Here is a 144,179-nt window from a genome sequence, read left to right as displayed (position 1 = left end):
TAGATACATAAAGGTGTGGTCATAAAGGGATGGACATGGTCAACTGCAATCCTCAGGTAGGCTGTGGTGTTGACACGATGCCCAATTGGTACTAAGGTGCCCAAAGTGTGACAAGAAAATATCCCCCACACCATTACACCACCACCACCAGTCTGAACTGTTGATACAAGGCAGGATGGATCCATGCTTTCATGTTGTTGACACCAAATTCTGACCCTACCATCCGAATGCCGCAGCTGAAATCGAGACTCATCAAACCAGGCAACGTTTTTCCAATCTTCTATTGTTCATTTTTGGTGAGCCTGTGTGAATTGTAGCCTCAGTTTCCTGTTCTTAGCTGACAGGAGCAGCACCCGGTATGGTCTTCTGCTGCTGTAGACCATCCGCCTCAAGGTCCGACGCGTTGGACAGAGTATAGAAGGGGCTCTGGTCAGATGGAACTAACACAGCACATCATTCTGAAGAGTACAATATTCAGTTAAACACGGTGTTGGCAGCATCCTGCTGTGGGGCTGCTTTCTTCAGCAGGGACAGAGAAGCTGGTCAGACTTGATGGGAAGATGGATGGAACTAAATACAGCGCAATACCTGGTAAAAAACTGTTGGAGGCTGCAAAAGACTTGGATGAATGTTCACCTTCCAGAATGAAAACAACCCTAAACACAGTGCCAGAGTTACAATCTAAAGGTTTAGATCAAAACTAATTTAAATGTTTGAACAGTTTGAACACCTAGGTGAAGTCCTTACCAAAATCCAATGGGTAATCTGTGGCAGTAATAGAAAAATGTATGTATGGGAATTATGTGCGTTACTTCCAGACCAGCATTTTTACATGTAAAAAAAACTGTCTCTTTCAGTGCAAATACAGATCAAACTTAGAGATACATTTATACACATTAAAGAGAAAAATATAATCATACAAGTCTCTTCATCTTTCAAGGATTGGAAAGACGATCTGAACAAATGGTTGTTTATTTGGTTGTTCATTATATAAAGTAGCATATTCAGCAGCTTTGTGAACTCCACTGCTATGGTAGGAGAAGGGAAAGAAAATGTTAGTTTAAAATGGATCTCGACGTTTGTATTCTTTAAATTACCGATAGCAGAATGGTTATGTATCAATTATGTATTTAATTATTTCATTTGGTGATTTTCTGGATTTTCGTAATTCCGACAGGGATAGAAAGACTGGGAAGGCATACACACTGAATTATAATTGAGTGTAAAAGGACCGAACTACGTTATGTTAAAAACAAACCTGATCATGACTATAACTGTGCAATGACTGAAACAAAAAAGTAGAAAATTAGCCAAATTGCTCCCCGGTTACTTAAGAAACACAGCACACTTTGTATAAATAACTAAACAAATAAACTTACTGTAACATCTGCAGCAACATGACCAGGAACAAAATAACTTGATGTTCAAACCTGGTACAGACAGCCAAAACAGTTATAGCAGTTGCAACCACAGCGATAGGTGGTTCTACTAAGCTTTGCCTCTGGGTTGCACAATATAAATGGAAGCCAAACTTTTCAGATTTTTATTTCAAAAAAGCTTTGAAATTGGTTCTCCATTGAGGGATTTTCGATGAACTCCAGAATATAGTAAGTTAGATGCTAAATGAGAAAAGAGGAGAATTATTTTTCTAAATCCCAAATCAGTCAACAATTAATATGTCAGCATTCCTTTGGCAGCGGAAGGATTCTTTAGCAGGTTTGGAAATACAGACGGAAATGAGTGAAATCCCGTTCCTGTGCCAGAGAGATTCAGGTGTTCAGGTGAACAAAGAATTCCTGCCAAAGTATGCAAGCCTCCTGCGGTCCTGCATAAATGTGATTCACAGTCATTGTTACACAACTCTTGCAAGTCATTTCAAGTGTGTGACAGAGCACAAGTGCGAGCTGCTGGCTCTAGTCCACCAAAATGGCCGGTCTGGCGCAGCAGCATCAGTGTTGTCCACAGAGCCGGCTGGCGGCTTTCATCTGCCTCCAGTGGAACTGTATCAAAGGGCACACAGGTGATAAAGTGGTGTGCAGTTCTCCCCACCCAGTCTTCTCGTCTTCCCCTTATCGGTGTGGCCTACATCACGCAACATTCAGGTCATGAGGGGACAGTCTTCTCACATGGTGCTATAAAACCCTGCCTACTATAGAGAGGGGCATGTTAAACAAAGGCAGTTTAAAATTGTTTCGCTTCATGGAATATCTTAAAATACAATGTTCCACAAAACATATCAGGAAAAAAGAAAAAACTTGTTTCTTACAAGCCAAATAACAACCAAGAACTATTCCTTGCAATGAATTTTTCAACCCTTTACAGTTATTGGATAATATCACGTCATATGCACGCTTATGTGACGTGAGTACAGCCTGTTTTCGTTTGCTGTATGGCACCGTGTTGCTGATAAGGATCCAGACATCAAATGTTTTCCCTCGGGGTATCTTAGCAACCCATGTGCCAGGAACAGCAGAGTTAGAATTAGAGGCCAGCTGAAAGTTTGACTGCCTAAAACGCTGACATCAAAGAGGGCTTTCACAAGCCATGAGACATCACTATGTGGTCCACCGGTCACCCGCAGATGGTATTGACCTAAGCCACATAACCTCAGAGTGCTGGAAGTCAGAACAACAGAGCATGGTGTTACCTAAGAAGAAAATAATTTTTTAGGAGCTGAAAATAAGGATGAATCCAATTTCCCCTCTTGCTCCTTATTCTTAGCCCTCAACCCTGCAATTCTAAGGAGTAGAATGTCCTAGCTGGTTTAGAGATGTAGAGGGAAATGCTCTCTAACTCTTAAACTGGGACATTCGTCAGCGACATACATGGAAAAACAGGGGCAGAAGTCTTGTTTTTAAACATTAACATATTTTAATTGGCAAAATACCCACTTTAATGCCTAGTTTTAATTCCTCCAATATATGAGAACTTTTCAATAAATTACAATACCATCACACAGTGTATTTATTTTACTAACTTAGTTCAAAAAGTGAAAGTCATGTATAGATTAATTTGAAGATACTTCAAGCTTATATTTATGGTAATGTTAAGGATAAGGGCTTACTGCTAATGAAAACCCAAATTTTAAAAATCTGCATTCATAAGACCAAAGAAATAAACTATTGGAAAGTTGAATGGAAGGAAAAAGTGTGACAGAGAAGGTGCAAACAGAAATAACTGCAGCCAGTTTCTGATATGGGTCATGTGCTCCGCTCCCCAAGGCCGCATTTTGTTAAGGGCGGCTTATAGTTGTTTTGAATCATGTTGTGGGATTGGCAGTGAAACCTACATGTACACACATGGTAGATGGACAAGAAAAGGTCAAACATTGAACATATATGTAGGCCAGTGTTTTTGTGTTGACTGTAAGTCGTTTGTTATGTCAGTGTAGCAGTCACCAAATCACTTCTGCTGTAACTATTACATTAGGCTACTACTCAACAAAGGTTTTATAGCCTATTATTAAATAACCAGGGGTGGAAAATAATTAGTTACATTTATTTGTGTTACTGTAATTAAGTATAATTTGTCTGTACTTTGTAGATTACAAAAGCTAAGCTTTTACTTTTACTTGATGTTTTGATTGATGAAGTATTTTACTCAGTTACATTTGAAATTACATCTGTTGCTGAGTAATAAAAATTATTACTTTGTATCAAGCAAGGCAAGAAGGGTAAATATTTAGGTGGCAGTTTAAGGGTAAGGCTTTACATTTCAGTTGAGCAGTGTAATAACAAGTGTAATAACAGTAAACAAATTTTCTTCAGTGTTCAGTTATGCAGTTTAATCCGTATTTCTTGTTTGAACATTAATAGTGTATATTCACTTATTTAAAGAAGGGTAAGACTTTACATGACAGTTTGGACAATTGAATGTGTGTTTCTTGAAGTGCAACAGTGTAAACTGTCTTTTTCAAAGAAGGTTCGAACAGCTGAGTGAAGGTGACCCCCCACCCACATGAAGAATTCAGGCAAACAGGCTGAGCGGTTAGGGTTTCATTTGTGCTGGTTTTGTGCTGTGAAATTTTTAGTTAGTACTGCTATAGTTTCTGAGATATTCTAACTTTTAATTTTGGCCAATGACATTTTTAGTTATTATGAATGATATAAACATTAAGTAACGGTCGCAGACCATAAACGTCAACAGTTCGCGTCAAGGCATGTGCAGGTTGCAGCCTTGTGAAATTCATTGCCGCAGACGGAGGTGTTGATGACTGACATATACCACAGACATCATCCCTGTCGGAAATTAAAAGGTAGAATATCTCAGAAACTATAGGAGCACAAATGATAATTGTAATGGCACAAATGAAGCACGAAGCGCTCAGCCTATTTGCCGGAATGTGTTTGAGGGGGGGGGGGGGGGGGGGGGGGTCAGCTTCACTCAGCTGGTTCAGACCCTACTTGACAGTGCAGTGAAATTTGTGTCTTGATCAAAGTGGAAATGTAGTACACAGATTTTCTCAAGTATTCTTCTATTGGTGCAATTTAGAAATGCCTTATTTTAATAGATTTTTTTTCTTTACAGTATGCAGTTTTACATCCGCCAAAGAGGTTATGTTTTTGTCGGTATTGGTGTGTCTGTCTGCCTGTTTGGTTGCAAAATAACTTAAAATGATAGACAACAGGGACGTTGTCGCAGGGGTTGTTTGCCCAGGGCACCGGAAAGGCTGGAACCACTCCTGACTGCAGCCTTTAGACTGTGAAGTAAAGCATATGTAAGAGTTTGTGGGCGATTTAGATCCGACTGTCAGATTCCTTATGTTAATCCACTTCTGAATAGCAGCGTAACGGTACACAAAGAGCTGTGTACCCTATTGCTGTTGAAAAATTTTCACTCAGTGCACTTTTCTTCTTCCACTGTAGGAAAAGTAACCTTTATGTCTGTTTGGTTTTGGTATCACCTATTACAGTAGTGATACAGAAAGTTGAATTGCCCACTTAGTTATGCACAGACATTATGCATGTGTTCAGTTAGAAAGCAATGTTGAATTTGTTTATGTGTGTACTGAACCGACAGGACCGTACAGGATATTTTTGGTATGAATACATGTGCCTTTACACCCCTGAACAAAGACGACGTCAGAGGGTAAAAAGGACCTGACTGTTAAATACATAGAAGGATCGAAGTATTAAAGTCGACTTATTTACACAAGAAGCGAGGTACGCCCAGGACAGTTCACCAGTCAATCACAGGGCAACATAGAAACACACAGGTATGAATGTGTTGTGTATATGCATTGTTATTTTTAGAGAGACCATTTAACTATGAAAGAAGGTCAGAGCACCCAGAAAGAAACAACTGATGCATGAGAGAACATGCAAACTCCATGCAGAGAGAGCCCAGGCTGGGATGCAAACTCTGGAACTTCTTGTTGCAAGGTCACAGTGCTACCGACTAAAACACCATGAAGCCCAATGTACTTTTCACTGGGAACATTTGGCATTTTTTTATTCCATTTCCCTAACAAGCTTTAAAAATATTGCACACTGAGCCACTGCATGTAGAGTGGGTGAACAACATTTGTAGCAAGCCCACCCTCCTTCTCTCTACCGGTCTGTTTCCTGCCTAATAACTGTGAAAAAAGGTCTATTTGCAACAGGGTCAATTAAACAACATACAGTCATATGAAGTAATGTTCGTTTACATATTAGAAATCAGTGAGAACTGAGGATAGATCAGCTTCTTGAAAGAGTGTCCTATTTCTCAGTGGGATATTTTAACCACTATCTCAATTAAATACCAAAGGATAGGAGGAAGGGTAACCATGGGAAACGGGATTTAGCCAAACATACAAGAGAGGTCATCTGCTGGATAAATTGAATAACTGATAAGCAAACAAATGGACTAACTGTCTGCAACATTTCAAAATAGACAAAATTTTAACTTGTGATTTCTACGTCTATAAACCTACATCCTTTCACAGCAGGACCTTGAAAACACAAATGCTTTGAAAGGCTTTTTCAGAGGCACAAGGTCTCTCTGCTGAGGTTTTGTGCTGTGGAGAAAAGCAGTGCTGGGAGAGGGAAGGCTTCAGCTTCCTCCGTTAACAGAAGTCATGTATTTCTAAATGAAAGGGCCTTTCGCAACAAGGCTGCAATCATGTTTCTCTGAAAAGGCTGTCTGCCCTTTGGCCTCACATATCTGCTACAGGCTAGCAAGGGAAGGGAAAGAAGGGAGGGGGCACCTTTCTTCTCCTTTTTCTACACCTCACCTTCTCTTCCTAACATGAAAACACTAAATCTCTATGTTCCTTATCCTTTCAAAGTTGTGTCGCCATCTATCAGTTAATCCATCCATCTTCCCATCCATCCATCACAGGTATTTGAGTAGGAATTAGCTGCTAATGCCAGAGCATTGTTTCCCACGCCGAACACTGAGGGGTTAACAGAGCAGCGTAGGAGTAGTTTCGATCTGTCAGGTAGGTCAGGTTTCTCCTACCTGTGTGAAACTGCATCTGTGTGTGTGCATGCATTTGCATGCCTGCAATGAGACACATGAAAGAAGGGGTTGGAATCAAATAATTCTCAAAATCCTCAGAAAGCCAATCAGTTTGCTGTATGTTTAAGCAGGAGAGGCGGGCTGTATGTCCCTGGGAGATACAGAAAAAGAAAACTTGACATAATTTGTATAAGTGACATTTCCTAGACAGAAACCATGACACCCAAACAAAGGTTTTGTATACTTCTGTTTTAATGTATCTGGCAAAAAAACTCAACTAACGTTTATCATTAGAGATGACTGAACTTAAATAAAGAAAGTTGACCCATTTTTAACACTTTTTGTATTTTACTTTTTGGACTTGACAACATAGCTGAATTGAATCTCTTTTTTATGAGTCTTATTCTAATTGAATATCTTACATTATCCTGAGCTACAGGCTGCAAGAGGACATACACAATGACTTTCAAACGTTTTCTCCTGAACAAATCAGGCGAAACACAAACACAGGAACAGTGATAAAAACAAAAAGCTTCATAACATGGATGCATAAGTGTGCAAACTTATACACTATTTTAATTCAGTTTCAGCACTCACTTTTCTTGAGTTCACACCTAACATTAATTATAACGAATCTGATGGAAGAAAGATAAAGTTCAGTTGGCCTATTAGGATTTTCCTGACATTTCTTCATTTGCATCCTTCAGCTACAACCTTAATTTCTAGAGATGATGCAACGGATCAAAATGGTTTCATTGTACAAAGATGTCATTCCGGAGAAGAGTACAGAGACAATTCCACTGGATACATCGTGGCACAGACAGGAGTTAAAAGGAACATTTCCAAAACTGGACGTTTCTACATTACAGATGAAAATATGACATATGAACTGGTCAGGGAGACTGTCATGAGGGCGACAGCAACACTGAAGGAGCTGCAGGAAATTCCAAGAAGTACTGCCTGTGTTTTATATATGAAAACAATATTCTGTTTGTTCCATAGGTCTTTACCAAGGAAGAGGGTTGCAAGACAAACTCCTTTCATTTCAAATAATGAAATCTAGAACTAATCTCCTAAAACCTCGTGGAAGCATGTGTTATGAAACTAAACAATGATCTTATGGGCCATTATAAGGCACAACACCAAGAACACCATACCCCTGTTAAAAAATGGTAGTGGCAGCATCATGCTCTGTGGTTATTTTATTTGGGGATGAAATCATGAACAGTTCCAAACACCATCCAGTTTTAAACAACTTCAGGTATCTACTGGAAAGCTGAACATGAAGAGAGATTTTGATTTTCATCATGACATTGAAGACAGCATACATCTAATAGAACAAAAGAAGGACTTCATGAGAGGAAACCTTAACTTCTGGAGGGGAAGATCTAAAGCTGTCAGAAGATCTGTGGAGTCACCTGAGCACAGCTGTGGACACGAGATGTTCTCCCAATCTGATAGATATGAAGAACGTTTGCAAGGTAGAGTAGGAAAATATTTCTGCATTAAGATGTGGTTGCTGATAGACTAGAATTAAAGAACACCCATTGCTGAAATTAAATCCAAAGGTGCTTTAACAAAGTATTATTACAATAACATCCACACATATGCAACTGGATTATTGCAGCTTTTTTTCTTTTGTTTGTCCTTCTAAAATATTAGTTTTTTAGGTGAACTGAACAGAATAAATGTTGCATTAAAAGTGGAAACTTTGTGAAATAATTTAGCACCTTCTCATTATTTTAAAGCACAAAAATCTTTCATTTTTACCAAGGCATGTTCACTTTGGAGAGCTACTAAGGACCAGCTTTCCTCAGCCTGCTGTATCAACCGTTTTTATGGTTATGTACAGTCATATTCAATAAATTAGAACATGCATTCAGATGAGCCTTGTAAGAAGTTTTTGAAAATAACTTTCTAGCAGGTATTAAACATACTTTTCATTAAGCCCATATTTCTGTATTAAAATGTTTCTTTGGGGGGGAGGCGCTGATGTAATATTCTGATCTTAATCTTAAATGTGTTTTCATTAAAATCATCATAATTAACAGAAATGAAAGCTTGAAAACATCAGTCTGTGTGTAATCCATCTATATAATGTGTTTCAATTAATGAACTGAGTTATGAAAATCAATAAACCTTTCAAAAATGTTCCAATTTATTAAATGGGTCGGTATATTTTTTTTTATGAATTTGTCTTTGTTGCATCATTAACTTCTGAGATCTCTCTTCGTTTTTCTTTCCACTAGAACTCTCAGCGCCTTTGTGCTTGTTTGTGTCTCTGTATTTCCGCTATTTGCCAAACATGTCCACTTAACTTGAGACCTGGTCCATATGGAGATTTCTTCCTGTTAAAAGTTTTGAGTCATTCAATTCCACTGTTGCCACATGCTTGCGCAGGATACGGGATTGCATCAAAGTGAAGCTTTGACGTCATCTGCTGGTTTCCTTAGGCAAACAACATTTTATTAATTGTCGGTTTATACTTTTATGAAACCCGTCATATTGATACATATTCATTCACCGATATGCAAATCAGTAGGCCACTTGAGGTTAAGTGCCTTGCCCAGGGGCACATCAACAAGTGGAAGGAGAAAGCTGGAATCAAACCCCCAACCTGGACTGAAAGACAAGTACTCTACCCACTGTGTCACAGTCACTATTGCATTAGCAATCACCAATCACCTGTCCATCAGAGATTTATCTGAAAAGATTATCTGAAATCCAGCAGTTTACAAGCGGCACCATCAGGGGAGGGCGGCGTGGCCCGCCTGGAATAACACTGGCTGCCCCTGTGGCGCCGTCAGATGTGATAAATTGTTGAACAACTGAAGCTGAGTTGTCCATGCATCAGCGAACACACTTGCCTGTTGTTCATGTAGCAGTACTTTGAAAAGTCTGCAATATATACTTTAAATTCATTTAACAATTTGTCATTGTTGCCCAGTGTTAAGTAAATAGTTTACATAAAGGTTATTATGTTATACATTTTAAATCATATTGTAATATTTTTCCTTTTGTAAAAAGAATAAAATCTTCTTATTTTAAAGACTAAAACTATTGAAATACTTATAGGTTGTAAAACGTTAGGATAAGATAAGATAGACTTCATTAATCTCACAATGGAGAATGTGAAATGCTAGAAATGCTCATTTCTAGTCATTCTGAATTCTGAATTTGCAAAAACAAAACAAAAAGGCAAATGGTCTGTGACAGGTTTTTTTGTAGATCTTATACAGTAATAGTACAACATCACAGAATTTTTCAGTCATTCATTGGTTTTGATTTATGTGTGCCAATGGGTAATGGCCCCATGTGCCCCCCCACCATGAAACATGTCTGGGGGCACCACTGGCAACTTGTAGCTCCAGCAGCCATAATTTTTTAGTAACATGATGTAGAAAGAAATTTTAGTTTTACAGGTTTTCCTTGGAATGGAACATTAAGAGATCGATTTAACAGGTGCTCCTGCGTCCTATGAGCCATTACGTCACAAAATCAAAATCCTTTTTTGGACACATAAAAATAATAATAATAGCATAGACATCTGCATGTCCATATCTATCTATCTATCTATCTATCTATCTATCTATCTATCTATCTATCTATCTATCTATCTATCTATCTATCTATCTATCTATCTATCTATCTATCTATCTATCTATCTATCTATCTATCTATCTATCTATCTATCTATCTATCTATCTATCTATCTATCTATCTACATGCATATATATACAGGTCCTTATCAAAATATTAGCATATTGTGATAAAGTTAATTACTTTCCATAATGTCATGATGAAAATTTAACATTCATATATTTTAGATTCATTGCACACTAACTGAAATATTTCAGGTCTTTTAGTGTCTTAATACGGATGATTTTGGCATACAGCTCATGAAAACCCAAAATTCCTATCTCACAAAATTAGCATATCATTAAAAGGGTCTCTAAACGAGCTATGAACCTCATCATCTGAATCAACGAGTTAACTCTAAACACCTGCAAAAGATTCCTGAGGCCTTTAAAACTCCCAGCCTGGTTCTTCACTCAAAACCCCAATCATGGGTAAGACTGCCGACCTGACTGTTGTCCAGAAGGCCACTATTGACACCCTCAAGCAAGAGGGTAAGACACAGAAAGACATTTCTGAATGAATAGGCTGTTCCCAGAGTGCTGTATCAAGGCACCTCAGTGGGAAGTCTGTGGGAAGGAAAAAGTGTGGCAGAAAACGCTGCACAACGAGAAGAGGTGACCGGACCCTGAGGAAGATTGTGGAGAAGGGCCGATTCTAGACCTTGGGGGACCTGCGGAAGCAGTGGACTGAGTCTGGAGTAGAAACATCCAGAGCCACCGTGCACAGGCGTGTGCAGGAAATGGGCTACAGGTGCCGCATTCCCCAGACCTGGGCTACAGAGAAGCAGCACTGGACTGTTGCTCAGTGGTCCAAAGTACTTTTTTCGGATGAAAGCAAATTCTGCATGTCATTCGGAAATCAAGGTGCCAGAGTCTGGAGGAAGACTGGGGAGAAGGAAATGCCAAAATGCCAGAAGTCCAGTGTCAAGTACCCACAGTCATTGATGTTCTGGGGTGCCGTGTCAGCTGCTGGTGTTGGTCCACTGTGTTTTATCAAGGGCAGGGTCAATGCAGCTAGCTATCAGGAGATTTTGGAGCACTTAATGCTTCCATCTGCTGAAAAGCTTTATGGAGATGAAGATTTCATTTTTCAGCACGACCTGGCACCTGCTCACAGTGCCAAAACCACTGGTAAATGGTTTACTGACCATGGTATCACTGTGCTCAATTGGCCTGCCAACTCTCCTGACCTGAACCCCATAGAGAATCTGTGGGATATTGTGAAGAGAACGTTGAGAGACTCAAGACCCAACACTCTGGATGAGCTAAAGGCCGCTATCGAAGCATCCTGGGCCTCCATAAGACCTCAGCAGTGCCACAGGCTGATTGCCTCCATGCCACGCCGCATTGAAGCAGTCATTTCTGCAAAAGGATTCCCGACCAAGTATTGAGTGCATAACTGTACATGATTATTTGAAGGTTGATGTTTTTTGTATTAAAAACACGTTTCTTTTTATTGGTCGGATGAAATATGCTAATTTTGTGAGATAAGAATTTTGGGTTTTCATGAGCTGTATGCCACAATCATCCGTATTAAGACAATAAAAGACCTGAAATATTTCAGTTAGTGTGCAATGAATCTAAAATATATGAATGTTAAATTTTCACCATGACATTATGGAAAATAATGAACTTTATCATAATATGCTAATATTTTGAGAAGGACCTGTATATATACATATATATATATATATATATATATATATATATATATATATATATATATAGACAAGTTATGATAAATAATCAATAACTAGTTCACAATGAAGCTGTAAACTTAGTTTAAAATAGTTAGGTACTGAACTATAATCATGAATCAATTCCTTTAATCTGGCTATGAACTAGGCCTTGTTAAGGATAATGGCCAACTGCATTTTTTTAATATGACAATGGCCTCCACAGTCACCAGATGTCAGTCCAGCAGAGCACCTTAGTGATGGTGGAACTGGAGAGTCTCATCAAAGATGTGCAATGGCAAATATGCTATGACAGTGTGATGCCATCATGTCATTATGGAGCAAAATCTATGACGAATGTTTCTGACACCTTCTTGAATTTTTTTGAGTTATTGTTCCTCTACCCAGAACAGAAAGAGGCCACATTGCAGTGAGTTTGTAAAAAAGTGCATCCTGAAAGCCGTGGGTTGCCATATTACGTGATATGATCAATTTGAATTAAGTCAAACTGAAAATGTTTGTATCTGTGGGTAATAAATCTGAATTGGTGGATGTTTATGGGAAGAAACTTGAGCCATCAGAAACTGAATTTGAATTGCTCAGACTGAATCTGTATTTGCAAAATTGAATTTGTTTGCTTTGAAAATGGCTTTGCTTTTTATTGAAAATTCTCTTTGATTACTTCCAATTTCATTTCCAAAATGTTATTTTTTGGGTCCCACATCCGGGTCCTTGAAGCCACAGATTAATCAAACACAGATTTACTGATTCACAGATGTCATTCACTATTGCTGTGTCAAATTCAGGGGTTGCGTCCTGCATTCAGTGCGGGTCAAGCTAAACTGTTCAAATGGAAGTAGCAAAGGCCGGACGCAAGATAAAAGCTGTGAATAAAATTGGATATGTTGCAGATTCTGTTAAACAAAATTAACTTTTACATTTACATTTTACATTTACTTTTTCAAACTCCTGCTGGGTTTCCCCATTGGGTAAAGTTAAACAGATATAATTCAGTCAGATGATATTTAATATTAATGTTTGGTTTATTTAATATAATTATAATTATTATTATTATTAGTATGCTCTACAAATAAACCGATTTAAACTTTGTTCCTAAAGTTAAAATGTTAGTGTTTAAGTTGTTTAAAGCTTTACAAATAAATTAAACAAATGGTATTTGTCATCAATGTATTTTATCTACAGTGTTAGACAACACAAAAATTATTTTGAACATTTTAAATGACTAAATAACAAAAAAGATCATAAAACAAGAACATTTTAAACAAAACAGCATTATAAGCCATCAGCAATATGTAAAAGGGTAAATAAAAACTGTGTAGTCATTTACAGTAGAGACAGCATTATTAACCTGCAGGCTCCATTTTTTGAGCTTCACAGCTCTGTGCCTCATACTAACACGGTTGCTAGGCAACATAAACTATGCTGAGGTAAGGGCAAGAGAAAAGCAGACCGACGTAACACCGGCTGCACACTATGCTGATCTGGCATGTTTAGCTAATAGCTACAGGTAGCATAAGTGTTACTGTTTGACCATCATTTGTTTACATGACGCTTCTTATAGATACTCATTTGACTTGGTGATTGACATCCGCCAAGCTCATGTATGCTGATGCTCCAGCTCAAAATGCCGTAAAGGAAGTTTAACCTGATGTGAAACGTAAATCGATGAATCTGTGTTTGATTAATCTGTGGCTATCTGCACCGATGTGTGACACAAAAAACTGAATTTTGGAACTGAAAGTGAAAGTAGTCAAATTAAGTTTTTAATACAATGAAATACATTTTAAAAGCAAATAAATTCCGATTCAAACCATTAAATTCAGTTTCAGTTTAGTGAAAATCATTTTTGAACCGATGCATTTAATTTTAAATTACGGCAATACAGATTCAGTCTGAGCAATTCAAATTCAGTTTCTGATGGCACAAGTTTCTTCCCATAGATTTTTTATCCCACAGATATGAACAGTTTCAGTTTGAGCTGGTTAAAAAAGCTAAAATCAGGTAAAAAGAGAGATGTGTCTGATTAGCTGTTAGACTTCCACTGCTGTGAGGATTGCTTGAATTTTCAACAAACTCACTGCGATGTGACTTATCACTTCAAAATACACAAACTCTTCCCTAAAAAATTTTCCACCTTTACAAATGTTTAAAATATCATACATTTTAGTTAACAATCAGAGCTAATGAGAAGTGTGTGATGTTTTTTTTTTTTACATTGAGAACTTTGTGGCTTTCAAAATCTTACAGGTTTTTCAAATATTTTTCTAATTTTTGTATTCAAAACCAAGTTTACACAACAAAAACAAATTATGATCAAACTCTTTATAATTGTTGCTGTCATTAACACACTGCTGGCTATTTACAGAGAGCCTCGATCAATTTACCGAGGAAATAAGCAGAATTAATTTATCTTAGGGAAGTGCGAGAGGGAAACAGGGTTCTGTGGTATTTCAAATTCTAATGCACACTTATATGACAAGTGTTCATCTGCGACTGAGTCATGTTTTGTTTATATTTTCAAATCCTGAGGAAATGTTACAGACAGAATGCTCTAAATGGCAGCATGCATGATAAAGCATCTTTGCTCTGCTGCCACGCTTTTGTGAAAAAGGGAATTTGAGTGCTTATAGTCAGCGAGACGGTTTCTTTGTCTCGCACACTCATACAAACATACTGAGAAATAGGTAGTAGCTCACATTGTTGTACAAATAATTTTCCTACAGAGGTAAGTTTGCCATTTTTTCTCTATTTTGTTTTACAGAAATACATATACATATAGTACCCTGCAGGAGTGTTCATACCCACTGAACCTTTTCACATTTTGTCACATTACAGTCACTTACTTTTGAGATTTTGTTTGATCAACAAAAATAAGTGCGTAGAAAAACTAGTATAGACAAAATGACAACATCAGTCAGTCAGTCAGTCATTTTTAAGTATTAATTTCCAATCCAAGAAATGTAGTATGAAAAACGTGAGATCACATACACAATGATTTTAATGACAATACACCTCTCCTTAGCAACTTTATTGAATATTTCTCCATCATATTTTTCTGGTGTTGCAATTTGCAGAAGGTCCCTGTGCATTTGAGGAGCAGCGATCTCTGCATAGAGGTCAATGCAAGTCTCCCAGCGCGGTGTTAGGTTCGTTTTGAGGAAAATACGATTGATGCTCACTGTCTGTCTTGCTGTGGTTGCAGAGAGGTGTCGGTTTTGTAGAGGCAATGTTCAATGAGTTATTGATCCGGAAAAGCCGAATCTGTGAATATCTTTCTAACTTTACCGAAGTAAGTTGGCGACCAACTTCCTCCAGACTGTCCAATATAGTGGAGTCAACCTCCACATCCATCTCAGCTTGGAGCTGATTGAAATCCTCCATGACTCGTGCAAAACGAAAATGGAGGTAGTCATTTTGGTCAATATCATTTGCCAATGACCTTAAATCATTGGCAATGGCTGTAAGAGAACCCTCCGTCGTGCCTACCAAAAGAACTTCAGTACTGCAGTCTAGGCAGTAGCAGCAGGATCGGGATCATACACACAATTCTAACCAATGGTGCTGAAGACAAATGTTAGAACCACCTACCTCATTAACATATGGAGACAGAAAAGCAGAAATAAATAAATGTGGAAATGTAGAAATACAGAAATAAATGTAGGAAGAAATAAATAAAGGTAGAAATAAATGAATGTATGAATGAATAAATGTATAAATGAAAATGTGGAAATGTAGAAATACAGAAATAAATGTAGGAATAAATAAATAAAAGTATAAATAAATATGAATAAATGAATGTATAAATGAAAAAAATTATAAAAAAATGAATGAATAAATACATAAATGTATAAATGCACAAAAAGGAGAAAATACATTAATAAATAGATAAATAAATACATTTATATCTGTATTTATTTTTATATTTATTCATTTATGCATTTATATATTTATATGTGTATTTATTTATTTTTAAATTTATTCATTTATGCATTTATATATTTATGTGTATTTATTTATTTTTAAATTTATTCATTTATGCATTTATATATTTATATGTGTATTTATTTATTTTAAAATTTATTCATTTATGCATTATATATTTATATCTGTATTTATTTATTTTTAAATTTATTCATTTATGCATTTATATATTTATATGTGTATTTATTTCGTCTTATATTTATTTATTTATTCATACATTTATATGTGTATTTGTTTATGTATTTATTTATACATTTATATGTGTATTTGTTTATGTATTTATTTATACATTTATATGTGTATTTATTTATTTACATATTTATTTTTCATTTTGTCATTTTTGGTCTATTACAAATAAAAATCTGTAAAGGATGGTGTATTCAGTCACGTTTAATGATGTGGAACGTTGTCACAATGAATCCCCCTGTTCTGTGAAAGCCTCATCAGCAGCATCATGAAGACCAGGGAACAGCGAGAAAGTTATGGAGGAGTTTAATGCAGTGTGAGGTTAGGTTGGAAAGAATATGCAGCTGCAAACCATACCAAGTCAATGCCTGCCTCAACTGACAGCCTAGGGAATTATATATATATATATATATATATATATATATATATATATATATATATATATATATACCTACCTTTTTGAAGGCAAACTAATGAACTCAAGACTAAACTAAATGATATATTAACGTAGACATTTTAACACTGTTTAAACGTATATGCACGTACACACACACACCTTGCTTAATCCCTTTCACGGCGGGTGGCTGTGCAGGCGGATGCTGTTTAAACAGAGCGGGCCCTTGATGTGGGGCCTCTAGGGGCCAGGGTTTGTGTGTGTGTGTATGTACGTGTGTCTTTTGCCCTCGATGTGTATGTGTACCTCTCTGAGTTTTCTGGCCATGGGAACAATGGTCCTTTAGAATGTGAGGTTACTGGTGCGCTGACCCCTGGCAAATAAGAGCCATGTTCTGGCATTCCAAGCCTGATTGGCACTTTGAGCCTGCAGGGAGCTCAAAGGAGACACAGGAAATGTGACCAGTGTAATTGGTTATATATTAGCGGCACATTCCCCCCTACCCACCCCATGTTTAAATGATGGAACATTCTTCAGTGACACTTAGGTAGACGGAGCTGGGATTCCACCAGTTACAGAGGCCGAGGAGGAAGGACAAAGGAGGAGAGTAAAGAGTAGCTAGGAGAAAGAAGCAAAAAAAGGCTAAGATGAGACACCGGGAGAAAGAACAAAGTGCAGGGAAGATTTGTTCCTGTCTTCTTCAGAGAAGTGGAGACATTAAAAAAATGAAAGTGGTGCATCAACAAAAAAAAACTTAGCATGGGGGGGCTTCTCCTGACCGCCTTGTGTATTTACCCCCAATGGTGGCGGTGAGTGGGGCTGTCGGGTCATGATATGCTCAGCACTCTCCCTCTGAAGCGTGGCAGCGGGGGCAAATCAGTAGCTTGACCTTTGGCTTGGGGAGCTCAGCCGCAGTTCATGAAGGCTTCATCTAACACTGCTGCTTGTGTGCTTGTGCATATTTATGTCCCAAGCCCCATTGTGCCGAATCCGAGCATCCAGTTCTGCAGGAGGCAGGTTTGAGCATGATAGATATGTCAAAATAAGAATACACATTTTGGTCTGTGGAAGTCATTTGACAGCCTGTGCCTATCCGTGTCAGAGAAATTAGCCTCTATCCCCCTGAGGGTGAAGCTTTGGGTACAACTGACCCGCGGCAGCATCTCACTGCAGTTCGGTTGCTTTCAAGGAATACAAAGATGCGTTATAATTTACTCACTATTCACCTACTCAAAACAAAATGTTTCTCTGTAAATATTATTGGCCCGATCAAAACAGACCCTATAGCTCACAGGGATTCTGGATGAGTGCACACACACTTTGGTATGTGCCTTTTGGCTAAATGCAAAACACACAGATGTTGTAAAATAACAAGAGGTTGTCAGTTTCTGTCCATCAGGCCTTAAAATCCTATGGGAACCATGAGAATCTTGTCAAAATAGACCACCCACTCCCATCAGTACACAGATAAAGTTCACATGAAGCTGATGACAGCAGCAAAACACTTGAAAGAGACCATGACTCTGCTTTACATTTACAGATGTTTCGGGGTAAAGAAAAAAGGAACATAAATACCCATTCACTGGACATAATTACTGAGTCTGATGCATCACATGCATTCACATTGCAATCTATAAAGCACCTTGCAAAACTATTCATACAACTCAAACGTTTTCACTTTTTCTATCTTTCTCCTCCAATCTAAACTTTTCCAATTTGTCAAATTACAACTACAAACTTCAATGTACAGTTTTTAATTGGAATTTTATGTGATAGAACAAAGTTGTATATAGTGGTAAAGTGGGAAAAAAAATTAAATATGGGTCTCAACTTATTTTATAAACTCAAATATGAAAGGTGCTTTGTATTTGCATTAAGTGCCCTTTATTCTAAATAGAATCCAGTGCAACCAATTGTCTTTTTTATGCTACTGTATGTATAAATGTAGTTGTTCTGTGAGTCCTCAGAGGTTTGCTAGAGGGCATCAGAGAACAAACAACATCATGAAGACTGGTTGTTGTTGATGGGAAGATATATGGAGTTAAATACAAGATGAAATATACTGGATGAAGAGACTTAAAATGGCGTTAAGATTCACGTTCCATCAGGACATCAACTCTAAACATGCGGTCAGAGCTGCAATAGAATGCTTCAGATCAAAGCATAGTGTGTTTGAACAGCCTAGTCGAAGTCCAGACTTATATCTAATTGACAATCTGTGGCATAAGTTGAAAATTATTGGTCACAAGGCAAACTCTCCAATATGACTGAATGGGCAAAAACTGGCTGAATACAAATTCGGACAGCAGATTTATATTTGTAAAATAAAAATAAAAATAGAAAACTGCCTCTACCTTTATTATTTGACACTGTGTTGGTGTATCACATATATTCCCAGTAACATTTATTGATGTTTGTGAAAAGGTTAAAGAGGTATGAATACTTTTGCAAGGCACTCGTTATTTTATGGCTGAACAGAAGAGCGCTGCATGATTTTAAAATGTCCAAATTTCCAGAAGCTCCTCCACAGTTGGCAGGATCTTTAAATCGACAGGCTGCAATTCCCCCAGCAGGATCCATCGTCCTCTTTTTGGCCCGCTTCTAAAAGCCCAGTAAATTGCTAAATTTCCAGAAACGTTTAGTGAAGCATAAATTTTATCAAGTGGGATTTACAAGTCAGATTGCTGATAACAGTAAAAGATTTGTTAGCACTTTGTTATCTCAAGTAAAGAATGATTGGGAAATTATGCTAAAGAATAGTGTAGAATGTGTGTCTGAACAGCAAGAGAGGGAACATGGAGAGGAAGCAAAACAGTGACCTCCAGGTACCCCAAACAGAACATGGTGTGAAATAAAAACTCCTACACAACCTAAAAGCAATCGGAGCCACCAGTATCCACCTTTCACATCTCCACTTCCGATATCAACCACAACATCTCGAATTCAAGCCCCCATTGCAATGTTTTTGCCTAATGTGCACGGCATGCATGCACATCTGTTTGCACTTCCTGCACAATCAAGCTTATTTTAACCGTTCCACTGCATATTTTGGCTGTCCTCACCTAAGCCACGACTCTCACCTAACAATTTCAAAATCCATGCACACACTCCTGCCCATCCTCTTATGTGTAAATGTAAAGAGAGGCGAGTCAATTCCTATCCTGGATTGTTCTCCATGTGAGCTGCATTCCTTTGCATTCCACAGCGGGGTGAACACCAGGGTTGAGAAGAAGCATGTCTGTGGATGTATTGCTGTCAGGCCACTGTGGATCATCTGTCTTTATTCAAAGACACCACCACCGTTAGGGTTTCTTGCTCATCTGACATTTTTTTTGTTTCACTAAAACCTTCCGGCGGGTTGCATTTCAGTTCAGGAGGGATTAAAAAAAAAAAACACTGGCCGGTGCTGAGATGTAACGTGTAGTTTTGATCTGTCTGAAGGAAGCCACCCTTGGGCCGCAGAAAAAGCTTGTTGGCGAGTGAGTTAAAGGTTTATGCCGTACATCAGTCACCCTGATCTGATGGGCCAAGACAAGATGTCTCCTGAGTGACCGACAACGTGAACGGACATTGCCCCTGTAAAAAATGAATGGAAAAAAAACAGTGGATGGAAACGCAACCGCAAACACAGACACAGGGATTACACAGGCATTTAACAAGCTCTTTGCGCAGGTCAAAGTTGACTGAAGGCCCCTGAGGAAAACAAGGGGGGCTAGGGGTGCTGGTGAGGCAATGGAGGGGAAAGCTGGGGAATGCAGGGGTATGGGGGGAGCAGAGACAAATACTGTAAATCTTAACCAGACACGATGGAAACATTTCACTTATCCTTCCCTAAAAGCACAGTTTGTTTTTTAAACTCCTGGTTAAATACACAGTTTTCATTTTAGAGGAGATGGATGTTTTTATCTTCTTTTAGAAGCCAAAATTCTAAATGGTGAAGAGGGATCAGGTCAAATGCCTTGCAAAGTAATATGTTTAATCCCGCAGAAGGAGCTTCAAAACGGCCGAAGATAAGACGAAGACAGGAATCCATTTAATGCTCCTGAACTGTGTCATAGACTGTCAAAGGGCAGGAGATCCCTGTCCAGGGACTGGGACCACCCAGGATCCACAGAGATAACTCATGTTTAATGTTGCACGGCAGATTTATGTAGCAGGCGGAAGAAAGTGACCAATTTTAAAACGTTTGCTGTGATTTTTTTCTGTTTTATTTCTGTTCAGGGATTTTTGTCATTCTTTCGGTTTTGTTGCTTTTCTCTCATCAAATCAGACAACACCTGTGAGCAATTTAAAGTCTCGCAACTTGTTCAGTGCCTCGTTTAATCAGGGGGACTATTGGCTGATAGAGTCTCCCTCAACCAAGCAGTTAAATTTCCTCGGTGTGCCTCACAGTTGTTCAGATTTCAGCTGTGTATAAAACATGCATGTCCCGGGTCCTCACGGACAGGAGCTGCTCACCCCTGACTTTAAACAAACAAAAACAGGTCAATAAATAAAAACCTAAATGAATTAGAGCATAGTTTAACCAGCTTATAATAGCTGACCCTAAAATAACTCCCAAAACATGCATTTCCCATGATAACAGTTCAGTGTAAAAAGGTCATCCTACCTTGTGTTACCTGCTGGGTCAGTCCAGGTCAAGCAAAGATTATTGGACTAACAGCTCCATCTAGTGTACATGTCTGCTCATTAAAATTCTGGAGACTCACCAAGAGGCGGCAGGCTGATCACAGAAGCGTTCCGTCGCTGCAGGAACAAACCGTGCCAAGAAAGTTAAAGGTGAGGGAGCCGAAGCGATTCGTAAAACTGGCCCACAGATAGCAGTGTTTCACATTTTACTGTGTGGCAAATGTTTGAGTGATAGGTTGCCTGTGCACATATAAACCGAAAATGTTCCAGTATCTCAGTAATGTGGAGTAAATAAACTATTGTTTATGTTACTGGAAAAGAATTGGCTGCAGAGATGAATATATTTCATCTAAGATATTTCTCTTTGCGCTCAGATTGGAAGCTTGTTGCTTCATCTGCGCCTCCTTGCAGTTTTATTTTGCACACACTCTGACCTTTGTGTTGGTGCGGTGCATTCCTGTGGTGATTGTGTCTGAGAAAAGAAAACTGTTCAAAAAAAGCTGCTGCTGCTTGTCTTAGCCAGAGCTGCAACTGACATTTCTGCAAAAGTTCATGTATGTGTGGGTGTAAAATGTGCCTTACTATTCCAAGATAAGAAACAGCTGGGCAGATATTCTGCTTGGCAATCATGAAAGGATTCCTTTATACATTCGCACATGTAAAAATCCCAGGAAACCCACATAACTCATTTACAGTCAGGTTTACACACATTCAGTAGGTATGGATGTCCTGCATTGTGGTCTTTTTAGGATTTATCTGGACTGCTCTTTTCTAGGGAAAAACAATTATACACCCTCCAACGTCAATGCTTTTTTGTTTAAATAAAGACGAGCCTTGCTGATAGGCCGAGATTGAAGCAGGCAGAAGCAACATGCAGCAAGTCATCTGCCAGGGTTAACAGCAGGATTCAACAAATAGGAAAAAATAAAATATTAAGTGTTTTACATCTTCACTGATAGCATTTCTCGGTATTAACCCCCCACACCCACACAGAGAAGTTTGAGTAGGATAGTCAGAGATCCCAGTGTTCAAATCTAATATGGCGGCCATGTGGTGAAGAATGTTGTACTTTGGATAGTTTGAACCAAATTAGTCACATACATAGGAACGCCTGCTAGTGAACATGAGGCTGAGTAACAGCTTTATTGAAAACATGAGGAACGATACTGTGGTTTGTCCGGGGTCCACTTACAGCTGATCTGTGCGCTGAAGAAAGAGAGGAGAGAGTACTGATGGCTGGAGGTTATGAGCAACTAGTTTGAACAGGCAAGATCTTACCTGTAGGCTAGCGTGGATTCTCCCGGAGAAGGGGAGTTGGGTCACAGAGGCTGAGTTTGTGAGAGCATTTTAGCCGTCTCTCTCTGCTGTGAAGCGAGTTGGAGGGTGGACAGGCAGAGTTTGTGGGAACACAGTCTGGAGCAGAAGGGAGTTCTTCCCTTGGCTTGCAGATCTGAATGAGGCTTTTGATGGACTTGCACAATGAAGTCCTTCCAGCGAACTTGGACACGTGTTGGTTTTCTGGAGTTTTGTATGTGGTTTTTTGGCTATCTGTTCATCTGGACCAAGTAAGAAGCGTACCCTGTTCACCCTCCAACACAAGTGCTCCTCGCTGTCAACAGCGCCTGAGTTGTGCTTCTAGACTCCACATCTCTCGTTTTCCCCTGGCGGTTCTATTCATCTACAATGTAAGCCATTTCATCACTTATAGTAATCGTGTAGGCTCCAGACACTCTGACTTACCTGCTCTCCCTTTCTCTGTGCAGTTGGTGATCTCCCAGTTCCAGATCACACACATCCACATTTTGTAAAATAAACTCTTTAAAATACTTGCTTTATTTCTCCTGAGTGTAATTCTGTATGTGGGTCAGATCTGTACCGAAGAACGTGACAGATCACTCAGGCCAACAAGACCCAGCAGATGCACTTAGGAGAACTCTTTCTGAACATTCTGCCCAAATCCAATCTCATAGTTTATCTCTTCGTTTCCTTGCAGAGCAACAACGCCAGACAAATCAGCAGCTCTATGCTACAACACTCCCTGAGTAATCAGACCTCCGTAATTACAGATGGCACTGTGGTCACTCAGCTGCTTCCGTACTCACGTGATGTCATTTCCCCAAACCCTGAGAAGTTTTCCGGTGAGGTGGGTAATTGTGGGGGATTTCTTCTCCAGTATACTCTCGTCTTTAACAGTTCACCACATTCCTTCCTACACGATGATGTGAAAATCTCTTATATTATCTGTGCTGTCCCAAAATTCAGGGGAAGATTGGAGACTGCACCCCAGTGCTTTTTTTTTCTCGTAGACTTAGTAACACAGAAAGAAACTATGATGTGGGGGACAGAGAACTGTTAGCCATTAAGCTGGCTTTAGAAGAATGGCGTCATTGGTTTGAGGGTGCTGAGTTTCCCATTCAGGTTTGGACAGATCATAAGAACCTAGCCTATTTACAGTCAAAATTCACGCCAGTTCCATTGGTCTTTGTTTTTTTCTCATTTTAACCTCTCCATCTCTTTCAGACCAGGTTCAAAAAACATGAAGCCGGACTCCCTGTCCCGACAATTCTCTCCAGGCGATTCGGAGAAGGAACCAGCAACCATTCTGCCTCCCAGTTGAATCGTGGGGTCACATACATGGGAGACTGAGGAAATCATAGCCAAAGCACAACTACACAAACCAGATCTCAGCACATGGCCGTCCAACCGAACCTATGTCCCTTTGTCAGTCCGCCCGAGGCTCATCCACTGGTTCCATACTGCAAGATTCTCAGCACACCCCGGAGTTAGCAGAATAACGGCACTGATCTAAAGGAGATTTTGGTGGCCATCCCCCGTCTCCCGGTCTCTCAAGGTATGATCACCATACTTACGATTGTAGATGGTTTTTCATGCCACCTTGATCCCTTATGGAGGCTTGCGTCCACACTTCAGACAGCATGGCTCCTCACTAACCATGTTTTTCGTCTGCATGGCATCTCACTGGACATTTTGTCTGACCGTGTCGGGAAAAACATGACAACACAGACAGTGACCCCCCGGCACCTTCTGGTATCCTCTGGCATCTTCTGGCACCTTCTGGCATCCTCTTGCACCCCGTAGCATCCTCTGGCAGGCTTGTGGCAGCTTTATGGCCTGGGACGTCCAGCGTGTTTTTAAGCATTTATTTATAATTTTCTGTGAGTGACAATAAACCGGCTGTTTGCGCAATAAATTGTTGTCATCCTTTCAGCACATCATACATACACATAGTACTACTTATTTTCCATCGCAAGTAAATACAATCACCTTATGTTATGGGTCTAAATCTGTTTATTAAATAATAATCAATAATGACATTATTATTAACAGGCTATAACAACAATGACAACCCATTTGCCGATAATCAGCACTGGCTTTGGACAGCCCCGTGCAGCTCCGGCAGGCTGTGGCAGTCGGAACTGCCAATTCTACCTACCACTGCCACAAATTGAGCTTGCTGTCTCTCACCTGTCCTGTACGTTAGCACTGGCTGGTTTTGATAGCTAGTTATCTGCTTAAAGCTAACTTGCAAAATATCACTTGGCTTTACTTAAATATTAAAACGCAGAGTGCCTGAGAAGACATTAAATATATGGTCAATACTCACCTCTGATCCTCTGTGCATGGAGAACGGTTGGAATCTCAGCGTAGTGGTCTATTAAAGAAAAGAAAAGAAAAAACGTCCTGGTGGCCACATACGCTACGCAATTTCCGGGCCACTGATATGTCACTCAAGAAATTTCTGTCCAATGGCAAAAGACTTCTCAGAAGACACTCCCCCCTGAGAGGTTTGTGCCAGAAGTGCAAAGAAAAAGTGAGGAAGTAGAGCGTGAGGAAGTGTAATTGCAAAGCTGGCAGCGAGAGCAAAATTCTGATCAGCGAGAATGAAACAGAGATTTTACAGTATTGCTTTAAGAGATTGATCACAGATAGCATGTTTTACTTTTGAAATGACTTTTGAAATGATATTTTTCTCAAATTCTTATTTTTTGTTTGATCATCTAAAAGTTTTTCGCAATCTTTTAAGCACAAAACTAATTCCATAGACTTGGAATTTGACAGAATTCCAACAAGATTTCGTATAGCCTTCTCTATAGCACTCTTTGGTTCTTGTAAAAATAAGCATTTATTTTATGAATCATCTTTATTAAAACAGTTATTGACATTGCACTAATTCCCCACTGACCTAATCTCAACGTATTTTACAGTGTTACCAAAACGACATCTTATCAAGATTAGTTTTATATCGGACACATGCACAAAGTTGAAACTCCGATCGTTTCTTACAAAACTTAATTCACAACTACGCAGCACAAAATATTTATAACCTGAATTTGTGCCCATACCTTTCGATTACATTTCAACATTCAGTGTTCTTTGGTAGGAGTCCACCAGCTTTCAACATCTCAGTTTGACAGTATTTTCCAACTCTACCTTGCACATTTCCAAATCTATGAGACTGTGAAGACACAACCCTCCTTAGGTGTACCCACAGCCTTACTGTTAGATTTATTTCTGAACTGTGGCTGGATCCGTTACCTCTCATTAACCCATTCTTTTCCTGATCAGGATGTATTAATGTGCTCACTGATGCTGAAATATAAAATCCATCTTCAGCTTTCTAGCAAATAACCATAATAGGCCATGGGAGATGTTTAACTTCACTTTCATGTTCATCAAACCAATCTTTCACCAGTCTTGCTGTGTGTATTGGTGCATTGTCATCCTAATACACGGCACCACCTTCAGGATACAATGTTTGAACCATTGGATGCACATGGTCCTCAAGAATGGTTCAGTAGTCCTTGACAGTGATGCGCCCATCTAGCACAAGTCTTGGGCCAAGGGAATGCCATGATATGGCAGCCCAAACCATCACTGATCCACCCCCATGCTTCACTCTGGGCATGCAACAGTCTGGGTGGTATGCTTCTTTGGGGCTTCTCCACACCGTAACTCTCCCGGATGTGGGGAAAACAGTAAAGGTGGACTCATCAGAGAACAATATATGTTTCACATTGTTCACAGCCCAAGATTTGCGCTCCTTGCACCATTGAAACCGATATTTGGCATTGGCATTTGGCTATAGCAGCCCGGCCGTGTATATTGACCCTGTGGAGCTCCCGACGGACAGTTCTGGTGGAAACAGGAGAGTTGAGGTGCACATTTAATTCTGCCGTGATTTGGGCAGCCGTGGTTTTATGTTTTTTGGATACAATCCGGGTTAGCACCCGAACATCCCTTTCAGACAGCTTCCTCTTGCGTCCACAGTTAATCCTGTTGGATGTGGTTCATCCTTCTTGATGGTATGCTGACATTACCATGGATACCGTGGCTCTTGATACATCACAAAGACTTGCTGTCTTGGTCACAGATGCGCCAGCAAGACGTGCACCAACAATTTGTCCTCTTTTGAACTCTGGTATGTCACCCATAATGTTGTGTGCATTTCAATATTTTGAGCAAAACTGTGCTCTTACCCTGCTAATTGCACCTTCACACTCTGCTCTTACTGGTGCAATGTGCAATCAATGAAGACTGGCTACCAGGCTGGTCCAATTTAGCCATGAAACCTCCCACACTAAAATGACAGGTGTTTCAGTTTCATTGTCCAACCCCTGTACATATGCACAAAGCAGAAAAGTTCCGAAATATTTGTTACAAAACTTCATTCACAAGTTGAAGTTTTGTAACAACTTGTTACAATTATGTGCTAAACCATATTTGGTTTAGCACAAAATATGTTCGACTGGAATTTGTCTGGTCAAAATCCTTACTTGCAAGTAGAAACTCACCCAAGTTAGGGAACTTGAGCACAGAGTTTTACACACAGTGTTTAGCTTTGTATCTGTAAATAGAGCTTAACAAAGACAATTTGCAATTTGTGTAATTATTTTTTACAAGTACAAATATGTTTTACACATATTCTTATCTACACTTGCACAAAGCTGAAACTTCGATCGTTTTTTTTTTTACAACACTTAATTCACAACTACGCAGTCTGGTTTACAAGCATCTGCTGTTTATGATTAAGACTGAATAACAACAAATATCCCTCAGCATTATGCTGCCATCACCATGCTTCAGAGTAGAGATGGCGTTTTCATGCTAATGAGCAATCAGCAAAAAAGTGAAGCCACTTTTTCCACAAAAACTGTAAATTAAACTTTAAAACACTAAAATTGCTTCCTTTTTATACGTCTCTATGTTCTTTTATGGATAACTACTTTTGTATAGAAAGCTGTGCAGTTTCAAGGCAGGAGACGATACGACCTGAAAGAGAGTGTAGCTTGCAACAGAGAAAAAAAATTGCATTTTTGTGGTTTCAGACACTGAAGAACACTATCCAGTAATAATAGAAAATAAATAAATATTTGTGAATTTAAAATGAGGGCTGCACGGTGGCGCAGTTGATAGCACTGTTGCCTTGCAGCAAGAAGGTCCTGGGCGTGTCTCCCAGCCGGGGGTCTTTCTGCATGGAGTTTGAATGTTCTCCCCGTACATGCGTGGGTTCTGTCCAGGAACTCCGGCTTCCTCCCGCAGTCCAAAAACATGACTGTTAGGTTAACTGGTCTCTCTAAATTGCCCTTAGGTGTGAATGAGTGTCTACATGGTTGTTTGTCCTGTATGTCTCTGTGTTGCCCTGCGATGGACTGGCGATCTGTCCAGGGTGTACCCCACCTCTTGCCCATAGACTGCTGGAGATAAGCACCAGCTCCCTCGTGACCTACTATGGAATAAGCGGTATAGAAGATGAATAAATGAATGAATGAATTTGAAATTTACTTTTTCAAGGAATTTTAGTGGAAATCAATAGAAACTACTTTGTAACTTTTTCACAAATGTATGTTGATATATTGTATTATGTGATGTATATTTTCATTTAACAGTGAACACCGGTGAGGAAGCACAGGAAATACTGAAGTGTCAGCAGGATTACAGAGACGACTACTCAGCCCATCTACTACCTAACTCTGGGTAAAAATTGGGTAACTACTTGAATGCTGCGGTTTTTAAACTTCACCATCTAACGCATAATAACAGTGGTAAAGACTTGCCAAAGAAATGATCACTACAACTTCACATGTAAAAAATTTCACAACAATTCTTATTAAACCAAGGTCAAACACATGCATGCTATAATTAAAGCCAAATGTTTCTCCACAAAATATTTGAGTATTTAACTTTTTGTTGTTGTATTTCTTCCCTTTTTATGGCAGGGCAGCAGATGCAGATTTAATCATATTGCAACCGAAGGCGATACAAGGCATTGCAGCCCTGCATCTCCCTTCTTTGCTTTTGGTTTTTTAACTCTTTGTCTTGTTGCTGAAAAGCGCTATATAAATAAACTTGACTTGACTTGATCCAAGATCTACTTGTATCTCAGTGCATCAATATCACAACCAAATCAAAATCTTTTACTTTCAAAAGCAACAATCACTTGTTTCACTGTAATGGTGGAGATACAGTCAGCACACCAATAGTGACAGCAAATCTTTCTTTGTCATCTCCTGAGGAGCAGATCCTATTTCTTAGTCTTAGTCTAGACTCTTAAAAGAAATGGTAAAAATGTGTAATTTTACACAGTGAATAAATATTTAGTTTCAACTATATTCAAAGCTTATAAGCTTAGCTTTATCCATGTGAAGCTGTAGCATTAAAGATTAGTGGAACAAATTATTGAATTAAATGACTAAATTGTAGTAATACTTAAACTCCCCACTGCAATTCTAACTTCACTGAACCTTCTTGTTGATTTATCTAACATTACACTTTGACATTTCTGACTTCTAAATCAAAATGGAATGCACAGTGAAACAACAACCTTTAATCAAATAGTTAAACATTTTTTTAATTTCTTTATTTTTCTATTTAAGAAAAAAGAGACTGCACAAACTGAAAAAGTCAAAAGCCCGTGTCGTTAATCCAATCCCTTTTTACTCTTACCACAAAGCTTGTTGCAGAATTCCAGGGGAGAAACGTGGAAGATGTCATCAGTTAAATGTCTTTGACTGGAAATTCCTCTAGGTAACGTCAGTGGAAACACTGGGAAGGAAGTGGCAGTCAAGTGATTCAGCTGTGTCTCAGCTGGGGGTTGGTCCCTGTGGACTGAGGCAGAGATTCCACAGGTTCCACAAAGCCCACTCTAATATAGGAAGCAGGGAAGCAGGACCCCTGTTAGTCACATTAGCCTTCACAGAGACATCTCTGGGAAGATAAACTTTCCATAGAGAGTTTTGCTTTAAATCCTTCCAGAACACAAGTTTATTGTGGTTGAACAGCTACAGAACCAGAATCTTTTTTAAAAACAAATCAGTTTGAACTGTATACAGGAGGAAAAGAACCTGGAACATCATGAAATGTCAACATTAGTACAACGCAGACTGTCTGCCTCGCTGCTCCTCAATAGGACTGCTGTATCTGTACCAAAGACAGGACACAGTGTTTAAAGCATGAGACACTTGAAAGCTTAGCTTTGCACTGTTTTCGAATATGTGTTTGTTTTTGCAGAACTTATTTTGTAAATAATGCCAAATCTAACACAGACATATTTCATTCATCTTATAATCACTCCCAGGCTATGACAGCGTAAATGTGCTGCATGATGAGACACTTTAATCCAAAATAAAAGGCAATATTTTGCAGACAGCAGACTGGAAATGTTCCGCAACTGACACTTATTCTATCACACACTGTCCACTTGTCGTATTCTCCCACACAACCATTAGGATCTGATAAAAGTCATGTAGAACTTTTGTAATCAGTCACTGCAGTCGGTATGAGGAGCCAGCTCCCATTAATAAGAGAAATGGCAAACATCAAAATGTCAGTCCATATGTCTCCAATTGGAATAAAATCTTCCACACATACACTTGCAAATGGTCCACTGGCTTTGTTATTTATTCAACTCTCTTAACTCTCTCTCTCTTCCTTTTTCGCTATCAATCATATTAATAATCAGAAGGAGGGTTCAGTGTCATGCCGAAGGATACTTTAGCATAGCTGGCATTGAACCAACAATCTTCTGATTGGAAACAGCTCGGCTTTGCATTTATGCATTTACAGCTGCAGTAGGTAACTTTTGTAAAAACATATTTTTTATGTATTTGTTGAAACTGTCACCATGTCCCAATAAGATATAACTGCAGCAGCTGTGTGGGTGTTCTTACTGTGTGGGCATTGTTCCACGCTTCCTTGCACATAGACATTAATTAGTAGACGCCTCTTTGACTGGGTTGGCCCACTGCTGAGACGTAACCATGTGTCCGCCATATTGCTGGAGGCAAGGCTGCAATGTGAACTAATACAAATAAAGGGACTTTATTTAGAAAGCACATTTTAACAGAGATTTACGTTAATGCCTCACTTTTTTTATTCATACACACACTTATTTTTGTAGGTATGATGGAGAATTAGGGCCAGGCTAAGAGATTTTTTTTTTTTTTTTAAATTAAAAGAATAAAGTCAGAATGTTTGTAAGAACTCTTCCAAAAATCCCAGCTCTCCATGATTTGGTTTGGACACCTAAACGGTTCAAACAGTTTCATGCTGCACATATAAGAGGCAATTTGGCTCTCCAACTTAACACAAAAATGGCAGCGACGTCAGAACGCTGTTCAGCATTCGATGGGGCGTCTACTTATATGCCCTTGTGTACACATCAGGAAGTGACGAGTGTATGAAATCAAGTGGAACTGACGTAGCACTAGCACATTTGCATATGTGCAAACAAAAACACATTAGCTTGCCATTGAATTCGTTTTATAAAACAGTTGTGAATGTAATTATGTCGATCCTTATAAAGATGTACTGAATGACGTTATGTGAAATGGCAAGAACGACTTTGCTGGCAGAATGGCTGCATTTGCATCCGTTCTATAATATCACTCATCTGACGTCATCACTGCGCATGCTCAGTGTAGTCCAGCAATATATGATTGTAATATTTTAATCTGTATTTTTGATATCTTGCTCTGTAGATTATACATTTGTTATACCAACACAACAATAAAACCAAAAAAGAACATAATCAAATACAAATGTAATTATGAACATGAATATAATATTTAATATTAAATATTAATACTTTAATATTTTATTAAATAATATTTCAGTCTGTTAAGGGTTGTCCTGTGAATACCAGCCCAATAAGGCGGTGGTATTAGGACAAAATTGAAAGGGATGAGCCAAGCTCTGACATTATTGAACAGCAAAACTCTGCACACACATGGAATGAATTTACACAATTTCTTATAATACAAGAATTAATGAACAAAAATAAGTAAACTCAAGTCAAACATATTTCAATCAACAAACAATTTACTATGCTAAAACAATCCAACTAAACTACCAAGCAGAATTAAAGAATAATGAAGACTAATGAGCTATGTACCATATAAACAAGTTGATCAATGAAGGTTGAAAACCATGACCAAAAGAGTGATGCAACATTACCATGCAATGTTATTTATGTTTGAGAACCAAGGATTATCTTGAAGAATCTGGAAGTGAAGTTAAGTTAGTCTTGGAACTAACTTAACTTCAATAATTGGTATACCTTTAGATAACCATTCACAATGCAAGATCAGATAAAATATTATTTTAATAAAATAATATTTTAAAGAATGATTTGCTGAATAAAACCAACCTTCTGGATGACCAATTCTCAACGGTGTTTAATTAGCTGGCTTTATTTATTAAAATAATATTTAAAAAAATACTATTTTGAATAAGAACCAAATCTTTGAGAAATAGGCTTAATGGTGTTTAGTTAGTCATCAAGTTTAGTAAAATAAGATTTAGGGGAATATTATTTTACTAGATTGAAAATTAACAACCTTTTCGGGTAAATCATCTTTAGCAGGCAAGCACGTGTTTTAGCTGTTAGAAGTTAAAGCTAACAAAAGAAGCTTATAGCTTATCATCAGAATCAAACACATACCTTTAAAATACCATTAATAAATGGGTTAAAATGCAATAGCATGGACGGCACCTTATGGCCGATCTTCTGTGTTTAAAATCACCTTTTAAATAAAGTTTGTCTTAACTTTAAAAAAAACTCTTTGTGGGAACAGTTTGAGGATGGCTCTTTGTTTTTCTTTGTTTTTCTTACTCTTTTCATCCAACATGGATTGTATTGTCCATAGGTCAACAGTCATTTTAAGACCACCTGACAGGCCTGTTACACATAACCCCATTTTCAGCAGTCTGAGATATTTTAGTCCCTAGTTTTTGTGTCCTCATACAGGGACCAGACATGCGGTCACTAGTGTTTGTGTCTAAAGCCATTACTGTTGCGACAGCTCTCAGCAGCAATGACTTTATGGGATTCTTTTTAAATAAAAATTGATTCTATTAAATATAAAATCACTGGCATACTCCCGAATATGATTACTTTAGTTGTCAAGTGAGACAACATTGGAAGTAACTGTAGAACCTGATCTGTGTTTGGACTGTTTTGATCCTGTGGAGCTTCCTGAATTATCAAAAATATTAGCTGCATCTAAACCTTCAACTTGTATGTTAGACCCAATCCCAAGCTATATCCAATCTTCCATTTTTATCTAAAGTTCTTGAGAAAATAGTTGCTAATCAAATGTGTGAGTATTTACACAGCAATGATCTGTTTGAAAAGTTTCAGTCAGGTTTCAGAGCTCATCATAGCACTGAAACGCCTCTGCTGAAAGCCACTAATGATATTCGTATTGCCCCAGATAATGGACTTGTGTCTGTACTGGTTCTGTTAGATCTCAGTGCTGCATTTGATACAGTCGATCCCAATATTCTCTTAGAAAGGCTGGAATATGCTGTAGGGATCAGGGGAACAGCGCTAGTCTGGTTTAAATCTTATTTGTCTGACAGATTCCAGTTTGTTCATGTAAATGATAAATCATCTTTAAATCTCAGGATTAATTGTGGAGTACCACAGGGTTCAGTGCTGGGGCCAATTCTCTTCATGTTTCCAATACGTGAAATTATCAGGCAGCATAGGATGAACATTCACTGTTATGCTGATGATACTCAGCCTTACTTATCCATAAATTCTGATGAGCCCAATCAGTCAGATAGACTACAACCATGTCTTAGAGACATAAAAACTTGGACAACTTTAAATTTTCTGCTTCTAAATTCAGACAAGACAGCAGTTGTTGTCTTTGGACTAGAATCTTTGAAAAAGAAACTGCTTAGTCAATCACTTAACCTGGATGGCATTAAATTGACCTCCGGTAATAAAGTAAAACACCTTGATGGTATTTTTGAGCAGGACATGTCATTTAAATCCCATATTAAATATGAATTCCTTCTTTCACCTCCGGAACATTGTCAAAATTAGAAATATCCTCTCTTGTAGTGATGCTGAAAAACTGGTCCATGCATTTGTTACTTCAAGGCTGGACTATTGTAATTCCTTACTATCAGGATGTCCACAAAATGCAGTTAAAAGCCTTCAGCTGATCCAAAATGCTGCAGCAAGAGTTCTGATGAAAATTAAAAAGAAGAGATCATATTTCTCCTATTTTAGCGACCCTTCATCGGCTCCCTGTTAAATCCAGAATAGAATTTAAAATTCTCCTTCTCACATATAAACCTATAAGGATTGGGCGCGGTGCTGGTGGTAGAGGTTAAGCGCGCGACCATATATAGCCCTTTCATTCATTCCTGCAGCTTCACAGCGCTTTAAACAATGAGTTCAATAGCAAAGTAAAAATGCTGGGCTTTGTTTTGCCCATCGGACGCTCAGCGTCTCTGGGGGTCTATGGGGCAGTGGGCTGGCCTTGGCTGACCCGGACACTCAGCTTCTGCATGATGATTGGATGATCTGTCTGAGGCTGAATCCTTTTTTGATTGACAGTGAAATAAGCGAATCAGCGATCTTGAAATTGAGCTTCCCCTCCTTGAAAGACCAGCATCCGCCACTGGTATAAAGGCAAGTGAACCAATACATTTGGCAATATAGTGTATCTATACACTACATAGTGTTTATCTTTGTATCTAGATTTTCTGTATAGGTGATTTGAGAAGGACTTTCACAATTGAACAGGCACAGTAAATGTCTGAGAGTCTATAGGTCTGGCTCATTAGTGATGGTTACTCTAGGAGTTACTTGCACCAATAGCTTTGCATGAATAGAATGTTATTCCAAAGCCTGACAGCGGAATTCCCTATTCAAACATTAAAGACCTGCCAAAACTCTACTAAGTTCTTTTCACATGCTGATTAAAAACATCAGAGACTCTTTCCGAGGGTAAAATAACAAACAATACTGTGCTAAAGGTCTATACCACCCCTAATTTACCTTTTGAAGGAAGCAGACCTTTAAAAAAAATAAAATGGTGTTCACATCAGGGTTTCTCCTGGCCTCCTAAGGTCTTAATGATTTTAGTTAGACTTTGGCGGATTTTTTACTCATTATCCATTAATCATACCTGACCAGGACAGCATATTACACAGTGTTAGTCTAAAACATGAAAAGAATGGCCAAAGAAGGACAAAAGACAGCATTTCTGTCATGATTTGTAGATGCTTGAGATGTTTGATCTGGGTCTTGCCTCGGATTGTTATTGTTTATGTTCTCCAGGTGGTCCGTCATAAGTTCATTCCTTCTTTACCAGTTTCTTGCTTATTCTGTTTACAGTGGACTTTAGTTCTGTTATATCTGTAACATTTCCTTTGGTTAGAATGTGCTCGGGCACCGCCATAAGCTGGCCACCTTCGCTCCTGCCACCACCTCGTGTCCATGTTCCTGAGGTCTCTGATGTAATTTAAATCCCATATTTAATAATAGGATTTCTTTCTTTTACCTCTGGAATACTGCCAAAATTAGAAATATCTGGTTCAGAAGTGACGTTGAAAAACTAGTCCATGCATTTGTTGCTAGACTGTTGTCATTTTTCACTAACAGAATGTCCATAAATTAGCCTTCAGCTGATCCAAAACACTGCAGCAAGAGTTCTGATTAAAATTGTAAACAGAGATCATATTTCTTCTATTTTAGCTTCCCTTCATTGGCTCCCTGTTAAATCCAGAAGATAAAATATATTTTATACATAAAAAGAAGCTCAATGATATATTAGAAATCTGATTGTTCCATATGTTCCTAACAGAGCACTTCGTTCTCAGACTGCGGGTTTACTGGTGGTTCCTAGAGTCTCTAGAAGTAGAATGGGAGGCAGATCCTTTAGTTATTGAGCTCCTCTTCTGTGGAACCAGCTCCCGGTTTTGTTCCGTGAGACAGGCACCCTGTCTACTTTTAAGGCTAGGGTTAAAACTTTCCTTTTTGATAAAGCTTATAGTTAGAGTGGCTTAGGTTATCCTGAGCTATCTCTGTAGTTATGCTGCTATAGGCTTAGACTGCTGGAGGACATAATTAATTTTTCTTACTCTGCTATATTCTCCTACTACTCTCGAATTTTGCTTTATTTGCTGTTATGTCAGCATTTAACATATGATGCAGAAAATGTGTTCTGAGCTGTGAGAAAAGTCTCTGACCTGAAACAACTAAGCACAAACCAATAATCGAAAACAAACCTCACAGCATTTCAAAGTTTGATATTTTATGTTAGATTAAATAGTGTTAGACATTCTGCTGTAGCATCAGAGTGGGATCTCAAATCTGTTTCACTCATTCTGCAGAACTTAGATTTAAGAGGATGCCTCGAAAACGCACGGATTGGCTGCTGCGGAATGTGAAGCAGTCTGTGGTAATATAAATCTTTTTATATCATTGGTAATGTACATTAACTAATTTAGAAATTATAATCCACATAAAAACAGGGTTCCATTAACAGGTCCTTTTCTGTACTGTAAGTATCATATGTGATGTAGACCATATCAGAGGTACTGCAAAACTTACTGCTTGTACAAATATTCCCTCCCTGTTCAGCAAAGTTAAATGTACCCACTACAGATACAGAAAACTGCTGGAGGACAGAGCAAATCCCTCTCTGCTGATGCATTATCCTGACCCTGAGCTCAAACTTTAGCAGTGTCTTACTGTGGGTAATTACAGGACTGGAGTACAAGTACAGGTGACCAGTCTCACATCTCAGATTCCTGTTCCAGACCCCGTGGGGAAAAACATCTGTCATATAAACTAAAGACCATCAAATTCTTCCTGCACCTATGAAGGGCATCGTTTATTTTGTCTCTCCAGTCATATAAACAATCACAGCAAAAATAAAGAAAAATACTGTACATTAATCTGTTGTTGTAGTTTTTTTTACCTCATCCATCTAGCTGCCTGTCCACCACACTCATTGTGCCACCACTGGAGATCAGCACCTGTAAGAGAAAGAACTCAGAGCAAGTACTCACCATAACGTACCAGCACTCCACAAAGGCACCATCAACATCCATAAACCTCCCTGGAGAGTCCTTCTACGATTGGAAAGCAACCACAACCACTTCTAAATGTGGATCAATGACTTCATTAAATCACTCCAGAATCTCCATCAGAGCTTCAACAAAGTGGTGATCCATGTGCCTGCCTTTCATTATTGACTCATCTGTAACTGCCCACCTGAGTTCCTCTACAGGTCCTTCTCAAAAAATTAGCATATTGTGATAAAGTTCATTATTTTCTATAATGTAATGATGAAAATTTAACATTCATGTATTTTAGATTCATTGCACACTAACTGAAATATTTCAGGTCTTTTATTGTCTTAATATGGATGATTTTGGCATACAGTTCATGAAAACCCAAAATTCCTATCTCACACAATTAGCATATTTCATCCGACCAATAAAAGAAAAGTGTTTTTAATACAAAAAACGTCAACCTTCAAATAATCATGTACAGTTATGCAGTCAATACTTGGTCGGGAATCCTTTTGCAGAAATGACTGCTTCAATGCGGCGTGGCATGGAGGAAATCAGCCTGTGGCACTGAGGTCTTATGGAGGCCCAGGATGCTTCGATAGCGGCCTTTAGCTCATCCAGAGTGTTGGGTCTTGAGTCTCTCAACGTTCTCTTCACAATATCCCACAGATTCTCTATGGGGTTCAGGTCAGGAGAGTTGGCAGGCCAATTGAGCACAGTGATACCATGGTCAGTAAACCATTTACCAGTGGTTTTGGCACTGTGAGCAGGTGCCAGGTCATGCTGAAAAATGAAATCTTCATCTCCATAAAGCATTTCATCTGAAAAAAGTACTTTGGACCACTGAGCAACAGTCCAGTGCTGCTTCTCTGTAGCCCAGGACTGGGGAATGCGGCACCTGTAGCCCATTTCCTGCACACGCCTGTGCACGGTGGCTCTGGATGTTTCTACTCCAGACTCAGTCCACTGGTTCCGCAGGTCCCTCAAGGTCTGGAATCGGCCCTTCTCCACAATCTTCCTCAGGGTCCGGTCACCTCTTCTCATTGTGCAGCGTTTTCTGCCGCACTTTTTCCTTCCCACAGACTTCCCACTGAGGTGCCTTGATACAGCACTCTGGGAACTGCCTATTCGTTCAGAAATTTCTTTCTGTGTCTTACCCTCTTGATTGATGGTGTCAATAGTGGCCTTCTGAACAGCAGTCAGGTCGGCAGTCTTACCCATGATTGGGGTTTTGAGTGATGAACCAGGCTGGGAGTTTTAAAGGCCTCAGGAATATTTTGCAGGTGTTTAGAGTTAACTCGTTGATTCAGATGATTAGGTACATAGCTCGTTTAGAGACCCTTTTAATGATATGCTAATTTTGTGAGATAGGAATTTTGGGTTTTCATGAGCTGTATGCCAAAATCATCCATATTAAGACAATGAAAGACCTGAAATATTTCAGTTAGTGTGCAATAAATCTAAAATATATGAATGTTAAATTTTCATCATGACATTATGGGAAATAATGAACTTTATCACAATATGCTAATGTTTTGAGAAGGACCTGTAACCATTTCTGTCTGCCACCTAGAGAGCCCCTGGGTTGCTGATATTTACACTGGATTCACAAATATCTGCATCTGCATTTTACAGTCAAACTTTGTAAATACTTAGCTGCTTTCTTTGGTATTTTATGAATTTTGATTGCAAAATCAAAACATGACAAATAGCTCTTTAATTAAACTATTTACAAAATGAAATCAATACATTTATTTAGTAAATACATCTATTAAAATGTGCCAGTTTTAAACTGGTTCTTTGCTAAGTTGTTTGGTATGCGCTAACACTTTTCTTCATAACTTAAGGAAGCTTCTTATACCCGACTGATTCGTAGTCTATTGAGTCTATTGGTGAATCTTCCTTTCCACCACATCCTAAAGCTGCTCTATTTGATTGAGCTCTAGTGGTTGTGCGGGTCATTGGAGTACAGTGAACTCATGGTTAAGTTAAAAAACCAGTTGAAAATGATTTGAACTTTGTGATGTTGTCTAATATCCTCCTGGAGGTAGCCACCAGAAGATTGATACATTGTTACAGTGCCTTGCGAAAGTACTCGGCCCCCTTGAACTAGTCAACCTCTTGCCACATTTCAGGCTTCAAACATAAAGATATAAAATTCTAATTTTTTGTGAAGAATCAACAACAAGTGGGACACAATCGTGAAGTGGAATGACATTTATTGGATGTGTCAAACTGTTTTAACAAATAAAAAACTGAAAAGTCAGGTGTGCAATATAATTCGGCCCCTTTACTTTCAGTGCAGCAAACTCACTCCAGAGGTTCAGTGAGGATCTCTGAATGATCCAATGTGTTCCCAAATGACACACCAAACATGTGGAAGAAGGTGCTCTGGTCAGATGAAACCAAAATCAAACTGTTTGGCCACAATGCAAAACGATTTGTTTGGTGTAAAAGCAACACAGCTCATCACCCTGAACACACCATCCCCACTGTCAAACATGGTGGTGGCAGCATCATGATTTGGGCCTGCTTTTCGTCAGCAGGGACAGGAAAGATGGTCAAAATTGATGGGAAGATGGATGGGGCCAAATACAGGACCATTCTGGAAGAAAACATGTTGGAGTCTGCAAGAGACCTGAGACTGGGACGGAGATTTATCTTCCAACAAGACAATGATCCAAAACATAAAGCCAAATCTACAATGGAATGGTTCACAAATAAACGTATCCAGGTGTTGGAATGGCCAAGCCAAAGTCCAGCCCTGAATCCAATCGAGAATCTGTGGAAAGAGCTGAAGACTGCTGTTCATGAACGTTCTCCGTCCAACCTCATTGAGCTCCAGCTGTTTTGCAAGGAAGAATGGGCCAGAATTTCAGTCTCTCGGTGTGCAAAACTGATAGAGACAAACCCCAAGAGACTTGCAGCTGTGATTGCAGCAAAGGGTGGCGCTACAAAGTATTAACGCAAGGGGGCCGAATAATATTGCACGCCCCACTTTTCAGTTTTTTATGTTAAAAAAGTTTGACACATCCAATAAATGTCATTCCACTTCACGATTGTGTCCCACTTGTTGTTGATTCTTCACAAAAATTTGAATTTTATATCTTTATGTTTGAAGCCTGAAATGTGGCAAGAGGTTGACCAGTTCAAGGGGGCCGAGTACTTTCGCAAGGCACTGTATAAAGGGATGGGCTTGGTCAACAACAAGGTAGGCGGTGGCATTTAAACACTGCTTAGTTGGTGCTTAGGGGTCCAAAGTGTCCCAAGAAAATACACCCTATAGCAATATACCACCACCATCAGCCTGAAATGTTAGGGAGGATCCGTGCTTTCACAATGTTAATGCAAAGCTCTGGTCCTACCATCTGACTGTTGCAGCAAATTAAAAATTTTCCAAATGTTTTTCCAATGGGCCTCGATTTGAACCATGACCAGTTTTGGTAATCTGTTTTGAAGGTTTGCCTCAGTTTCATGTTCTAAGCCTATTTGACTGGCACTGTGTGTTTTTCTGCTAATGTAGCCCATCTGCTTCAAAGTTTCATCTATAATCCCCATTGACATAACATAAACCTTGGTTGTGATAAGTGGTAATTTGTGCTAATGTATTCTTTCTTTCAACTGAAACTAGTCTACCCATTTTCCTCTGACATCAACAAAACTGTTTTCTCCACACAGCTGCTACACAGTGGATATTGTCTCTTTCAGACCATTCTCTGATAGCCTAAGAAAGTGCTGTGCATCAAAATCAATAAAGAAATCAAAATCAAAACTGCACCTGACGGACTGTATGTCAAATATTAAGGTCCTCACAATATATTTTTAAGAAAAATCTGAAAAGTGTGCCATTCATTTGTGTTCAGCTCTCCCGTGTTAATACTTTGCAGAACTGTCTAACTCAGATAATCTTCCTTATCCCTGCTGAAGAAAATAATCCCCACAGTATGATACTACCACCACCATGTTTCAAAATGGGGATGGTGTATTCAGACGAATGAGAGGCGTTAGTTTTCTGCCAAAATGTGAGATTTTCATGTATACCAAAATGTTTGATTTTGGTCACATCTGATCAGATCACCTTCCACATTCCTTTGGAAAACTATAAAGACTTTTCATGTTGCTGTTCTTCCACACCAGTCAAATTTGTGGAGTTTACATTGAAACTTGTCAAAACATTTTCCTACTTGAGCTTTGGAGCTCCCCCAGAGTTCCCATTGGCCTCTTAACTGCTTCTCTGAAAAATTTTCTTCTTGCCCAGCGTGTCAGTTAGATGGAAGCCCATGTCCAGGTAGAGGTGCTCTGTAAGATGTTCAAAGCTTGAGATTTTGTTTTATAACCTAACCCTGTTTTAAACTTCTCCACAACTGTCTCCTTGACCTGTCTGCTGTCTTCCTTGCTCTTTATGATTCTATTTGTTCACCGATGTTCTTTAACAAACCCCTGACTCAAGGGCTGGGGGTAATTGTTGCAGCCTGTCCTCTTTGTTGCCTTAATATTTGGGTTATTGATCCTTTAAATGAATAGACATGACATAGTAGAATCAACCAGACTCACCAAGCAGTTTGTTTGTTCTGTTGGTACAGAACATGACGAACAACCTAGCAAAAAAACAGAAACTTTGAAGTCTTCACATAACAGCTGTGTTGATACTGAGATTATATCACACACAGGAGGCCTGTTGACTAATCTGATGACTTCTGAAGGCAATTGGTTGCTATGGATTTTATTAAGGGGTATCAGATTAAAGGGGGCTGAATACAGCACACCAGTAAACTTTTTTCAAGCAATTTTGAAAACCATCGTTTTCCTTCCGCTTTGTGAAAATGAAACATAAAATATCACAATACCAAAAAGCCCTTTAACCCATTGATTAAAGGGCTTTTTGATGTTGATATTAAAAACTTGAACATTTTCATCTATTTCTCCATTCTAACTAAGCCAGTGGCCTAAAACATTAAGCTCTTCAGCTGATTCTTAAAATAACCAAAAAAAACCCACTTATGAGCAATGAATGATAAAAAGTATTCTGATCAAATAATACAGGTCCTTCTCAAAACATTAGCATATTGTGATAAAGTTCATTATTTTCCATAATGTCATGATGAAAATTTAACATTCATATATTTTAGATTCATTGCACACTAACTGAAATATTTCAGGTCTTTTATTGTTTTAATACGGATGATTTTGGCATACAGCTCATGAAAACCCAAAATTCCTATCTCACAAAATTAGCATATCATTAAAAGGGTCTCTAAACGAGCTATGAACCTAATCATCTGAATCAACGAGTTAACTCTAAACACCTGCAAAAGATTCCTGAGGCCTTTAAAACTCCCAGCCTGGTTCATCACTCAAAACCCCAATCATGGGTAAGACTGCCGACCTGACTGCTGTCCAGAAGGCCACTATTGACACCCTCAAGCAAGAGGGTAAGAAACAGAAAGAAATTTCTGAACGAATAGGCTGTTCCCAGAGTGCTGTATCAAGGCACCTCAGTGGGAAGTCTGTGGGAAGGAAAAAGTGTGGCAGAAAACGCTGCACAATGAGAAGAGGTGACCGGACCCTGAGGAAGATTGTGGAGAAGGGCCAATTCCAGACCTTGAGGGACCTGCGGAACCAGTGGACTGAGTCTGGAGTAGAAACATCCAGAGCCACCGTGCACAGGCGTGTGCAGGAAATGGGCTACAGGTGCCGCATACCCCAGACCTGGGCTACAGAGAAGCAGCACTGGACTGTTGCTCAGTGGTCCAAAGTACTTTTTTCGGATGAAAGCAAATTCTGCATGTCATTCGGAAATCAAGGTCAGAGTCTGCCAGAGTCTGGAGGAAGACTGGGGAGAAGGAAATGCCAAAATGCCAGAAGTCCAGTGTCAAGTACCCACAGTCAGTGATGGTCTGGGGTGCCGTGTCAGCTGCTGGTGTTGGTCCACTGTGTTTTATCAAGGGCAGGGTCAATGCAGCTAGCTATCAGGAGATTTTGGAGCACTTCATGCTTCCATCTGCTGAAAAGCTTTATGGAGATGAAGATTTCATTTTTCAGCACGACCTGGCACCTGCTCACAGTGCCAAAACCACTGGTAAATGGTTTACTGACCATGGTATCACTGTGCTCAATTGGCCTGCCAACTCTCCTGACCTGAACCCCATAGAGAATCTGTAGGATATTGTGAAGAGAACGTTGAGAGACTCAAGACCCAACACTCTGGATGAGCTAAAGGCCGCTATCGAAGCATCCTGGGCCTCCATAAGACCTCAGCAGTGCCACAGGCTGATTTCCTCCATGCCACGCCGCATTGAAGCAGTCATTTCTGCAAAAGGATTCCCGACCAAGTATTGAGTGCATAACTGTACATGATTATTTGAAGGTTGACGTTTTTTGTATTAAAAACACTTTTCTTTTATTGGTCGGATGAAATATGCTAATTTTGTGAGATAGGAATTTTGGGTTTTCATGAGCTGTATGCCAAAATCATCCATATTAAGACAATAAAAGACCTGAAATATTTCAGTTAGTGTGCAATCAATCTAAAATACATGAATGTTAAATTTTCATCATTACATTATAGAAAATAATTAACTTTATCACAATATGCTAATTTTTTGAGAAGGACCTGTAAATGGAATAAATGCCAGTTATTTCCTTGACAGAGCCCCTTGTCAGTGTGCCAACCTTTCTCTCCCACATTCCCAGGCTTTCAGTGCACTCAACCCATTAGCATACCAGTAACACAACTTCATGTGGGATTGATTTAGGAGACAAAGTCTCTGTGTGCTGCTTTGATAACCAAGATAAATCAGGCATCTTTGTTTCCCTCAGTATTCTACAGGCACATTGCCATGCAGCAATGTACTTTATCATGCTGAACTTGATGCTTCAGCCTGGATCTCATCCTTATTAATATGCTGTCTCTGCAACTTGAGATTTACTTTCCCTCTGTTGCTCTTTGACAAGAAGCCATCTACCAAAACAGTGCTGTTACACTGCAGCTTTGCCATGTTCCATCCACTGGAATCGGTTTTCTTTCAAGCTCAGTCAATTAGTACATTGTTAAGATATCCCAAGTGACTCATTTGTCTTAAAACAGCATGTACAGATTGACAACCAGCAGTGAATATTGAACATTTCATTCATAATTGGCATGTCAGCTGTTGCTTCCAAAGGTATTATCATACCCCTTGGACACCAAACATTGGTGCAGTATTCTCCCAAATGACAGGTGGCAGTACATAACATATTCAGCTGAAATTTAGTGAAAAAGAGAAGAAACACTTGATGTTCCTGATGTCGGTACAGACAAACCTGCTCCGCAAGAGCACCTTCAAATTCATCCATTTTGAATGGAGCACGGTGTGCACAGTCAACGCAAAGTTACAAAAACTGGCATGTGCACGACCAGGCGCTGCAACAGCACTGGAGGCCCACATGCAGGGGCGGGGATGGCCCAATTATTTCACTGTTGCCGTGTGTAAACCTAGCTTTAGAGATAATGGTCTAAAGAAGGCAGAATTATGCTGCTCTTCATTCTCCCTGGCTGCTGTGTCTCTTCAAATCTGCCAAACACACTAACAAGAACAGATGAATACACCCTGTTTTTTTCCAAAATAAAATGTCTTTTACAGTTTGATTATCAAGACCACAGGAAGAAAAATCTTTCTCTGTGGCTCAGCGACATACTGGATAGTGGCCCGATGGTTGGGAACCACTTCCTACATAGTTTGTGGCTAAATGTTTACTGGCCTTAATATGTCCTGCCTACAGAAGATCACACCTAACTTGTGGATCTCATCTTCCAGAGGTACCATGGGCTTTGTGGCAGCCTTCCCAGCATGTCAGTTTATGTGGAAGGCCATGTTTTGGTAGGTTTGCAGTTTTGCCATACTTCCAGTTCTAGATGGTCGATTGACCAGAGTACCGTGAGATGTTTAAAGCTTAGTATATTGTTTTAAAACCTAATGTCCCCCCCAAATTTCTCCCTGACCTGTCTGGTGTGTTCCTTGGTCTACATGATGCAGTTTGTTCTCTGATGTTCTCCTCCAAAGCCTCCACAGAACTGCTGTATTTTTACAGTGACTAACTGGGTGACTTCCAAAGGCAGTTGCCGGCAGAGTTTCATTTTGCAGTGTCAGAGTAAAGGTTACTGGGTACAATTACATGCCACACTTTTAAGATATTATATCTAAAATTTCTGAAAAGCATGTGTCTCTTTCTCTCCACATCACAATTATGCACATTACCTTGTATTAATCTAAAATATAAAATTCAGACATTTGTGTTTGCAGTGGTAAAAAATGTAAACAAAAGTTAAAGGGTTATGATTACTTTTGCAAGGGAATGAACAGTACAGACCAAAAGTTTGGACACACGTCATTCAAAGAGTTGTCTTTATTTTCATGACTATGAATATTGTAGCTTCACACTGAAGGCATCAAAACTATGAATTAACACATGTGGAATTATATACTGCACAAAAAAGTGTGAAACAACTGAAAATATGTCTTATATTCTAGGTTCTTCAAGGTTCTTTGATTACTGCTCTGCACACTCTTGGCATTCTGTTGATGAGCTTCAAGAGGTAGTCACCTGAAATGGTTTTCCAATAGTCTTGAAGGAGTTCCCAGAGATGCTTAGCACTTGTTGGCCCTTTTGCCTTCACTCTGCGGTCCAGCTCACCCCAAACCATCTCGATTGGGTTCAGGTCCGGTGACTGTGGAGGCCAGGTCATCTGGCGCAGCACCCCATCACTCTCCTTCTTGGTCAAATAGTCCTTACACAGCCTGGAGGTGTGTTTGGTGTCATTGTCCTGTTGAAAAATAAATGATGGTCCAACTAAACGCAAACCGGATGGAATAGCATGCCGCTGCAAGATGCTGTGGTAGCCATGCTGGTTCAGTATGCCTTCAATGTTGAATAAATCCTCAACAGTGTCACCAGCAAAGCACCCCCACACCATCACACCTCCTCCTCCATGCTTCACGGTGAGAACCAGGCAGAGTCCATCCGTTCACCTCTTCTGCGTCGCACAAAGATACAATGGTTGGAACCAAAGATCTCAAACTTGGACTCATCAGATCAAAGCACAGATTTCCACTGGTCTAATGTTCATTCCTTGTGTTCTTTAGCCCAAACAAGTCTCTTCTGCTTGTTGCCTGTCCTCAGCAGTGGTTTCCTAGCAGCTATTTTACCATGAAGGCCTGATTCACACAGTCTCCTCTTAACAGTTGTTCTAGAGATGTGTCTGCTGCTAGAACTCTGTGTGGCATTGACCTGTTCTCTAATCTGAGCTGCTGTTAACCTGCGATTTCTGAGGCTGGTGACTTGGATGAACTTATCGTCCGCAGCAGAGGTGACTCTTGGTCTTCCTTTCCTGGGGCGGTCCTCATGTGAGCCAGTTTCTTTGTAGCGCTTGATGGTTTTTGCGACAGCACTTGGGGACACTTTCAAAGTTTTCCCAATTGTTCGGACTGACTGACCTTCATTTCTTAAAGTAATGATGGCCACTCGTTTTTCTTTACTTAGCTGCTTTTTTCTTGCCATAATACAAATTCTAACAGTCTATTCAGTAGTACTGTATCCACCTCCTGCACAACACAAATGATGGTCCCAACCCTATTTATAAGGCTTGAAATCCTACTTATTAAACCTGACAAGGCACACCTGTGAAGTGAAAACCATTTCAGGTGACTACTTCTTGAAGCTCATCAACAGAATGCCAAGAGTGTGCGGAGCAGTAATCAAAGCAAAAGGTGGCTACTTTTTGAAGAACCTAGAATATAAGACATATTTTCAGTTGTTTCACACTTTTTTGTTCAGTATATGATTCCACATGTGTTAATTCATAGTTTTGATGCCTTCAGTGTGAAGCTACAATATTCATAGTCATGAAAATAAAGAAAACTCTTTGAATGAGAAGGTGTGTCCAGACCTTTGGTCTGTACTGTATATGAGATTTATAACATGTCAGACGACACATCTCCCTCAGTGGTATTTAGTCTCCAGTTCAGCCTTAAATGAGACTTTTTATTTTTTTTTTTGCTCCACAGAGAAAATGGAAGCAGTCAGAGGTAAAAAGCCCATATGTTAGACTCATTAGTTGGGAAACTCTGGCCTGGACAGCACCATGTGGGGTTTGACTCAGGGTCTGTCCTCATACACCAGAGAACCTCTGATGTTTCACTCCAGGTGAAAGCCTTTTTGATGACATGATGAATGGCTTCTGCCTCATGGTGAAGCACCTTGAGAAATTAAGTCATGTCCAGGAGGTCATTGGTTCTGCCCAGTTGTACACATGGACCTAATCATGGTAATACACAGCCAATGCACCAGCAGTTGAACATACTCCAACGGTACTTAAATGAGCACAGCAAACTGAAGAAATTAATCATGTGTCAAAAGGACACGTTGTCCAATAAATTATCTTGAGACTTTTCAAAACTGAGAAAATTGTGTTTAAAACACTTTCTATTTCTAGGACGTTCTTTCATATGTCACGTTTGCAGCAAAGACATTCATTTTTGTTTTCAAGTTTACGAGCCCATTTAGAACCATTTAAAACACTTTCACAAAAGCAAAAGAACAAAAAACTTCATTTGATTTTCTTTCGCTAAACTAGCAAAGAGACATGTAGAGGTTTTAGTTATAAGAGAATGAACACTTGAAGTTATCTGCTTATTATGTTTTCAGTTTCTTTCATTTCCTCATTTATCTAAGAAGGTTTGTCCGTTTGCAGCCTGCAGTCTGAGTATATGCTTGGGCGAAAATCTCAAATCCAATGGCTGATTGTCTAATCAGATTATACATAGGGATGTACTGATCCTGCTCTTTGCTGTTACTGAGTCTTAGTCTTCCTTAAAAGCGTACCATATACAGGTCCTTCTCAAAATATTAGCATATTGTGATAAAGTTAATTATTTTCCATAATGTCATGATAAAAATTTAACATTCATATATTTTAGATTCATTGCACACTAACTGAAATATTTCAGGTCTTTTATTGTCTTAATACGGATGATTTTGGCATACAGCTCATGAAAACCCAAAATTCCTATCTCACAAAATTAGCATATTTCATCCGACCAATAAAAGAAAAGTGTTTTTAATACAAAAAACGTCAACCTTCAAATAATCATGTACAGTTATGCACTCAATACTTGGTCGGGAATCCTTTGGCAGAAATGACTGCTTCAATGCGACGTGGCATGGAGGCAATCAGCCTGTGGCACTGCTGAGGTCTTATGGAGGCCCAGGATGCTTCGATAGCGGCCTTTAGCTCATCCAGAGTGTTGGGTCTTGAGTCTCTCAACGTTCTCTTCACAATATCCCACAGATTCTCTATGGGGTTCAGGTCAGGAGAGTTGGCAGGCCAATTGAGCACAGTGATACCATGGTCAGTAAACCATTTACCAGTGGTTTTGGCACTGTGAGCAGGTGCCAGGTCGTGCTGAAAAATGAAATCTTCATCTCCATAAAGCTTTTCAGCAGATGGAAGCATGAAGTGCTCCAAAATCTCCTGATAGCTAGCTGCATTGACCCTGCCCTTGATAAAACACAGTGGACCAACACCAGCAGCTGACACGGCACCCCAGACCATCACTGACTGTGGGTACTTGACACTAGAGGGTGACACGGGAGTGGATTTTCTCTCCTGTCCCATCCCGCTCCCACAGAAAAATGTCTTGTCCCATCCCAATCCCTGGCCAACATAACAAAAAAAATCCTGTCCCGTGCCACTCCTGGTAAATTGACTCCCACTCCCATCCCGCTCCCATTCAGAACGACTCCCACTCCTGTGCCACTCCCATTTTTGTTTTCTTCATTTAGTCTTTTGGCAATTTCTTTCTTTGAAGGACCAGTTAGGTCCCTGTTTTTAGCTGTAGTAAAGGCCAGTTAAAGTAAAAAGAATAATAATGAAGAAATAATAAAATATCAAACAAGGAAACAGACCATGCCTATCTTAGTTGAATAAACAAAATGTACATAGTTGTATTTTACTTATTAAGTGACTGTTTCCTTTGAACAATGACATCACTTTTATGTTTCAAGTTGCTGAAATGAAAGAAAAATGCACCTAGTAAGAGAACTGTACTTGTTGAACAAAAGGCCAAAAAGGCATTACCTTCACAATTTAGAAACTGTACCTCAATGGTTCACAGCCCTGGTCCTCAGGGACCCCTTCCCTGCGAGTTTTAGATGTTTGTCTGCTCCAGAACACCTGATTTAAATTCTAACATGACCTCCTATACAGGCATCAAGAATGGAGGGTCAAACTGGACAAAATTAATACAATAAAATCATTAAATAAATAAATGTTGTGAATGTCCCATAAGTGAAGTAAATGTAACATGAAAGAAATGTAACATTAAATGTGCCATTAAATTAAAAGGTACCATTTATTTATTTAATACATCATTAGAAACAATAAATGTACCATTATATCATGAAATGGACTATGATGCAATTAAATATGCCACTGAATAATTAAGTATAATTTTAAAGACGACATGACGTAATTAGTGGTACACTTAATATTTAATGATGTATTAAATAAATTGTACATTTAATGGTACATTCAATTTTTTTCTGTTTCACAACATATTTAATATCTTCCCTTGATGAAGCCTTTCTATACGGAGCCCGCGAGGGACATGGGAGATTTTTTTCTCTTTTGTGTCCCCACGCAATAGTCTTTGCGTTATTTCGCAATACTTTGTGGGATAGTTTCCAAACCAGATAACTGCAAAAATGAAACAAACACTACACCCGTTTTGAGATTTATTGAGTTTTATTTTGAAATCAGCATTAAATAAAATTATCTTCAATCAGACAAAAAGACAGTTTTTATCCACAAGCTGTCAAACAAACTACTGAACTCTGGACCATAAAACTGCACGAAACCACATCTGTGACACTTTATTTCCTTATTACTGCTGCATGATGTGTACTTTTTTTTTGTACGCCATTAGTGTTTTTGTTTTTATAGTGATTTGAACGGTTCTTCTTATCCTAAGCATTTTATCGCATTGTTTACTGCATGTTAATCTGCATATGACAAATAAACCATATCAATGACATATCAGTGTTTGTTTTATGAGCAGTTTATCATCTGTGCTGTTGCTCCAAAATGCCAAACGCAAAAGTATTGCGTGGAGACAAAAAAGAAATACATTTCCCCATGTCCCCTCACGGGCTTCCGTACCTTACCTCTTAAATCTTTAGTGCACATGCAGCAATTTTGTTGGTCAGATGAGACTTGACACATGTTGGTACTTTTGGTTTGATGAATGAAGAGATGCAGGGCTGATTTAATCCAGAATCTGTTTTACAAGTGTCCCTTAATCACTGGTGAACTTGATTACAACTAAACACGTTTTACAAGCAGCAGACTGCATGTTAACACTGCTACATTCAACTCTCCTGAAGTTCGGTAATATTTGCGACTTTCCTGTCAGCTCTATAAGTTTAATAGATAAGTCCTTACTTCTGACTTTACGTTACAAATCAAATTTTACCGCGTCCAGTTCTCCACCTGCGTTTGCTCCCTCCATTCTGAACGCAGGTGGAAAACACCGAGCAGAAGCACTGTTGGCTTGTGGGTCGTGTAGTTCGTTTGACTCACATTATAGTATAGACTTCTTGGAAAAAAACTACACAATGGCGGCGTCGATCCAAGTTTTTTTTTTCTTAAAGTTTATAACAAAGTCTCAGTTTTACTTTTCCAAAGACAATTGATCCTAGTTTATTTCCCTCCTATTAGTTAGCTCCCGCTCCCGCCTGCTCCCGTTCATTTTTTATCCTGTACCGTCCCAATCACGTGATCTTTACTGATGCTGTCTCCCATCCCGCGGGTTTCCCGTGGGAATCCCGTGACCCGTGGGACTCCCGGAAAAATTTCAGCCTCTACTTGACACTGGACTTCTGGCATTTTGGCATTTCCTTCTCCCCAGTCTTCCTCCAGACTCTGGCACCTTGATTTCCGAATGACATGCAGAATTTGCTTTCATCCGAAAAAAGTACTTTGGACCACTGAGCAACAGTCTAGTGCTGCTTCTCTGTAGCCCAGGTCAGGCGCTTCTGCCGCTGTTTCTGGTTCAAAAGTGGCTTGACCTGGGGAATGCGGCACCTGTAGCCCATTTCCTGCACACGCCTGTGCACGGTGGCTCTGGATGTTTCTACTCCAGACTCAGTCCACTACTTCCGCAGGTCCCCCAAGGTCTGGAATCGGCCCTTCTCCACAATCTTCCTCAGGGTCCGGTCACCTCTTCTTGTTGTGCAGCGTTTTCTTCCACACTTTTTCCTTCCCACAGACTTCCCACTGAGGTGCCTTGATACAGCACTCTGGGAACAGCCTATTCGTTCAGAAATGTCTTTCTGTGTCTTACCCTCTTGCTTGAGGGTGTCAATAGTGGCCTTCTGGACAGCAGTCAGGTCGGCAGTCTTACCCATGATTGGGGTTTTGAGTGATGAACCAGGCTGGGAGTTTTAAAGGCCTCAGGAATCTTTTGCCGGTGTTTAGAGTTAACTTGTTGATTCAGATGATTAGGTTCATAGCTCGTTTAGAGACCCTTTTAATGATATGCTAATTTTGTGAGATAGGAATTTTGGGTTTTCATGAGCTGTATGCCAAAATCATCCGTATTAAGACAATAAAAGACCTGAAATATTTCAGTTAGTGTGCAATGAATCTAAAATATATGAATGTTAAATTTTCATCATGACATTATGGAAAATAATGAACTTTATCACAATATGCTAATATTTTGAGAAGGACCTGTATATGCTAAAAACCTCAATGCAGTAAAATAAGATACTACATGCTCAACATTGGCAATGAGATGATGTTCAACTTAACTTACTCACAAATCACACTGAGGAAACTGCATTCTGTCCCATTTTTTTCCCCACTATTGGGTCCCAACAGGAGTTTCTGCAGGACATCCATTGGTTTCTAAAGATAAATCTTAGTACAACCTTACAGTTACAAGTACATCTAAAAAAATTGAATATTGTGAAAAATGTCAATATTTTTTGTCCTCATTTCAGAAAGTGAAACTCATACATTATATAAATTCATTACACATAGAGTGAACAATTTCAAGCCTTTATTGCTTGTAAGTTTGATGATTAGGGCTCACACATAATGAAAACCCAAATTTCAGAATGTCAAGAAATTAGAATATTACAAAAGATCAATAAAACAAGGATATTTTAAACAGAAATGTCAGGCTTCTGAAATGAATGTCCATTACTTAGCACTCAATACTTGGTTGGGTCCTCCTCTTGCACATGAATTACTGCATCAGTGCAGTAATGGAAGGTGTAATGGAGGCCCAGGTTGCTTTGATATCAGCCTTCAGGTCATCTGCATTCTTGGGTCTAGTGTCTATCATCTTTCTCCTGGCAGTACTCCATAGATTCTCTATAGGGTTCAAGTCAGGGCAGTTTGCTGGCCGTTCAAGCACAGTAACACCAGCTTTGGTATCCTTGGCATTGGGGGCGGGTGCCAAATCCTGATCTAAAATGAAACCAGTATCTCCATACAACTTGTCAGCAGAAGGAAGAATTAAGTGCTCTTGAATTCCCTTGTAGATGGCTGCGTTGATTGTGGAGTTCAGAAAACACAATGGACTTACACCATCAGATGACATGGCACCCCAAATCATCATTGACAGTGGAAAATTCACACTGGACTTCAAGAAATGTGGATTCTGTGTCTCTCCACTCTTCCTCTAGACTATGGGGCCATGATTTCCAAATGAAATGCAAACTTTAATTTCATCTGAAAAAAAGTTGTTGGACCACCAGCAACAGATCAGTTCTTTTTCTTATAGCCCATGGATCTGTCTGTGCGTTGTGGCTCTTGTTGAATTGACTCCAGCCTCAATCCACTCCTTGTGAAGCTCCCCCAAATTCTACAATACATAATGTTTGAAATTCCTCTAGAGGCTGTGGTTACCCCTGTTGCTGTTGTACCTTTTCCTACCACACTTTTTCTTCCACTCAACTTTCAATGTATATGTGCAGATACAGCACAACCAGCTTCTTTAACAATGACCTTTTGTTGCTTACCCTCCAGGGTGTCAATAAGTGTCTTCGGGACATCTGTCCAGTAAGCAGTCTTCCCCTTGACTATGTCTCCTACTGACCCAGAGTGAGAGACTGTTTAAAGGCTCAGGAAACCTTTGCAGGTGTTTGAGTTAATTAGCTGATTATGGTGTTACAGCATGAGTTTCCAATATTTAACTTTTTTCATAATATTCTAATTTTCTGAGACACTGAATTTTGGGGTTTCATTTTCTGTAAGCCCTAATCATCAAAACTACAAGAAATGGAGGCTTAAAAATATTTCACTCTCTGTGTAATGAATCTTTGTAGTATATGAGTTTCACTTTTGAGTTGTCCATTTTTATACTAACTGTGTTTAGAATTGCACTCGCCTTGAGTATAAAACATCTTGTTTTGTACCTGCTTTAAAATGTGATGATTTCAAATATTTTTGTATATTCAAGTCTACTGGAAGGAAATCAGAATATGTGATTCTAATAAGTAACATACCAACAGGAGGTCGCTCAGAGTTGGTTTGATCAGAGGTCATAGTCTTGTATGCTTCTTAAGAACCATAAGGTCCAAACAGATCACAATCAATCAGGAAAACGTACAATTAAATTAAATTATACATGTCATTTTACAGTTTTAATCCTCATTTTTCATCAAAACATCAAACTACCAAGAGAAAAAAAATAGGTCAATGTCTATAGCTGGCATTGTTATGATTGGCACCTCAGGGACACCATAGTTTCGCTCTCTTAATTAGCTTACCCTAAAAAAGTTAAGGAAGCTCTGAAAAAAAAAACCTTGGATCTCCTCTGGTTCCTTGTTCTGCTACATTTGCACAAGCTGTATACAGGAGAGGTGGATGGACTCTCTATTGTGTAGCTGTGGCGTAGATTAAGGTGCACACCTATAACACACTGATGAAAACGCAAACATACATCTGACACACACATGAAACAGCTGCTCTGAAGCTGCTCGGTTTCAGTTTCTCTCCTGCTGTGCCCCACTAACTAGTACCATACGAGAACCACTTGTATTCAGCTTCTGCAGCTTTTTTTCTCGGCAGAAATATTTCCTCTCATAGCTTTTAATCGATTGTAAATATCCTGCTCTCGTTGCTCAGCCTCCATAATTTCCCCACTTCCAGTGGAATTGAGTTTTATGGAGTCTGTACATAGCTGTGTGTTCTGTGTATGGGTGGAACCTGTAAAATGTTCCCCTCTCTGACTTGAAGAATGACTAATAAAAAGGAAAAGCTAGCTCAAAGGCCAACAAGCAAGGTGAAAGGTTGTCTTGTTTACGAACACAGACCTGGACGCAGATGAGCGGTGTCAACAAAAATCTAACTGGGGTCAGGATGTTTGTGTGGGCTAAGACTAGTATTGTCACCAGACTGCTGCACGGTGCAGAGGGTGGTGAGGATGTTTGTTTAAGTATCACCTGAAGTGAATGTTTCTATAAAGGTTAATTCCAGCTGCACATATTGTTGAACTAGAGGTCAGAGGAAACTCTGAGGTGTGTCTCCGTCCACTTAACCATCTGTCTTTAAACTACAGATGTAGCAAGCTGCCAGTAATCCACACACTGCTTACTGTTTTTATGGCGCACATGGGAATGATCAGGAGCAGTCGAGCTCTAAATCTCAGAGACCTCAAGATGCACGTGAAGTTTCAGACATGAACCACTCCCCAAAATAAGACTTTGAACAGAACATGTGAGGCCCAGATGGCAGAGATCCTCTCATGGGACTCTGTAGAGATATTAGATTTCAAATGAGGAGGTAACAGCAGGAGCAAGATCTTGCAGGAGCTCATGAAAATGTCATGAAATGCCTGATCTGCTGAGTTAAAGTCATCAGAAAAATTATAAAAAAGCTCTGTGTTACAAAGGGGGATATACAACATATGTTTGACATGCTTTACTTTCCACTATGACTTGTAACAAACAACCATCTTGATGGAAATAGAACACATGACTTAGCAGGCCTGGGAATGATTTGAGGGTGCTGGTTAGAGGAATGTAGTGATTCCCTGTACACCGGGTGTGAGTAAATCATGGGGATCTGTGAGGATATTTTGAAAAGCACGTAGGCAAACACCAGTGTTCTGTGTAAGTGAAATAAAACAAATTTCTGACCTTACTTGGCTGAGTCAAAGCTGTCACATGGAGGATTACGCATGCTTTCCTCACAATTTGGACCCATATCTACAGGTCACATGAACACCTGCTCTCTGCGCTGGAGTGGCTCTACTCTCTTTATATCCATCCATCCATCCATCCATCCATCCTCCTTCCTCAACTGAGTCCTTTTGATGCAGCTTAGCTAAAGCTTTACTTCCAGCTTTCCCCTGAAGACCGAGCTACTCATCCTACCTCTAAGGTGAACTCCAACCACACTAGGAAGCTCATTTTAGCTGCTTGTATCTGGCATCATTCATGATCCATATCTCATCACCATAATTGAGAGAGAGGCGATGTCTGCATTACTGTAGATGAGGTTCTAATCTGATAATCCATCTCAATCTCCATCCTACTGTCACTCATGGACAAGACTACAGGACACTTGAGCTCCTCCTATTGGGGGCAAAGACTGACCCCTGACCCAGGTGGAGCAGTCCACTTTTTTACAGTTGAGAATCATAGTCTCAGACTTAGAGGAGATGACTTTCCTCTAAGGAATTAAGTTGTTACTCAATCAATCAATCAATCAATCAATGTATTATTGATTCCTAATCTTCATGTTGGATTTTCAATTCAATTCAGTTTATTTATACAGGTCCTTCTCAAAATATTAGCATATTGTGATAAAGTTCATTATTTTCCATAATGTCATGATGAAAATTTAACATTCATATATTTTAGATTCATTGCACACTAACTGAACTATTTCAGGTCTTTTATTGTCTTAATACGGATGATTTTGGCATACAGCTCATGAAAACCCAAAATTCCTATCTCACAAAATTAGCATATCATTAAAAGGGTCTCTAAACGAGCTATGAACCTAATCATCTGAATCAACGAGTTAACTCTAAACACCTGCAAAAGATTCCTGAGGCCTTTAAAACTCCCAGCCTGGTTCATCACTCAAAACCCCAATCATGGGTAAGACTGCCGACCTGACTGCTGTCCAGAAGGCCACTATTGACACCCTCAAGCAAGAGGGTAAGACACAGAAAGAAGTTTCTGAACGAATAGGCTGTTCCCAGAGTGCTGTATCAAGGCACCTCAGTGGGAAGTCTGTGGGAAGGAAAAAGTGTGGCAGAAAACGCTGCACAACGAGAAGAGGTGACCGGACCCTGAGGAAGACCTTGGGGGACCCGTGGAAGCAGTGGACTGAATCTGAAGTAGAAACATCCAGAGCCACCGTGCACAGGCGTGTGCAGGAAATGGGCTACAGGTGCCGCATTCCCCAGGTCAAGCCACTTTTTAACCAGAAACAGCGGCAGAAGCGCCTGACCTGGGCTACAGAGAAGCAGCACTGGACTGTTGCTCAGTCGTCCAAAGTACTTTTTTCGGATGAAAGCAAATTCTGCATGTCATTCGGAAATCAAGGTGCCAGAGTCTGGAGGAAGACTGGGGAGAAGGAAATGCCAAAATGCCAGAAGTCCAGTGTCAAGTACCCACAGTCAGTGATGGTCTGGGGTGCCATGTCAGCTGCTGGTGTTGGTCCACTGTGTTTTATCAAGGGCAGGGTCAATGCAGCTAGCTATCAGGAGATTTTGGAGCACTTCATGCTTCCATCTGCTGAAAAGCTTTATGGAGATGAAGATTTCATTTTTCAGCACGACCTGGCACCTGCTCACAGTGCCAAAACCACTGGTAAATGGTTTACTGACCGTGGTATCACTGTGCTCAATTGGCCTGCCAACTCTTCTGACCTGAATCCCATAGAGAATCTGTGGGATATTGCGAAGAGAACGTTGAGAGACTCAAGACCCAACACTCTGGATGAGCTAAAGGCCGCTATCGAAGCATCCTGGGGCTCCATAAGACCTCAGCAGTGCCACAGGCTGATTGCCTCCATGCCACGCTGCATTGAAGCAGTCATTTCTGCAAAAGGATTCCCGACTAAGTATTGAGTGCATAACTGTACATGATTATTTGAAGGTTGACGTTTTTTGTATTAAAAACACTTTTCTTTTATTGGTCGGATGAAATATGCTAATTTTGTGAGATAGGAATTTTGGGTTTTCGTGAGCTGTATGCCAAAATCATCCGTATTAAGACAATAAAAGACCTGGAATATTTCAGTTAGTGTGCAATGAATCTAAAATATATGAATGTTACATTTTGATCATGACATTATGGAAAATAATGAACTTTATCACAATATGCTAATATTTTGAGAAGGACCTGTACATTCCAATTATTTGTAACCATTGAACAATGCAGTCAGATTCAGTTATTTATTCAAATTGGATAAAAAGTTTTTCTGTCTAAGGAAACCCAGCAGATTGCATCCAGTCAGAGACTTGCAGCATTCACTCCTCCTGGATGAGCATGTAGCGACAGTGGACAGTCAGTGGCGTTGACTTTGCAGCAATCTCTCATACTGAGCATGCATGTAGCGACAGTGGAGAGGAAAAACTCCAGCAGAACCAGGCTCAGTGTGAGCGGCCATCTGCCACGACCGACTGGGGATTTGAGAGAACAGAGCAGAGACACAAAGAGAACACAGAAGCACTGATTTAGGAGTCCTTTCTATGGGAAGGGAAAGTAAATGTTAGTGGATGTAGCTCCTTTAGTCATTTCACCTAGAAAGAAAGAACAGATCAATTCTGAGCCAGTTTTCAAGGTTAGAGTTTGAAAGAAAGCACATAGAGTTAGTCACAGTAAAAGCTCAGTCAATTGCCATGTCTAGGAGAGAGAAAGGGTTAAACACTCAAAGACAGGGCCATGTGGGTCATCAGTAGAGGGTGAGCATTAAGTTGTTGCCAGCAGAAGCTCTGACGATGCCCCTCTCCAGAAAGGTGTCACAGGTAGACACAGAGACAGGCCAGGTGTAGCTTCTAGGAAGAGAAAAGAGGGAGAACATAAAGTTAAAAGCTGAAATAACAGCAAATAATGCAGAATTAGAGAGTAGTGTGAGAATGTAGCGCAAAGGGTGAAAGTGGTCATTATGTCCTCCAGCAGCCTAAGCTTATAGCAGCATAACTACAGAGATAGCTCAGCATAACCTAAGCCACTCTAACTATAAGCTTTATCAAAAAGAAAAGTTTTAAGCCTAGCCTTAAAAGTAGACAGTTTGTCCATCTAGAGCCCACTGATGGCCATTGTTAAACTAAAAACCACAACAATTGGGATACCTCTCTCTGTCAGATTGACCATAACCATTGGAAAAGAGAATGTGTCATACAGTTAGCAGAAATGGAGGGTGTGTTTGCACCTCAACCATAACTGAGCTGGTTTAGGCTAAACCTGACTCCCCCTTACTCCGTCCAACAGGGAGGGAGGAAGACGGAGGCAAAAAATAAGGAAGATAGCTCAGGATAACCTAAGCCACTCTAACTATAAGCTTTATCAAAAAGGAAAGTTTTAATCCTAGCCTTAAAAGTAGACAGGGTGTCTGCCTCACGGACTAAAACTGGGAGCTGGTTCCACAGGAGAGGAGCCTGATAACTAAAGGATCTGCCTCCCATTCTACTTCTAGAGACTCTAGGAACCACCAGTAAACCTGCAGTCTGAGAACCAAGTGCTCTGTTAGGAACGTAAGGAACAATCAGATCTCTTATGTATGATGGAGCTAGATCATTAAGGGCTTTAGATGTGAGGAGGAGAATTTTAAATTCTATTCTGGATTTAACAGGGAGCCAATAAATGGAAGCTAAAGTAGGAGAAATATGATATCTCTTTAATTTTTCATCAGAACTCTTGCTGCAGCATTTTGAATCAGCTGAAGGCTTTTAACTGCATTTTGTGGACATCCTGATATTACAATAGTCCAGCCTTGAAGTAACAAATGCATGGACTAGTTTTTCAGCGTCACTCCTGGATAGGATATTTCTAATTTTGGCAATGTTCCGGAGATGAAAGAAGGAAATTCTAGAAACCTGTTTAATATGGGATTTAAATGACATGTCCTGGTCAAAAGTAACACCAAGGTTTTTTACTTTATTATCGGAGGTCAATTTAATGCCATCCAGGTTAAGAGATTGACTAAGCAGTTTCTTTTTTAAAGACTCCAGTCCAAAGACGACAACTTCTGTCTTGTCTGAATTTAGAAGCAGAAAATTTAAAGTCATCCAAGTTTTTATGTCTTGAAGACATGCTTGTAGTATATCTAACTGGTTGGGCTCATCAGGATTTATGGATAAGTAAAGCTGAGTATCATCAGCGTAACAGTGAAAATTTATTCTATGCTGCCTGATAATTGTACCTATTGGAAGCATATAGTAAAGAGAATTGGCCCAAGTACTGAACCCTGTGGTACTCCACAATTAACCCTGGAGTTTAAAGATGATTTATCATTTACATGAACAAACTGGAATCTGTCAGACAGATAAGATTTAAACCTCTTGCTCTCTTAGATTGGTGAAATGCTTTATTCTTTCTGGACTGTTTACTGTATTTATTATGTAACTTTATGTTGACTTTTTATATTATAAAGTGTATTTTGTGTCTTCTAAAAGTATTTTTGGTTTTTGTCTTATTAAGTTTTGCATTTTTGCTCAAAAATTTTTTATTTGCGTCTGTACCTATTTATTAAGCTGGCTATCTATAGGTGTATTGATTCATTGATTTATTCAGTTTGGTAGGTATTTCTTGTGTTTATCTTCTTCTGTTCTTGAATGTGTGAGTTGGTTATTTTTTCTTTAATGCTATTTAAATGTTTGTTTTGCTTTATTTATAGTTGTGTTGCCCTCTCTCAGTGTGTTGTGCTCTCATGCCACAAACTGTGTAGCATCATTGTTTTTGTGGCATGTTGCTGTAAGCTTGCTCCGTGCCCACAAAATGTTGTAAATAAACAACTGCCTTCTTTATCTCCCTGCTGGTGGTTTTGAGGAAGACGGAGGAGAAAACATCTGACCCGGTGCATAAAAGTAGATCAGTTGGGACATTTAGACTGGATGTGGATAGAGGGTAGTGTGATTAGGAGAACATTATGTGTCTGGTTTCTTTAAATCCAGCATTGCACCAAGCTTTTTCTGGCACTGAAAAAGTGGTTGGCTTTTCTTTACATAGGCCTTAATTACAAACTAAACTGAGAGACATTCGCAGAGGAAATGGAAAAACATGCACTGAACTTAAAACAACACAAAGATTGAATGTGTTATTTTGGCCACAAACATGACTACATCATTCTACTTAGACATTGTGGACAATTCGGGAGCAAAGTTAAAATTAACGTCACTTTTTAAAGCTTTCTCACAACAAAATGCAACAGCAACTATTAAGGAAAAGACACAATGGCTCGCAAAGTCTTAACACTCCTTAAGCTTTTCTACACTTTCTTCACATTATAACCACAAACCGCAGTATTTGGACTTGATGTGACCAACCAACAAAACGTACTGCATAATTGTGAAGTGAAAGGAAGGATAAATGTTTTTGTATAAATAAAAATCTGAAATGCGTGGTGTGCATTTCTAATCACCCCCTCCACCCTTAACTTTGATACCCCTAACTACAATACAGGAGAACGTGTTGCCTGCAGAAGTTGCCTAATTATTAAACAGTGTCCACCTGTATGTAATATACTCTCAGCATAGGTCCAGCTGTTCTGTGAAGGTCGCAGAGGTTTGTTAGAGATTATTAGCGAACAAACCGAGCATCATAAACACCAAGGAAGGCCGTCTATAAAACCATCGTTAAACATCTCGCTGAACACTGTTCAATCCATCATCTGAAAATGGAAAGAGTATAGCACCACAGTAAATCTACGAAGACATGGGCGTCTATCTAAAGCAATGGTGGCGCTAGACTTTTTCGTCGTCCATCATTTTGACTGACAGAGTAAAAAAAATCCCATCATAATCTATTTTTACTTGTCACTTTTTTTAAAGTGATTATTCATTTAATTAATATTCAGTATGAACAAGCTGTACAGACGATCCTCATCAACCAGATGAATACATGTAACTTTTCTCCGCAGTGACAAAAAACACTGACCGTGGTCCCAGTAACTACATATAAATAATCAAATTAGACGACTGCACTTAAAATATGAACAGATCACCTGCTGTGACATGAACAACTTCTTACAACTTCCTTTTGGTCCACATGGACCTTAAATTCGCAGCCGCTTGTGCGTAAATCAAATGTCTCAAGTGGGATTGCTGCAGAGGCTATACAGGTATGAGGTTTGTACTTTTGCCAAGGATGGCCGACTTAATGTGGATGTTGTTGTGGAGGCTGAATCTGCACTCTGCCGTCACACTAGAGTCTAGACTTACAAGCGCCACTTCAGCCAAAGTTTTGACATTAGGGAACATTTCTCCAATTGATGTGATCAGAAGTCAGCGAGACTCTGCAAACAAGGGGTTTCCTGATCATGTGTTACACCATATTGTGTGACCACCGTATCTTGGCCTCAAAGAAATATACACGGTCACAGAATATGACAGCTCTTAACATATATTGTGACTGTGTATATATTATTCAATAATAATCAGGATGTTTGTGGTCAAATGTTACTTTTTATTAATCATATTAGGTAAAGAGCCACCAGAAACAGTTTGGTTAAATTATTTAGTCTTTTGCTATAAGTTGCGGTCACAATATATGGTAACAGCTGTCACATTATCTGGCCCTCTATATTTAATGTTACCTATTATGTCAGAGTAAACAAAAGCAAACAACGTGTCAACACAAAACAACTATACTAATACATTTTAATAATAACAATAATAATACTAATGTGGATGTGCACTGGTCCTTTTTGCTCTCTTATCGTGTGAGAGTGGAGTTTAGAATTTTCTACACAAGTCGCCTTTTCAAAAAACAAGTGGGCTTGCTCAGATTTTTATTTGCGTTAGTTTGCCCCACTCTCTTTGGCCAAGCTTACGCATTTTGCGTAGAATACTCTTCTTTGAGGCCAAGATACAGTTTAAAAATGCAACAGCGCTTCCTATGGTCACAACATATGGTGGTCACAGAAAATGGTGTAACACTGACAAGCACTCTGCCTCAGTGTCCCCCGCGGGAGCAAATAATTAATTAATATGCTAATTCACCACGAAGTGGTCGGCCATGTAAATAACAATCTGTCAAAATGACTGATGGCCTTCCAATTTTTCCGTCACCGTTTAAAAAAAACTATCAAAAACGGAAAATACTTGCTTAGCGCAACCCCTGATCTAAAGTGAGGAGCTGGAAAAGTATTCATCCTAGAAGTAGCCAAGAAGTCTATGGTAGCTCTGGAGGAACCACAGCTCAGGTGGAAGATCTATTGATGGGACAACTGTGGGTCACACAGTTAACAACTAAATGGAATAGCAGCAAAAAGAAAGCAATTACTGAAAGAAAGACATTTGAGACCGAAATTGAACTTTTTGCTCTGCATGCCAAACACTGTGTGTCGACTGTCGCCACATGCATGCTCAGTAAGAGGGATTGCTGCAAAGCCAATTCGCAGTGCTCCTATGTTCTTTTTTTGTCTCTGTTCTCTCAAACCTCCAGATGGTCATGGCAGATGGTCGCTCACACTGAGCCTGTTTCTGCTGCAGGTATCTTCCTGTCGCTACATGCATGTTCAGTATGAGGGATTGCTGCAAACTCAATGCCAGTGACTGTCCACTGTCTCTACGTGATCATCCAGGGGGAGTGGCTGCTACAAGTCACTGACTCGATGCAATCTGCTGGGTTTCCTTAGATAGAAAAACTTTTTAACCAATTTGAATAAATAACTGAATCTGACTGCACTGTTTGATAGTTGGGATTAATTGGAATATATGAACCTGACTTGAAATCTGTATGATTCAATTGAATTGACTTTGTGAAGTGCCTTGAGACGACATGTGTTGTGAATTGGTGCTATATAAATAAAACTGAATTGAAATGAATTTGAATTGAATTGAGAGATTTAACACTACATCATGAACACCCCTTCTCAACTGTGAAACACTGTGATGGCAGCGTCATGCTGTGGGGGTCCTTTTCTTCAGTAAAGACAGGTCAGGCATGAATGATGGATAGAGTCAAATACAGAAAGTCCTGGAATAAATTCTGTTTGAGGCTTCTACAGATTTGAGACTGAGAAGGAGGTTCACCTTTGAGCAGTACAGCAACCCTAACAATACACCTAGAGCAACACTGATGGGGGGCAAGATAAAAGCAAATTCATGTGGCCCAGTCAAAGTGCAGACCTGAATCTAATCATAAATCTGTGGAAAAACTGTACAACTTGTGTTCACAGATGCTTCCCATCCACTTTGACTGAGCTTGAGCTGTTTAGCCAAGAAGAATTACATGTTCACTCTCTGGATGTGAAAAACTAGATCATAGAGAAAAACCTCAATTGCCTTTCTGCTGTAAATGAAAGATGGTTCTGAAAAATATTGAATAAATTGCACCACCCACTATTCATCTTCATCATTCTTAATTTGTAAAAAATGTTTTTGGAAACCATCTATTCTTTAGTGTATCACACAAAATTCTAATAAAATATATTAAACTTTGAGGTCTTAACCTGACGGGGGTATGTATACGTTTGCGACAGGGCGTATTCTGGGGGCGTATATTCAAAACTTTGAATATACTCTGGGTCCTTGGCTGAATCTAGCTGTCAGTGGGGCCTGTGGGCTCTTCGCTGCAGCTCCCTGGGGCTTCTGCACTGTGGCTGCTTGGGTAGTTTCCCGGGATTCTCCCCTGCTCTTCTCTGGGGGTTTGCAGTAGTCCCGGCAGTGGTCCTCCCGGGGACCTTTGGATGTCTGTGGCTCAGACCTCCTCCATATGTGTTTCTGGTCCAGGGGGGCATGTCTGTGGCTCCTCACACTTGCTATTGCACATTTTTATGGAGAGACCTTATATGTACACATACACCCACAGGTGTTTGGATTCAGATGTTAACAGATAAACAGATGTTCTATATTGAGCTGCTGTTGCCTCTAAATACATCTTGCATTCATTAGTACCGTGCACTTTTTGGTAACAATGCTGTTATATATGTTTCTGCAGGTGTAGATGCATTCTTCTAGGGTGTAATCTTGTATTCTCTTCACCCTTCTTTCTCTCCTCTATTCTTTTTTCCTTCTCTCCCTTTTCCTTTTTGCCCCACCTCTCTCTTTCTGCTTCATTTTTTTTTTTTTTTTTCGTTTTTCTCCATTGAAATAACCCCAAAGCAGTTTCTAATAATGTTTTTTTTTAATTAATATCAAGCAGAGCTGTAAAGTATTAGCCGTAATGTTGCACTTGTGAAAGTAAATCTGTTGGGCTTCTTCTTGGCACTCAGACAACAATTCTGATCGCTACTCTGCCGGACAGACCACGGTAAAAGTGGCATAAAATAGAACATATATATACACATATATTGATTCCGCTTCAGCATAATCTGTCAAAACGTATACTGGCAGACCTACTCTGTTTTACATCTGCGGGGGTGGTAGTGAGTGTATAAGTGAACTGGCAGCTGAGCGTCCCGGGGCAGCTACTTCTGACGTTGCATCGCCAAGAGTCCGGAGGCTGAGGTTTGTGTGGATAAATGCTCCAGAGCTTACTGTTGCGAAAGGGGGACCTGGGAAGAGCCAGAGCCGTGTTTTTCTGTGCAGTCTCTACAAGCCTCAGACTGGAATTTTTCCTTCCTTTAATTTTCAGGAGGTTTCTGTCTGGAAGTAGAGAATGCCCGAGTATTCACTTGAAGTTTGGCCTTTTATCGGCGTTAGAAGAAACGACGTTAAAGCGATTTAACGCGGTCTAAAACTTCTCTCATAGTTTATCAGTTTTCTTCTATGCTTATGAATTCTTCAGTGTTGGATCTTTGTGAAGAAGCGATACTTTTCCTTTTATCAGTAGGAACCAAAGTGTTCCTGGGATGAAGTTAACGCTTTAACTTTACGCACAGTTAAAGTTCCGCCTGTTTTTGTGTGGTTTGATTTCCTCCAGCAGCGGAGGGCATGCTCTGAAAGCGATCCTGCTGAACAACTGTGCGTCCTGTCCTCTGGCCGTCTTCATCTGGAGTTAACAGACAAACAAATGCTGTAAAGAAACAACAGGACAACACCGAAGCTCCACGGCTGGATCATTTTGCGGGGGGACTGGTTTACTCGAAGGATCCACAATGAGGGCGTTTATTTGTGTTAGTTTGGCTCTGATTTATCTGCTCACCTGGACCGAAGCCGACATACCGACTCCTCTGAAGCGTGCGCAGCTCCATCGAAGCGCAAAAACTGAACGTCTCCGTCTGCGCGCAACGGGTAATGAGGCATTCGCCAGGCGCTTTCGGACGATCACAATGCAAAGTTCAAAGAGTGCGGGAAATATGCAGTCTGACGGTGGGGCACCAGTTCCCGTCAGGCCAGGGGCATTAAAGGGCAGGAGAGGGGGAGGTCAGGGTCTGTTGGCACGGAGAGAGGGTGCCGGACAGATTGGCTTGCCGCAGCGATCGGACATGTTGCACGACGAGGGCACCCCAGGAGCGAGAGCCAGGGTCTCCAGGATGCCAAACAGTGCGGGGTCACCCAACCTGCTGGCTAGTTTAGCAGGGAAGAACCGAGTTCTGGTGATCTCAGCGCCCCATGAGTCGGACGGCTACTATCGGCTTATGATGTCTCTCCTGAAACCAGACGTCTACTGCGAGCTGGCCGAGAGACACGTCCACCAGGTCGTCGTGTTCCATCAGGAGGGGGAGATGGGGGGCAAGGTGAGAAGAATCACCGCTGAGGGGAAGGTGCTGCAGGAGCCACTGGATACAGCGCTTATCCCCAGGCTCATGAGCTTCCTCAAACTAGAGAAGGGTAAGTGTGAGGCACCACTTTGGTGAAAGCGTGATCCATCACCTGGCAATGTTGATTTCACAGATATATATACAACTCCTTGCAGAAGCATTCATATCTTTATAACATATAGAACTTTATCACATTTTTATGTTACAACCAAAGTTAAAGTTCAAAGTTATTGGATTTTATGATAGTCCTATACAAGGTAGTGCATCTTTGTGAAACAGAAGAAAATAAGCCATGATTTGCAATTTTTTATATAAATACAAATCTAAAGATTGTGCCATGCATTTGTATTCAGCCCCTTGTATTAAAAGCATATTTCGCTGAATCTTCAGCTGAAAATCTTTTTGGGGGGGTTATATTAACTTTACACATCCTGAGGGAATGTTTCACCCATTCTTCTTTGGGAATAACTCAGTCAGACTGGATGGGGAGCATCTGTAACCTGTCATTTTCAAACCATGCCACATATTCTCAATTCGATTTTGGCCTGAACATTTACTGGACCATTCTGGTATATAAATAAGATTTGATCTAAACCATTCATTATAGTTCTGGTTGCATGTTTAGTGTTGTTATGAGGTCCTCTAAGATTTTCTTTAGGATAACCCTGCATTTAGCTCCATCCATCTTCCCATTACATCTGCTCAGCTCAGCTTTCCTGCTCCTGATGAATAAAAACACTCCCACAGCCACTACCAAATGTCATGGTGATTTGCAGTGTTACCTCAGAGTTATACACAGTGTTAGTTTCCCCCACACATAGCAAGTGCACAAGTACCAAAAAGTTCAATTTCTGTCTCATTTGACCAGAGCACCTTCTTACAGATGTTTGCTGATTTCTCTACATGAACTGTAGTAACCTGCACACAGGACTTTATGTGGCTTTCTTCTTGCAGCTCTTGCATTAAGGCCAGACTGGTGGAGTGCATGATTAATACTTTTCCTCTTGACAGATTTTGCCACCTCAGCTGTGGATCTCCACAGTGCAAATGCATGCCACACATTTCAGATTTTTATTTCTAAAAAACATTTATTCTTTTCCTTCCCCTCCCTTTCTTTGACTTGCAGGCAAGTTTGGAATGGTGCTCCTGAAGAAAACCCTGCAGGTGGAGGAGAAGTACCCCTACCCCGTGAGACTGGAAGCCATGTATGAGGTCATTGACCAGACGCCCATGAGGAAGGTGGAGAAGCTACGCCAGAAGGGCTTTGTCCAGAAGTGTAAAGCAGCAGGTGTGGAGGGTCAGGTGGAAGACGTCCCACACACAGGTGAGCAACACTTTTTGGACTTCTTAGTCTTAATTGTTAAACTACAAGGAACAAATAAAGAAAATTCTGCTAATAATCTCAGGATGGCATTAATTGTAGAACTTCCAAACCTCTAATTTGGGACTAACCACTTCCTGTTTCCATTTAGGATTAATAAAACACAACTAAGAAATTCAATCCTTTCAGCCACTTAATATATAAGGAAAGACAGGAGAATGTGCCATTGAGTCAGCAAATGTCTTGACCATATCTATAGTCAAGGTAATATTGAAATAGTTAAAACAACTGAAGCTTTCAACAGAGGGTAAAAAACTACCAAAGCTGCAGCAAAGAGCAAGTATCCTTAAACATCCCAACGGTTGTTTGGGTGGCTTGCTTGGTGTCTATATAAGCCAGTCTTTATGCAATGCACTGTAAAATAGAACAAAATATTTCATAAGATGGATGAAGCTATTTAACCAAGGCAGCTTAGGTATCAGGTTGACTGATGTTGGTCAGAGTTCTCAGCTTATGCCTTGAATGGATTCAAAATTCTGGAACAAATAAATAAAAGTGGAGCAGAACATTGAGAATACTGCATGTTGCTACAAATGCTCTAAAAGCTTTGCTGTAGATTCCAAAACAGCTGCTCTGCACAGGCCTTTCAGACTTTGGGGCTGACATTATTTGGACCTGCAGCCTTGTTCCGGTTCAGTCACCCCAGCGGCCTCTTCACCTGACTTCCAGAGACAGACAGGCTGACAGGCTGCTGCCGACAGGTTTCTTTTTCACACAATAAAGGTTAAAATGGCATATCATTCATTCATCTTCTATACCGCTTATTCCATTGTGGATCACAGGGGAGCTGGTGCCTATCTCCAGCAGTCTATGGGCAAGAGGCAGGGTACACCCCGGACAGGTCGCCAGTCCATCACAGGGCAACACAGAAACATGCAGGACAAACAACCATGCAGACACTCATTCACACCTAAGGGCAATACAGAGAGACCAATTAACCTAACAGTCATGTTTTTGGACCGTGGGAGGAAGCCGGAGTACCCGGTGAGAATCCACACATGCACAGGGAGAACATGCAAACTCCATGTTGAAAGACCCCCAGCCGGGAGTTGAACCTTCTTACTGCACGGCAACAGTGGTACCAACTGCATCACTGTGCACCCCTAAAATGGCATATGGATAGTGATTTTGTAACAAAGTAAATGACAAATAATAATCATGAATAAAATAAATGATCAATAATAACCAGCTGCTGGTGATCGCAGTTTCAATTACATAATACATTTTTTATACTATATTTTTTATAACATATTTTTATATAATATAATAATATTTTTTATCTGGTGCTCCTTCTCAGACCAATTGTAACTGGATCTCAGTTTGGCACTTACCAACTTTTAATAGCATGTCTGTTTCACAATATCAACAGATCGAATGATATTCCTATAAAATAACAAGTATATTCTGTGACTGGAACCATGTTAGTATTCAGATGTATGCTAGTTTTTGTGGAAGTCCTAATTTATATGTTTAGATAGAAGTAAAGAGACTTCTCTCAGCCAAGTCTAAGTTTGTCTGTGTTTGGTAGTCTGGTTTTTGGAGATTGGTGAAGAGATGTAGCTTTCTTCACCATGGCACCAAACTATTGCACTGACCATAGGTTGTGGACAGTCTCCACCATTTCTATTACCACTTCATGGATAAGCCATAGTCTGTGCTCGGAGGCATTTACAATTTTGTGGTATACTACACAATTTTGAACTAAAAACTTTTCTTCTGTTTGAGCCTTATGTGGTTTGCAAATATATAAGTTCAGACCTGAAAATCATTTCCAGTTGTTACATCTGTGATGAGGTATGGGATACCGTCTCTTGCCTCAAGCACAGCAGTTATCATTCAAGTGTAGGTAGAAATCTTTGGAAAAACCAAGGTGTTAAAACATTGCATAATAAGAGAATCACATTCTGTAATTTGACTGGTCTAGTCCTTTAAATGAGTGAGTTAGGGTCTCGTCGAACATTTTGGAAGTTAACTTTTTCCTCTGTTTATCTGTTTAATAACTCCTGATCCACCTGTAGAGAGAACAACAAAAAAGACACAGGTCTCAACAACAGCTGCTACAACTACCGCCACAACTAGACAGCCACCAACAACAACGCCAACAACAACCACAACAACTACAACTAGATCCACAACTACCACTACTACCACAACCAAAGCTACAACAACCACAACAACAACCACCACCAAACCCACCACCACCACAACCAAGAAACCCACCACAACCCAGAGTCCCACAAGAGCCCAGCCTACAACACTTTGGCTCCCAGCTCCCAGAACTACAGCTGATCCTTACAATGACAACCACAGAGAGAGGTACACGGCGAAAACCACCCCGACTGGAGACAACCGCACTAACAAGGACAACAGAGATTCATACAGCAAAAAGCTGGTGCCTGTTTCACACAAACCCACTAAGGCCAAGTCCACCAAGAAGAAGAACAAGGCAGAGAAGGTAATTCTTAGCTAATGTGTTCAAAAAGGTTCCAGGTCATTTTGCCTCGCTTCCAATTCGTACCCCCATTTTGTACCTATGGGTTGCAATTTTGTCCTTTCATTCTTCCATTTATCCAGACACAAAAACCAATGCATAGCAGTTTTATATGGAGGCTTCAGTCCCCTACGCAGCTGTCCCAGTTTCAAGTTCCAACCATGAAGACCTGTGCTGCACTAGTGCCACAAAAAAAGAAAACTCTTTGAAACCAAACTAACTCTTATCGACCTTTTGTTGGTTGATATTATTTATTGGAGTCAGATACTGACATTTCTTACAGCAAACTAAGGCCAGAGTAGTAGAATATACAGAGTTGTTGTTTGTCAAAGCAAATACGAAAAGCCTCCCTGGTAGATACAAAATGATGCAACGTCACTGGCAGCCAGCTCCCTTTTGCATCTCAAGTCAAGCACAAAATTAACAAACTATAAAGGTACAAAATAGTGAAGGGAGTGAAATGGCCAGAACCTTTTAAAAATTATAGCTATAAAATGTCTGTGAAAAACCTAAAATTGAAAGTGAGATTCAGGCTTGTCTATTTGGGAGTAGGCAGCCTCCTTGGCACCTGGTGGAACAATATGCTCTACACTTTTGTGAGTATATGTTTGTGTATATTTTGTGTGGATAGTTTATATACCATTAACAGCTTATTGTTAATGGTTTGAAATAGAAAATTAGTTTTTAGGTTTTTTTTTTCATTTTGAAGGAATTTTAGTTGTAACACCTTTATAAAATTTACGATTTCATGGTAATAGTTTCAAATTTAAAGAAGAATGCTAAATGTAACTAAGTCAAATAGTTAAATATGGCTTCATTGGCATATGCTAATTTTATTTTTACAAAACCATGGTAAGTGAAAATGTGGTTTATCAAAGAATCAGCCTCAATGGAAAAATATCTCTCTTTCACTATGTTTCCACTGTTGGCCTCATAGCTCAATTCCGAAATTTTCCTTCTGTCCAGTTTTTATGTGTGTGTGGTTGTTCACGTTACAATTTTAATACGACTACCACGACTCCAGTGCGATCAGCTGGAGACATGACGTCACATGCTGCACATTGTGTTTTATAAAGGAACTATGGATGCTACACACATTATGTGTGCATCAGTTCTTAAGAAGTTAAGATGCCAATCATGACTAGTTCCATCAACAGTGTATGTCATGCTTGTGCTTTATGCCCCGTTTGAAAAAAAGGCTAGGCTTAAAACTTTCCTTTTTGATAAAGCTTATAGTTAGAGTGGCTTAGGTTATCCTGAGCTATGTTTCTTATTTTTTTACCTCCGTCTTCCTCCCTCCCTGTTGGATGGAGTAAGGTGGAGTCAGGGTTAGCCTAAACCGGCTCAGTTATGGTTGAGGTGGAAACACACCCTCCATTTCTGCTACCTGTATGACCCCTTCTCTTTTCCAATGGTTATAATTAGTCTGACAGAGAGGTATCCCAATCCTTGTGGTTTTTAGTATAATAATGGCCATCAGTGGGCTCTAGATGGACAAACTTTATCAGTTTATTATTTTACTTAGTGCTCCTACACGTGGCCCGTTCTGGGGTGGCCAGGCTCTGGCAATCGGTGGTTTGGTCTGGCCTCCCCGGCGGCCCCGCACCGTTCTGGACCCTTTGTGGGGTACCTTGAGACGACATTGTTGTAAATAAGCGCTATATAAATAAATAAACTGAAACTGAAACTATCTTTGTAGTTATGCTGCTATAGGCTTAGGCTGCTGGAGGACATAATGACCACTTTCAGCCTCTTTGCTACACTCTCACACTACTCTCCCAATTTTGCATTATTTGCTGTTATTTCAGTTTTTAACTTTATGTCCTCTCTTTTTTCTCTTCCTAGAAGCTACACCTGGCCTGACTCTGTGTCTACCTGTGACACCTTTCTGGAGGGGGGCATTGTCCAAGCTTTTGCTGGCAACAACTTAATGCTAACCTTCTACAGATGATACACTTGGCCCTGTCTTTCAGTGTTTAACCCTTTCTCTCTCCTAGACATGGCAATTGACTGATCTTCTACTGTGATTAACTCTATGTGCTCTCTTTCAGACTCTAACCTTGAAAACTGGCTCAGAGTTGATCTGTTCTTTCTTTCTAGATGAAACGACTGAAGGAGCTACATCCACTAACATTTACTTTTCCTTCCCATAGAAAGTACTCCTGGATCAGTGCTTCTGTGTTCTTTTTGTGTCTCTGCTTTGTTCTCTCAAACCCCCAGTCGGTCGTGGCAGATGGCCGCTCACACTGAGCCTGGTCCTGCTGGAGGTTTCTTCCTGTTAAAAGGGAGTTTTTCCTCTCCACTGTCGCTACATGCATGCTCAGTATGAGGGATTGCTGCAAAGTCAACGCCACTGACTGTCCACTGTCTCTACATGCTCATCCAGGAGGAATGACTGCTACAAGTCTCTGACTCGATGCAATCTGCTGGGTTTCCTTAGATAGATCCAATTTGAATAAATAACTGAATCTGACTGCTCTGTTCAATGGTTAGGATTAATTGGAATGTATGTACCTGACCTTTGTGAAGTGCTTTGAGACGACATGTGTTGTGAATTGGCGCTATATAAATAAACTGAAACTGGAACTGAAAAACATCAGATATGTTTCAGGTTTAGGAGCAACATTAAGAGTGGGCTGGGTCTTTAAACAAAAGTCCGTTTCACGTAGATCACAAATGGTTGGATTTGGGCCACTTTTCAGACTTTGCCATAAGGTACTTAGACTTTTAATTATTTAATTTCTCTTTAATTGTGTAATAAATTAAAGGCAAAACTTTGCTTACAAGTTGGTTGTAATGTAAGCATTCAAATAAATGTGTTCTCTTCCAGGAAACACTTCAAACCTCTGAGGGCTGCTCAGACCTGGTGCTAAAGTGATTTATTTGTAATCTGATCATAGTTGGACAGCATTAATATTGTGTCAACTGCCAGTGCAGCAACAAACACTATACCAGGAGGTTTAATCAAGGTCTTATAAAAGTGAACATTTGCCCATGGAGCCAAAAATGTACCTGCATTTTACAGAGCAAGGCAGGCTGCTGCAAATGTGTGCGCTGCTGTCATAAACATACACCCATCAAGCATACCATTATGACCACCTGCATAATAGTGAGTTGGTCCAACCTTTGCTGCCAAAGCAACCCTGGCCTGTTGATGCATGAACTCCACTAAACCCTTGAAGGTGTGCTGTGGTATCTGGCACCAAGATGTTAGCAGTAGATCCTTTAAGTCCTATAAGTACATAAGGATCGTAAGTAAGGATCTGACTTGTTTGTCCACCACATGCCACAAATGCTTGATTGGACTGACATCTGCCAATTCATAAACATCTCAAATTCCTAAGCTGCTTGCATGGGGTCTCCTATTGGCAGTAGGTCGTCTTTTAAAGTGGCCAAGGACATGTACTCAGACCATTATGCTAATGTGAATAAATACATCCCAGTTTAGCTCAGAATGGTGCCCAAGTGATCAGATCTAATTCCTCTGGTTCCTTAGTTATTCGTTTTGTCTAGAGAATAGTAACCATTCATTTTTTTCACTAAAGAGCACGTGTTTGCTCAAGATCTGAACAGACTTTTGATTTTCAACCTCAAGCTGGGTAAAGGGTATTTATAATCATGTTATTATCAGTTATTATCACTATTAGTTATAATCATGGTACATCTCTAATTGAATAACAGTATATAATTCTGTATGCAGGTGTCACCTAAAGATTATGAGGACAACTATGAACCCAGCAAGCCAATTTCTAGCAATCCAGAGGAGATGGAATCTGTCTCAGATATCAGTCCAACCAAAATAGTCAAAGGTAAGCAGGACAAGAAGAAGAAGAAAATGAATTCCAATAAAGCTGTCAGGCGAGGAGGAAAACCTGGGAAAGAAGGGAAGATCGAGGGAAGGCCAAGTGGAAAGAAGCTGACAAAGTACCCAGAAAGACAGGACTACCCAATACCCACAAAGAAGCCAACACCCCCTCCCAAGGGCTCCCTGGCTTCTTTTCTGGACTACTTTGTGAACAGAAGGCGGCTGCTGGTGAGAACATGTCATAACTTTTACACTCCAGTAATAGCATTATCTTTGCTTCAGGCATCAAGGATAGGGGCATATTGGACATAGATGGTGCTCTAAAAATATTATTAATTTGTGTCCATCCACATACTGCTACCATACATTTTTCAACATCTTTGCGACTAGTCTATTTGATTTATCATATTGTGTTTGTCACAGTTATAACAATGCCATTGTCTTGTTTGTCAAAAGAAGACAAAATAACCTCAAATTCATTTTTGGAATACATTTAATAACCATTTGTAGCCCTACAGTTAAGCACTTCTGTTCAGTTCATAAGCGTTGGCTGAAGAAGATACTGTACCTCTGGTACATTTGCAAATTGACGTTTACATCTAACCATGGGCATGACTGCTATTTTGAGCTTTTAAGCATTTATCTGAACTGAAAATGATACAAAATTCAACTTGACATTTTTCTTTTATTAGGTGCACGTTTAAATTTGTTGTGGGTTTTCTCTAATCATCATAGGGTAATACTATACATACAGGCTCACTAACTAATAATTTGTTAAAGGTTCTGTTTTGGTAAATGGACCTCCCTGCATGGTGGAACTCTCTCATAACTTTTCAATAACGTTGAGTTTTTGGGAAAGACCATACTAGAAGGTTATTGTTATGCTGCATTATCTATTCCAAAACCAGGGTTAATGTGTGAGTAAGATCATTGTCCTGTTGGAACATCTAATAGTGTTCAAGTTTCTATCATTTAGTTGTTGGAATTTAGTAATTTGGGGGTAGTCCGTTAGTAGTCCTGGCAGCAAGATGCTTCCACCACCATGCTTGAGAGCTGGTACAATGGTCTTAGATTTGAAAGCCTTACCTTGGCTCTTCCATTAATGATTCTTATCATTCTGGCAAAATAGCTCAAGCTTTGTCTCGTCTGACCATAAGCATTTTTTTCCAGAATACATACATTTTCCATGTGAGCGATTGCTAATTCTAGTATAGCTCTTCACTGGTATCGGTTATGGAGCAGCTGCTCCTGCTTAGTCCACAGCAAAGGAAACTACCTCTGTAGACCATGTCACTAACTTTCCAGTAGTAGTTATAGTTCAAAGGCACTTAAAGACACCTTGATGCTTCCTTGGTTGTAATTAAACACACTAACAGATTTCCTGCTATCCAAGGGTGACAGTTTGCTGACAGTTTGAGTCTTTCTCCCGTATGTTTTAGATGTTTCTTTAGTTCACATACCTGATTTAAATAAAAATAAATCATTAGTATGCTTCTGCAGAACTTCATGACATTTGGGACTGTTTCAAGGATCAGAAAAACGTATAGGATGCTAGCCTTGTCAATTAAAGAGGTATCGTTGAATAATCACTTACTAAAAGATTTAAATGAATGTATGTAACTATTTAAAAACACATGTATAATTTTGGCCTTGTGTGGATTAGACAGAAAATCCACAATAAAATGGAACTTGTGCATCAAACTCTTGCTAATAAAAATTATTGTAGTATGTTGTCTTATCAATCAACCCACCCATGACAGGTGGATGAAAGTAAAAATTTTTATGCAGAATATAAAGAGCTGCATAAAACCAAGCAGCAATCTCTAATTACAACAGATAATGCCAACACCACGCTATCAAAAACTGTAGTTCCTTCACTGGGTTATTTGCTGGGCAAAGATAGCTACACACGCCATTAGATAAACCTCAACATATTATGTAACATGTCACCAATCACTTAAAAAACACCAGAAAAAATCAAGAAGCACTTTGCCATCATTACTTTGTCTATAGAAATTAAGATAGAATATCTCATAGCCAGGGGCTGTTGATCATTTGTAGGATTACTTAAATATCAGCTAACGAGACCACTATAAATTGGGTAGATTTGGCAGTGCCGACAAGAAAAACAAATGTCTAAGTAGTATCGAGTGTAATGTAGCATTTTTTTCAATGTTCCCAAGTTGTAGCCCAAGTTTTTTGTTGAACTATTTTTAATCTCATGAAACATTATATGGCTTTTTTTTATTAGTCCCAATAGAAACATTGTTCGGCTTTAGATTTTTTAATCACACTCAAATGATCATAAACTAATTTTAATATCAGACAAAGATAATTCGAGTACATGCAAAATGCAATTAAAAAATACGTAACATTTAATTTCTTAAAGGAAAAAAGCTATTCAGACCAGCCTGGTACTATGTGAAAATTGATCTGATTACTGATTAACCTGTAGAAAACAAAAATAAATTAAACAGAAACTGTCTGACAACATGAACTAGCCTAAAATATCTTGAAAAGAAACACATCAGGCCCAATTTCATGAAACAGTTGAGAAACATAATCCCATTTTTGTCATTTCCATGTGTTTTGTGAAAGGGGCAATGTGGTGAGGGCAATAGAAGTCAAAATGCCTCTGTTGCACCCCTGACTTGCCAAGCAAGACATAGCACTGACTTGCAAGCCAGCTTTGCAGCTCTAGGAAGTGAGTTAGTGATGAGTTATGGCTTGTGTTTTTATAATTTAAGACTGAAGCCAACAGGATACCTGCTGTGAGGTTGTTTGCCATTATTGTTTGAAATAAAATAGTACAGCATGCACCGGGGCGGTTCGCAGTCAAGTGTGAAGTGGTGGGGTTGAGGATCAGCTCCTGTAAGTCCAAGACCATGGGTAGCTTGCTCTCTCCAGGTTGGAGGGTAGTTCCTGCCTCAAGTGGAGGTGTTTTAAGTATATTGGGGCCTTGTTCATGAGTAAGGGGAGAATGGAGCGGGAGATCAACAGACAGATTGGTGTGCTAGTCCTTTATGGTGAAGAGATTTACTGGTTGGTCTATGTTCCTACCCTCAACTAGGGTCACAAACTTTGGGTCATGACCAAAATAACAAGATCCTGTATACAAGCGCCTGAAATGAGCTTCCTCAGCAGGGTGACCAGAAACTCCCTTAGAGCTATGGTGAGGAGCTCTGCCATTTAGGGGGAGCTCAGAATGAGCCGTTGTCCCTCCATTGAGACAAGTCGGGAGGTGTTCCAGGCACATCCCAGGTAGAGGAGGCCCAGGTGATGTCCCAGGACACCATGGAGCGGCAATGTCACTTTGCTGGCCTGGGAATGCCTCAGGCTTCCACCAGAGGAGCTGGAGGAAGTGTCTGGGGAGAGGGCATTTCTGCTGAGACTGCCAAGCTGTTGCCCTTGCAACCCGGTCCCGGAGAACTAGAAAATGAGTAAAAGTACAGTAAAATGGTATAGGGAGACTTTAGACACGGAGCTGTTAGTAATGTAGAATAAGAGGTGATCTGACATAAAGAGCAGCTCTAACCAGAGTGAGTATGTTTTCCCAAATAGAATGCTAGGAAAACCAAAATGGTCCCACCATCTGGTAAGCATACTTGTTTTTAATTACATTTTACTGACTGAGGCGAGCAGGAAGCATCTCCGTGCATTCGGGGATGAAATCATTTATTCTTTTGGATGACTAAAGTTCTAATTTGTCACAACTCTAAAAAGTTTGCAATGCTGAACATTAATCCCACAGCTCCACCCCAGGCTGCACAACTGAGTGCTAACAGACTTCATGTGTCTGTTTTGATTCCTTTTCGCAGCATTGCTATGAGTAGGATGGGAAAAGTTCTCCTTCCACTTCTTGCAGGTTAACGTAAACATCACCACTGCAGCACAGTGTGTGTGTGTGTTTAATGGCATGTACATGATACCCTAACCTCTATCTGTTCCTCCCCCTCCAGCTGATTACATCTCCCAGTGAGGAGAACAGAATGTATGTTCAGCAGAGGGATGAGTACCTGGAGTCTGTGTGTGAGATGGCTATCAGGAAAGTTTCCATCATCACCATCTTTGGCTCCCTAACCAACTCCACCATGAAAATCGACCACTATCAGATAGGTGAGCTCCTCTATATGGAATTCTCGTAATTAGAGCTTGCCACATTTCAAGTATTTAATGGAGCTGATGCGACAAACAGCTTGTTGTAATTATTATTATGATTATTTAATATTTTATTAAATAATAATTCAGTCTGTTGTTGTAATTATGAATCTGAGAATATTATTTAATATTTAATATTAATATTTTATCAAATCATATTTCGGTCTGTTAAGGGTTGTCCTGTGAATGCCAGCCCAGTAAAGCGATGGTATTAGGACACAATAGAAAGGTGTGAGACGAGCTCTGACATTATTGAACAGCATAAACTCTGCACATGTATGGAATGAATTCACACAATTTCTTAAAATACAAGAATTTATTAACAAAAATAAGTCAACTCAAAGTCAAACATATTTCAATCAACAAACTCTTTACTATGCTAAAACCATCCAACTAAACTACCAAGCAGAATTAAAGAAAAGGGAAGACTAATGAGCTATGTACAATATAAACAAGTTGATTAAAGATGATTGGAAATCATGACCAAAAAGAGTGATGCAACATTAGCATGCAATGTTTATGTTTGAGAACCAAGGATTATCTTGAAGAACCTGGAAATGAAGTTAAGTTAGTTTTGGAACTAATTTAGGCAATAATCAGCAACATTTAGACAACCATTCACAATGCAAGATCAGATAAAATATTATTTTAATAAAATAATGTTTTAAATAATGATCTGCTGAATAAGACCAACCTCTTGGATGACTAATTCTCAACGGTGTCTAATTAACTGCCTTTATTTATTAAAATAATATTTGAAGAAATATTATTAAGGGGGTATTTTGGAAAAGAGCCAAATCTTTCTGAAGAAATGGGGCTTAATGGTGTTTACTTAGTTATCAAATCTAGTAAATGATGTTCAGGGACTATTATTCACTAGCTGGAAAACCAACAACCTTTCTGTTGAATAGTCTTAGTGCTAGCATGCTATCTGTAGCATGCTATCTGTAGTAACCAGGTGTTCTTTCCGGTTAGCCGTTAAGCTAACAAAGAAGCGGATAGCTTAGCACCAGAATCAACACATACCTTTAAAATACCAGGGTTAATAAAAGGGTTAAAATGCGTTATGAGCAATGTTCAGTTTAAAACCACCCTTTAAATAAAGTTTATCTTAACTTTAAAACATACAAAGAACACAAAACCGGCACTTGCCGTAGCTAGCCTACTAGCACTAAGATAGCCAGGTTCCACAAAAACAAAACTTCATAGAATGAAAACGTTCAGATTATTTCATCCTAACTGTTAATCTGCCCAAACCTAACCTCTGACCATGGTGAGGAAATGTTGTTCAAGGACGATGAAGTTCGAAGAAACGTCCACAGTCAACAAGCGGTTAGCTTTCAGCTAACCTCTGCGTTCGCTCTATGAACAATAGGATTAGCTCCGGAGAGCTGGGCGGCTCGTTCGGTCCGTCAACCAGCTGTTCGTTATCGTAAACACGGTTTTGCAGGCCGTGGTCTTTCCTTCAGACTCGGCTTGTAGAAACAGCTTCTCTGCCGGGGATTTCTCTGCGACACAGTTTTGCTTCTGCGGGGGCTTCGGAGAGAAAAGGTAAGCAACTCTTACACCTTAATTTCCCCGTTCATGAATGAAAATACCGGATACACAGACAGTATTTCATTCTACTTAACTTTGCATATGATCGATGATTGTATGGCTTTGGATCCAGCAAAAGACATCAGTGCGCTTTGTTTCCCTCCTATCCCGATGGTCATCGGTGTGGAAGAGAAAGACTTGTGGAAAGGTGGGGGTCTTATGCGGGCAGTGGCATCATGGGAAGTCCTCTGCTAACCCCCCTTCCCCCTTCGGAGTTGTGCTGGAAGTCAGTTAAATGCCATTTATTTTGAAAGTTCCAGAAATGTTCGAACCGGAGTTTATTGTTGAAATCCATGGTTGTAAGTCACAACACTGTGAAGTTTTGTTCTGTGAAAGTTTTGTTCTGTGAATACCAGTCCAATTAGGCGGTCGTATTAGGATAATAGAGAAAAGGGTGAAACGAGCTCTGGCATCACTGAAAGGCAAAACTGCACACACATGGAATAAATTCACACAATTTCCTAAAATATTAGAATTTATTTACAAAAATAGGTCAACTAAATGTCACACATATTTCAATCAACAAACTCTTTACTAGAACAATACAACTAAACTATCAAGCAGAATGAAAGAATAAGGAAAACCACTGAACTATATACAAAATGTACAAGTGAATCAAAGATGGTTAAAAACCATGACCAATAGAGTGATGCTACATTACCATTCAATGTTATTTATGTTTGAGAACCAAGGATTATCTTGAAGAGTCTGGAAATTAAGTTAAGTTGTTCTTGGAACTAACTTAGATGATTATTGGTGTACCTTCAAATAACCATTCACAAAGAACAGATAAAATATTATTTTAGTAAAATAATGTTTTAAAGAATGATTTGCTGAATACAATCAACCTTCTGGATAATTAACTTTCAATAGTGTTCAGTTAGCTGTCTTTGTTTAGTGCAATAATATTTAAGGAAATATTAAAATATGTAAGGGAAGATTAGTTTGAATAAGAACCAACCACCCTTCTGGATCAATTATTCTTAATAGTGTTTAATTAGCAATTACCATTAGTAAAATAATATTCAATGAAATATTATTTCCTAAATTGGAAGCTAACAACCTTAACTCTTAACTAACCCTCACCTGAGTCAGGTGTTTAGCCTTAGCTGTTAGCGAATGGAGCTAACAAAGGAAACTTATAGCTTGTTACCACTCCTTTAAAGTCAAACATGTACCTTTAAAATACCATTAAAAAAGGGATTAAAATGCATGAGACGGCACGTTAGGGCTGATCTGTATTTAAAAAAAACACCCTTTAAATAAAGTTGTCTTAACTTTAAAACACAACACAAAACAAATCATTAGCTGAGCAGCTAGTCTGCTAGCACTTAGATAGCTCAGTTTTCTCAACACAAACAAAAACCAAATGTCATGAAATAAACATTATTCACATTATTTCATGCTAAATTAAGTTCTCCGCCCAAAACACAACCTTTTACGTGAACCATGCTGAGGAAAAGGTTGAGAAGAGTTGAGAAGGAAAGTCATCCAGCCTTGTGTGGACAGAACAAAGGACTTTTACAGCTGCTCCGTAACCACTAGGTGGGTAGCTTAGGCTGGGTCAGCACACTGGGCGAGTGCAGAGCTAGCGGCTCCTACGCTGTCCTCTTTTAGGCAGGGGAAAAAAGTGCTTCAATTAGGGACAGGGGCTTCTGGTTGCTTCTGTAACCTCTCAAAGAGTAGTAGAGCAGTGCGTGAACTAAATAATACCTATTTGTATGATTGCTAGAGCTTCTTGAGCAACAGGTCATATTTAACTTTGTATGCACATGATCAGGTATTCAGCCATCTGGTCATAGTCACTCCTAGATTCAAGGATTTTTCAAGGATAGTAGTCTTATACTCACTCGCGAGTTTAAACACCTTCAGCTGCAAGGACACATTCACGAGCGCTGCCTCTCCTGTCCAATCCTCGCTTAAGGTTTGCGGGGAAGACGTTCCATGTTGGAACATGGTGTTTTTGTTCAGACTGAATGCCGTCATGGGGAGTCAGCTATGACTCCTCCTTTTCCTGGGCTGGGTTAGGCGTTGATTAGCGTGATACTGGAAGGTGTAGAAAAGTTTATACCGGCCTTTGTGTACAGTTCAGAGACCATGTTCATCTACGTTGTAATCCATGGCTGGAGTCCCAGTAAGCCACTTGGTCTTCATGATGCTGTTTGTTCACTAAAGTTCTCTAACAAACCTCTGAGGCTTTCAAAGAACAGCTGGAAGTAAACTGAGATTAAATTGCCAACAAGTGAACTTTATTTACCTCTCAAAGCAATTAGTTGCACTTTGGGTTGGGCATCGTTTGAATTTGAACGATTTTGGTTAGTTGTTTTGATTCCAGTTTCTGTCAATTTTCAATTCCGACTCTTTTCAGAGGCTGCGTCAAAAATATTTACATAGTTTAATTCACAGGGCAGCATACAAACAACCATGCACACACTCATTCATACACCTAAGGGCAATTTGGAGTGACCAATTAACCTAACAAGCATGTCTTTGGACTGTGGGAGGAAGTCAGAGTACCCGGTGAGAACCCACGCATGCACGGGGAGAACATGCAAACTCCATGCAGAAAGACCCACGGCTGGCAATCAAACCCATGACCTTCTTGCTGCAAGGCAACAGTGCTACCAACTGCGCCACGGTGCAGCCATGGTTTAATTCAGTTCAGTTTTATTTATATAGCGCCAATTCATAACACATGTCTCAAGGCACTTCACAAAGTCATTTCAATTAAATCATTAAGATACAGATGCAGCAACAGTGGAATGGAAAACTCCCTTTAAATGAGCTAGCTAGCTAGAGTTTTTTCTGGAGGAAATACTTTGAACTTCCCTATAAATTTTAATTCTGTGAACTTTTTTTGAACTTTACTATGAATTTCACAGGCATTATTTTTAGCCAGTATATAAATATGAAACCTATGAACCTGAATATAAATATTATGAATTTTCTTTTCACAGGGGTACACTTTCACACATGAGCTTTATTTTTGAAAACCTTCTTATACACATTTACATATCCAGTGTCTGCAGGTACTCACACGTTACTGAGCTCCACCTGATGGACTAACCAGGTGCACAATATCAAAAAACAAAAAGAACAGCTTGTAGAACCCAGTCCAGATTAGCAGCAGGTATAGTATAAAATCAGGATTCAGGAATGTTCCTGTTGAGGAAAATTTATCATATCTGCCTTCTCAGGCAGCATGTGTGAGCGCTCTGGACTCATGGTGTCTCCTGCAGTGGAGAGCCCACGTTTGCTGGGTGTAGAAGAAGCTTGAATGCATTAAATTTGAGAAAACGAGGATAGAGTAGCACATTGCGGAGTTGGGTCAAGTGTCTGACTAACGTTAGCAATTTCAGGTTGCTTTTCTATGGAAAAAAACATTACCCAGCTAACCTTAGCTGGGTATTTGCATTGGAGATGACCCACCATGATTGGTTGGGTGTAACTTTTTAGCTAGCTTTATGCTGCTTTGGTTCTGACTGCATTGCAATGCTAGGCTGAGTTTTGGAGCTGGTGTAACACTGGCGCAGCATGTCAATGAAGGGACACCCTGTTACTTCTACAGCCTGAATCCAAGGTGTTTAATCATGTTGGTCGTACTTCCTCCTTTGCATAATATAATCTTATTGCTTATTGTTTTTTAATTAAAGTTAAGCCTCACTTTCGATCACCTGTGCACACTGTTCATAGTTAGGCGCACACTTCTATTTGGTGTTCAGCGGCTTCTTCTTCTTGTCGGCGGTCAGAGTATCAAAACTAGCAAACAACATTTTTAAATTTGAAAGATTCCGTGAGAATACCAGTGAAGGTATTATGTTTCACAATCATACAATGCCGGCATGTAGCTGTGTGGAGTTCCATTCTGCCTGTGGAGCGAATAAACAAGCTTCCAGTGTCAGAAATCTCTACAGCAACACTCACTAAAGCAGTGTAACCCTGTGCTATGAAGCTACTCATGCTTTGCTTTAAATTAGAAAAACAGTTTTTGAAGGACCTGCTGTGTCATTTGTGCTTGGAAAACTCCAGGCACTTTTTAGACATTTTCAGGGTTTCTCAAAACCTCAGAGTTGGTCAGTTTACGTTTATTTAATGACAAGCAAAGCCACTTTACTCATCTGTCTCTCCTCATATCAGTGAGGTTTCATCCAGATGGAATGCTGGAAAAAGGGCTGAGCTTACGTCACCCACCGCCCCCACCACTGATTCAACTTAGCAGCAGTTTCCTCCTTCCACTTCCAGGCTGAAGGTTCGGTGTGATGTTTTGGATTACTCATGCTATCAGGACAGCTATATTGTTTTGACACACCTATTTTAGGAAAGAAAAATCACCTTCTAAACTTGTAGCATTTTAAGAATTTCAGAATAAAAACTAGGTATAAGTCATGGTAAAGTAATGCTCTCTGAGGGACAGACATGAAAAGTGGCAAAACAGTGTGAACATAGCCTGTTCTATGGGTGGGTAAGCCTACCTTTAAGTTGGATTTCATGGTGGGTTTTTTCTGTACTTCAGTCCACAAAGTCTGAATTTCTGTTGAGCTTTGCTGATATGATTGCACACTACCCAACAGAGTGGGTAGCCAGTCACCAAAATACACTGTACTGCGGTCTCCGTCTCATGCACACATCTGGGATGGGAGGTCTGATTAAAGGCTTTTACTTCTTAGGCCTGTACAAAAGCCAGCTACAGTCCTTCTCATCTGATCCGGCCTGATCCCGGAGCTGGTCTTTGTGGAGTTTGTCTGTGATTTACAGTGCAGCCTCCCATCTCACTGTTCCCAGCAGTTAGCCTTGCTATCATGCCAGATACATCCTTTAATGCAACATTGTCTTGAAGTCAGCAGCAGAGAACATGTATAACTCCATGTATTTATCTACTTCAAGTATCTATCTGCCAAATCATTTTACATCATTTGTTTGTAATCTGAGTTACAGTGCTTTGCAAAAGTATTCATAACCCAAGAACGTTTTCACTGTTTGTCACATTACAACCATAAACCTAAATATATTTAATTGGGATTTTATGTGATAGAGAGCTGTACGGAAGGTCCTGGGTTGGATTCCCGGCTGGGGGTCTTTCTGCATGAAGTTTGTATGTTCTCCCCGTGCATGTGTGGGATCTCTCCAGGTACTCCGGTTTCCTCCCACAGTTCAACATGACTGTTGGGTGAATTGGTCTCTCTAAATTGCCCATAGGTGTGAATGAGTGTGTGCATGGTTGTTTGTCCTTTGTGTTGCCCTGCGATGGACTGGAAACCTGTCCAGGGTGTATCCCGCCTTTCGCTCGTAGACTGCTGGAGAAAGGATCCAGCTCCCCCCGCAACCCTGTATGAAGAAGTGGGTATAGAAGATAAATGGATGGATGTGACCAACACCACAAAGTACAGCATAATTGTGAGGTGGAAGGAAATTGATATATGCTATTCAAATTGTTCTTTAGAAAAGAAAAATCTTAAAGTTGTGGTATGCAAAATATACAACCCCCTTCACTTTGACATCCCATATAAAATCCAGTGCAACCACCTGGCCTCAGAAATCTCATAATTAGCCAACAGAGTCCAACTGTGTGTAACTGAATCTCAGTATAAACCCAGCTATTCTAAGTAGGCCTCAGAGGTTTGTTAGAGAACATCAGTGAACAAACAGCATAATAAGGACCAAGGTACTCAGCAGATGGGTCAGGGAGAAAGTTCTGGAGAAATTTAAAGCAGAGTTAAGTTCTAAAATAATATCCCAAGCTTTGAACTTCTCACAGAGTTCTGTTCAAACCGCCATCTGGAAATATGTATGGTACAACCGCAAACATATCAACAAATAGATGTCCACCTAAACTAAACAAAAAACTTAGCAAAGGAGAATGTTAGTCAAAGATGAAAGGTGACTCTGGAGGAGCTGCATAGACCTACTGCTTCAGTTGGAAAATGTGTCAGCAAAACAACTCTTATCTGAGAGCACAGATAGCGAATTGAGTACAAAGTCAAAAAAGAACCATTCAAAAAGTTTACATTAACAGGTTTTTATCTCTTTCTAATATTTTTCTTAGAGCATAAATGCCTATTTATATTTCTAAAGAGGTAAATATTACATTTGATCAATTGTCAAAATAAGATAAGTCAGTCTTTAGCAGTTTTATGGATGGTACATTAAATGTTAAATGATTAAAAGATAACTGTTAATAAATATTAACATATTGAAAGATAAACATCAAATGTTCATGTGGTAATTTAGGCCTGAGGACAAAGAGTACAGGTATGGATTCCGAACCTACAACGATGCAGGGTTAGTGGTGACCTAGATGTCGTGGATTTAATGAGAAAATATTTATTTCAGTCGTTAGAGACTTGATTTGAAAAATTACTTGTAAACATCTCTGTTTGAGAGACAGGAAGGAACCCACTGTTCAAAAGAAGCCAAGTGAAGTCCCATGTCCAGTTTGCCACATCCATGTAAGGGACACAGCAAACATGTGGAAGAAGGGGCTCTGGATACATCAGACCAATCTGAAATAGTTGATCTACCAGCCAAATGTTGTTTAGGGAAGGTCAACCCTGCACATTAATCTGAATAGACCACCCCCACCATCAAACATAGTGATGTCAGCATCATGCTGCATCACGCTGCAAGATACTCTAGCTAAAAAGAAAACCTGTTAGAGGCAGCAAACTCTGATCTTCAACTTCTTTGCAATATGTGAAAGTTGTAATTGTTGTTAAACATAGATCTACAAAGTGTTGACTAGGGGCCTGAATATAAAGGCATGTCACACCTTTCAGATTTATATTTGAAAAGCATCATGGAATTTATGTGCTGTTCATAATTACTCACTGATTTGTGTTGCTCTTTCACATAAAAACTCAATAAAACTCAAGTGGCTGTAATGTGACAAAATGTGAGAATTAAAGGGGAATGCATACTTTTGCACTGTTCTCTAGTTCCAATGGCTAAAGTTCTAAAATAAAAAAAAACTCACAGAATCTGTTGTCTCTTTCTTCAGAGAATGACAAACCTATGAAGGGTCTTCGTCAAGAGGACCTGGTGAACCAAGACCTGATCACAGAGCTGAGGAAGGAGTTTGGAATGACATACAATGAGTTCTACATGGTTCTCACTGACACCGACATGAGAGTCAAGGTAGGGACTGGCTCTGTTAAGACTGACTACGTTGCAACCTGTTAAAATTGGTAATCAGAGGGGTACTTGCTTCACAGACTAATGAGCATGGTCCGTTTTTAATGGTTAGCTCCATGATTCTGAATGGGTACTGACCCTTTCTGGTTATTTGCTTCAGATTAAAGGTCAAGAAACTAAGTACAAGTATAAGATCTGTGATTAACATTTTCACTTAAAGAAACAGGCACATTTCATAAAGAAATTTGATTCATTTAATCTGCTCTCAGTCTTTCTTATCCTATCATGTACAGGTCCTTCTAAAAAAATTTGCATATTGTGATAAAGTTCATTATTTTCTATAATGTAATGATTAAAATTTAACATTCACATATTTTAGATTCATTGCACACTAACTGAAATATTTCAGGTCTTTTATTGTTTTAATACGGATGATTTTGGCATACAGCTCATGAAAACCCAAAATTCCTATCTCACAAAATTAGCATATTTCATCCGACCAATAAAATAAAAGTGTTTTTAATACAAAAAACGTCAACCTTCAAATAATCATGTACAGTTATGCACTCAATACTTGGTTGGGAATCCTTTGGCAGAAATGACTGCTTCAATGCGGCGTGGCATGGAGGAAATCAGCCTGTGGCACTGCTGAGGTCTTATGGGGGCCCAGGATGCTTCGATAGCGGCCTTTAGCTCATCCAGAGTGTTGGGTCTTGAGTCTCTCAACGTTCTCTTCACAATATCCCACAGATTCTCTATGGGGTTCAGCTCAGGAGAGTTGGCAGGCCAATTGAGCACAGTGATACCATGGCCAGTAAACCATTTACCAGTGGTTTTGCAGAGTGCTGAAAAATGAAATCTTCACCTCCATAAAGCTTTTCAGCAGATGGAAGCATGAAGTGCTCCAAAATCTCCTGATAGATAGCTGCATTGACCCTGCCCTTGATAAAACACAGTGGACCAACACCAGCAGCTGACACGGCACCCCAGACCATCACTGGCTGTGGGTACTTGACACTGGACTTCTGGCATTTTGGCATTTCCTTCTCCCCAGTCTTCCTCCAGACTCTGGCACCTTGATTTCCGAATGACATGCAGAATTTGCTTTCATCCGAAAAAAGTACTTTGAACCACTGAGCAACAGTCCAGTGCTGCTTCTCTGTAGCCCGGTCAGGGGAATGCAGCACCTGTAGCCCATTTCCTGCACACGCCTGTACACGGTGGCTCTGGATGTTTCTACTCCAGACTCAGTCCACTGCTTCCGCAGGTCACCCAAGGTCTGGAATCGGCCCTTCTCCACAATCTTCCTCAGGGTCCGGTAACCTCTTCTCGTTGTGCAGCGTTTTCTGCCACACCTTTTCCTTCCCACAGACTTCCCACTGAGGTGCCTTGATACAGCACTATGGGAACAGCCTATTCGTTCAGAAATTTCTTTCTGTGTCTTACCCTCTTGCTTGAGGGTGTCAATAGTGGCCTTCTGGACAGCAGTCAGGTCGGCAGTCTTACCCATGATTGGGGTTTTGAGTGATGAACCAGGCTGGGAGTTTTAAAGGCCTCAGGAATCTTTTGCAGGTGTTTAGAGTTAACTCGTTGATTCAGATGATTAGGTTCATAGCTCGTTTAGAGACCCTTTTAATGATATGCTAATTTTGTGAGATAGGAATTTTGGGTTTTCATGAGCTGTATGCCAAAATCATCCGTATTAAGACAATAAAAGACCTGAAATATTTCAGTTAGTGTGCAATGAATCTAAAATATATGAATGTTAAATTTTCATCATGACATTATGGAAAGTAATGAACTTTATCACAATATGCTAATTTTTTGAGAAGGACCTGTATGTAGGAGTATCTATAAATACTAAAAAAACATGAAGAAAGAAAGCACATTTTTTTAAACCTGCAATGTTTATATCTCTTGTATGTAGTTCATGATGGCCTTGTTTGTATTGCAATAAAGGCTATAAAATGTACAGTATGCTGTAGCGTAATGATAGGGAAAGGTATTTCTGCCAGGGTGTCACGGTCCCTTTTTTTTCTTTTCTTATATTTAATGATCTTATAACCATTTTAGGCTAAATGTTTAGTGCTCTGTACACAGTTTCTGAGTGCCCCATGTCATCCAATAATTATCAGCTGAATTGAACAGACAACAAGGTTAAATGGTTTACAGTGTCAGACGCTTCAAGCATTTAGCATGTCGAGGTAAAACAGAGCACCTGTAATCTATAGCATGAGGTCATGTAAGTTAATTATCAGACTATGAATGGATCAAAGAACATCCCACAAAGTCTCAGATGTTCACCAGCCTGTTGGTATCTAATAGGATCTACTCAAAGCCAGCCCATCCACAAACAAATAAGAATTACTTGTTACCATAATAAGACACCACAAAAGTTTGACAATGAATTTCTTATAACTGACTGAGAACGTACAGATTAAATGTACTATCATTCAAAAAAAAAAGGACCATTTCACAGCTTTTTTGGCCTCAGGACCTTGTAAGATCTGAACTTGACCTGTGGTTCTTAAACTGGGTCTTGTTCAGATGCCAAACAGAGCACTAACACTTTTTGAAAAGTGTCCACTTGTTTACAAACAAAATTAAGGTGTCACAAGTCATAAACGTTGATTTAAAGAAACTACAATTGGGGTTATTAAGAAACTTTTTAAGGAGACCAAATATTATAGAATTTAAAACAAAGATGATTGAAGGTTAATCCAGTTTATTAAACAGGATAGGATTAGCCCTTTATCACACTGCTGAATCATTAGAACTCAAGGAACAAGGTTCTCTAGATTAACTTGAAGATAGGAAAACCCAACAGGGTAAATGTTCTGAATTCAAATGCCCCAAATGTCACACAAAATGAAGAAAAATACTAGACATTCACTGAATTTAAGTGAAATTTAAGTGGCATTTTTTAAGGAACCTGGACTACAGCATAGAAGCAGGACCTTTTCTATCTACAGCTGTAACTGAAATTATCAGTGGGATCAGTTTACCAAAACCTTTCACCTGGCATAACTTTCACATCCACTTCCACCCTTGGAGTTCATGATTGAACATACTGCTAACATTAAGTAAAACTGCTTTTGTTCATCAGTTCCTTTCTCCTACTGCTGCCCAGACATCATTATTCATGTATGAATAAGAAAATATTTTCTCTATGTTTTTGGCCTGGCACAAAACGTCAGTTTAGTATTATCAGCACAGGTGAGGCTGGGGAAGACCACAGCGGAAAACACTCTACTAAACTAATAAGCACACTGATTGCTGGGACTGGTTGCAATAGGTTACCTCCAAAGAGAAGCAACACTACACATCAAAATGTTTTTACACACAGGACACTGCTGCTGACAATATTGCATCTAATTGTCTGGATCATAAAGAAGTTCGAGGAGAGAGGTTCTGCTGCAATGAAGAAGGTTTTAGGATGTTCAAGAGTAGCAAATGAGGACAGGGAGAACAAGCTCCTTCTAAGAAGTGCACTATAGAACTATGTTGCCACCGATGTAGAGCCTGCTCAATGTTGGGTGTCAACAAACTGTTAAACTACAAACATGAGGAAGACAAGAATGAGTCATCATCAGTTAGGATTTGGTCCAAAGGTTAAGAGATAGAAATTATAATAAAGAAGGGTGAACACTGTAAGTATAGACTCAGAACATAAATACGTACACTCTGTAAATCTAGCTGTTTTGAAAGAGTGACAAAAAGAGGACTGAAAACCACTTTGGCATAAGCCATGTATAGAACACATCAAACATGGAAGAAAGTGGTCTGATCAGATGAGACCAAAGGTGAACTTTTTCTAGGCAACCTGCAAAGAAGGGGTAGTGGAAAACTAACACTGCAGATAGATGCTGTTGGGATACTTTTCTTTAGCATGAACAGGGAAACTAGTCAGAGCTGAGGGAAGATGGAAGGAGCTAAATACAGGACAATCCTGAAAGAAAACCAGCAGGAAACTTTAGAAGACTTGAGACTGGAGTGGAGGTTCACCTTTCAGCAGGACACCCAACAAACAGCTAAAGCTGAAATGGAATGGTTTTGATGAATGCATATTTACGTGTTGAAATGACCCAGTTTAAAATGCAGACCTAAATCTAAATGGAGAACCTGTGGCAATACTCTGATTTTTCAAGGTTTAATTTTTATGATGATAGCTCATTTACAACTTTAATTTCAGGACTTTTCAGAAGGCTTTTTTTTTTGTACCTGGATCAAATATTTTGGTTTGTCATCATTAACAATGAAACTGGGAGATTTCATCATATTTAAAGAATTTCGTTTGAAAAAGCTAGGAAAACCATGAAACCCTTTCCTTCTGCTTAACAAGCATGCACCACTTTGTGCTGGACTATCACATGGAATTGCAATAAAATATATTAAAGTTTGAAGTTGCAATTTGACAAAATCACACAAAGTTCCACATGTGTGAATACTGTTGCACGGTAAATCATTTATTTCTGAGATGTGAACATAAGATTCGATGTAGAATCAGTGTAACCCTCCAAGTCCACATGTTTACCACCCATCTGCCTTTAGCTTGCATTTTCCCGTCTTTCTCTGTGAAGCTCATTTGGCCTCATACTGCCAGCACAGTAGCTCCACTCAAACACTGTTTCATTTCACACAACATGAGATTTGCTCAGCAGCTGTGTGTGTGTGCCAGTGTAAACCAGCTGGCTGTTTTTGGACAGTCTCATCAAAGAGGCCAGTGTTCACATCCTCTGCTGACAGCGGCAGAGACAGGGCTGTCTGTGAGCTACATGGCTGTGGGCATGTGCAAGTTCAGCACAAGCCAAGGAAGGTGTGAGAGGCGCTCACGTTTTGAGACACGTGTTACATATTCATGCTCTCACTGCTTAGTGTTTTCACTGCTTCCCAGACGTTCCTGCTAAGAATATTTCAAAGATGGAAAAGGTTACTCTACACTCAAAAACATTCTCCAAATTTGCGTTACAAACCATTTTTCACATCATACAGTACAATTCTGCTTTCATATTTCATGTGCTGCTTCTATTTTTCTGAATTTGATTGTAGTTCTTGTTATGCTTTTTCAATCAGCAATCCTATGAGGTTCCCATTGCCATGAAAGCTGTGTTTAACTACATCGACACCTTTTCTTCCCGAATTGGGGAGATGGAGCAGCAGAAGAGAGATGGTGTTGTCTGTAAGAAAGAGGACAAACCCAGATCTCTGGAAAATTTCTTGTCCAGGTGGGATTCAACAATGTACAGCGCACTGAAAATCCACTTGACCCTTTACAGATTTCTTCTGGTTTTGAATTGACTCAGGCAAGCTACGGGAATGCAAAAAGACAAGACCAATTCTGGTCTGGTCTATACAGCCTTGGACTGCTGGATCTAACCACACTAGACACTTTTTAAAGTACCCTGTCCTGGTTATCCACCTGTACCTGTTTCACCAGTTTTACTGTACAGACTCAGCACAAATTTTATCTATTGAGAAGAAAAGAAAATGTTAAACAGCCATTTAAAACAGAACAGAACAACACAAAATATAAAGACCATCAAAAAAGAAAAATTTGCAAAACCAAGCAACAAGAAAGAATGCAAATTATTTAACCTATTAAAAAGAGTGAAAAAAAGAGTACTAAACCAAACCTGAAAGCCAGGTTGAACAAATATGTTAAAGAATTTTTTTAGTTCCATCATTTTACATGATGGATGTTCCTGAGTTTCAAGGGCTGAAAAAAAAAAAGCGCCATACAAATTTTTTGTCTGGATCTCTTATTATTCCAGATGTAGTTGGTTCAACATTCTCAAAATGCTGGTAGATGTATGAATGTTTAAAAGATCTGTAGGACATGATGGCACCAGGCTATTAAGATTCTTAAATACCAACAAGACTATAAAACCTATTCAGGAAACCTAAACCAGTGCGGCAGTCATGTGTTCTTGATTTGTTTAGAGGGTGAATGCCTAAAATGTTAGACAACTCACAGGTGAATGAGTAGCAATTCATCCAAGCTGATGCACTGAGTCTTGGAGTAGTAAGCAGGCCTTGAGCTTTGATAGAACCCCTTGATGACAGGACTGACCTGGGTTTATGTTTAAAACTCATGTCAAAATTAATAACAAGGTTTTTCCGTGTTAGATGGCCAAAATGTACTTGTGGACTGATTGTCATTGCCACCCAAGACCGATAATTTCCTAAATACAAAACTCTACATCATTCTTATGTAAATACTGAAATTGATCTCAGTTCAAGGATAAGCATCTTTTAGACAGTTCTATAATGTCTAAACTTAAACAAAACTATTAGCTTCAATGGACAAAAAATCTGTTTGTCATCAGCAAAGCAAGGGAACAAAATCTTTTCTTGATATTGATGCCAGTGTGTGAAAATGCAAAGAAAGGCATGATGTCTAAAACAGAACCCTGGGGTACGCGACAGCTAAGAGGCACACTACAAAATTATATAGACCTAGATGGGTCTGTTTTCAGGCCCCTGTTTGACACAGAGGCCTGAAAACATTCAGGTTCTGTGTTTGTGATACTGTCACAAATCCAGACAAGATAAAACAAAAAAAAAATCGTCCTGGCCCACTGTGTCAAAAAGAGCAATGAGGTGGAAGGGAAGTAATATAGAAGAGTTGATCTTATTTTTATGAAAGAAATTACATGCATGCATTCTAATATAAATTATTTATCTATACTGTCGGTCAAAGGTTTTAGATGCATTTTTATATTTTAGATTCTTCCAAATAGCCACCCTTTGCTTTGATTACTGCTTTGCTCTCTTGGCATTCTCTCCATGAGCTTCATTAGGAAATGGTTTTCCAAAGAGTCTTTAAAGATCTTCCCAGAGGTTCATTGAGAGACAGCCAAAGGTTAATATTTCAGTCATCATAGCAAAGGGCTGCTACTTCAAGGAATCTAAAACATAAAACACATTTAAAGTTCTTTTACAATTTTTTGTTTGCTACATAATTCCATATTTATTTTGATGCCTTCAGTGAGAATCTACGTACAATGTAAATAGTCATAAACATAAAGAAAACCTTTAAATGACAAAGTGTTTCTAACACTTTTGACTGGTAGTGTGTGTTTTTAGCCAAACTTATGTACAAAAAAAACTTCAAACAATAATAAATAATTACCAGTTTTAATCAATTGGTTTATGTAAAATTCTGCATCATCCTAAAGCACAGATACTTGGAAAGTTTCGCTAGGAAACTGAATATGGTGGTCCTATCGTGTTAGACGTGTTTCTTCAGTTAGTAATCAGCTGAACCGGAATTTATACTGACTTTGAGCAGCATTTGGCAGATTGCAGCTGCCTGTTTGTGTGTCCATTAAAAGTAGTGCAAACCCTTGCAATTTGTCAAGGCAAAATCCTTGCTGTCACATATTTTCACGAAATGTCTGAAGCAGACAGGCCCTCTTTTGTTTCCATGGAAACCATGGAGAATTTTCTTTCCTCACTGCTGCGATCTGGCAGGTTTTTGACCATAATTTGGGGTTGTCACCCTATGGAAGTAATTGTATGGGAATATGCAGAGTACATGCATAAACTGCTTGTCTTGGCACAGAGCTTTCACTGCTGCACCAAAGTGCCACTTTGATTCAGGCTGAAATTTACTTTGATTGCAGGTTCAGATGGAGACGTCGTCTGTTCATCATCTCCGCCCCCAGCGATGAGGAGTGGTCCTATCAGCAGCAGCTATACGCCCTGAGCAGCCAGGCATGCAATCTGGGTGAGCCATCTGAAACAAACCTGAAACGTCAGCAAAATGTATACTGTGGCTGATCAATTAGTTCAGTTCTCTGAGGTCAGTTCTGGAGTTTAGTGCTGAAACAGTCCAAGGAGGAAAACAAAAACAGACATGTTGCTCTATATATGTTTCCTACACAACAGTATCAGAATTCATAAAACTGTGGACGATGCTACCACTTTTCAGTGTCAGGAGGTGCATTTCTTTCCATGTTTATTAATTTCTCTTAGAGCTTACCAAATTCATCGGAACTTCAGTAGAGATAAAACAAGGACATATCCACCCATTGTTTTCCACTTATCTGAGACTAGGTTGCAGAAATAACAGGTTCAGGAGGGAAACCCAGACATCTGTCTCCCATTCCAACACTCTCCAGTGAGTTCTGAAGTCATCCCAAGGTATTCCAAGGTCAAAGATGATATATAGTCCTTCTTGTTCACATTCCCAATCCATATCTCCTGACCACAGGTGAGGGTTGGCATGTAGATAGGCAGGTAACTCAAACGTTTTGCCTTTTGGCCCGGTGCTCTCTCAGTATGTAGGCCGGAGTAGTGCATACATTACTGCAGATGAGTTTTTAATCTATCTATCAATTTTAGGCTCCATCCTGCCAGTTGGCAAGATACTCTGACTCCTCTGTTTGATGCAGAAACTGACCTGTGACCTGGAGGGAGCAGTCAACGTTTTTCCCGTTGACTCTTATCCCATAGCAATCCAGTGCACACTGAGGTCATGGCTACAAGATGCCAAAAGGACCATTTTATCCACAACAAGCTGAGACCCAAAACTATACACTCTCCTCTTCATCACTATGTCATAAGATACTCTCTATGAACACCACAAACAGAATGGGAGACAAGTGGAAGCTCTGGTAGAGTCCAACCTGGACCAGGAACAAGTTTGACTTTGTACCACAATAAGGCAGCTCTGGTTATACAAGAACTGGATAGCCCTTAAAAGTCCTTATCTTGTTCAGATCTTTAAAACAGGTGGAGGATCCATTTATCATGGGAGGCCTGAAATAAGCTAGAGGTGTTGACCTTTCTGATGGGCCCTTAATATTTTAAACTACTTTGAATGCACTTGTGTTACACACAAGGGTGAAAGTGAGCCTGTACGGTCCTGTATTGAATACGACTAAAAGATTCTGCGCCGGTACACAGTACCGGGAAGAAGGAAGAACGGCTGTCTGCTATGAAGCCGTCATCCAGAACCAGTTACGGCTGCAAAAATTCGAGCACACAAAGAAGATCAGATCTGCTACCAATAGACAGTCTAAAACACGACTTAATCTGTTCATAAATATAGTTTATTTTCTCCTCATTCCAAATAGTTTCTGAACTGTTCTGCTATGATGGAGCATCAATGCTCCTGTTTTGCTTCTCTCCCCTCGCAGCTCGAGGCTTTTGTGAACGGCCAGCCTTTAAAACGAGCACCGCTACGTTTAATGTCTGTCTGCTCGCTGCTAAATACTCCAGTTAAAAGCAAAGGGAGAGTAACTAGTTGTGTTTCATGTTATTTTGCTGAATTACAACAACACAGTACAGCTCGAAAACACCGCTTATGAGAAGAGATTTCACATACACTACACGAGAGCGCATGCGCGCTTACCTCCAAAACAGAACGGTTGCCAAGGAGATCGGTATGTTCGATTTAATGGACGGGGAGATTTTACACAGGTGGTGCACAGACATAAAAAACCTGCGCTTGCATTAGGACAGGACAAACAATGAATCACTTACCATCTACAGACTTTTAAATAAAAACCGCGAAAACAACCGAACTGTCAAATTTTTATGTTAAATGAAATGAAAACTTGACCACAATGCAGAGAACAATAACTTCTTTGTTCAAAAGAAAAGATGGAAACTGAAGATGGAAAGTTACCCCAGAAAATCAGAAAAAACAACTGATGAAGATTTTGAGCATGCTGAGGTTCAGGGTGAAAAGGCACCATGTCAGGAAGAAGACGTAGAAACTGCGGGATCTTCAGAACAAAAAACAGGTCATGGTGCTAGGCCTACTGATTATCCCTCTGTCTGGACAAAGGATCAATATGATCAGTTTAAAAGCAAAAATGAATGGTTATACATCCAACATGGAAAACTGAGATGCACTCCATGCCATGATGTTAAGAGTCTAGGTCTCATGGCATCCCATGGTGTCAGTATTGCCAGCCAGTGGGCGGAGGGAAAGATATCACAATTTGGTAATAATTCAAGAGCTATCCAGCTTTTATCACTACGCAAAAACGTTCACGAGCAGAGAAACCCCCAAGCACACAAAGAAGCAATTAAGATTCTTCAAACAGCAAAGAAAGACATTCTTCTAAACATGAACGCGACCAGTCAGGAGTCTGCATTTGAGTCTACTGCCAGGGTATTCAGAACAGCATATTATATGGCCAAAAAAAACAAGCCATTCACTGACTTTGGGAGTCTGATTGAGCTACAGAAAGCTAATTCTACTGATTTAGGTCGTGTTTTGCACAGCAAAACTGTCTGTGTTGATATTATTGATCATGTGTCTTCACAGATGAAGAGTAAACTCCTGAGGGAGATTATAGAAAATAGGTGTAAAATCACAGTGCTAGCTGATGAGTCTGTTTTGAAAGCCAACATTGATGAAGAGATGGAGCCCATTGCTTTTCCACTGGATCTTGTGGGGCTAGAGTCTGTCTGCTGTTCATATCAAAGAACAGCTTATGAACTGCTTGTTCCAGAGTAGGTTCACCATTGAATTGCTGCAGGATGTTTTTATAGGATTTTGCAGTGATGGGGCAAGTGTGATGTTGGGAGTAAAGTCAGGTGTTGGGAAGCTGCTCCAGAATGACTTTCCACACATTGTACTGTGGCACTGCTTTAATCACAGACTGGAGCTGGCTGTGGACCAGGCACTGGAGGCAACAGGGGGAACAAAAGACTTCCAGGCATTCCTTGACAGCCTATATTCACTGTATAGCCAGTCACCAAAAAATATGCGGGAACTAAGTGAATGTGCTCCCGATTTGCACATGACACTCAGAAGAATTGGAAGAGTGTTCACTGTCCGCTGGGTTGCTTCTTCATACAGGACAGTCAGTGCAGTTTGGCATTCTTATCCAGCACTGGCACAGCATTTCCATGAGGCATCAGAGGATGAGACAAGAGACAGCAGAGAGAGGGCTAAATTCCAAGGTCTGCTGTCTAAGCTGTGCTCTGTAAATTTCCTAAAAAGTATTGCGCTGATGACAGATGTCCTGACTGAACTAAAGAACTTGTCAGAGTTTCTTCAGAACAGGAAGACCACACTCCCAAAGGCCCATGAGATCATGACAATGTATGTCAAACGCATTGAAAGTCTCAGTTCATACCCTGGACAACATGTACAGGTCCTTCTCAAAATATTAGCATATTGTGATAAAGTTTATTATTTTCCATAACGTCATGATGAAAATTTAACATTAATATATTTTAGATTCATTGCACACTAACTGAAATATTTCAGGTCTTTTATTGTTTTAATACGGATGATTTTGGCATACAGCTCATGAAAACCCAAAATTCCTATCTCACAAAATTAGCATATCATTAAAAGGGTCTCTAAACGAGTTATGAACCTAATCATCTGAATCAACAAGTTAACTCTAAACACCTGCAAAAGATTCCTGAGGCCTTTAAAACTCCCAGCCTGGTTCATCACTCAAAACCCCAATCATGGGTAAGACTGCCGACCTGACTGCTGTCCAGAAGGCCACTATTGACACCCTCAAGCAAGAGGGTAAGACACAGAAAGAAATTTCTGAACGAATAGGCTGTTCCCAGAGTGCTGTATCAAGGCACCTCAGTGGGAAGTCTGTGGGAAGGAAAAAGTGTGGCAGAAAACGCTGCACAACGAGAAGAGGTGACCGGACCCTGAGGAAGATTGTGGAGAAGGGCCGATTCCAGACCGTGGGGGACCTGCGGAAGCAGTGGACTGAGTCCGGAGTAGAAACATCCAGAGCCACCGTGCACAGGCATGTGTAGGAAATGGGCTACAGGTGCCGCATTCCCCAGGTCAAGCCACTTTTGAACCAGAAACAGCGGCAGAAGCGCCTGACCTGGGCTACAGAGAAGCAGCACTGGACTGTTGCTCAGTGGTCCAAAGTACTTTTTTCGGATGAAAGCAAATTCTGCATGTCATTCGGAAATCAAGGTGCCAGAGTCTGGAGGAAGACTGGGGAGAAGGAAATGCCAGAAGTCCAGTGTCAAGTACCCACAGTCAGTGATGGTCTGGGGTGCCGTGTCAGCTGCTGGTGTTGGTCCACTGTGTTTTATCAAGGGCAGGGTCAATGCAGCTAGCTATCAGGAGATTTTGGAGCACTTCATGCTTCCATCTGCTGAAAAGCTTTATGGAGATGAAGATTTCATTTTTCAGCACGACCTGGCACCAGCTCACAGTGCCAAAACCACTGGTAAATGGTTTACTGACCATGGTATCACTGTGCTCAATTGGCCTGCCAACTCTCCTGACCTGAACCCCATAGAGAATCTGTGGGATATTGTGAAGAGAACGTTGAGAGACTCAAGACCCAACACTCTGGATGAGCTAAAGGCCGCTATCGAAGCATCCTGGGCCTCCATAAGACCTCTGCAGTGCCACAGGCTGATTGCCTCCATGCCACGCCACATTGAAGCAGTCATTTCTGCAAAAGGATTCCCGACCAAGTATTGAGTGCATAACTGTACATGATTATTTGAAGGTTGATGTTTTTTGTATAAAAAACATTTTCTTTTATTGGTCAGATGAAATATGCTAATTTTGTGAGATACGAATTTTGGGTTTTTATGAGCTGTATGCCAAAATCATCTGTATTAAGACAATAAAAGACCTGAAATATTTCAGTTAGTGTGCAATGAATCTAAAATATATGAATGTTAAATTTTCATCATGACATTATGGAAAATAATGAACTTTATCACAATATGCTAATATTTTGAGAAGGACCTGTAGATGAAGCTAGACAGGCAGAGGAAGAGATTAAATTTAAGGGAGTACACTTAAGACTTGGCAGGTCTCCCATCTTTGACGCTGCACAGTTTGTTCAAGGAGTGGCAGAGAGTTTGAAAGACAGACTCTTTACAACTGCAGCTAACAAAGCACAGGTAAGTGTCACGGCCAACAGAAAAGAGACTTACAGCAGACTTTTAAATCAAATGACAGTCCCTAACCCTGACAAATGGGACCATGACAATCCCCGACATGGAGAAGATGAGGGAAGGGCTTTGTGTCATGTCCTACACCTGAATGAAATGAGGCCCATCTTAGATTCATTGAGTACAAGGCAAATGGGGGGAGAAGCATGCCTAACAAGATGAAGACGTTGCTTGTGGCAGTGGATACATTGTCAGCAAGTAATGCAGATTGTGAGCATGGGTTCAGTACCACAAACAATATCATCACTAAGTACAGGAGCAAACCTCCTCTTTGTCAGCTCAGTTGGACCACCAAGCATGCAATGGCACCCAATGCCTCATGTGAAGACCTGGCTGGGTAAAGGAAGAAGAGCAGCTCATGCAACAAGTGGCATGCCAACATTCCAAAGAGGACAACTAATTTAGGCCTCTGTGGAAAATCTTTTAGCTGTTATGTTTTGATAGGATAGATCCACTTGAGGTTTAGCTCATCACGGAATGTCAGAATATTGTTCAGGTTTGGTTTGGATGTTTTTTATTATTGTTGTAGTTTGAAAATTTTACATAACTCTGTTAAAACAAACACGTTTGAATTTTTAAGCAAATGCTGTAATGATCCGTTATGGATTAATATTAGGTGTTCATTGTTGTTGCACTGCTACTGTTCTCTGACGATAGGTATTTTTGGTTTACATGGAAAGTTGGGGCGCTTTCTGGAAGGAGGGGGTTGTTGATGATGAGCTAAAAGTGTTGGCTTTACCATGTTGTATGAGCTGCCCTGTATTGTTCGACCTTAATAAATCAGTGTTCAGAGCAAAAGGTCTGTCTGGTGCTTGCGTGTTCTAGCAGAACATTACAATGCATCAGAAAATGGTTTATCATTGTTTCATACATGCTAGTTCTTTAACAATAATAATAAAAAAAATATATATATATATATATATATATACAGTACAGACCAAAGGTTTGGACACACCTTCTCATTCAAAGAGTTTTCTTTATTTACATGACTATGAATATTGTAGCTTCACACTGAAGGCATCAAAACTATGAATGTGGAATTATATACTGAACAAAAAAGTGTTCACCTTTCTAGGTTCTTCAAAGTAGCCACCTTTTGCTTTGATTACTGCTCCGCACACTCTTGGCATTCTGTTGATGAGCTTCAAGAGGTAGTCACCTGAAATGGTTTTCACTTCACAGGTGTGCCCTGTCAGGTTTAATAAGTGGGATTTAATAAGTGGGATTTCAAGCCTTATAACAGGTGTAAGCAATGAGCATGCCTGCTGAATGATTATATTTAACTGATGGGCATAATAGTGCACAAAGGCCTCCCTCAGCCTAGCCTGCAAACTGAATGATGCACTGCTCATCACAGCAGCTCCATCTTAAGTCTATGCGAAAAGTTTATTTTCCAGTTTAAATGGCTGCAGATTTTCTTTCAGGAGCTTTTCAATTCCCTATCCAGACCTGTCCTCTAGCAGGAAAAAGCCCAGGAATCTCTCTACTGCAGTGCATCATTCAATGATGTACCTGAACATAATCACACACTGGCTCACACAAGCCACATCTATGGTTTTGTCAGATTGCAGAGCAACAAATGGTGCTTCTTATATGCATTCATTCATCTTCTATACCACTTATTCCATAGAGGGTCACAGGAGAGCTGGTGCCTACCGCCAGCATTTTACAGGCGAGATGCAGGGTACACCCTGGACAGGTTGCCAATCCATCGCAGGGCAACACAGAGACATACAGGACACTCATTCACACCTAAGGGCAATTTTGAGAGACCAATTAACCTAACAGTCATGTTTTTGGACTGTTGGAGGAAGCCAGAGTACCTGGACAAAACCCACGCATGTACGGGGAGAACATACACACTCCATGCAGAAAGACCCCCGGCTGGAAGACACCCAGGACCTTCTTGTTGCAAGGCAACAGTGCTATCAACTGCGCCACCGTGCAGCCCATGCTTCTTGTATTTTATCCCCAATTTCATCTGGTTTTATTGGTATATTTGGTCACCTGTGTATTTGACAACTGAAAAAAGAAGAGAACTGAAAGGGAACTGGTTAACCAGATCCAGAACAACACCCCGATTCAGTGACAAGGAAGATTAATCAGATCCACAAAGTGGTAGCTCAAGTGCCCGTTAAATTTAACACAATCCAAATTCCGTGATAATGTATGTTGTTTTTCCACCAGCTCGTTGTGCGTCTGTACAGCGATGCGGTGTCCCTCATCCAGCTGACAGACAGTGTTCACCCTGCCCAACATTGACAATTTCACTTTGTTCGCCAATCTGACTTGTGCTGCTTTCGTGTTTTTGGTATCTCCCTGTTACTTTATAAACAGCTAACAGCTCCAAGCTTTCGGGAGTGGTAGGTCATTATAAAAAGTCTCTGTGAGCAAAAAAAAAAAAAAAAACACAAGAATGTGGGATACTGTTTGAGTTGGTTTCTCCTCAAAATGGGGAAATGCTGTCGGATGACTTTGTGCAAGATTGGGGCAGAAAGACCAAGATCATTAATCTTATTCTCAAGGATATGTAAATTAAAATAATAGATACGTGGAGTAGATGAGGATTCACATTTTGACAGTATAGAATGAAAAAAGAAACCTGATGTTAGAATGGACACTGTGTTGGAGATTATGTTGATGGCAAGGAGGACTTCCAGCCCTAATGACTGTCCTCCACAAAAAAAAGTCAAAACACCAGTGGAAACAGGAAAAAAGCTGGTCAGCACTTAAATAAATAAAATGGGTCTCAGTGTTTTAAAATCAGTAAAACGTATACCATTGATTATTGAGAAGACAATAAATATTTTCTACATGCCATTCTAATACAGGTCCTTCTCAAAATATTAGCATATTGTGATAAAGTTCATTATTTTCCATAATGTCATGATGAAAATTTAACATTCATATATTTTAGATTCATTGCACACTAACTGAAATATTTCAGGTCTGTTATTGTCTTAATACGGATGATTGTGGCATACAGCTCATGAAAACCCAAAATTCCTATCTCACAAAATTAGCATATTTCATCCGACCAATAAAAGAAAAGTGTTTTTAATACAAAAAACGTCAACCTTCAAATAATCATGTACAGTTATGCACTCAATACTTGGTCGGGAATCCTTTGGCAGAAATAACTGCTTCAATGCGGCGTGGCATGGAGGCTATCAGCCTGTGGCACTGCTGAGGTCTTATGGAGGCCCAGGATGCTTCGATAGCGGCCTTTAGCTCATCCAGAGTTTTGGGTCTTGAGTCTCTCAACGTTCTCTTCACAATATCCCACAGATTCTCTATGGGGTTCAGGTCAGGAGAGTTGGCAGGCCAATTGAGCACAGTGATACCATGGTCAGTAAACCATTTACCAGTGGTTTTGGCACTGTGAGCTGGTGCCAGGTCATGCTGAAAAATGAAATCTTCATCTCCATAAAGCTTTTCAGCAGATGGAAGCATGAAGTGCTCCAAAATCTCCTGATAGCTAGCTGCATTGACCCTGCCCTTGATAAAACACAGTGGACCAACACCAGCAGCTGACACGGCACCCCAGACCATCACTGACTGTGGATACTTGACACTGGACTTCTGGCATTTTGGCATTTCCTTCTCCCCAGTCTTCCTCCAGACTCTGGCACCTTGATTTCCGAATGACATGCAGAATTTGCTTTCATCCGAAAAAAGTACTTTGGACCACTGAGCAACAGTCCAGTGCTGCTTCTCTGTAGCCCAGGTCTGGGGAATGCGGCACCTGTAGCCCATTTCCTGCACACGCCTGTGCACGGTGGCTCTGGATGTTTCTATTCCAGACTCAGTCCACTGCTTCCGCAGGTCCCCCAAGGTCTGGAATCGGCCCTTCTCCACAATCTTCCTCAGGGTCCGGTCACCTCTTCTCGTTGTGCAGCGTTTTCTGCCACACTTTTTCCTTCCCACAGACTTCCCACTGAGGTGCCTTGATACAGCACTCTGGGAACAGCCTATTCGTTCAGAAATGTCTTTCTGTGTCTTACCCTCTTGCTTGAGGGTGTCAATAGTGGCCTTCTGGACAGCAGTCAGGTCGGCAGTCTTACCCATGATTGGAGTTTTGAGTGATGACCCAGGCTGGGAGTTTTAAAGGCCTCAGGAATCTTTTGCAGGTGTTTAGAGTTAACTCGTTGATTCAGATGATTAGGTTCATAGCTCGTTTAGAGACCCTTTTAATGAGACTCAAGACCCAACACTCTGGATGAGCTAAAGGCCGCTATCGAAGCATCCTGGGCCTCCATAAGACCTCAGCAGTGCCACAGGTTGATTACCTCCATGCCACGCCGCATTGAAGCAGTCATTTCTGCCAAAGGATTCCCGACCAAGTATTGAGTGCATAACTGTACATGATTATTTGAAGGTTGACGTTTTTTGTATTAAAAACACTTTTCTTTTATTGGTCGGATGAAATATGCTAATTTTGTGAGATAGGAATTTTGGGTTTTCATGAGCTGTATGCCACAATCATCCGTATTAAGACAATAACAGACCTGAAATATTTCAGTTAGTGTGCAATGAATCTAAAATATATGAATGTTAAATTTTCATCATTACATTATGGAAAATAATTAACTTTATCACAATATGCCAATATTTTGAGAAGGACCTGTACAATTTAAATTAAAACTGATTTCTTAACTCCTTACTACTCCTTTACTTGCTCTTTTTACTATGCAGCTGCATGATGCTCCACCAAATGTCGTTATCTATAACTCTTGTTATTAGGACAATGACAGTAAAGTAAGTAAGTTCTTACACACTGTTATATTTTGAACGATATCTGCCTCGTGTCCTTCCTACTTTTTGATTGAATGAAAATCACTTTAAATATAGATCTGCTAGACTTAGGAATAAATTTGGGCGTCGCTTTATTGAGTGTTTTATTTCATATGAACCATTCATGTGGTCTATCTAGCAGCAAAACTGTGTTTTAAGGCAGACAACTCAGAGCAAATAGTATATATGTAGGACATCTGGAAATGAGCACGTCCGATATGTTTAAATGTGCACGTCCGATACCATGTCAGAACAATAAGTGGTTAATTTTCTATTGTAACTGAACGCAACCTGAACCATGAGGTACGATACTCATCTTTCACCTTTTCACAAAAGAAAAACATCACATCGTCTAGTTGGTTGGATCTGCTCTTCCTGCCAAAAGCACGCTCCAAACACAGAGAATACAAATTCTGTTGGCAGCCAGTACATTTGCTGAAACCAGGTAACAGAAAAAACTTTCATTTTGTCGCTTTTCCTTTGGCTGGATTTGAATGTCCTTTAGTCTATCTGTCTCCAACCTCTTCACTTCCGTTTTTTTCCTCCAAAGAAATTGAGAAAAACGGCAGGGAATGAAATTCAATTCAAAATTCAATTTAATTCAAAAATACTTTATTAATCCCAAAAGGAAATTAAAAGTGCTGTTGTAGGTTCACCCTCTTTAGCTAAAGCCTGTAGCCTTGGGCTGACCCGGGGCTGAACAAAATCAGCCCCAATGGTAAGACATCTGTCAATCACTCAGCACCACTAAAGACATCAATCTACCATTTACAATGCGAACACCAAGGACAGTTTAGCCCTGCTATCCTACTTGTTCTAGCCGTTCCACATATGTAAAAAAAAAAAACAATGACACAACATTATGGGTGACATACCAGAGTTCAAAAGAGGACAAATTGTTGGTGCACGTCTTGCTGGTGCATCTGTGACCAAGACAGCAAGTCTTTGTGATGTATCAAGAGCCACGGTATCCAGGGTAATGTCAGCATACCACCAAGAAGGACAAACCACATCCAACAGGATTAACTGTGGACGCAAGAGGAAGCTGTCTGAAAGGGATGTTCAGGTGCTAATTCGGATTGTATCCAAAAAACATAAAACCACGGCTGCCCAAATCACGGCAGAATTAAATGTGCACCTCAACTCTCCTGTTTCCACCAGAACTGTCCGTCGGGAGCTCCACAGGGTCAATATACACGGCCGGGAGCGCAAATCTTGGACTGTGGACAATGTGAAACATGTATTGTTCTCTGATGAGTCCACCTTTACTGTTTTCCCCACATCCGGGAGAGTTACGGTGTGGAGAAGCCCCAAAGAAGCATACCACCCAGACATGCCCGGAGTGAAGCATGGGGGTGGATCAGTGATGGTTTGAGCTGCCATATCATGGCATTCCCTTGGCCCAATACTTGTGATAGATGGGCGCATCACTGCCAAGGACTACCGAACCATTCTTGAGGACCATGTGCATCCAATGGTTCAAACATTGTATCCTGAAGGCGGTGCCGTGTATCAGGATGACAATGCACCAATACACACAGCAAGACTGGTGAAAGATTGGTTTGATGAACATGAAAGTGAAGTTGAACATCTCCCATGGCCTGCACAGTCACCAGATCTAAATATTATTGAGCCACTTTGGGGTGTTTTGGAGGAGCGAGTCAGGAAACGTTTTCCTCCACCAGTATCACGTAGTGACCTGGCCACTATCCTGCAAGAAGAATGGCTTAAAATCCCTCTGACCACTGTACAGGACTTGTATATGTTATTCCCAAGACGAATTGACGCTGTATTAGCCGCAAAAGGAGGCGCTACACCATAATAATAAATTATTGTGGTCTAAAACCAGGTCTTTCAGTTTCATTGTCCAACCCCTGTGCGTGTGTGTGTATATATATATATATAGAGCTGTTGTCTTTGTTTCTCTAATACTAACCGGGTCTTTTTTCCGCTGGCAGAGGAAACACCCATTGTTCAGCTTTTCCACAGTTTCTTGACAGTTATAACTGTCTAGATCAAAAATAGGCATTTATATCAAAACATTGTAAATCTTAACAATCTGATGTGTCTGACAGATTTATGGCTGATAAATGTAAACTGGACATTCCCTTGGATAGCCCCACATATCAGTAAAACCAAATATTCTGGGTTTTCTACCCGGGTTGCCTCATCCATCAAAGTTGATTAATGGATTTCAAGCATAGTGACATTTATCCACAGCTCTTTTTTATTTCTATGGTTCATAAACGCAGTCAGAACGTGCACATTTTTAGCACTTTGATGACTTTTATCAATGCACCCTTGAATTTGTTTTTAAAGATTTTTTAAGAAGTCCAAATAGAACTCCCTTACAGCCAGATGGAAGATGTTTTTGTATAACCATGTTTTTTCTCTCAGTAGAGTATGAGTAGATAAAAGCATATTACTATAAATCAGGGGTTAGAAGGGGGATATGAAACAACCTTTGGCTCATTTTTGTATTTGAAAAAAGTTGCATATGAATAAACTAAAACTGCATAGGTATGAAAAAAAGTGAAGGGAAGAAATAACCAGCACCTGTTTGTAGGAGGTGACTGTGGGTTTAATAAAAACTCATTCACAAATGGTCTCAAGATTATTATTAAACTTTAATTTTTAATAAATTTGAAAATTGACAATATGTACAAAACAAAAAGCAAATAAACCTGTAGTCTAAAACCCAAAGGTTCTGAAGACAGACAAAGGAAGGGGTTGGTGGGATCATTTGATCTCTGCAAAAATCTGAAGTGGGAACCGACCCATTCATCCATTGTCGATAGAGTTGTGTTCCTATCAAATTCAAAATCCTAAGCAAAAAAGTGGGCAGTGTTAACTGAGCCATGGACCACATGGGCGAAGAGAGTGATTTTAATGCCAGATTATTATCTGAATGTGAAATATAACAAACATAGCGTTTACTCACTATGTTATGAGTTGTTTTAGTTGGAAGAAGTTTGCTACTGAATGATTCTAAGCCACCACTACATTTACATTCAGGTTTGTGGTTATTTAAACTAAAGACCTGGTCAGTCTGTGATAATGACGTGTTTTTGAAATTCATACAGAAAAATGGAATGTCTTAATAATATTGAGCCAATGTAAAGTGATGCAGTATAAATAAACTATAATTATAACCAATATAATATGTTTGGATTTTCATACAGCATTCCTTTGGCAACAGAGCATTACTCAGTCCTCACTCAGAACCTTTTTATCTATTACTGGGATGTCAGGGTCAAGGTAACAGTTATAGTCTGGCATGCACAAAATCTGTTTTGGATATAGGGCAGTGCATGGACACAACAGAACAAGCAACATCAATTACAAATCTGAAAACACACCTCCATTTATCTTGGTTTCTGTTCATTTCAGAGCTCCGGCTACTGCAACAGCAGAGTCCAGACTCCAGTAAAAAACAGTGAAGTCAGAACAAAAAAGCATTAATTTCAGAATGTTTATGGTTTTAAAGCCACAGACTGCCACCTCAACTGTGTGGATATGTGTTGGTAGAATCAATCCTCCCACCATAAAGCTCCGCCTTCAGTTCAGGGTTAATCTAAAAAGTAATTCGTGAGCAAGTCTTTGTCTTATTTGTCCCTGATTCCTGCAATGGGAACACAGGGGAGAAAAAAAAACTACCCTAGGAAACTACCCAGGTGCCTGGAAATGTTGCTGCAGTGAAAAAAGCACCTAAGGCCACCAAGACTGGAGAAAACTGTTTGATTTTGCATCAAGTGGTCATTTGTGCTTACAGCATTGAAGATAGTGCATTCCTGTGCTTTTCCAGGTCTCCCTGTTTTCTTTGGTAATTATTCCAGCCAGCTGATCAGGCCAACTGATCCACCTAGCAACTTCAACCGGTGTAACTTAAGAGCAGTTACATGAACTTCGTTTGGCCAAGAAAACTGAGACAAACTTCACATTCTCTTTAAAAAGCACTGATATTTAATATCCCCTCAATATAGTGTTGTAATGAACGTTTTCAGTTTTTGTTGTTTTAAAAAGCTAAAATCAGCTAAGATGGGGAGTTTGTCTAACTAGCTGTTTAGCTATTAATTATAAGATCTTTACAAAACCACACTTCAGAAAATCTATCCCTTAAGCCTCCAAGAACAAAGCCATATTTGTACAAAATTAAGACAAGAAGAAAGTAACCTACAGCAGATACTGACTGCTCATAATCTCTCAAAAGAACCTTACTTTAAAAAAAAAACTTAACTATTCCTTTAAAAGTTCACCTAGAAGTTCTGAGCAGTTTTTTTTTTTTTTTTGGCACTGATCTAAATATTTGATTACTATCAAAAAAAAAGTAACAATTGATATATTCCCTTTTTAGTGAGATGTGGAATACTGCTGGAATACTACTGAATAAGATCAAGTATGAAAGAAGAAAAACTGCACATCATGCCTTATCAGCAAGTCCACTCTCAGTTACATTGGAACTTTTTCCTCCTTGTGTGTTGATCTTGGCAGAACTGGAAGCCGGAGCTGTTCACTTTCCCAGCCCCAGACAAAGGCCTGTCCCTCCGACTGGGCTGGAGGCCTGAGAGGTTTGATCCTGCTATTTAGCACTTGGTGTTCACCAAGGGAAGCCAGTATCCTCCCTGTGCTCTCCCACTTCAGAGGAAACCCTTTTTTAGCAGGATTTTCCAGACCACCTCCGTGTTCTCTTCCCTTTACATAAAAAACAGCCTTTAGGGCAGTGCCAGGAACAAACACCCAGAGCAATCAGCTCACATCCGCAGAAAGGCTGATGGGCCGGAAACAGCTGACTGCCATTTCATGGCTACAGCTTTTTTCTCACATGTGGTCATGCATTTATTTGTGCTGTGTTTACCATGATGTCTTAGGTCTGAGGCACATCGCCATCCTGAAGCTGGTTGGTACTGAGCTGCCTGACATGGGGGGAGTCTTGGAACTTTATCCCATAAATGGTAAGAACTTTCTTGTATAAAACTGAGTTTTATAACACCATGGTACCCACAGGGTTCTGATGTTACAGGACATATTTAAATACAATATTGTCTTTCCCAGCAAAAAAAAAAAGCATCAACAAAAACCACCACTATTTACATTGAATAAAAACTCATGTAAATTACTAATGCAATTTGCAAGAAACTAATTCATCATTTTGGCAGAAATAATTTAAAGTAGCTTTCTATAACAATATTATCAGTCGGTCATATTCAGGGTAGAGGAAGACTGGTGTGTTTTAGGTGAAATTGAGGCATAGACCTTGAATGGGCCATTAGAACACCAAATTTGGTGTTGGAAACAGCTCGACCTGGTTTGGACATAGTTTCATCTGTTTGACAGCTGGCTCCACATTCATCTCTAAAACACTTTGATTGTAAATGAGTTTGTGGTTGATGCAAGGGGAAATAGTTGTCAGCCACTTACTGGGAGGTTGTCAGTTCAATTTAAACTTGCACCACATTGAGCATGACATTTGGATCTGACTATATTTCTGAGATGAATAAGTGAATGTGACATGCAGTGTAAAAGCATCTTGAGTGGTCAATAATCTTAGAAAAGTGCATTCTCCTTCAAAGGCGGACGCTTCTGTAGCCTCAAGTTAGCACATTAAAAACGTAAAATTCAAGGTAACACAATTAGAAAAAGATGGGAGTAGGTACAGTTTTTTGTTTTTTTTTAATCAGGAGAGAAAACTGTAAAATTGTGTTTAACAAATCTTTTAGGTCAAGACTTTTTTACAGCTGAAGGTTGTCCCAAACTGGGTCATTAATACGGGAATGGCACCAAACACAGCACCAGATCTGCTACAAAATGGCTTAAAGAGAAAATAATCAGCATGTTGAAATGGTCCAGTCAATGTCCAGAATTCAACCTGATTGAAATACTGTTGGGCCAAAAACAGAGCAGTGTAAAAATACATACCCTATATACTATGCAGATATTCTCTGACATGAGCACTTTGCATAATATCTGCACCAGAAGTCTCCCACTGCTATTATTTTCAAAACAATAAGGGCGGACAAACTCAGTACAGTGAAACTGTTGCTCACCAAGGAAATGCTTCAATTAAAAATTATAATAATCTTTTCACTCTTCTGGTCTGAAAAGATTTCTGACTTGTTCAAATCCTATGGCTGGCTGGTCACACCGGCAAAGCCAGCTCATCATAGGGTCGGGCTGCCTTCTATCCCCCTCAACGCAGTGTTCCTTTCATCAAACACATGCAAAATATGTAGCATCATGCACCGTGAGCTGTACACATGCACCATATACACAACAAGACTTGATGTTGCTTTTAGTTTCTTCACTTTTGAACCAACATAAAATAGATAAATAGGTCAAAATATGTGGCAAGATAAGAAACAGTGTGACAGCAGCTGAAGTTCAAATCAGTGACAACCACAACCGCAATTCCAAACAGAAACCCTTGCATAGGCTGGCATTTCTGCATTTTATTTTAACTATTGATTTTGGTCAAAATAGCTTTTTAAGCAAGCTTTTTAATTTCTACAAAAAATGAGTCAAGCCTCATGGGAGACTTTAGATACTAAAGCCAGAATCTTGCCTGCTGGAGTCCAAGATAAGATGGAGGTACAGGAAATGTCAAAAGAGTCTTTAAAGAAAATTATAGCTTTGTAGAAATAAATCCTCCCCTTGAAACACTGTAATTGTCCCTTGGATGTTTGCACTTTTCAGGGAGTGCTACAGTGGAGCGTGAAGGGCTCCCAGCCACCCTGGTGAAGGACATGAGGAACTACTTCCAAATCAGCCCAGAGTACTTCTCCATGCTGCTTGTGGGGAAAGACGGCAACGTGAAGTCCTGGTACCCTTCGTCCATGTGGTCCATGGCTAATGTCTATGACTTGGTGGACTCTATGCAGCTTCGCAGACAGGAGATGGCCATCCAGCAATCACTCGGCATGCGGTGCCCAGAAGACGAGTATGGCGGATACGGCTACCATCAGCATGGCTATGAACACGGTTACCAGGATGGCTATCACCAGGGTTACGGTTACTAAGTGATGAGTGACAATCACAAGCTGGTCCTCTGCACCTTTTTCTCTGATATCTTTCATCATGTTTTCTAGCCACCCTCGACATGGTAGTCAAGGGTGTAGACATTCTCTTTGAATGTTTTGTAGCACTTAAAGGAAAATCTGGAGCTCATTTCATGTACCCATTTCATTCGTGTACGGCACGTTGTACGAGGTGCAGGAAACGAATTTGTATTCCCACCTGGTCAGTGACAACATGTTCAGGTGAGGCTGGAGGATCAGGAATGTGTGTGGCTGTTTTATGTATTTTTTCCCTTTCCAGCATCAAGCATACTTGTATAATCATCTTCCACATTTACTTGCTTGTCAGATTAACATTTTCATATTATCAGGACAGATCATTTTGTTGTTTTTTTTTTTTGTGGATAATGGGCTTAAAGATGTATTTATTGGAAATCTGCTGCATCTGTTGTGCAATTAACAATCTTTGTTAAAATCAGTTACATTATTTCTCCTCTGTAAAGTCTTTGTTGCTCTACAATGTTCCTATTTATACTATATTAGCAAATATGACAAATAAAAATGTGTTTAGTACTGGTGCTGTAAACTCAGCGACTTTTAGAAAAAAAACACACACAAGTAGCTAATATCTCCCATCTATGACATCTTGTTGTCTGCTGTCTGCATTGCACGCGATTAAGCTGTTACACGTGTTCATACGCCACCAGAATAAACACACTTACACTAAGATTACTATGTCCTTTAGCAATTTGGGAGAATATCAGCTGATGTCAAGTTGTTAATTTACAACATTTGACTTAAGTGGGGGCACACTTGTAGATGTATCATAAGGCATCACCTGAAACACACTGTCTTGTTTTTGACACTCTGGAAAAATTGTGAACTTGATTCATTCTTACATGCAATTTGACAGATGTCTGAATGTGCCACATTCATCTGCTCAAATAAATATGTGCCAGCATAAACAACATGGGCATTTCCAGCCATCATATTGTTCAGTAAGACAGGTTCCGTGTCTCAGTGAGCAATGTGTTTAAGCGTAAATTGTGCGAGGAAACCTCAGAATGAAACCCCAAGACCTTGTGAAGATGCTGGCTGAAGGTGGTAAGAGAGTGTTGTTATCCCCAGACAGTGAATCGGGTCTGAGTGAGACATGTCCTTTGGTCTGATGAGACTAAAACGGCTAAAAAATGTTTGGCCATGGCGCGGCGCTAATGTTGTAAGGGTTAAGCGCGTGACAATATACGGAGGCTACAGTCTTCGAAGCGTCCGTCCTGGGTTCGAGGACTGGCGACCCGGCGACATTTGCCGAATGTCTCCCCCTCTCTCTACCCCTCTTTCCTGTCTGCCTACTGTCAAAAAATAAATAAAAATAAAGGCCACTAGTGGGGAAAAAAAAATGCTTGGCCATGATGACCATAGTCACACCATCACAACTGTCAACAACATAGGGGTTAATGTCTTTCTGCGGGAGGGACTGGTGCACTTCACAATGTCGATGGCAATATGAGAAAAGAACAGGATAAAGAATAACAATTACCTAAAGACTTCAGGTTTTGGTAGTGTAAAAACTCACTTTTACCTTTAAAAAGCTGCTTGTACCTGCCCTAATAAAGTGTTATTTTGACTATGTCTGTTGAGCTTCCAGTGTCAGTAAAATACTATTATTCCTTACATGATAATTGTTCCCTCCAGGACTCATATCAGAGAAAATTAATTCAGAGAAGTCAGAAAGCTTCTAGTAGAAGCATATGAACCAGCTAAAACTAAATCAGACGAGCAGGTCTGGAAATGGGACAGCTGATGTTGCTCCAGTAGAACCTAGAATGAAGCACTGCTACTAGACGCTCTGTTATACAGGTGTTTTAATATGGAAGAGTATACCTTTAAAACCTGACTCTAACCAAACCCGACTCTAAATGCTTTTAGGGGTCAGGTTAATCTCTGGGACTCCGGGGATTTTTACTGAATGTTAGATTAAGGTGAATGTTACATGCTTAAATTTGAATGGTAAATTTTGCTTCTTTACGTTTCTGTATTTTATGTTATTTTGCTGAAAATTTGTATTTTTGTTTTTTCCTTTTTTTTCTGTCTGCACTAGCAGAAGGTATAAAATTGTAAAGTAAATGAACAAACTGAAAAGGTAAGTCCAACTGCAACAATTGAATAGTTAATTGAAGCAGCTTGGCCAGAAAAATAAAATTTCCCCTCAAAACCTGTTATTGGAGGAACGGGAGGCAGGAACAGGGAAAGGGCCTATAATGTCCAGACAGATGGAAACAACTAGCTCAGATGGTGACAACATAAAACCAGATGAAAATAGTGACGATGCTCCCCTCCCCGATGCCCAGCTTGCAAAGAAGTCAGCATCAGAGTTGTCTACTGACATTACTGTTGTCTTGGAAAAGAGGGGAAGACTTGGGAACCTTTCAGAATACTAGTCCAAGGAGGAACTCAGTCTTTCCTTCCGACTCAGCAAATGAGGTCTCTTTTTTGAATGTAGTTCTTTAATCAACCTCGAAAGACCTTACTCTAAGCAAAACCTCCCAACAGAGACCAACACCTAGGGTCCGGAAGGGGAATGGAGCTCAACCCCTTCCTTTCTCACTGTGTGAGTTGAGGGAAGAGCTCCATTTAAATTTCTTTAGCCATTAAAATGTCAAACCTGTTGTTTATAACCATACTCATGACTCTCAACTGTCAATGTTAGAAGTGTGAAGTCAAGAGTTACAGCCCAGAGTGTTTTATCCTTTTTAAGTTCCGTAAAGTCAGATGTGCTTTAAATTCAGGAATGTTCAATAGCTTTTTTTAACCTGCTACACTCAGTGGCAAGGACATGTGGCCACAGACATCAATCTGGAGAAGCTCCAATGATAATAAAAATGATGGATTGGCCATTTTAAATAAAAGCCCTCCTTTAATTGCATTTTAAGTAGAGAGGATAGAATAAGAACAGAACACGATTTAAAAGTAGAAAACATCACTTTTATTGCAGGGAATAGTTAGGCATTTTAAACTAGTCCACTGTTTTAACCAATGTATTCTAGAGAGACCCTTCACCTGGGTCAGATAGTTCTCGCATAGATTGTTTTTATTCGGGATTGCTGACCAACAGATGCTAGATTGACACTGGATTTCTTTTCCAATCACTGTTGTGCTTTACTCTTTCACTCTCCTCAGGTGTGACGTCCTCTTATGAAGCAGAGAGGGAAATACAGGAAAGAGAAAAATGTATATGATACTTTTTCAAGAAAAAGTATCATAAACCAGATTTTATCTCAGAGCTAAGAAAGGAAAGTGGATGTTTAGCCAAAAATGCAAAAGACGTTATTCAAACAGTACAAGATTTTTATTGTGAATTATACAAAGAAAAGCTGTAACCACGGAGAACATTACAGGGACCTTAATTTTTTTTTTTCATAGAAAGTCAAAAACGGCTTGCTTTTAATTCAGGGTTTTACTGTATTAGACATAAATCAGTGTCTTAAAAGTTTCAAGAGAGGGAAGTCCCCTGTATCAGATGGACTTCCTCTAGAATTCTACTTGATGCTTAGAGGCATTTTAGCACCTGACTTACTGATTGTTTTTACAGATTTTAGTCAACTTGACCAACTCCAGACAGTTTTAGAGTAGGGATAGTGACTCTTATTTATGAAGGCAAAATAAAGACTGACTTAAGAAACTGTTATCCTTTCTAACTTTGACTGCGAACGTTTTAGCAAACTTTTAGCCACACATAGGCATCTTGTTTTAAAAAGAAATAATTCACCTGGATCAAGTCTGTGCTATTCAAGGTAGGAACATCACCGACAGCCTCGTACTGATCCAAGATCTGTTTTGCGAGAGACAGAAAGATTTGGCTAGTCCTAAATTTAGATTTTGAGAAAGCCTTTGATCGGGTCTCGCACCAGTACCTCTTCCGGGTACTGCAAAAAATGAGTTTTCCTGAAATGTTTCCAGCTTCCATATGACTGCTGTACCAGGACATCTCAAGCAAATTTGTAGTAAAAGTAGTAAAATGACTGCGTCAGGGTTGTCTATAATCTGCCCTCCTGTATGGGACCTGTATAGAACCTTTCACACAGATTTCACAAAGAGACCAACAAATTAGGGGGGTATGAATAGCAGGAAGTGGGGGACAAATAACAAAATGTATTTTATAGGTGGATGATATAAATATTTTATATACTGACCTTTTATCTGTGAATAGAATCTTTAACTTGACTGATTGGTTTGGACAAGCCTCTGGCTCAAAACTAAATGGAAACAAAATGAGAGCACAATTTATGGACCGTGAGCAACAACTGAGATGACAGGACCTTCAATGAAGGTGACACAGACAGATCAAAAAATAATGGGAATCAAATTCGACCAGAGGTGAGATGAACTAGTCTGACGTGATATGGAAAGTAATGCAAGGACTGGGATCCTGGGGACTTAGACAACTGACCTTGAAAGCAAGATTTTAATCTTTAAACCATCTTTTATTAAGAGTTGTAAGAGTTCTTTTAGAATTGGAACGTCATGGTTTTTTTTTTTGTGGTGATCAAAATAGGAAAGACTCAGAAGAGAAATAATAAAAAAGCCAAAGAGGAAGGGAGGAAAGGGGGTACCAGATCTGTACCTTCTTCTAGGAAGCCACTACACAAGCATCCACCTGAAGCAAGCAATTGATCTCTCCACCAATCCCAAAAGCAATGCCATGACCAGATTCTGGATGGGATCCTTTCTGTTGAAACTACTAACCCATTGATCTTATAAAATCCATGTCTTTTTACCTGCCCCCAGCCTATGTTTTTATAAAAAAACTTTTTATCTCATTTCAATTTGGAAAAAGAAGGGTTGCAGTTCTTAACTAATCATCGCTTTCTTATTTCTATTGCGCAGGAGCGGGAACCAGTGACCCGTGTGTCCGACCCCTCATTTGGAGAGCCCACAACGGTTTGGCACAACGTTAACCATCCTATTCTTCCAAACAAAAGTCTTAACCTGTCATGGATGGCTGCTTTGATTCTCCCGGCCCAGTCAGGTTTGTCATGCACGCCCAGGGCATGGCAGCGACAAATATGTGCCTCGACCGGGTTGTGGCACGCCTGAGTTGCTGAAGCACCTGCTCTGGGAGTGCATCGCTGCCGTAGACCAGTGGGCAAGGCTCCTTGAAATTCCCATATTTACCAACAAGCGAGGTCCTTACAGCACAAATAGTGTTTTATTGGGTGAACCAACGACAAAAAAGGACTTCACTAAGATGTGGCTCACCATTGGCGCCATCAAAGACGCCATATGGAGCTACATAAACTTTCTGGTCTGAAAGCACATTCAGATTCCCCCCGTGGCTGTGATCGAGATGGTAGCAACAAATAATAAATCCAGATAGTCCTTTTCCTCTTTGGCCCGGAGGACACGATGTCCAATATTTCCAAAAACAAATTGAAATGTGGATTTGTCAGACCAGAACACACTTATCCACTTTATGTAGGTCCATCTAAAATGAGCTCGGCCCAAAGAAGCCAGCGGTGTTTCTGGGTATCGATGCTATGTGGCTTTAGCTCTGCATGGTAGAGTTTTAACTTGAACTCGTAGATGTAGCGATGAACTGTGTTAACTGACAATGGTTTTCTGAAGTGTTCCTGAGCCCACACGGTGATATCCGTTACAGAAGGATGTCGGTTTTTAATGCAGTCTCCAGAGGGGTCGAAGGTCACGGGCATTCAATGTTGGTTTTGACCCTTGCTGCTTATGTGCAGAGATTTCTTCACATTCTCTGAACCTTCAGATGATATAATGAACTGTAGTTTATTAAATCCCTAAATTCCTTGCAGTTGTACGTTAAGAAATGTTCTTAAAATGTTGAACTATTTGCTCACACAATTATTCACAAATGTTGAACCTTGCCCCATCCTTGCTTGTGCAGACCCGAGTCTTTCAGAAATGCTCCTTTTTATAGCCAATCATGAACTCAACTGTTTCCAATGAACCTGTTCACCTGTGGAATGATCCATACTTTTGCCAGCAATTCGCGTGGCCAGTGGGTGACAACGATCTACTCTCTTCTTCGTGTCATCAAATAGGGGAGCTTCTATCTGCTGCTTGCCGGTTTCAGCTCAACAAGGCGGACCTGGATTCTACTGAGCGAGTCACAGTGCTTTATTTAAGGAAAGCCGAACAACGCCGCCGGAATCGACGTCTCAGGGTTTACCAGATTCTCCAGAGACAGAACCAGTTTGGAGAGTACCACCACCTACTCCAGAAGCAGCGTCTAGATGACAGTCACTTTTAGCATCTGCCTATCCAGAACCCAGTTTGAGGACCTGCTGCCCCACGCTGGGGGACAAATCAGCCACCGGGACACCAACTACAGGCGCTGTATCCCCGCTTCAGAACACCTGTCCATCTGTCTTCGGTGAGTAAAGAAATCTCAGCTCAATAGAAAGTTGTGTGAATGATTCACAACTTCATGTGTGCCTTATTGAACAGTCCTTTTCAGGACTACATTTTAATGGCTTTTTTCAAAGCAACCCACAAACCTCTTCAGAGCAAACCTTCCTTCATCCTATGTGTACATGAATGTTTCTGTCTTTTTCAAATATGTGATGTTTGCGGATTGTAGAAATTGTTTTCCCTCATTTCTTTGCAGGGACTGCACAGAATTGACAGATAAGTTCAGATTTTTCAACTCCAGCGAAATTCACTCCACGACCAACTTGGATTACACTTCGCTCTATTCGCCCTAATTGTTCTGTCCATCGCATCGCTTTGCTCTACATAGGGTTAACATGTAAATCGGTCACTCCTATCCCATCATTCGTGGTCAGTCTGAACGCACAGTGCTCAGACATATGCCAGGCGAATTGCTGGCGAAATGTCAGGCGAGCAACAGCACACAAATGAAGTGAAACATTTACTGGACAAGCTAGCAGGCTGATAGCTAACATCCCTCTGAAGGTGATAATGAAATGACTGTGCTGCAAAACCTTAATATTCTGGGGCTCTGGCACATATATAAACTAGAAGCTGAAACAGTGGTGTGGTGGAGACTGCTGCCTTCCATTGACCAGTGCAGCAATTGTTACCATAGAGACTTTGGGTGCAGGAAGGGGAAAAACATTGCTGTATTTTGCAGCTCCTCTCTCAGGTTCTGTTCAATCTCGTGACATCTGAATACACCAACAACCGAAATCATCTTCGCCATGTCTAGAAGCCAGTGTGCATGTGTTAGTGTCATGTAGCTGTGTCATTTTTTGATGTTATTAATAAAGTCAGCAGGTGCTGTCTGTGTTTGTCTGAATTTCAAGCTTTTATTGCATTCTGATCACAGTTACAAGACTGAGGGCGGCTTGATTTAGAATTTGGTCATATTAATAAACAGTAATGTATGAAAGCCTGATAGAATCCCAATTCCAGCTCATGTGTGGTCACTCAGCAGCCAAATAACAGTGTAAAGAGTTCTGATGAAAATTAAAAAGAGAGATCATATTTCTCCTACTTTAGCTTCCATTTATTGGCTCCCTGTTAAATCCAGAATAGAATTTATAATTCTCCTCCTCACATATAAAGCCCTTAATGATCTAGCTCCATCATACATCAGAGATCTGATTGTTCCATATGTTCCTAACAGAGCACTTCGTTCTCAGACTGCAGGTTTACTGGTGGTTCCTAGAGTCTCTAGAAGTATAATGGGAGGCAGATCCTTTAGTTATTGAGCTCCTCTCCTGTGGAACCAGGTCCCAGTTTTAGTACGTGAGGCAGACACCCTGTCTACTTTTAAGGCTAGGATTAAAACTTTCCTTTTTGATAAAGCTTATAGTTAGAGAGTGGCTTAGTTTATCCTGAGCTATCTCTGTAGTTATGCTGCTATAGGCTTAGGCTGCTGGAGGACATAATGACCACTTTCACTCTCCAATTTAGCATTATTTGCTGTTATTTCAGCTTTTAACTTTCTGTTCTCTCTGTTTTTTTTCTCTTTCTAGAAGCTACATCTGACCTGGCTCTGTGTTTAGCTGTGGCACCTTCCTGGAGGGGGGCATTGGTCAAGCTGCTGCTGCCAACAACTTAATGCTCACCTTATACAGATGATCCAACATCTTTCAGTGTTTAACCCTGTCTCTCCTAGACATAGTTACTGGCTGAGCTTCTACTGTGACTAAGTGTATGTGTTCTCTATCATACTCTAGACTTGAAAACTGGCTCAGAGTCCATCTGCATAGCTCTCTTTCTCTCCTAGATAAAGCCTCTAAAGGAGCTAATATGATTAATGCTTTAAGTTCTTTTCCCATAGAAAGTATTCCTGGATCAGTGCTTCTGTGTTCTGTTTGTGTCTCTGCTTTGTTCTCTCAAACCACCAGTCGGTCGTAGCAGATGGCCGCTCACACTAAGCCTGGTTCTGCTGGAGGTTTCTTCCTGTTAAAAGGGAGTTTTTCCTCTCCACTGTCGCTACATGCATGCTCAGTATGAGGGATTGCTGCCAAGTCAACGTCAGTGACTGTCCACTGTCTCTACAAGCTCATCCAGGAGGAGTGACTGCAACAAATCTCTGACTTGATACAATCTGCTGGAATTCCTTTAGATAGAAAAGCTTTTTAACCAATTTGAATAAATAACTGAATCTGACTGCACTGTTTGATAGTTAGGATTAATTGGAATGTATGAACGTGACTTGAAATCTGTATGATTTGATTGAATTGACTTTGTAAAGTGGCTTGAGATGACGTGTTGCGAATTGGCGATATCTAAATAAAACTGAACTGAACTGAATTGAAGAGCTGGAGGCGTTAAACAAATATTTACAAAGAAAAACTCTTAATGACCCCAAATGCTAAATAATGTTAGTTTTTTACATCTCACACTTCTGTCAGAACATCAACAACAGCATCCAAGCACAAACATGCACGTTTCAGAACATAAAGTAGGACCTCACGTTCATCACCATTATTTACTGTTTAACCACTGACAGTTTAAATAAATGCTTCGTCAGAGATCCTCTTGTGTGAAGAGCCTCTGTACAGTGTAGTTTTAGCAGCAGTCACATCCTCCCACCTCAGGATTCACAAGGATTCCTCGTCAGATTCACTGTCTGTGTTGGTCTTACTGAGGAGCTCCAGCTCCTCGCCGTCCTACAACAGCAAAAACAGAGAGGATCACAGAATAAGTACAAGGGTCGTAAACTCCAGAGGAGCGATCTGCACATCCTGAGACATCCCCTACATTTACAGTGGACACACAGTGTAAACACCCTCTGTTAAAATGCAGTTTGTTTCTCATGCAAGAAAATGAAACCATGATAAACCACAATGATGCTGCCACCATCATGTTTCACCTCAGGCATGGTGTTCTCCTGGTGGCCACATATATTTCCTTTAGAAATACGTTCAAACGTTTCTGATTTAGTTTCATCAAACCCTTACTTCCAGCATGTTTTAAAGGATGCTTTGTTGATTGTCATGTTACCTTACTCCTTAGTTCAGACAAGTGGAGAATACAGGGCATTGTTGTCTCACAAAGACAACCAGTATCCACTGTTCCCGTCAGCCTCTTTTTAGCCTACTTACATTAGTTTCTGTCTTGTTTTATAAAATGTGAAGAAATGTCCAGTTCTCAGTAATCTCCCCGCTGATGTTTTCCCCTGTTTTTAATGACCGCCTTCACTGTATCATGTAGCATAATAATGTGGTTTTTCAAAGAACATTAGTAAACAAACAGCGTGAAAACCAAGGAACACAGCAGACAGGACAGGGAAAAAGTTGTGGAGAAGTTTAAAGTAAGCTTGATTTAAAGTTTAAATTAGGTTATAAAACAACATCCCGGTTTGGCCCATCATCCAAAAATGGAAAGAGTATAACATGACTACAAATGTTCCAAGACATGATACCCTACAAGAGGTTCTTTGTCATTCTAAAGGAGCTGCGGAGATCTACAGCTGCTGTGTTGGAATCTGTTGTTACTAGTTGTGCACTCCTCAGTCCTGTCAGGAAGAATGGCACGAAAAAAGTGACACTTGAAAGAAATCCATAAGAGGTCCCCATTTGCAGTTTGCCAAAAGCCATCTAGGTCACAAAAAGCAAACAAGTGGAAGAAGGTGTTCTGGTCAGATGAGACCAAAGTTGAACTCTTTGGTGTAGATTAAACAAGACAGAAAACTAACACCAGCAATAACCCTGAAAACACTACTCCCAAAGTGAAGCATGGTGGTGGCAGCCTTATACTGTGGGGATGCTTGTCTTTAGTGCAGACAGGGAAGCTGGTCAGAGCTGTTGGAAAGATGGATGGAGCTAAATACATGGCAGTCATGGAAGAATCCTGTTAGTGGCTGCAGAAGGCTTTCTACTGGGGCGGAGGCAACCCTAAACATCCACCCAGAGCAACAGTGGAATGGTTTAGGTCAAAGCATATTTCATGACGTGTTTGTGCGTATGAATATGTTTACAAGGCACTTTAAGTAAAGATAATCCCACAAGGACAGCTGAACTTATCAGTGTAAAATGTAAGTTTCCAGGTTTCGCTTAGATATTAGAGAAAGTACCAAGTGCTGAAGGAGCAGGAGGAAATACCTCACATTTTCAAACCGCTGCTGATTTGCTGTTTGTTTTTGTTAACCTTTTACTGTACTCAAAAAAAAGATCTGATATGTGCAGCCTATACAAGCAGATCAAGTCAAAAAGTACCATAGATCTTTACTCTTTATGTCTGACTTCCAAAGTTTACTGAATTATTAACAGAATTATGCCACATATGGTTCCCATCATTCTCCTTACATGGAATCAGAGAACTTGAATTTGGAGACAGAAGAAGCAGTTACATGTTTGCTCTTGACTGAGTCAAACAGTGAAAAGACACGACTGTGTTTAACTGCTGAAGATCTGAGGTCGGCTGCTTACCCCTCTGGACCTCTTAAACACCTCTCCATTGATGACCCGCAGTTTCTCCTGTTGTAGGCTGTACTCCAGGTCTTTTGGTCGGCTGGCGTTGTAAATAAAAATGGATAGCAGGACTATGGGGGCCTGCAGGAAGAAGTCCAGCGAGGGGCGGAAGTCAAACAGGAAGAGGGAGAATCCGGTCACTAGTACGGTGGTGATCTGGCCCGTCAGCACGTGGAACATATTGTCTCTGAACTTTAAGATGAAGGCAACAGATAAACCCAGGGCAGCTAAAAAACGAAGAAGATGAGTTTGAGTTCTTCAGATGCTCAATGAACTCTACCAGCAGCACTAGGAGCATTATGTGTCAGTACTCACCAGTGACCAGCACCAAAGCCAAAGAATAAATGTTATGTCCGTGGAGAAGGCCACAGTGAATGGTGAGTCCTCGAGCCTCACTGCTGAGCCCCAGAGTCAGACCATTAAACACCACACCAAAGACATACCTGCAAAAGCATACATACATGATTATGACCACCACAGAACACAATGTTCCTGCTGCTTTAATGTTGTCAACCCTCACAATTTACTGTTCTGGATGAAGATGCTCTCTGTAAGCTGGTCTCCCTCTTTGAGAATTTTCTCATTGTAGATGTTGGCCATGGCAGAAATGAAACACTGCAGGAAGAGCAGGATGTGACCCACACCGAGAGACTGCAGCTTCCCCACTATCCTGTCCCTCCAGGCCTGACCGGGCAGTGACGATGTCCACGACTCAGAGGCGCTGCAGAACAGGAACAACAATCTCAGTACAGAAGAAACAGGTAAAAGCCTCAATATGGGCGGACTGCTCGGTAGAGCAAGCAAATGTGTTGCTCCTGGATACTGTCTGGTGATTGCTAGCTTTTTACTAACCAAAAAAGCCCAATTTTGTTCTTTGTACAGTGCAGTGAAACACAGACATCTCAGATTTGAAACCAGGTAACATTATTTGCTGCTCATTTCAAATGACCTTGTAGGACCTATAGATTTAGTCAAAGAAAACTAACAAATGCAGGTGAAAACCCAGAAGGTTATTAACTGAATGTTCAAGCAGAACAGAGAGATTCTGTTTTATGAATGCTGTTTTATTCGTATTTATAATTAAAATTATTTTGTATCTGTGGAACTTTAAATAAAGATAGACAAGGCAACCTTTAACCCTTCCTGTGCAGTCCTATTCTGACTGGCTGACTAACTCGCACCTGACTAGTCCAACCCGGGATCGAAAGCTTCGGCTGAACTGGAGTTTGTGGAATCAACACATGACTCGTATAAAGCTTTGCTCACCGGATCAGGATTTTCTCACATTTACTGTATTAAAGCTTCATTTGTCTACATCTTATGTTCTGATTTATTTGGTCTAAAACTGGTCTGAAGAGAGTACATTTTACTTGATACACTGTGGAGGCACACTCAGGTTTTATTTTTTCTTTGTATCAATAATGTGGCTCTGTTTTGATCTAACGTTGGGACCATTCATGTGCTAAAGGGACCATCTCACCAAGTCCCTATGCTAGAAGGAACATCTCAGGCTGATGTGAGAAGACTCAATTTAGCTGAGAGGGGGGCGCTGGCTGGCAGTTTTCCAGTACTGGCAAAGTTGGCTGCCCACGAAGGTCCCATGAAAATGTATCTGTTCTCTCTTTCCTAATTTCCCCTTTTAGGTTAAAGTTAAGGATTAAAACCCAGAATAAGGCAATAAAATGTTTTTGTCTTGGCTTCTGAGAAACCATTAAGCTTCAGGTAATTCTTAGATGGTTGTTTAGAGTGTTTATTTCCCAGTTATTCTTTCTTTAATCAGTAATGTGTAGGTTAGAATTACTGTTGGTCTCTCAAGGTTTCTTCTGCTTTATTTAATCAGTAGTCAGCAGCCATTAGATTGGTTGGTTATCAGTTATCATCAACTTCACAATTTTAACTGAAGCAACACATTTTACTCTGATTTTAAATAAATTATGAATCCTGAGAAAAACACAGAGAGCTTGTTTCTTTCAGCATCATCAACAAAACTCCTTGTAAGGGAGAAGAAATCAGTCAAAACTGATTTATAGAAGTTAAAACACGTTTATGAGCATACATATAATTGAAATATAAGCAATCTGTGACATTGCACTTTGTCACAACTGTCTCAAAATAGGATGGAAATGTTTACTGAAGTCTGAAAAGTAATAAGTAGTACTTAAAACTGCATTAAATATGTAAATTAAATGACCATATTCCTTCATCTAGGTTGGGGTTGGTGAGTGAAGTGATGAGCCACCAGGGGGCAGAGTTTAGTTATGTCAGGTTCTTGCTGGCCACCAAGCTCATTTTCCCCAGAAGAAAATGTTCTGTACTAAACTAGTTTATTTCAGGCTCCACTATGAGAATATCAGGGATATGGCACAAGCCATTTGGTTGATTACCTGGGGCACCAAAGCCTGGAGGGGGCGCTGCTGCACAGATTAAAATGAATGAATGAATTAATAAACAATAATAACAATGTGTTGTCCTGACTTGTGAAGACTGCTGGTGTTCTGTATTAAAAATAAAAATTCTGAAAACATAAACAACCACGCCTCTTGTTTCCCCGTTTTTCCTCATTATTTGATAGACCTCCCACCACTGATGTGCCGAATACCGAACCTCCTTACAGATATACCACAAATCACCTGCTCCAAAGTAAGTTGATAAAGAAATGTTTAAATGTTCTCTCCTCAGAGTATCTTATATTTTGGAGAGTGTGTGAGAGTGAATGCTGACCTTTCCAACATGTTTCTGAAGTTACAGTTGAGCTATATAACATTGTTGCAGTTAGTTTATGATTTGTAGCTTCTCAGAGAACTGTTTTTATTGTTGTTTCGTGTTCTCCATGTGATCCAGCTGTAAACTGCAGCAGCTGATTGGTGGTATGACTCTGTGTATTTCCTCTGGGGCCAGTAGGCCAAGAAGAGGCAATAAGGAGTCTAAAACAAAATAATAATTTTTAAAAAGCTCATAAATATATTTTTACTCCATATCAGTCCCATTATTAGTTATATTTGCTGCATGGCAAAAAAGCCGTGGGGTTTTATTGAATACATATAAACGCGCTGCAACCGCCCTTTATTTTATAAATCCAGAATCCCAACTTAAATAATTTATGTTGAACACATCCCATAGTGTCTCTGCAGCAGCTGTATCTTTTATGTGTAGTGTTTAGCAACAGGTCAATCTCATCTACACCTGTCCTGGACTGATGCACTGAGGAAATATTTGCCACATTTGTCGACACATGAAGTGTATTTTAACTGTGCCAAAAATGTCTAAATATTTCAACTTTCCAAACCTCCATATTGAAAGAAAACTAAATGAACTGTAGCTTCTGCAAGGATTCTAATTTTAGTTTTAATACATATTTGAGCTTTCTAAAAAAAAAAGAATCCATTAAGGATTACTAACAGTTTATTTTGTTAAAACTTACCGTTCACACTTCTGCCTATATTGTCAAAGGTTTTACAAAACAGACTGTAACCACAACTCTTTTGTGTCAGGGAATACCCCACCTGAAGGGCCATCCACGTTAGACCCCGAGTCCCTTTGAAGGAATGCCTACTTTATCTGGAAAAACATTAGTCCATCCAAAACCCAGAAAGCTGGATGAAAAAACTCTTACTTTTCCTTTAAAGAGATCAGGTTTCTCCCTGTTTTTCCTTCTTTGACTAAATGTTCTTTTTTCGTTCAGTGTGCTGTTATTAGATGCATGTTACCTGCTGTTTTTCATCTGCTCCAGGAGCTGGGTGTAAAGAATGCAGGAGTTGGAGGGGGTGGAGAGGGGATTTGAGTGGAGGCCTGGCATTGCTATGGAGTTTTGGCTGCCCCCTGACCCTGTTGTCAAGGAGACGATGGCCAGGAAAAGGATAACTAAAGATGCCCACTGAACCCAAGACAGACGCCGCCTGAAGAAAAAATGAAACATGTCCAGTCTGATGAAACAATGAATTATTAAAGGTGGAAAGTTGGAGCATTTTATTGAAATGTTTGTATTCCACTGGGACAAGAGCTGGTGTATTAAGGAATAGTGTATTAGGACAGTATTTGAGTCTGAAGATGCCGAAAACAAGTTTAAGAAACATCTATTGAAACAAGGTTTTCTTTTTGCATAAATATTCACATTTTAGACTAAACAAACAGGGAAATGTTGTGTGGCCACTTACTTTAAAACAAGTCTAAAGAGAACAGCTGTGGTCAGGATGACAAAGTTGGAGAACAACACTGCCATGGCCTGGGGACAAGAAGAGAAGCAGCTGAGTCATTGGAGAACACGTTAGTAGATAAACCCTGTCGACCTTTAGAAAGAAATGGGGTCAATTTTACATTCAAATTATCAGTATGTCAAATACATACATAGGAAACGTTGACTTTACCCCACAAATAATCACACTGAATACAGTGCCTTAGAAAAGTGTTCCCAGCGTTCTCTGCTCTTCATGATGCTGTTTGTTCACTAATGTTCTCTAACAAACCTGTGAGGCCAGAAACAGAACAGCTGTATTTATACTGAGGCTAAACTACACACAGCTGGATTCTGCTCACTGTTTAGGTGATCTCTGAAGGCAACTGGTTGCAATAAAGTTTATTTAAAAGTACTGGAGCTAAAAAATGCACATCAGACTTTTTAACAAACTTTAAAACAATAAATCATTTCCTTCCACTTTAGTGGTCTATCCAGATAAAATGCACTGAAGGTTGAGGCTGTACCCTGACAAAATAGGGCATGTAAAGGAGTACAAGCACCTCTGTAAGTCACTGTATGTGATGAGATCTAACGGTTTACCCACCGGCTGCAGGTAGGTCATCACATAGAAGATGATCAGGTTGTCCAGAAAGTAGAGGAACGCAGGGACAGCCCACTTTAGGGAGATCAGGAAGGAGGAGCTGGAGGCACAGCCCAAATCTCTGCATGATCGTCCCTCTGAGGACACACACATACACACACAAACAGCATGCTGTTGGCACACATTTCTACTTTCTTTTAGCTCTGTACACAAATAAACACCAATACAACTTCATACAGATAATTCGATACTGGCTCGGCTGATTGTACTGCTTAGAAGAGCCAACAGGATAATTTAATAAGAACTAGGCTGACGGATGATGACTGGCTGACTAAAAAACTTGCTACCACTATTTTTTCATTAGATTACCACCTGATGGTGAGGTTTAGACCATTAACTGCCCTCCTCAGACAGAGACATCTGCACAAAATGTCTCACTAAGCAGAATCAAGCCAGTCAGAGTGTAATAAACATGCCACATCCACACTAGGAGTCGCATATGTGACAGACGTTAGTCAAACATATGTGACAGGATCAAAATGTACTGGACTTAAAATGATGCACAAAACTAGGCAGAACTGGTTCTTTTTCAAGTTATACCACTCATCGCTACACACATCTTATATGTCCTGTGACAGGAAGTGTGAACTGTTCTATGCATTTGATGTAAAGAAATGATGATAACAATGCCAGAAAACTCACTAATCCCACAGGGTTGCTGCACTGCCAGAAGTTATGTTCTTTCAAATTCAGCTTCCAATCTCCATAAATTAGCTTCCATGCTAGGTGCTAGAGCCCACTCCACACAATGTCTCTGATGATTAGCAGCATTATGGAGTCATATTATGTTTTGTTTTAGGCACTAGCAGCTTTTATTGTTTCACATTTGAAAGTAAGTAGACAGGAAATAGTGTGGAGAGAGAGGGGGAAGGGCATCCAGTAAACGTTGATGGGCCGTGACTCAAACCCACGACAGCCTGCGTCAGTGACTAAGGCCTCCGTACATGGGTCGCGCAGTTAACCCCCTGCACCACCAGGGCCGCGCCCATTATGGAGTCATATTAGAACAAATTAGCACAGGCAACCAAGATTTCTGCTAAATTTATGTATCAGTGGACTGTGATCCATTTAGAGTCCATAAAGTCAGGGTTCAAACATACAGGAAAAGATGTTTCCAGTGACATAATGATGCAGTGCTCTGGTGTCCACCTGGCTGTGGAAAACTTGAATAGCTAGTCCTTTTAGTGCTTGGAGTTGATAAGAGTTTGCTGGCTTTCAATTATCCACATAAGCTAAATTGTTTCCACAATGTTGGGAGCATGGAACTGTCCAAAATGTCTTAGCATGCTGAAGCATTCAGAGTTCCCTTCGCTGGAACTAAGGGACCAAGCCAAACTCCTCAAAAACAGCCCCACACCATAATGCCCCCTCCACTAAACTTTGTCCTTGATAAAATGCAGTCAGACATGCACTGTTCTGGCTACTGGTTTCCCAGATAGAGAGGCAGGATTTGTCACTCATGAGAACATGTCTCCACTGTTCTGGAGTCCGGCGGCAGCGTGGTTTACAACACTACATCCAGTGCTTGGCATTCTACTTCATGAGGTTTAGACACAGGTGTTGGGTTATGGAAACCCATTCCATGACCTTTTCTCTGCACTGTTATTGAGCCAATCTAAAGGCTACAAAATCTGAAGGTCTATAGCTACTGTCTTCGCAGAAAGTTGGCTACTTCAGCGCACTGTGTAGTGCAGCGCACCCCACGCTTCAGTTCTACGTCGACAACTGTTTCCTCTTTGTTTTAATTCCACTAAAAGTACCAGTTGCACAGGTGCCGTCCTATCACGGTACCACGCTGGAATCAGCTGAGCTCCTGACAGTGACATATTCTTTCACAAATAATTGTACAAGCAGTCTGTAGGCCAAGGCGATACATGATGAGACAGGAACACTTGAATTCAAACATTCAACCATTGTTTGGTAACATGGTGTAACCCAATCACTCTGTAAAATAATCTAACAACAATGTGAACTTTAACCACAAAAACCCAAGCTGCGCAGCTTGCAGAACACATCTGTTTCACCGCTGAAATGTCAGGCCATACTAGTTCCTTTGCTGAAATGTAACGTCTCAGTCTGATCTTCTCTATCATAAAGAGATGGTTAACAAGTCATCTCAAGGTACGTTTGGAGGTTGTTAGTGTTAGATGAATGATTAGGAAACAGATGGTTACCTCGGACTATCACTCTGACCGACATAACCAGACAGAAGAGCAGCTTGAGAGCCTCAGCGAGCAGATTAACAGATGCAGGGAGGAAGTCATACTTATTTTCTGAAAATAAAGCAAAAAAAAAAAAAAACTAAACAAATGTATTAACAAGCTGCAAGATATATTACTGATGGAAGAGGTAGTTAAATGTTTTCTGTTCATGCTCCAGTCGGGAACAACCGTTTCATATTGGTTGCATCCTCTGTCACTCACCTGCGTTGGCAGAGAATTTCAACAGCACAATGCGACTTGTCCCTAATGTAACAAAACCCAGGCCAAGCGCCAGAGTGTAGCCCGAGGAGCGGGAGCAGAGCCTGGCGCAGGAGTAGCAGCACACCATGGCTCTAACCGGCTGGATCACAGGAAGCTTATCAGGCCCACCTGGTCTGGGTTCAGGTGTTAAATTCTGGAATACAAACAATGAGGTTGATATATTACTAGAATACCGAAAATGAAATCAACGTTTCCCATGATTTAAAGTGTCGGTTCAGCTGGAGCAAATGAGAGGGAACACTTAATCACCACAGACATGCCTTTCATGCATTATATTGGGATTTTGTGTGACAGACTAACACAAAGTAGAGCAAAATTGTGAATTATAATTCTTCCACTCCTGTCTCAAACCACCTGTCTTCCCTGACCAAAATGTGGACGTTGCTGCCTTCAAACGACGGTCCCTTGTCCTTGAAGTGTAAATAAACCACAGATTCTGGACCCGATAAGTTTGCTCTGCAGGTGTTGGGCCATACGTTTGTGTAGCTGCTGTTCAGATTCTCCAGTGTTGAGGTCAGAACATTCCTTCGCTGCACTGGACTGCATCTACCACACTATTAAGCTTGTGCTTGGGTGTTTTATCCTTGGGATGACCCAGCCCCTGTTGCAGATTATTATTGGGTTTAAAAGGTTCCGAAATAATATGATTGGAAAAATATCCTTGTTAGTTTCTCGGATACTCCAGCCACATATGGAAGGACCTTTTCCTTCAGTGGACTGAGTTGAGTGTTTTCTTGAAATCCTGGATGCCGTACCATAGACCCAGTTAGGGTTTCCACAGGTTTGAATCCTTTCTTGATGTGTTTGTTCCTTGTCCTTTGCTTCTGTCCTTGTGGGGACCTGTTCAGCTCCATGCTGCGTAGTTCTGATGACTGACAGATTATGTTTCAGTAGGTGGTGCAATTTAAAAAGTTGGTACTGGTCTGTGTTTGGATGTTTTCTGTAGACTTCAGTGGTGAAACTTCCATCTCTCTCAATGTGCACTAGACACCAAAAAAGGTAGCTTGGTATCTCTGGCATCCTCTCTTGTGAATTTCATGTTGTTGTCTGCTGAGCTGATGTGTTCAGTAAAGGCTTTCACTTCTTTAGCTTGGATGTTGACCCAGGTATTGTCTACATATCTCAACCAGTGCCTAGAAGATGTTCCTTTGACCTCGTACTGAAATCCTAGCAAGGAGTTCCAACCAGCACTGCGTCTCAGAGCAGCTAACTCAGACTATATGATCTGTACTGGAGAATCTCTCCCCTTAGGAGGAAGATCTAATAACACCATGTGAGTCAGCTGAGATGTCTCCATCACCAGATCTCTGGAGGGACAGAAGGAGAAAGAAGCTGCTGCTTCAGGACGTTTATTTCCAGTGCCATAAAAATCAGTGTAGAAATAACGGCCATCATCACCTGTTCTGGTTTTCAGCATCAGTCAACTTTTACCTGAAAGTTAAGCTGATCTCACTGTATGTTGTTCTAATATTATTTAAGACCAAAGACTATGTGTTTTAGAAAGACAGCACGGTCGAGTTTAGCATTAGTCTTTTGAAGACAGGCAGACAGCAATTCTCAATCGAGATTTTAAAAAAGTGTAAAATCAGCTTAAACATAACTATGGGAGTACCGCTGAGGTAATAATATATACCAGTAAGCGTAGATGTTTTTTTTTCTGTTTTGTTATCTCCCTTTTCTTTGTACCAGCTGCTCAGAGCTTCGTTAGCATCAACATAGCATGACGGCCGCCGTGGTTCTGCATTAAAACAATAGGAGTACAAATAAAGTCTTATTTTTTGCAAGAGCTCCTACCAATAAGAGGTTATAATGACTCCATTTTATAGCGACGTACCAGTTATTCTTCCTTTTAACCGAAGCATAGCTGAAGAATCATATTCCGTCAACACAAAACACCAGAGAGCACTTCCTTGTTAGTAAGCGTACGCATTCACGACGCGGGTGACGTGGTGACGTCATACTACAAGGATTCGAGCGCAGTCGAATTTTGGAATTTATAGGAAATTCCAAACTCTTCCCAGATTATACATTGCATGGAACTGAGTTGTATAGAGTGAAACGATGTTTCATCTCTTCTCTGTGTGAGGTCTACAGAAAAAATGACATTATTCTGTTGGAGTTCTCTCAAACATAATTTGCTATTTTGAACACATAAAATATAGATTTTTAATATTTCTTTAATAATTCTTTAATCTTTAATCTTTCTTTAATAATTATAATATTATAAATATTACGTTCTGTTTACACAAGCAGAAATTTGCTGGACCACTTCCCCTCTTTAGGCCCTCCATACGAGCTCTTCATAACTTTGGTCAAAAACAACATAGACCTGAGTAGTGTTTCTAAATGCAGAGATTATTTTGAGAGCTATTTTAGTGATTTTCCTGTTTTCAATGCAATGTCAGTTGTGAATGTCCACTTACTACAGGGACAAGATATTTGTTTTGCACCTTGTGTGACGGAGGAGCTCCTCAACTGACTGCGCACACACATCTTTCAGCTGCCTATGGCAGGACACACACACATTCAGTAATCTTCCTACCTCCTTTCCGTACTCTCCAAGTTAAAATATACAACAACCTCCAAAAACTGAAGTGGAGGTAGGACCCAGGGCGCTGTTTCTTGATTCCTAAATACAATTGTATAGCACCAATACTTTAATGCACAGCCTAATTACCCAAACCGATCAGCTGATTCAGTCTGAATGGAGCAGGGAAGTGGTTCAAACATAATCAGTTGAACATTTTCAGTCTTTTTTCCCCAATTTAAAGTTACCAGAGATGTTGTGCTGTAGAAAATACTCTGTCAAGTTGGGGAAAAAACTGTGGAAACTGAATACCACTACATTTATCAAACTTTTGCCTTAGTCTTTTTCTCCACTGTTAATCCAGCGTCCAGGATTACCTAAATCATTCCTTTCTGTTAAATCCCATAATAACAAGAGATTTATTCAGGTATTTAGTATGTGGTAGACTGGCCAAGACATGTTGGGTCAAATTATTGTGGATGTCCTTCCATATTGTCATTGTCCATTTGGAAGACCCATTTGTGCTCTAACTTTAACTTCCAAAATTATTCCTAATCCTGCCTTTGGGTTTAATGTTTTATTTTATTTTTACCAACATGTTTCCTATGAATGAACATTATATTTATGTATTGGAGTGCCTCAGTAGGGGGTCCTAACTTAAATCTGATAGAGAACCACTAGAAGGACCCAAAAATTAGGGTGATGGGAAGGTGGCCCTCCAATCTCAAAGACTTTTGGAGATTTGTAAAAAGCTTGCCAACAGTTTCAAGAAGCATCTGGTTGCTGTAATGCCAATAAAGATTGTTCCACTAACTATTGAAAGGGGCACAAATAGTTGTTGACATGCCATTTAAAAAATAAAAAGAAATTAAAAACACATAACTTATTTTTTTTTAAAATGATACTCCTTTGAGATTTAGGAACTATGAAATTTTGAACACAAAGTTGAACTGCTTTTACTATAAAATGTACAGCATCTCACAGTCAAATGACTGGCAGTAACAACTTTAATACTGAGGAAAATATAATTAGTAAATAATCTCTTTTGTCCAAGTAAAGAGCTATTATCCTGCATTCAATCGACAACATCTGCTGCTGATGTTAGACCAGACTATGTGCATTGTGCTGCTCACCTCTCTTCTCAAAGAAATTAGAATTTTCACTTTTCTTTTTGATAGCCTGATTTTGGAAAAGGCATGACATTTTCCTGCCCCCTGCTCCTCTGGCTCTCGAATCATTGTACATAGCTCAGCTCAATCAATCATGTGCAGGTGTTAACTAAAATATTTGTAACTTTTGAGGGCCTGTCCAGGGTCTACCCCGCCTCTCGCCCATAGACTGCTGGAGATAGGACCAGCTCCCCCCGTGACCCACTATGGAATAAGCAGTAGAAAATGACTGACTGACTGACTGACTTTTGAGGGCTATGAGCCTCAGAGACCATCCATCACTGCAAAATGTGTGGTCTCTAAACACTTCATTTAGCCAGGGTTGATTTTTTCATGACATTAGTAGGTCAAAATTGACAAAATGCAACAAAAAAACCTTCTCCATTTATATCTTTCTAAGGATGCCATTTTGCAGTGGACCTGGGTAAGGAGTACCCTTCACCCCCAGTGGGACACCATAGAAAACACCCACACAACATGACACTACCACACACTTACTTCAGAGTTGGGAGTGTGCAAACTTCCCCCTTTTCCTCCAAAGGTCATGATGATCATTACAACCAAAGTCATTTAAGGTCTTAGTCACTGAATGCATTTATGAACTGTACTTGCCTGTACAGCCCTTTGGTTGCCTTTTGATTTGTAAAACGTGTAACAAACTACCTGACAAACAGACCACAGTTTGTGAGACTGAAGGGTTGTGAGTCTAACCAGGTAGTCAGCAGCACAGGAACACCACAGGGCACTGTACTCTCACCATTCCTTTTCACTCTGTACACCTCAGACTTCCAGTACAAGACAGACTCCTGTCATCTGCAGAAATAATCGGATGATTCTGCAGTCGTGGGGTGGATCAGAGATTAACAAGAAGCTGAGTACAGGAAGGTGGTGGACCGCTTTGTGGCATGGTGTGGAAACAATCATCTCATTTTGAACGTGACTAAAACAAAGGAGATGATTGTAGATTTTAAGAGAAACAGGAATAAGTCAAAAACTATTTATATCATGGGAGAAGAAGTGGAGGTGGTGGAGGAGTATAAATACCTCAGTGTTCACCTGGACAACAGACTGGAGTGGAGATGCAACTGTGAAGCCATCTACAAGAAGGGACAGAGCAGACTGAACTTCTTGAGGAAGCTTAGGTCCTTTGGTGTTTGCATATCTTCTATAAGTCTGTTGTGGAGAGTGTGATCTCTTCTGCCAACATCTGCTGGGGAAGCAGCATTAGAGCCAGGGACTTAAAAAAGCTCAACAAGCTGAGAAAAAAGGCTGGTTCTGTTCTGGGGACTCCTCTGGAACCTCTGGAGATCATTGTGGAAAGACGGATTCTTCATAAAATGAAGAACATTATGGAGAACCCTGAGCATCCTCTTCATCAGACTATTGTACAACAACAGAGTGTCTTCAGTCAGAGGCTTCTTCAGATCTGCTGTAAGACGGAGCGCTACAGGAGATCCTTCCTGCCCACAGCCATCAGCATCTACAACGGCTCTTTGAGGAAACCTTCATAATATGAGCTATAACAACATTTAATTTCCCTTTGGGATTAATAAAGTGTTTTGGAATTGAATTGAATTGAATTGAAATCAATAAAACGAAATAAAATGTAATTGGGCATTTTTATGTTGCATTTCAAATGATGGCTTCTTCCTCTCTGAGTTGCCTTTCAGCCCATGTCAGTAGAGGACTTGTTTTACCGTGTTTGGACAAGGCACTCTCTTACCAGCATCAGCCAGCATCTTCAACTTTTGTTCTGGGGTTGATCTTCAGATTTCACACCAAAACACATTAATCTCGCAGACGCAACCTGTCTGTTTCTTGAATGGTGGTTGCTGGACATACCCGTGGTTTATACTTGCACAAAGTTGTTAGAACAGATGAATGTGGTACCCTCGGGCATCAAACTGGACCCAAGGATGAACCAGGTTTGATGAAGTCCACAGTTCTCTTCTTGAAAGTCACACAAGAAAGCAGTGTCTTTGATATTTGCCTTTAGAAATATATTCAGAAATATATTCAAATGGTGAGAATTTACCTATAAAAGTCATGACATCACAATCTAAGCTTCCCTAAATGGTCTAAAGTCATAGCAATCTGCCCCCATCTAAAGGTTAAAAAACTCCTTTGAGAGATATTTTTGAGATATTTTTTATATTTTTTGTAGATGTGTATTATTAATCTAAGAGGTTAAGTCAACATGATGTAACAAAAAACATATAAGATTATGTGATTGCCTTTTGTTGTTTGAAATGCGTTTAATTATTTACATGGACAAAATGTTTAGAGCTCAAATAGTTGTTTATTTCGCATAAGTCTGATTCATATGTACAAATAAACATGTGGGCTCTCTGCCTCCACTTTACACCCAAGCAGTATGGAGAAATGCCCCATTCTTGATTTGCAGCATGTGTTTGCGGGCTGACTTCCCAGGGACATTCTGAGGTCAGAGAAATAGGAGATAACAATTTCAACACTGATTCTCATAACACTTTTAGAGTAAGGATGAGAATGGGTACAACCTCAGGAATGATTCAAGATAAAACACATGCGGCTTCAATTACAAGAGGGAAAAAAAATATGCTGAGGCACAGTTCATTGCCCTGGTACATAATGTTTGGAAACAGACGTGTGTATGAGTGTGTGTTAGTGTGTGTGTCAGTGACAGATAAAACAGAGCACAGCTCTCTGTCAGATCACAACTTTCCAGACCTGGAGAACAGAGCAGTTTCATCTGGCGGATTGATGTCAGACATGAAGCTCTGTCCTTGCGCTGGAGCTCACGGTCTCCTGCCCATCCTAGTTCTTCTGGCTGTCCTAGATGTTAAAGCGGACCTGCAAAGATCCAAGGAGAGACACTACTACATTGCTGCTGTTGGCATAGACTGGAACTATTCTGGCAATGACACAAACAGGTTTGCTAGAAATTTATCTTAAAAAGTAAGAATTGTGTTGCTCTGCCTATTTGTCTGTATCATATGCATTGTTTCAGTCGTGTAATCTAATTCAAGATGTCTCAAAACTCTGTTATTTAGCACATTTTTACTAAAACAGTCCACGTTGTCCTTGTTTGTTTCTCTTAGCAGTCCTAATCTATCTTTTTTTCTTTGCTCTTTTGAAACACGCTCATTTTAGACATGTAATAGTTACAATATATGCTTTGATAATACAAAAAAATATATTTTGTATCTTCAGTTCCAGGAACTTTGGGTCATTAGCAATGGAAAAGTAAAATATAGTTTTCTACGTTTCTTGGATTTACTAATCATTTGGTCCTGTTAAGACATTACAATGCAAATGGAAGAGAAAAATTAACACACAACATAATTATGTATATATAGAGTTTTTATCAGGAAACACTTCAAATTCCAGTAATTACCATGTAATTACCAACATTTTTACGTGTAATTGCCTGTTAGTACCAGGTGCAGTAATATGAGAGGCACTGAGCCTAATGTAAATTGCATTAATTTTGTAATATTTTGTAATTAATAAATGTAATACTGTGAAAAACTTGGAAGGCAAAGTGATCACTTTAAGGTAATATTTATACATTTATAAACAAGTAATGTATATAAATAAGCTTTGTAATTCAGTAACCTAATATTAACCAACAGGTTTTTACTGCCAAACAACAACACAATTGTTCTCAGCCTTTTACTACCAGGGCATGAAGTAGAAATTGTTTTGTAATATCCAGTTATTACATTTTTATAATAATACATTATTACCAATCTAAGAATTGAGGTGTAAAAGAAAGTGCTGCAATTATTTATTTATCAAAAATAAGCTAAAATGCAAGAGCTACAGTTTGAAAACCTACTCTTATATAAGCATCCATTGCCATTCACTAAACTTTAAAGAGTTTTAGGGACATTTAGGGCGTCATTGTAAGTACAAAACAGAATAAACTGTTATGCAGTCAAAATATTACAGACTAATCCAAAAACTATGTCCAATAGTATACTGACCTATGGTGTGTTTTTCTACCATTGCTCAGGCTGGATTCCACCTACAAGAAAGTGGTCTTTAGAGAGTATGACAAAGACTTCCGCCAGGCTAAGCCTCATCCACCTTGGTTAGGTAAGTGTGGCTTGAGGTTTATATGAAAAAGCTGTTCGCCAAGCCTTGATCATGCAAATACATGGCCTCAAAAGTCAATTACCATAACAGAAACATTTCTTTTCATTAATTTTCCTTAGTGGAAGGTCATTGAATCTCCCTGGTGGTCTGCAGAAAACCTTTATACGGATAAGGTCATGTGGTGCAAGGATGGGGGAATATTACAGAGCTGTAAAAAAGTGTTTGCTCTCTTACAGATTTCTTATGTTTTTGTCACACCTGAATGTTTTAGATCATCCAATAAATTTGAACACCTTAAAAATATAACCTAGTAAATACAAAAAGCAGTTTTCAAATGATTTAATTTGTTAATGTAAATACTGTAGTTATCCAAACCAGCCTGGCCCAATGTGGTCTGGAGTTTCTTTGCATCTTCAGGACCTGCATGAGGATGAAATTCTTCAGGTTGTCTTTGTCTGGTTGTAAAATTTGTTTGATGATCTGAAACGTTCAGGTGTGACAACAAATCAAAAACGAAAGAAATATGTAAGGGTGAAAATACATTTTTGCTGCACTGTAAAATGTGTTCATCTGGTGACGTAACACAAAAAGGAATTTGATATATCGATGTTTGACTCCATCTCTCAAGCAGAGCTTTCAAAATGCATTTTGTTGGGGAACCCTTCTATCACATATTTGATGATGCGCCACATAATGCAAATAGTGTTAAAACACCTCTTGCATTTATGGATTTCCTCTCTTTGTTCACTAATTTGTACCAAAATACTAATTTCTTTCCAGGACTGTTCTTCAAAAAGTACTAAAAAACATAAAAATAATACAATGCAGTTATTTGCACCAATGTGTAGCTGTATACGTTGACGCAAAAAGAAAATACGGAACTAAATTTTTCTCTTTTCTACCACAATCAAATCATTAGTAAGTATCCAGAAAGTCTGACAGGGTCCATATTTGTCCCAGCTTGTTTCCATATTGCATCACAGTACATAACTGCTCACAAATCCAAATAAAGACACTTGAGCCTATGTTTCTCTGCAGGTCTGCTTGGACCCACGCTGAGGGCCGAGGAGGGGGAGACAATTGTCGTCACTTTCAGAAACATGGCAAATGGAGCGTACAGCATCCACTCACACGGAGTGGCTTATGGGAAACAGTCAGAGGGTGAGTGCATGTCTCCTGACAGATAGGGCCAAATCTGAAGAAAACACACTGTTTTAGGGTGATTTCTGGTGCTTGTGATGTTAGTCACTCCATTACACACACAGCATTGGCCAATACAACAAACAACACTGTTTGTCTTCTTCTAAAATATTAACCAGGACAGGCAGATTATCAAAGCAGGCGGTTCTGAAGTCCAACAGGAAGAAGGGCTAAGCCTTTGGGAATCACTCTGTGTTCTTATACAAAGAAAGCAGATGAAACAAATTGTGTATTTTAGGAAATGAAAAATTAAGAGCGCCTTAATTTGGAATGAATTCTTTTGTGATTAAACTGAAATTAATGTTAATTAAAGACGTGTTTACAGGAAACAGTTTATTTCCCATTCATTAATTTTAAGGAATTTAAATAATCATATTAAGAGTAGGTCAATAATCTACTCAGGCCTTTACACACCAACAGGATATTCATCTAACCACTAACTGTGTAGAGTGCTAGTATAAACTTTACATGCTCTCATCATGGGCATTAACATCCTAATTATTTTGAGCGTTCTTTTTCTGGGGATACAACATGCAACTGCGATGATTTTAAAAAACAAGAGTTGGATTCACAAGTTTGAAATAATTGTAGATTTTCTCTAATCTACACTTGGTCAAGATTATACATACGGGTACAAATATACATACAGTGGCAATCAAAATTCTACACATCCCTATTAAGATGGCAGGTTTTTGTCATGTAAAACAATGAGGCCATGATAAATTGTTTTAAACCCTTTTCCAAAAATATTGTGGCATTCATTGCGTTGCCGTTTTTTCTATCAGTTGATCTTAAAACAAAGAACTTTTGTAAATTAATTGTCAAAAATCCATTTCTGACGTTAAACATGACTAACAACATTTGTAAATTAACAATTAACCCTTAATTTCAGGGTATTTGACTGAAGAAACAATTAATCAGTATGTTCTCTATTATCATATACTTTATATTAATTTCTCATAGCTTTCCTTGAATCACAAACAGAGGTTTAATGTTGGTTAATATAAATATGTGTTGCCCCATACTGTACCTCTATACAATAGGTTACATTTGGAACAATTAATGAATAATATCAAGTCTGGACTGTTAATAACGCTCCACGCGTTTTTACTTTATTTAGAAGTCCAATACTTTTATATCGTTTTTGTTTTATATATTCACTATGAGATTTACAGTTCAGCTTTTGATCCAAAACAACTTCTAATCGTCTATTTCTCTGTTACCAAAAATCATACATTTTGTTCTATTCCAATTTATCGATAATTTATTATCCTTAAACCTATTAGGTTTAGACATTTCAAAAACCATATGTTCTATGATAATTTTTAAATCATTTCCAGAACAAAATATATTCGTATCATTAGCAATAAGAATGAAGTGTAATATTTTTTAAACTTCAGAAATATCATTAATATACAAAATAAAAAGCTATGGTCAAAAACATGTTTTGAGTTATATGTGAAATAACCCAAAACATCTTTTATATTTTAGATTCTTCTAAATAGCCCCCATTTGCTTAGAATAGATCTTTGCACACTTAGCATTTTTTGAATGAGTCACCTGAATGGTTTTTTAACAGTCTTGAAGATGTTCCCAGAGGCAGGAATAAAATTAAAGACAAACTACTAAATGAGAAGGTGTGTCTAAACTTTTCACTGGAAGTGTTTATCATCAAATTTAATAAATTAGAATCTTATTGAAAAGTTCATTTACTTCAGTAACTCATTTTACAAAGTGAAACACATTATATAGATTTATTACGCACAGACTGATGTTTTCAAGCCTTTATTTCTGTTAATTATGCTTACAGTTTTGCTTACAGTTAATGTAAACACAACATTTAAGATTAGAAAACATCAGTCCAATAAAAAAAAATTTTTAATACAGAAATGTGGGCTTAGTAAGAAGTATGTTTAATACCTGCTTAAAGACTGGTATTTTGAAAAGGCAGTCTGACAAACGAGCCTCATCGAAACGCATATTCAAATGTTTTAAACATGACCATATATAACACACACCCTTTCCACTTGCCCTATCTGCTTAAACCTCAGGGCCTTCTATACCAAAGGCCTTGGGAGCTTGAAGGTTCTGCGCAGTTCTCCATCACTCTTGCTGGTGTCTCCCACTTTGACTGGAGGACCTTTAGGCACCCAATGTACACTATTCCACTATTTATTGTGTTCTATGTACATATTATCTGTCAGCATCTTGCACCCCACTTGGACTGATGACGTCAATAAGCTTCTCTGCCTTGCAGTAACCAAAAGCCTATGCGAATGTCTACAAACAGTCGCTCAGGACCGGGATGGCATAGATGTCAATCATAATCCTGTATCAGCAGTTTAGTGAATGGGTGGTGCGGATCTAGAATGATCGGATGTACTGCCCCAAACTCTATATCCTCTGCATGTCTCAGTCTGCCGTCTACCCTAATTTCCCCATATTCAGCCAACTCCGGTGCTAAAGCACACAGTCTGCTGCTAGTGGCAACAGGCTTTCCCAGAAGAAGCTTAATCTCGTCAGGAAAACTTTCACTTTGTATCCTACTTATAATCTGCTTCTCCACGTTGCGATAGTCTTCAGCAGTCAGATCTCCTCCATTCCCTGCCTGTCCTTTGTAGCCTCTTAGCAGTGGATTCAAGTAGTTCCTGCCAGTCCTGATAGGTCTCATCTTCCGGGTTTCAGGATACTGTGGTTAAAGCTGTACCGCAAAAGGCTGACTTTCGTAGTTCTGAGGGTTCCTCCTCTGGCGGGGTCGTTGGCTGAGTAGGCCAGTTGTCCTGGATTTGAAAGAGGAAAGGGGGACCTTGGTTCCATCTGCTCGGCTCGGTCAATGCTTGTAAGGTCTTGCCCCGGGTAATGTCGTCAGCTGGATTATTGGCTGAATCGACATAATACCAAGACTGTGGATCTGTTAGGTCTTGAATCTTAGCCACTCGGGTGCCCACAAATACTTTGTAGCGACATGAATCTGAAAGTATCCACCTTAGAACTGTGGTGGAATCTGTCCATAATGTGGTGGTGTAGATCTTCAGGGTGAGTTCTGTGTTTAAAAGCTTAGCCAGCTGGGCTCCTGTTAGGGCTGCAGATTGCACCAACCGAGGTACGGACATTTGATGCCATGGGGACACCCGTTAGCGAGCCATGAGGAAGCATAGGTGGATCTCACCTTCCCTATCCCTATCCTCAGTCCTGAGGTATACAACTGATCCATACGTTTCTCCAAGGCATCACAGAAGATATGTATTTGTCCGCTGGGGACTGAAGAATCATCAACTGCAGGAGTATAATGCCTGGGGAAGTGAATTTGGGGCAGCAGATGGAGTTCGCCTTCCCATTGCCGCCATAACTGCTGTAAGTCTGGGGGAAGCAGTGGGTCATCCCAGTCTCGATGTTTGTCCCAAAGGTGACGGACTAGCACTTTGGCACAGGTGGTGTATGTCAGCATGTAACCCAGGGGATCATACTGTGAGGCAAGAACTTTGCAGATGTTCCTCGTGGTCAACAACTCATAATTTAGGGGCTTGTGCTTGTATCCTAGGAGGTCTTTCTGGATGTTCCAGCTAAGTCCAAGTGTGCTTTCAAAGTGGTCAGACTTGTCCTGTGCTAGCCAGAGCTCCGTAGTAGAAGAATGAGCTTCTGGTGGTAGGTGACTGATCACCTCTGCTGTATTACTTGCCCATTGACGAAGGTCAAATCCTGCAGAAAGGAGCAGTGCTCTTAACTTGTCAACTAAGGCTCTTGCTTCCTCTGTGGATGGTAGACTCTGTAGACAATTGTCGACATAGAAGCACTGTTCTACAGAAAACCTCACATCCTCTCCATCCTGGCTGTGGTCAGTGACATGACGCTTGAGGGCATTTGTGGCACAGCAGGGGCTACAAGTAGTGCCAAAGGAGAGCACCTGCCATTCATAGACGTCTGGTGATCGGTCTCTGACTTGGTCCCACCACACAAACCTCAGGAGGGGTCTATCTTCCGGTTGAAGGCGAACCTGGTGAAACATCCCTTTGATGTCCCCACTGATGGGGATGGCATGTTCACGAAATCGGAGCAGAACTCCTAGACGTTATGTACCAAGGGTGGGTCTAGGTAGCAGGAAGTCATTGAGGCTGAGACCTTCATGTTGGTGAGAACAGTTGAACACAAGTCTATTTTTGTTGTTATGGTATACTGTATAGTGAGGGATGAACCATGACTCACCGTTTGTTTCAGTCTCTTGGGGATTGAGTTTTGCCACAGCACCAGCCCGAACCAGCCGCTGAATCTCTTCCTGGTATATGGCAGCCATCTCTGGGTTCTTGCTGAATTTCCTCTCATTATGCTGCAGATTGGACATCACTGATTCAGGGGAGGCTTTGACAATAGGCATGGTTTTCTTCCGTAACAGTGGAGTAGTATAACGGAAAATCCCATCCACACACACACATGTTGTCCCCTTCTCCAACACAGGACCACAGCCTCTTTGTCTAGTTTGGAGCGAGTTACTGCCTTCTCATTCCGGTAGGGAAGGATGTCAGCCTGTTTCAGTCTCTCCACATTTCTCAGTAATTCAGTACCTGGGTGGGTGACAGCTGTAAACAAACACTGTTGGTGTTGAAGACCACTGCCTGCTGTTCTCATTGGTCCCTGTAGAGTCCAGCCTAGTCTAGTTCTGACAGCAGCAGGTGCACCTGGTGGACGCAATCGCACTGCTTCAATAGGGGTGATGAGATGAGGGTTGTCCATTCCTATGAGAATCAAAGACTGTGCATTCTTAAAAGAATGTAGAGGCAGAGCAAATAGGTGCTTGAACCGGTTTCGAAGGCTTGTCAATGGGGTAGGATTGTTCTGCTAGACCCAGGCGATCTGCAGTAAAAGCTCCATGCACAGCAAAGCGGCTACGGCTGCTGAAGGAAGGAGAGATATGGAACAAAATGTAGGCACCTCTCAATGTTTGAATATCCTGCCTTATAGTTCTCAGATCCAAAATCTCTGGGGTTCCCTGCAGGCCAAGGTTTTGGGCAGCAGAAGAAAGGAGCATCGTGCGTTCTGAGCCATCATCGAGTAGAGCATATGTCTTGAGGCTTTGGTTTATGATGCAGAGTGACTTGGACCACCTTTAGCAAGACTCTGCTTGCCTCTAGTGGCTTGTTGAGGTATAGCATGTCGGTAGTGGTACTGATAAGGCAACTCTCCTCTTTCGTGGTTCCTTTGTTCTCTCTTGTGTTTACATCATGGTGCACCTGAAGATGTTTCCCCTGACAGAGGCTATATGGTTTCTGGAGATCACACTGGGCTGCATGATGAGATCTAGCACAGCGCCAGCATCTATTGTGTTCTTTTATCCACTGGGACAGTTGGTCCTTTGTCAACTTCTGAATAGCAGAACATTGACTAAGAAATTGCAGAGTGCTTTCACAGAAGGGGCAATAAGGTTTTGCTTTGGTGCCCTTCTTCTCTGAGGGAACGGGAATGGAACTGTCCTTGAATCAATGCAGTATAGTGGTAACCCTCTTCCTCTGGTGACCTTATTTGTCTTTGGTTCCTGCTCCAAAATTATGACCATCATAATTATGACACCAGGTTTCATACTGCAGCCATTCAGCAAAATCTACTAGGGTGTAGATTGTGTTTGGGTTACGGAACATAGCTCGTCAAATCTACTGCTCGCTGATCTACTGATAATTTACTTAGCAGGCGTGCTACATGCGATCCACATTTTAACTCCGCGTCACCATCTGGGCCCAAAGTTCTGAGCAAGCCTACCAGGGATTGCACTTGGAGAGCAAACTTCTGAAATGCCACTGAGTCACCTTGGCAAACATCTGGAGAATCCATTATACTGGCAATCTTATTCAGTGCAATCTGATGTGGCTGGCCAAACTTCTCTTTAAGAGCCTCCATGGTATCTGAGTAGGGTGTAGCAGAGTTCAAATATGAATCTGCAATAAGTTTGGCTTCTTCGAGCTTGAGGTGGTCAACCAGAATCTGGTATTTGAACAACTCTGTGCTATCAGGAGTTAACAGATTGATTAAGGCAATCTTCAGCCGAGCAAATTCACTGGGGTCTCGTCTGCTGAAGTAGGGAATGTTCGGTCTTGGACCTCTGTAGGTCTGTTCAGTTAAAGCTGGAAAGCTATAAGGAGGCTGCAGAACTGGAATCGGATCCAGGAATTCCAACCCTGGTGACCCCTGACCATCTGTCAGCATAGTCTCTTGTGTGGTGGTGGGTGCACAGAACTGTGCTCGTCCTACTCCAGTGTGAAGTGGATAAGATGGGGGCTGATACTCAGCTTCACTCCACCTCTCCCTCTCCAGTTGTGATAGCACCCTTGGATTTCTGTATCTGAAGTGAGTTGTGTTAGGTGATGGGAGTGAAAGCTTGCCCTGATTATTTACAACCCGTAGATCACTCATCAGAGTCTCCAGCCTGGTCAGAACTGTCCGGGTTGGTAAAGAAGGCTCAGCTACTTCTTCGGTATCAGGGCAAGGCGGAGGATCACGCCATTCCTCCTCCTCATCAAG

General features: G+C 40.0%; 4 protein-coding genes across 8 annotated transcripts in view; 3 read left to right on the top strand and 1 right to left on the bottom strand.

Annotated features, from left to right (window-relative positions):
• Positions 1-22,302: 22,302 nt before the first annotated feature.
• Positions 22,303-24,177, top strand: LOC124871699. Of its 2 annotated transcripts, XR_007039094.1 has the most exons (5): positions 22,303-22,651; positions 22,960-23,109; positions 23,229-23,384; positions 23,487-23,817; positions 23,991-24,177. XR_007039094.1 is itself a non-coding variant. In XM_047371169.1 (4 exons), exons 1-4 carry the CDS (start codon positions 22,421-22,423, stop codon positions 23,610-23,612), a joined length of 663 nt encoding a protein of 220 aa, XP_047227125.1. In that variant the 5' UTR covers positions 22,303-22,420; the 3' UTR covers positions 23,613-24,177. The 2 variants fall into 2 exon arrangements, 1 of the variants encoding a protein (XP_047227125.1); XM_047371169.1 differs by having other exon boundaries at positions 23,487-24,177.
• A 39,741-nt stretch (positions 24,178-63,918) lies between these two features.
• Positions 63,919-111,035, top strand: ccdc80 (coiled-coil domain containing 80). Its single transcript, XM_047370776.1, has 10 exons — positions 63,919-65,248; positions 66,305-66,502; positions 68,578-69,014; positions 72,751-73,083; positions 76,815-76,971; positions 85,604-85,740; positions 90,811-90,962; positions 93,363-93,466; positions 108,321-108,404; positions 110,143-111,035. The coding sequence occupies exons 1-10, from the start codon at positions 64,573-64,575 to the stop codon at positions 110,463-110,465; spliced, it is 2,601 nt and encodes an 866-aa protein (XP_047226732.1). The 5' UTR covers positions 63,919-64,572; the 3' UTR covers positions 110,466-111,035.
• Positions 111,036-113,792: 2,757 nt separating this feature from the next.
• slc35a5 (solute carrier family 35 member A5) lies at positions 113,793-130,643 on the bottom strand. Of its 4 annotated transcripts, XR_007039036.1 has the most exons (12): positions 130,531-130,643; positions 128,637-128,829; positions 128,388-128,486; positions 126,157-126,290; positions 125,533-125,600; positions 125,086-125,274; positions 121,899-122,099; positions 121,694-121,821; positions 121,337-121,605; positions 119,499-119,575; positions 114,656-114,718; positions 113,793-114,536 (listed from the first exon to the last, which is right to left on the bottom strand). XR_007039036.1 is itself a non-coding variant. In XM_047370905.1 (11 exons), exons 2-10 carry the CDS (start codon positions 128,761-128,763, stop codon positions 119,507-119,509), a joined length of 1,284 nt encoding a protein of 427 aa, XP_047226861.1. In that variant the 5' UTR covers positions 128,764-128,829; positions 130,531-130,643; the 3' UTR covers positions 113,793-114,718; positions 119,499-119,506. The 4 variants fall into 4 exon arrangements, 3 of the variants coding, with proteins under 3 accessions (XP_047226861.1, XP_047226859.1, XP_047226860.1); XM_047370905.1 differs by having other exon boundaries at positions 113,793-114,718; XM_047370903.1 differs by lacking the exons at positions 113,793-114,536; positions 114,656-114,718 and having other exon boundaries at positions 119,276-119,575.
• A 4,463-nt stretch (positions 130,644-135,106) lies between these two features.
• f5 (coagulation factor V) overlaps positions 135,107-144,179 on the top strand; it is a 52,352-nt gene continuing 43,279 nt past the window's right edge. The window contains exons 1-3 of the mRNA XM_047371589.1: positions 135,107-135,304; positions 136,390-136,472; positions 137,511-137,633. Of these exons, the coding sequence (XP_047227545.1) occupies positions 135,135-135,304; positions 136,390-136,472; positions 137,511-137,633 (376 nt within the window). The 5' untranslated portion in view covers positions 135,107-135,134. The remainder of the gene's footprint in view (positions 135,305-136,389; positions 136,473-137,510; positions 137,634-144,179) is intronic.

The sequence above is a fragment of the Girardinichthys multiradiatus genome, chromosome 7 (assembly GCF_021462225.1).
Source record: "Girardinichthys multiradiatus isolate DD_20200921_A chromosome 7, DD_fGirMul_XY1, whole genome shotgun sequence".
Taxonomy (NCBI): domain Eukaryota; kingdom Metazoa; phylum Chordata; class Actinopteri; order Cyprinodontiformes; family Goodeidae; genus Girardinichthys; species Girardinichthys multiradiatus.
Note: the sequence above shows the minus strand (reverse complement) of the source record. Positions and strands in the feature narration are given on the sequence as shown.

Coding starts and splice junctions, on each gene's coding strand:
- slc35a5 (XM_047370905.1), bottom strand. CDS start 128,763: ATGGTGTGCTGCTACTCCTGCGCCAGGCTCTGCTCCCGCTCCTCGGGC. Junction 128,487..128,636: donor GAAATTCTCTGCCAACGCAG/GTGAGTGACAGA, acceptor CTTTATTTTCAG/AAAATAAGTATGACTTCCTC. Junction 121,606..121,693: donor GGCTTTGGTGCTGGTCACTG/GTGAGTACTGAC, acceptor TTCGTTTTTTAG/CTGCCCTGGGTTTATCTGTT.
- ccdc80 (XM_047370776.1), top strand. CDS start 64,573: ATGAGGGCGTTTATTTGTGTTAGTTTGGCTCTGATTTATCTGCTCACC. Junction 69,015..72,750: donor AGAAGAACAAGGCAGAGAAG/GTAATTCTTAGC, acceptor TTCTGTATGCAG/GTGTCACCTAAAGATTATGA. Junction 73,084..76,814: donor TGAACAGAAGGCGGCTGCTG/GTGAGAACATGT, acceptor CTCCCCCTCCAG/CTGATTACATCTCCCAGTGA.
- LOC124871699 (XM_047371169.1), top strand. CDS start 22,421: ATGAGGCTTTTGATGGACTTGCACAATGAAGTCCTTCCAGCGAACTTG. Junction 23,110..23,228: donor CTGAGAAGTTTTCCGGTGAG/GTGGGTAATTGT, acceptor CCCAAAATTCAG/GGGAAGATTGGAGACTGCAC. Junction 23,385..23,486: donor GTGCTGAGTTTCCCATTCAG/GTTTGGACAGAT, acceptor CATCTCTTTCAG/ACCAGGTTCAAAAAACATGA.